Genomic DNA, 121,896 nt, shown 5'->3' on the forward strand with positions numbered 1-121,896 from the left:
ACTTTGCACCTCCTGGCACAGGAACAGCCATCATCAGGAGAGCAGCTAATTCGCCACAGATAAAAGCAAACAGAGAAGTGTCCTCTCCCATCTCCTCCTCTCCCTGGGAAACCTCAAAGACTAGGACTGTCCACAGAGGTGCTAAGAAAGGGAGCTGGTCCCTCACTGTCTGGAAGAGAGCTACCCCAGGAAAAAGAGAGATGGAGAGTCCAGATGTCCAACCCTTGGTTGGGTTTGGCCATTTCCCTGTAGCCTGGAGGCCAGTAAGACTGCGTGACCCATGGAGGTGGTGTCCACAGGTGTCTATTCTCAAGTGACAGGATAGTAAAAAGGATTCACAGGAATTTGTTAACAGTCTGTGAAATCTTAAACAAGCCCAAACCTTGGAAGCTTGATGGCTTCATGCAATCTCCCACCATTCACAGAATCACTAGGAATAGCTCAATAACCAAGCTGAACCAATCTGGAGGTCTGCCTGGGCTGTATGTCTGCACAGCTGTAGAGCAAGTGTCATAAAGTGTCATAAATGCACTCAAAAAGTAAAACCATCTATCTAAATGCATGCACACACACCTACAAAATATTTTTTTCCTTAACATTGTATCTGCAGATCATCAGCATTTGGCTTACAACATGATTCCTATTATCAGAATCTCACTTGTAAAGTAATTTGTCTGACTATCAGGTTTATGTGGAAAATAAAAATGCGACTTGGGGAAAAGAGAGGGAGGTGGCAAAGTGTTTTTCAAGTGATCTCAGTAGTTGATTTTTCCCAGCCTTGGAAATGGGTATTGCTAGGAAGAAACTTTAAAGAGCACATGAAAACATTAATGAAGGTTGGAATGATGTCTAGTATGCAACCCAATAATTCTCCTCCCAGTAATTTCTTTAAGCCTCATACTTGGAGTTCAGTAGGTCATAAATTTTGCCTGCTCTGAAGTTAACTGGATCCATGAGATGTAAATGTATTACTCATCCACTGGTTAATTTGTATGCTCATTGCTTTCCAACCTCTCCACAAATTGATTTTCAGATTCGTTATTTAGCCAGGAAGATATTTTCTGGCTCGTCCCTCAGAAGGTCACAGAACAATGTGATGCTGCTGACTGCCACAGGGAAGCAGAAAGTCAAGCAGAGGGCTGGAGAACAAGTTTCCCCACCTCAAGCTCATTCAAAAGTCAATCAAGGTGCAAGCTGCACTTGGCAGATGCCTGTTCAGAACTATGCTCCAGGCAGACGAGCAGAATGATGGGGTGACGGGCCATGGAGAAGGGAAGTAGGGCAGCAAAACAGCTGAGAAGCAAGTGCTGGCCTGGTCCGACAGGGTATAAGCTCACATCTCCAGGTGGTGTCTTTCTTCTTGCTTTCATCTTTCTGTACTGTCTAGATTCATCTGCCAGCTTGAACCCCACAGGCTGGTAGCCTCTCTCCTCTTAGTATGGCTCTGCTGGCTTTTTAGCCCATTTGGAGGATGCTGTCCAGGGCTGTCAATGTCCTTGCCAGCATCCTGCTATCTCCACAAGTTTTCCAAGGTCAATGACTACTTCCCACCTGAGACAAGTGGTGAAAAGTCCAGAAGGAATTAAGCCATCTTGATCTGACCCCTCTGACTGTTTGACTCAGCATGATGTTGAGGTAGTGCGTAGCTGTCCATGCACATTAGGAAGTTGGCTTGGGTTACTGCTTGGCACTGAGGTGTGATGTCTCCATGTCAGTGGTTATCTCAGCCAGCCATGGTGTGCCTGCTCGGAGAGCCTCGGTGCCAGCTCCAGGGCTCTGATTTGCATCAAAGCTGCGTGATAGACCTCTGGAAAGCTCTCCTGTCTGTCCCTGCGTGCCACATTGTATGCTTCTATTACAGAAGTTCCTCACCTCCTTTAAAGGGCAAGTTTCACTTTCCCACAGGTGCTCATTATATTCTTCCCTCACCCTTCTTTAGGGGGTTACATCTGTGGCCTCACAGCCACGGTCTCTGCTGGTGCCTTTTTTTTTTTTCAGCTGATTACATTTTGACAGTGATTTTGCAGCCTTTATGTAGTGGCTCCCACTGTTTGTATTCTAGGAAACATTTACTGCTTGTCTGGCTTGCCAGCAGTAGGATTGCTCACCATCCCTTGGGAACAATGAGAAATGATGTGTCAGAATTTACCCGCTTCCCAGCACTCCCTGTTTACTACAAGGACCCCATGGGCAAGAGAACAAATAGATTACTACAATTTATATATCTCTGGGTAATGTCCTGCAGTTCCTTATCTTCCCAACTGGGATATTGTTCACTCTGTTGGGCCTCTTTCAGCTTAGGAATTGTGTCATAGTGGCATCTATGGTGGTGAAAAATTGCCTCTCTTACAGCAACAGCGTTATGGGAAAATGAAGATTTTTCCCCCTCCTTCTCCTCTCAGATGTGCTTATTATAATGTGGTGGAAATTAGAGCTTGGAGGGAGAAGGTTTCTGAGTCCCATTAAAATTTTTTTGTGATTTCCAAAGGTTCCCCATTCCTCAGTGAGACAAAGCCCAGAGATTCCATCTTGTAAGATGGAAGCGAAATTATCATCTTGGCCAAGTTCCAGCATGGTGGCAGGGTGCTTCTGCCCTGCTCTGGGAGGCTGGGGCCTAAGTGTCCATTGCCGGTGTGTCCAGGCCAAATGAATGGACCAGGGGGCTTTTGGCTGTACTGAAGTGGTTCTGCCTCTTAAACTCTCTGCCCTCTGGTAGAAGTGTTCCATCTGGTGCTCCATTCTGTATTCAAATGTCCATTTCAAACTGTGACTTGATCCTGGGATTTCCCAGGCGCCGACCTTTTGGAAAATGATAACCTGGCCAGGGGTATGCAGGCCTGAAGATCCTCCTGCCTTTCCCTAAAATAATTTCCAAGACTAGCTAAATTTACAGTTGGACTCGATGATCTTAAAGGTCTTTTCCAACCTAAATGATTCTATGATTCTAAATGCCATGAACAGTGTTATTGTTTTGACACATCAGCATTTTCTGCTGAAAATACATTTGTCCAAAAAGTTCCTAACCAACTCTAGCAACAGTTTAGCCCAGAAGCGCAGCATGTATTGGGTTATTAGTGAAGAAGTCCCCCTCTCCTTCGTCTTTTGCCTGCTATCATCACTTTCCAAAATCTTCCTTAAACTAAATCAACAATCACTGTCAGGGTCCCCTTCACCTCTCAAGACACCTTCAAGATCACCCAGCAACCATCTCATCATGTTCTACCCTAGCCCTCCATGGTGGCGGTCTCAGGAGCCAGGTGGTCTCAGGTGGCCTCAGCTCTTTTCATCTCAGACCCCAGCTGGGTCTTTGACTTTTGCTGCCTCCAGGGTAACTGGAGTTCAGCGTCCCTTCACTGAGAACTTTTAAATAACTCATTGTGCTCTGCCTCCTCATGGCTCTGCCCTGCCAAGGCAGATGGTTCGAAGGAAATGGTGAGGAGGCAGGTAGCTTTTCGTGCCTGCAGAAACCTCTGCTGCTTGTTTAGCCTGTGAAGCCCATAAAGAAATTTCACTGGGATGGCTCAGATTTCCATTCATGTTCAGCCTGTCCTCAGTGAATAGTGCTTACCATGTAACGCCAACACCCTCCACGCCTCCCAGTCTGCACAACACATCTCTTTCATCCCCACATTCACCTGAAAAAGCATGAGCATCCTTGTCTGAAGTCTCCCGATGCAATCAGTTGGCTTAAAATCCTCATTTAACATTTCCCTTTAACCTCCCCTGCTCACGCAGGGAAGCCTGCCAGACCAACAGCGCTGGAGGGGGGAGCCCTGCGTCTCACCGAAGGGCAACAATGCCGCGAGGAAGCGGCATGAAAGGCTTCCAACCTGCTTGCTTGCCTCTCTCCCAGAAGAGCCATCTCCTCTGGCAAGCTTATTCACTTTGCCCAATGAATCCCAATCCCGTTCCAGCAAGGAGGTCTTATTAAAACTGGCTGAATGGAGTGGGAGGTTTGTGGTCTAGAAGATTTTCCCGTAGGAACAGGAGCTAGACCACCAACCCTTTCACATTGACCACCCAGATGGCAATAACCTTTGGCCAGCATTGGCACGGGCTAGGCTTGATGCTGGGCATAGTGCTGCTGAATAGATGGGTTGAAGCCGTCTGGGGGTGAGGATGGGGGAGGATGAAAGGAGACTGTGGGGAATTGTTTAAGAGAGCTCTGAGAAATATTGGTCGAGTGCTTCCATTTAATTATTCACTCTGCTTAATTTGCTCTTGGACAAGATGAATCATTCATTGACTGCGCAGTCTGGAAGCAAGTCCTTCCTGACTAAACAGACTCAGCATTAAATGGTAAAATAAATGGAGGCCAAGCAAAGAAAATTCCTCCTCTCAGATTGATCACGTCAGGGCAGGATCCTTGTAGGGAAGCCAGAGCTGATAGAAATATAAACACAAATTCTACCACTTGCCAGAATAAGTTTCTACACTTTTCCCTTTACTCCAGCTATGATTTTTTCAGGCAATTTAATGTTTGCAGAAAATACTGCACTGACAGTGTTGTCAATGTTGCTGCAGTTGGTATCGACTGGAGGTCTGGGTGGATAAGTAGCACAGGCAGAGCTGGTCTAACAACGCAGACGTTGCCCAGGGTGTCAGGAGACACGGTGGGATTCATCTCTACCCACTTCAAACACCTGGAAGGTAGATTTCAGCCTTCAACCCCACCTGTCTTCATAGTCTTTGTAATCTTTCTTCACAGAGAAGTAGACACCACCGGCACATCTGACACATCCATCTCAGGTGTCTGTCGGAGGACAGAAGGAATCACCTTCCCCAGGGAGCATGGCTCATCTCAGTGACCCCAGCTGCAATCATACAGCTGCAAACATCTGGTCCAGTCAGCCCCATTTTGGGGCTCCCCTCCCAGATCAGGCACTGGCCACCCACTGGCAGGACGTGGGCAAGTTGGTTCCACTTTCTGCTCTGTCCTATGCAGGTATGAAATGTTTCAGGGCATTTACTAAATACCTAAAGATATTTATAGGCTATTCAGACCAGCAGGATCCCCATCTGCATTTGGCTTCAAAGCAGTAATTATATAAATAACGGATGGGTGAATTTACACAGGACTAAAGCGGCAATATCTTCCGCTCTTGATTTTTAACCACTGACTACCAACAAAGACTTTTAGGCAAACTAGAATTATTCATTTACTAACCTCAACCCTTGAACTGAATGACTGGCAACTGTAACTCCAGTCTGAAATTGTTCAACCCTCATTTTCAGGTTTTTAAAATAAACAGGACCAAGCTTCACACAACAAAGATGTGAAAATTCTTCCAACACAAATGTCTGAGCCTAGTGCATGCTACATTAATTTTATTTTCCTTCTTTCATCCTGATTAAACTGTCCACTAGTAATTCTTTGCCTCTGGCCAAATGCAAACACAACTCTGCCACTAATAGGAATTGAGTATGTCTGCATAAAAATACAATTAAAGTAACAGTACACTTCACATTTCATGCCACTCAAATTCTCAAGTAGGTCTGTTATTACAGGATTTCCCATGCATTGTTAGAATTTTTTTGCATTACGCTCTAAGCAACTGATTTTCTTTTCTGGTCAATCATCATTAAATGTAATGCCATGCATTATCTTGGCTTGAAAAAATAATAAAAAAATCCTGTCCCAGATGTTTGAGATGTTTTTTCCTCTTCTGAGAAAGGTTTAGAGATGTGAAAGATTTTCCCAATCCAGCATTAGAAGGAACCCACAGGCTTTTAAATTTTTTTGGCAAAACCTAGAATCACCCAGACAATTACATGCTAAGGAAACTCTCCTGAGGTGAGTGAAGGCTGAAATTCAAGTCACTGCTCTGAGTGAGACAGAGAGGACGTTTGATCTGGGCATCTGTAGCTGGAGAGGAGATGTTTTCAGCAATGACCCAGTTACTGCACCCCAAGAAGGGAAAGGGATGAGCCTTTACCTCCAGCTGTAATTCCTACCCTGCTCCTGAAGCCAGTTGAACTTGGAGACAAAGTTTTGGCTTTGAAAACGGTCATTTCCTAATGAAAAAAGTCTCTTCAGAAAACTCCCACACAGCACAACTGGAGACATCTGAATCAGAGCAGACAACACGAGCTCACCCAACCCAAGGGTCAAGTCTGTCCTTCAAAGAAAGCTTCATCATCCAACAGGGAGGACAGTTAGCCTTTCAGGGCTCTTCTTCCTGAGCCAGTCGGGATAATTCAGTAATTCCCAGTGCCTTTCCATCACATAACCATTTGCACCCTACTAAAGTGCTGCCACTTGGATTGGGGACACCCAGACACTCACACTTTGCAGCAGGGACAAGTCAATGTATTGTGGACAATTTTCTCTCTCGTGTGCTTCAGCCCAGAAGAAGCTGCATTTATTGAGGTTTGGGAAGGTCTCTCTTCTAAGGGCCTTTCAGAAGTGACACTGAATAGCTGTGAAGGACAGAATCAGAGCTGAAAAACCAAGAAAGCGCTGATTGAATGAGTTAAGTTGTATGAAATCCTTGGCTCACATGTATGAGGTTAAAGGCCAAAACCTCTGCAAAGTGTACCATCAACGTGATGTGGGAAACATTTAAACACTTGTGGAAAATTGCAGGTTTATCTGCATTGGCAGCATTAAAAAAAAAGCCCTAACACAGCAAACCATCTCACAACCCACTCTAAACAACCTCTGAACCTCGTTCTATAGCCAATTAATTCAATCACTTCTTTTATATCTGCTGGAATCCAACTTGAAAAAAAAACCTCAGCAACCCTTTTTATCGCCTGCCAGCACTCCAGCAGTCACCAGAGAAGGTTCCAATAGGTCATAATTTAGTCAATATTTTACTTTGCAAAACACATGAAAACCCTTTGACATCAAAAGCAGTAGATTTACAGATGCTGGGCATTTACAGATATCATTGTTCTGCCAAAGTACGAGCATGCTCGCTAGTTCAGATTAAACTTCTATTATTTCCTCAGAATGGAAATTGGCACTCGTCCATCGGCTCCCCAAATTCATTTCAACAGCCTCTACAGATTACAACCATCTTTTTCCTCTTGCTTGCCTACACCTGGGCTGCGGTGGCCAGATGCATGCTAGCTCTCAGCATCACCCACAGACGTGTCTTGTGTATAGCTGCTTCATAAATGCATTTGTCTGTGAGTTCATATGCCAGAGAGTAATCTGGATGTAGCTCTAACTGTTCAATAGGGAAAAAAAAGGAAAGTTTTTTTCATATGAGACTCTTTCTCCTCTTGGCAATACTCAAGACAACTGATTGGAAAACCTCAGGAAAACTCAAGTTCCCTGCAGGTACATGGCTGTGTTTGCAAAGCAGAAAGACCTTGTAGCACACAAATCTGTTGACATGTGAGTGAGGAAGCCTTGACACCGGTGTGGTGGGCAGCTCAAGCTGGGCAGGATGAATCCCATCCACATGCATGCCTGATACACCCCATGAGCATCACAGAGCCCTTAGGATGCCCCTCCAAGGCTTGTCATCACTGCGGTCACAGCAAGGACACACATACCTTCACAGCTCAGCACTGCACCATGTGGATGTTTCTAAAATTTCTGTGCATGCTGGGAGCAGTGGAGACACATCAACTTGGCACCAGCATGGCACATGGCTTCACCATGCCTGGACCCGGCGCTGCTCCCAGCAGTTCTGGTCTGCCAAGGGACCAGTTGTGGAGGTCTACCCAACTGGTAGAGTCACACCTGCCCAGTTTGGCCTCACTGGCAGGGCAGGAGTGCAAAACTCACCCGAGGAGCTAGGACACATCCTGGGTGGCCAACTCAAATGCTGGGCTGCCTTAGCTGGAAGCTGGTATGCGTGTATCTGTCCTCATGTCCCTGAGGATGGATCGTGTATCTGGCACTCGCAGCACTGACACAGTGGTGGGGAAGACTCAGGGGATGAGGACAATGGAGCTATGTTTTTCACCACAGCAGGAGCTTTTGCTCAGTGCATTTTTCAGAATGACAATAAATAGGGTTGGGAGGGATGTTGATGGTCCATCTAGTGCAGTTAGTTAGTTAGCAGTTAGTTACTGCTGGTTTCCATTCAGTCATGCAATCGAAGAGGTTTAATTTTATGGTGTCTGTGTGGGGACAGAAAAGATTTTCATTTCCCCTTCTTCATTGATATTTTGTCCATGAACCAAGCAGTTTCATTAATAAGTAGGTTTTGCTGAAGATGCATCCACCAGTAAATTGCTCTGCCACAATGTGGGACTAGTGTGGATGGATGTGAATTTGCAGGACTCCTGGCTTCTGTTTCAAAATCTGCATTAACTCCCGAGTTGACCCTTGGCCCATCACAAGCTAAAATCTTCTTATCTTACAGAAGTGGATAGGAAAAGCGCTCCAGTCTCATGAGAATCTTTCTGAAGTCACTTACTTTGGGTTCTGCCTGTAATATTTCTCTTTAGTCTTTATTTTTATTACATTAGTCTTGTGAGGGAAAAGTTCCTTTTATTCCTCACTCAACCCAGTGTCAATGGGCTTCCTCCCTGCAAGGAGGACAGGAGATGTTCCAGGTCCCTGCCCTGCTCTCCGGCAATCTTACCTACCAGCTTTGTTTAGGAAATGATCTGAGCAGATGCGGCAGGGACAGTGGCAGCCCAGCACAACTCCTTGCTCACTGGGATGTTTAGTGATACTTCTTTGAGACCATGTTCTTTCCTGCATGGAAGCAATGTAGGTGAGACCCCACCAACCCACCAGCAGCACCCCAAAGTACCGTTTTGGGTGCCTGCTCCTTGCACTGAAGAAGAAAGGCAGAAGGTTTCCCCTGTAACTCACAAGATTACAGAAACTCTTGCCCCACCAACTCCAGCAATGCTAAAAACATCATGTTTCACCAGCAGGTGCTTTTCCCAACCAAACCCCCTCTGCCATCACTACAGTGAGAGCAGAGGAGATGCTGCTTTCCAGAGACAGGCTACACCATGAGGTACAGATCTGCCCTTGAAGAGACATTTCCCTCAGCTTTGCCTTGTGTTCAGCGGTTTGCAAGAGTGTGTGCAATGTCGCTGACATACGCTGCTGCGGGATTTATTCTGCTCCTAGCATGCTCTCAAAGTCCTTCAGCCTCACCAAGCAGGATCCCTTCAACCTGTCCTAAACTCCACATGTCTATTTTCTATGTGTCCTGACTGTATCAGTTGCTGCCCAGGTCCCACCCAACCCACCAGAATGACCCCTGCATCCCTTAAAAACCTCCCAGTCCTTTAACAAGCAGTTCAAAGCATGAGGACTCTTTAAAATCCACAATGGGAGTACATCAGAAGTGCCAGCGCAAGCAGTGGAGCAGATGTGCCGCAGGGAGCAGGAGGGAGGCAGCAGGACGGGGGGCCCTGGCAGCGGAGCGGCATGGAGGGGATGGCAGCTGCAAGACAGACGGCCTCGCCGCAGCCCTGCGCCGGGGAGAGGGGAGCCCCTTCCAGCTTGTCCGTGCTGCTGCTGCACGCACACACCCTCATTAATAACAGCCAGCGGATGTGATGGATAGCACTCGGCGATGAATTACGGCCAACCGCCTGACGCTGCCCTGCAAAAGCTGTATTTAGCCAAAAGCCAGGCAGGTTTTTTCCACCGTCCTGCCAGGTTTGGAAATCTGAGGGACATCTTCGATTTCCTTGGTAAGATGAAGTTACTTGAATTGCCTCCTGCTTCCTGTGGGGTGATGGTGTACTGAGGGTAGCAAAGAGAGATGCAGCTGGTGCTTGGGGAGCACCGCTTGTGCTACAAAACAGGGAGTAGCTTCTCCCAAATGGATGTGTTGCTGTTACTGAGATGTTTTGTCTTTTGGTACACAAAAACATTGCTTAACTGTGAAAATAAGAGGATTCAAACCAAATTCAGATATTGCAGTTTCAAGATATTTGCACCTCTGATTGTTGAGCTTCAGCTGGGTGGATGGAGAACAGAAAAAAAAATAATAAACAAAAACCAAAAACCACACACACACAAACTGGAAGATGCTGGAGTGAAAAAAGAAAATAAAAACGCTGTTAAAGGTCTCCTTTGTCTCACCCAGGATTGCCATATCATGGGTGAGCAACAGCCTGAGATAGGTTTTCTAAACAGGGTTTTTTTAAGCTCAAAGGGTTTCTCACAGGAACTGGATGTGACGCCAACATCACATCAAATTGAAAAGATTCATTGAAACAACTTTAAAAGTTTATTTGTTTCCCTGAAACAACTCTGAGAATATGCAGAGTTATTTCTGACATGAGATTATCCTGGATTCAAGTAAATATGGCCATGCCATAAATAAATAAATAAATAAATAAATAAATAAATAAATAAATAAATAAATACGGCCTGTGCATCAAAGCTCCCCTGAAATAGAAACCTTTACAGGAAACGGGCCAGATCTCCCAGTGGTGTAAAAGAGTCTCTTCCCATTGAAGGAAGCCAGCATATGCTGATTGACCTCAGCTAAGCACGCGGCTTTAATTTCAATATATTTTATATATCTGAGTGGCAAACACTGAAAATAGCTGTCTGCCTTTAACAAGTGGTTGTCATTGACCTGAGCAGATGAGAACAAGCTGACTGGTGCTGCAGAGCTTGCTGGTACTATCTGATGGGACAGGCACAGTCAGACCAGCCTCAAAGTCAGACACAGCTCTTGGCATCAGCTGGGGTGTCCTGGCATGCTGGGGCTTGGGTGGGAGCCCTGGTGGGTTTATAAGAGCAAATGCATGTGAGTGGCATTAGAAATGACATGATATAAATCACCTTCCTAACAAAACTGATTTAATTGCTGCTGAGTCTTAGTGCTTTCTCTCTGTTTATATTTCTACAGCCCCTCACCAAGATACTATGATAACCTTAGCACCTCCAAAGGCTGTGGAGTAAGAAATGGTAAAGATCAGTACATGAAGTCCAGAGCTGGGAACACTTCCCTCATGTCAGGGCATTTACAGCACATGTGAAGCTTCAGTGTGACCCTTTGGGGAAGGAAACAGTCCATCCACTCTGCAGGTTGGGAAACTGAGGCAGGGATGTGTTATGTCTTGCACGTTCACCCATAAGAAACCATTTCTTCCAAGTCCCAGTGGCTCTCTGCCACTGCTTTTGCTGGGCAAAGTTATTTCTTATGATGCCATCCCTGCTGTAAGACAGGCCTTGAGGGAGAGGCCAGGGGGTCATGATCACACGGGGTTTGATTTCATGGGAACACAGGATAAAAACATACTGAGATTTGTATTTGATTCCTTCATTTGTGTCTGATTTCTAAACTTTCAGAGTCATATTTCCAAGCTTTTCCCACAGACAGCAAGGCTGTGAATTTTCTTAAAATATTTATTACACAAAGCAAGAAAGCTGATAGTCCTCCAAAATCTCAAGACTCCAGGAGCTAGGGATTAAAAAAGAGAGGAACACTCCCTTCCCACTGTTATCTGAAAGCTCACACTATAACCATCCCATCTGACAAAACAAGGACCCCTGCATCATGCAACACACACTCCCACCACCCCACCTAGGGGATGGGGATGATGCTGGGTTTTGAATGCCATTCCTAAAGGCAAATGGTGGCTGTGGGACACTCACTTTGTCCAGGCAGAGACTGCCAAAGGCGACAGGTTTAGTGACAGCACACACTGGATCATCCTCTTCTTCCTCCAAAGAGATACCTTTGTGGACCCACACATCTACATCTACCTCTCTGCTGGCAATGCTGTGCAGAGAGCGATCTAAAATTAGCTGGGTGGATTTAACATCACACAGCTTCCCTCTGCTTTCGAGCGCTCAGCCTCCTGCTATATTTAAACCAAAGGCAAGCGGTAAACAAAGGTTTGGTGCGCTCTACTCTGACAGAAATAGGCTCTGCAGCTATTTTTATCCTGCCAACTACACAATGCATGTCCAAGTTACAACCAGCAGCAATAAATATATCCCAAAGAGGGTCAAGAAGCAACTATAAGCAGTGAGCAGTAATGAAACCGCTCTGCTCTCTGAATGCCAGTGAGGGAGCCTTATCTAGCCCCTAATTCCTCCCTTTGAGGCTCATCACACAAAAGCCTTATAGAAAGCAGATGAGGTTGTATGTCATGCTTTGCACATATTTTTTTTTTCTCTCCAGGTTCTGTAGTTTAGCTTAAACTAAGTGGTGCACTGGAAATATCAAGGCATCTTGACAATAGACTGGATGCATGAGGGCTAATTCAGCTCTGCCCAGTGCCGACACTCGTGGGTGAGATGCTAGATATGAACAAAGAGGTTTTACCTTTCAGGTGACTTTCAGGAAAGGCTCTGAGGATCTGAGGCTCAGAGGCTCTGAGGCTGAGGCAGGGAGTGGTGTTTGTAGCACATGTTTAGGGTTGATGTTGTTCTGCTAACCCTGGGGTGGTTGCCCTCATGGGACAACATCAAAGACACTGCCAAGCAGGTCGGTGTGCAAGGTGTGTGCTTGCCTGGTGAGTCACACATGGGCACCTGCGGCAGGGATGGATGCTGAATTCAGGCCATCTGTGAGAGGGTGCAGAGCACTGATTGCCCAGCCAGGACTTCACACCCTCAAAGCCTGCCCTCCTTTCTCAATCCCTGCCGGGTATTAGTGTCATGCCAGTGTCAGGCTCACCCCTGGCCTTCAGCAGGGCTTTGTGGAGCATTGCAAAGGCGTCAGGCCAGACAGTACCATGAATGGCGGGTCTCAACCAGTCCCAGTGCCTAACCCTTCTCCATCTCACAGGGGATTTGGTGTGAGAGGCCAGGCAGCAAGGAATTCTTCTCCTCCAGACCACAGTCTGTCTCCCACTGCTCCCCAGGACTGCACTGTAGAAAACACCAGTACCTCCCCATCCTCAGAGCCAGGCACTTCAGGCTTCATTTTTGCTCAGGAACCCAGCAGAGAAGGAAAGGCAAAAGCCACCATGGTTTCCATCCTCGGTACCCTCCTCCTTCAGCATACCAGCCCTTTTGGCTTTTATCTCCCAGTCTGTGAAACCCCAAAAGCTGGACAATGTACACCCAAGAGTTGGGTCATTTCACAGGGGGACAAGCCTCATCTCCTCCTTCTGCTGGGTCTTGCTTCCCCCTTCTCTGCTGGAGCCTGTGCACCACTCTGGCTGCCTTGCTGCAGGGTCTGGGGACAAGCATTGGCAACCAGGCTTGCACTCCTTACCTCTGGAAGAGTTCAGGCAGTGTTGCCCTCCCCCAGTGTCTGCTGCTATAGAGATGCCCCAAAAATACTGTTCCTGGCCTCCATCACCTGCTGCAGGCAGGTCGGGGTCTCCTTGCACACAGCGTGGTCTCTCTGGGACATCTCAAATGTATTGTGGGTCTGCATGAGTGAATTGCTCACTGGAGGTGGGAGCTCAGACACACACTCACAAGTGAGCTTTAGAAAATACTGATTCCTTGAAGTAAAATCTTTCACAAGGGCATGTTGTTTTCAGCAGAAACTGGATGGGGCTGCTTGTGTCCCTACTTGGCCCTGCAGGTTATATTACACCAGGGCCTGGCACAACTGCTAGTATTTGGATCCCAAAGGCTTTGGACTCCCTCTTTTCACTCCCAAGAGACATTTGCACTCCTACCTTGGCTGAAACGAGGGATCTTCAGAGTTAAGGTACTGAAACCCTACTAAACATGCAATGCAGATAGCAGGAGGAGTCAACAGATACATGACCAGAGTCCAGAGGTGTAACCCCTAGTGACAAGCAAGCTGGCTTCAAACAGCAGTGACAGCCAGCCATGGTGGAAAAGATATTTGAAAGGAATATCCAGATCTCTCCTATAAAGAAAAGTTAAAGGCACAGTTGTGGGTCCTAAAAGTTCTCCCAAGCTTAGCAGGCATATCCTGTGACACTTGGAGTAGCTCTATACCCAACACCATGATGCCACACCACTGTACCCAGCACAGCTGGGGATGCCCACCTTGGCTTGGACCTGCCTCTGGAGCTGTCTGTCTGCTGTCCCCATCCAGCAAGCCTACAAAAGAGCAGAGGTGGCTTCTCCCTTTCCCAGCCCTTCCTTCCCACTCTGGGGACCAACCCTGTGCCTGCCATGGCTGAGCAGGCAGTGATGAAGGGGTTGTCACATCTGGCAGCATCTGAGAGAGCAGTGCCCCACAGCTGGTGCACTGGGCACAGCTCAGAGCTTGGGAAAGGAGAGACCTGGGTTCACGGACCAGCCCTGGCTTCTCCCTTGGCTCTCATTTATTACTCATACAGGCACAGAAGGGCCCTTTTTTATGCAGCAAATCATTAAAAAGAAAAGAAGGACAAAAAACCCCAACCCTTTGGTAACAACTGTAAAAAAAGGGAGCGGGGGGAGGCAAGCATGCAACCAACAGACAGACAAATGGAGTCCAGATACAAAACGCTGACAGTTCAGCTGGGAAAGGGGACTGCAGAGAGGGTGAGGATTTATAAAAATGTCCTGGTGCAGGGCTGGTCTGGAGCCAGCTGTCTGAGCAAAGAGGGTCTCCTTGTGGGACCTGGCATCAGTGACACAGGTGAACATTGCAACTAAGCTTTCATGGCCTTTCACAAGGAGACCTGAACTCGCCAAGCCTTGCTGAAGGGGGCAGGCAGTATGACCTACCAAGGGTGGTTAGGTTAGCGTTGCTGCTTGGTATTTAAGATGGCTTGGTTTGCTCCAGCAGGCTCAAGGTATGGGTGCAGGATCCCATACATGCCCATGGGATACCAAAGAAATATATCCAGGGCTATCTGTAGGAGAAGATCCTCACCTCTCTGCAGAGGGCTCCTTGCACACAGCTATACCTCTTGTTCCCCCTCCCAGAGATTTAGCAAAGTCAATGCCCTGAGAAGGTCTTGCTGGGTTGGCTTTTACAATATCCACCTCCTTGGGACTGAGGGTTGGGGTCCACAACTGCCAACACCAGTCATTACCCTCTTTCCTGCTCCTTGCCATCTTTATTTTATATTTTTTATTCCTCAGTGTAAAAGCTTCCCTAACTAGTCATTAACCACAGCCACAGGATACAACCATTAAACATTATTGTGGCTGTAACATGGTACATTACTTGCCTCGCAGTCGAAAGTGTTTCCTCCAGCAAGGGAGAGAAAAAGAGACCTGCATTAAGGTCAGGATTCTCCTGCACATGTATCTAAATCAGCATCTGGCACCGCAGACCTGTTGCAAGGAGTGTGTTTGCATGGAGGGTATCCGTTATGTCAAGAGTGCATCTTTCTTGACTAAACACACAAGTGGGAAAACCCATCTTCGGTTTCATCTCAGAGAACAACCTGGGCATTCAGATCCCATACCCATCTGTCTCCATGCCAGCACAGCCCACTGCCAATACGTACCTGTGCAGGGACTGTCCTTAAACTGCTTAAGACTTTCTCCATGCTCACAGCCAGTGCTGACCACCCCTGCCATGGTCCTGGAAACAGCAGCTTCTACAGGAATCAGCCTTGTGAATGGGACCCGGAGAGGTCCATCAAGCCACATGCTGTTTGTAGACACCAGCTGAAAAAGGAAAAACTGCTGTGGAGTTTTCAGTAGACACTGCTTTTACTGCCCATCAGTGCTGCAAACCCCCTAGGCTGGATATTCACAGTGCCTCCAGCAGCTCCAGGAGAGGTTTTCAGCCCTTGTCCACCTTTCTTCCTGCATACACAAACATGCAGAGAGCAAAGCTCCATGATAGCACCTATAACGGTGTTTGCAGTATGGTCGCTGTAACAGTGGTCCTGAAACACAGACGAGGGGAGGGAGGGATGGTCACTGCGACTGTTCCTTCATGCAGTGCCCTGTGCAAGTTGCTGCGGCAATCAGCTGCCTGGGAAATGTCCTACATTATTTGGGGAGCCTCCCTGAGAGGAAGACAAATCTCCAGCATCTCAGTGCAAGAGAGAGCTCAGCACGTGACCTCCTGAAATGAAATCTCTGCAGATGCACCCCGGGGCTGATGGGGAGCTGTTACGATGGGTCATGCCCATTTCCATCCATCAGAGGACCCAATGAGACATGACTGATCTAAGCGGAGCTGACAAAGGCTGAAGACCACTTCCCCATCTGGGGACATGCCACCAGCCTAGGGGGGAAAGGCTGCCTTTTCACACATGGGGGCTGTTTCATCCAGCAGCTCCCTTTTGCCAGTGCAGGGGTCCTACAGTTGCAGCGCCCGCCTCGCAGGCTTGGTATGAGCTCCCCTTCCACCTCACTGACTCCAAGAGCACATCCTAAATTGAAAACGGCATGACATGAATAGTTCCCCCCCCCCCCCCCCGAAACCAGGCTAGCCTCCCACCACAGGCTGGGGATCCCCCAGTGTTCGCTGTTATACATCGATGCGCGACGGGGAAGCACAGCCCTGCGGTTGACAGGTTTTAATGAAGACCTTTGATGTTCAAAGAAAGCGATGGCTGTTTGGTAAGGTCAGTTGAGTTAGAAGAAAGGGGCAGGCTGAAGCCGGCTGAGCTAAGCCCGTTATGCTAGCAGGGCCCCATCTGGAGCACTTAACTGCTGTCTGGTTTGAGCCAGGCAGGTTGGAGGTAGGCAGATACGGGGGGTTGGTTTCATGCCAAATGACATCTGCCTCTCCGAGTTACCATCCCCATCACTCACCTGGTGCCAGCACTGCCTGCAGGTCAAAGTCTGAAGTCCACTCTCATTCCTTATAGCCTGGGGCTGAAGTCACACTTGTTTTACAACAGAAGAGGAAATGTCAGTGTTTAATGGGGAAGGCTCTTAACAAATAAGAAATCTCTTTAAGACGTACCTGGGAACTGCTGTTAGTGACCCCAAAGCTTCAACCTCTCAGCTGGGTTCATGGCCATGGTGAGGGATGCACTTACCCTTCTGTAGCCCCAAAATGTGCCTCTAGCCAGCAAAATGAAGCTCAGTGGTTGAGCACCCTTCATATGGGTGTCCAGGGCAGTGTCCGTGCTCCCACAGATATTTAAGTCTCATGCATACTGGAGCACCTTCAATGGGACAGCGGAGAAACAACCTTGTTTTGCCCAGCTGTCCAGGAGTTTTCCTGGAGATGAGAGGGAAGAGGACAAATTCCTTTAAACAACAGGGATTTTTGCATTTGCTTCTTTAGAGCATGAAGAGCAAGTCCATTCAGAAGTTTGAATTAGGAGATGTAGAAACAGCCAGCTGGATATTTCAGAAATTTCATTTTGTCTGTCATAGATATTTTTTCAACAACAACAAAGGAAAGTTAGCAAAAGACACAACATTTTTGTCCAGCTCTGGGGGTGACATATTTCAAATTTCTCCCCTGACAGGCTGTGTATTTGCTGCCAATCGCATCTCCGTGTCCTTCCTAAGTGGTTTTTTTTCCTGTGATACAAAGGCAGCTGGTCAAGGCTGTGAGGAGAGTCTTGGTAGAAGACCAGCTTGGGTTTAACACGATGGCCCAAGCTGCAGGCACTGCACACAAGCGGAACAGGTTCTTCTCAGAAACAGCAACATTTGCAAACATAGAAATTTTTTCAGCAAAAAGAGAGGAGATGAGACAAGTTTGAGCAGGACTCGAAGCATGACCTGGTCAAGCCAATGACTGCAGGTTTGCACTTGCATAGCAGGAAGGAGAGAGGGCAGATGAAGATTTCTAAGGCACTGACCTTTGCTGTTTCCTAAAAGATGATGCTAAGATTTTCTGCCCAAGTCTACCACATGACCAGAGTCACTCCCCACCCACCCATCTTTACCAGATTCCTGGGTTGAAATGGTACAAGCGAGACTCAGCCCCATCAGGCAACAAAGGACCTTGATTTTCCTTTTAAACTGTACCCTCCTCCAGTGAGCAATTTATTTTCTCACACAGAAGGAGATTAAAATAACCCCATTCCACCTGGTGTGATCCATGCAGGGTTAGAGCACTCATTTCCATGCAGGCGTGTTTTGCCTGTTGCAGATTTTGGAGGACAGTGGTTGGTGCTCACCTCAGCTTTGGGGAGGAAACAGGTTGGGTTTTTTCTCTGAGTCAAAACCTATGGTCCAGAGACTGTCTGCATTTGGAGGATGACCTGGACATCGCAGCCACGTCTCCTGACTGGTCACACACCCGCAGCTCCAGGGAAAGGGTTGAATGTTGCAAAGAGCCCAAGGCACCCCTCCGCTCCTACCGCCAACCTTATGGGGTAGAGGCACTGATGACAATTTGGCTTGTAACTTCTGCCTTGGGAAGTCATGTCAGGGTAACCCTGCATTAAAGCTATCTCCGAGACCTTTGTGGAGGTTTCATTATAGCATTAGGAAGTGTTTTAGCCTGGTTCCCTGGGGGAATGAGGTTTTTGCTACTGTAGTGTCTGTCTGTGCTGACTGTGTTACTGTAGTGTCTGTCTGTCTTGGTCCTGACTTTTCCAAGAACTTCAAAACCCATAGGGCAATTTTGCCCATTTGACTGTGAGTCCTCAAAGATATTTAATTGCTACCATCTTTGTGAATGCAGGTGAGCAGGGAGAAAAGTTAGGCTCCATCTCTGTACCTGCAGCACAAGTCCAGATGTACCTGCAGCACAAGTCCAGATATACCAGCAACCAGCACAGAAGCCTCCTGGATGAGAGACACAAAATGCTCTGGAGACGTTTCAATCAGAGCTGATACCTCAGGAGACGCATGATACTCCCTCCACAAGGCAAAAAGCCATGGGAAGCCTCCACGAGAGCTGAAGCTCATGTGAACAACTTGCTTGCTAAAGGAGAGTGAGCCCGGCTGGTTGTTTATAGCGCTTCGGGTCCGAGTCCTGCAAACCGGTCCCACGGGCTGGTGGAAGAGCTCTGACCTCCTCCTTGCACGTGCTGGTGGCCAAATGATTCATGTCACAAGAGGGGAAATGCAAGAGCAAAGCATAAATGAATCACCCTCTGCCGCAGGTCATTTAATTCATTCTCCCTTCAGGAGGCAAGCGTTTTTGCACAGCCTAATTAGATAGTTCATCCTAAAGGCAGCCAGATGATTTTCTTCCCCTTCTTTACATCTTGCAGAAAAATAGTGGAAAACCTGATGGATACTTAAAAAAAAAAAGGACCAGTGCTGCCCTGGAACAAGCCCCATGTACCATATGGCTGAGACAGGACAGTTGCAAAATCCTGCAACGCGCTCATTACATGCGTTGTCTACACTGTAGTGCTCTCTCTGCTCGCTGCCTCCTCTGCCCTAGTTCCCAGACTTTGGGGTATAATTATAGAATAACAGCAACTGAAGCTGGTTTAAAAAAGATGGTCTTTTTCCATGGAAAAAAATCTGAACAAAATAACAACAACAAAAAAAGCATTTTTCTTGGCAATGTGTTAATTTTTTCTCTTTTTCTTTTTGAGAAAATGAGAACAGAAAATGTTCCATCTTCCTCCCCCTGCTGCCCACCTGCTTTTGGAAGAAAGCAGGGAGGAAAGAGAAGGGAAAAACCCTATGTTTTTAAGCTGCTTGTTTTCAAAAGTACTAAAACATTTCTACCAAAGCTGACATTTTCTAAGGAAACTCTCATTTTACCTGTAAAGCCCCTTCGAGTTCAGGAAAGTACAACTGCTTGTCAGAACAAAAAGAAGAAGAAGAAAAAAAAAAGCCTCTCTATTAACTTTCCTCCCCAAAGCTATTGCAAGGTGGCAATGAAAACACAGCCACTTCTGGTAGAGGACCCTGGGAACTTTTGGATGCATATCATGCAGCCTGGGAGATATGGAGTATTTTCCCTATGGATAAGATCTGCTCAGACGTTAGCATCATGGTGAGATTTCTGGATCAGGGCTGGCAAGGCTCAGTCGTTATGGTTTCAACCACAAGAATTGTGCTCGATAAAGCACATGGGGATTTTGGGCAGAGCCAGGGTCCTCTTGGCTTCTTGCACCTCAGTCTGGGAGGTTGCAGAGCCAGTAGGGTCCATCCAGAAGCACACATGGGCTGCAGAGGCTGCAGGACCTCTCTCCTGCTGAAAGACACCAAGCACCACCAAGGTGCAGAGCCGGTGGGAGGAAGGCACGTATGGCCCCACCGGTATGAAAAACCACCTCAATTTTCCTGAATAAAGGGTGTCCGTGTAGCACTGTATGATACACACAAAGTCTTGACACCCCTTCAGGAAGCGTTCAATGTTGCAAAAGAGATCAGTCACCTTGGACTCAGGTTTGTTCACCACTAATGGTGGAAGCCATCCCACCACACACAGTGTCCAAGGAAAGGCATGGGCTGTGGTGGCTGGCTTTTTCTCTGTGATCTCCACCCTTCCCTTTCCAGCTGAAGACCAAGGCCTCTTGCTGGCGTTGTCTCTCATGTAGGAGAGCTCAGCACACCCCTGGGCTACATTTACATTTCCACCGAAGTGACCAGTTTGTTGCATAAGGGAATGAAGAATGCAGAGAACTAGAGGTCAAATCTTTCATGCATGAGCCATGGCCTTGTGTAAGGATGCATAAGGATGCAGCCTTTCCCCAGACCTTCAGCTGGGAAACAGCAGAGTGTCCAAGCCTAAACCCACCACCACCAAACCCTATGTGCTGGGAAGCCCCATTACCTCCATCCAGGTGCGGGCTGCAAGGACAAGAACCTTGCAGTGAAAACAAGGCTGCTTGCAAATGTTTCACCCAGCAGCTCCCACACTTGCAAGTGTGATTTTGCTTGCAGTGCCCTCATCTATCTGCCTCAAGTCCTTCCCTGCCTATGATAGATTATTTTCATTAACATTTCCCTGCTGTGGCTACCACTGCGGCTGCTGTGCCAGTGACGCAGCATGAGCGCTCGCACAGGGGTAGATGACAAGTGATGAAATGTTGGTAGTCAGGCCATATAAAAGCTTGTTTTAAGCTGCCCAGCGCTGTCTTGTGCTTGCTTGTGTTGGACTAATGTCAGCCTGTCTGCAGAGGAGTCTTAGATAGAAGAAGGAGGTCTTATTCTGCTCTGGCTCTGTCCTGCCTTCCTCCTTCCCTGATCGACTTGATGACTCTTCTTCACCATGGGGATGTGTTTGCAAATCCCCTGTGCAAGATTAACACCCTGCTATCTATACGTGCCTTGCATTTCTAATGCCATTCTGCCCTACACAGACAGAGGATGCACTGCTGTCTGTGGGTCACTTGGAGGGATCGTCATTCTCTGAGGCACAAAACATTTTGCAGCATTTGTGTGGGCTTATTCTGAGGCATTTTGCATCACCAATGCACCCCAGTCCAAATTCTCCTCTTAGAAAACTCAGTAAGTCAAAACACTGCATCAAAATATACTTTTTTTTTTTTTTTTTCACAGGGGACTGCCAAGGAAAACCTATATTTATTCAGGAGAAGTTTTTGGCTGAAACATTTGGAAGTCAAAACAACCTTATCAAGAAGGCCCAGACAATGTAGTTAAGTGTTTAGGAAATAAGACAGAGCCTGGGAGGCCACAAAAGCCCCCTGAGCCACATCAGAGAACACATAAAGGAAATACAACAGCAAAAAACCCAGCCTGTTTTACACTACCTTAAATTGCTTAGCACCCATGTCTGACATTTCACACCTGAGCTTCAGCCCTCCAGTCAAACAGAAGGTAAAAGCCTTTCAGTGGGATTAGGGCTCCTAAACGGCTGATTATCTCGAGCAGGTATCAAAGGGCTCTGCTGAGACGAGAGCTGGCGCTGGGCCCAGAGGGATGACACACCACCCTGCTTTGATCAAGACCTCTGCAAAAGCCCCAGCCTCCCAGGGGACAGGCTCCCAAAAGAGCCATCTCTTCTTCACTGCAGGGCATCCTGCACGTGACAGGTCCTGTGTCACCAATACTGCTGTGCACAGGCTGCTTGCTCCTGATACATGACATCCAGAAATCCCAACACAATACCGGGAATCCCGTAGCTTGAAGCAAATCCATATGGGAAGGTGCAATGTCTGTCTGAAGGAGCCTGTCGGAGCTGGATGCAACATGAGGTGTGCTGATTGCAGGAACGATCCATGCTTCAGCCAGGGTAAATACCCCCTGCTGACAACATTGGCCTTGCAGCTTCCCAACAGAGAGCCATCCCAAAACTTAAAAGGCTGAAGCTCTACCCTGGGAAACCTTGGGTCCCATTTTATTTCTGAAACTGCAAACATTGACATTGGTTCATGTGAACACCCAGACTTTTTCCATTTCTCTGCTACATCAGTGTCTTGGCAGCATAGCAAAGAGCCCCTGAATCCCCCTGGAAAAGCAAAAGAGGAGAGAGGAGAGTAGAGAAAAGGAAGGCAGTAGGGCAGGAGGGTCCGATATTTTTCCATGATCCATAAAACTCTCTTATTCCCCATGACCTTGTTAGGAGGCTGGAAGCTGCTGTTTAGTCAGAGCTGTCAGACAGTGGTGCTGGCAGGAGATGGATGAGCTGTGGTGCGGCTCTGCAGAAGGTGTCATGGAGACAGGCTGTTTTAAGGAGCAGGAACGGTGGGAAAAGGCAGAAGGAGAAGACTGAGGCAGGACCGAAATGCCAGTGAGCACCAGGCTGTGAGGATGCAGACTGTCTGGCATAGCTATATACAGAAGATACATGCAGAGGCTCCTCAAACAGCCATCAAGACATCAAGGCTCTGGGGTATCTTTAGGCTGGGCTGACAGGCAAGGGTTGTGAGGGTCACAGGATCTGCCCTTGATGCCTTAGGAGCTTGATTCTGTCTCCTGCGAAGGCGTTGATGGGCCCTTGGTTGCAGTCCCCAGTCATTTGTTTGGGCTGTCTGAAAAGAAGCCAGATGTCTCCTCCAGCATCTCCCAGCATGACCCCACACACTGCCTGCTGCCAGACCTTTATCCCAAACACCAGCATCACCATGCTCCATCCCCACAAGACAAGGATGCTGAAAGTTTTGCTTTAATTTTTACTGTATAACATTAATTATGAATTTGCTTTGACATTCTCTTCCCTCATAATGCTAAGGATGCGATTTCCCTCTGTCCTGTCACAAAGATTAGGTTTGAGTACAATCCTGCAACATGCTGCAATGTAAAGCACAGATCTGGAGATGGCTTTATTGCTGCCCTGTGATCACTTTCAAGACACCTGATCCTGCCATTCTCAGCTCTGCAATAATGCTCTTGTTACACTCCTGGTCTTTGCAGGACATCTGCAGCCCTATGCATGTCCTGGTGCAAGCCCAAAAGAGTTAGCATTCAGGGACAGTGTTACTGTGCTACATTAATCGTCACTGAAGTGCCTGGTCTGTTTTATGTGGCTGGTTTTTAAACAGAAGCATGGCTTTCTTTATATCAGATGTTCACAATTTGGGTACAAGCTGAACGATCTTTGCCATATCAGTATCCCAAGTCTGTTCTGCACAGGAGAAGACTTAACTCCAACATGGACACTTCCTAGGGGGAAGAGGGAGTGCTAGCAGAAGTTTGCTTTGGGAAATAAGAAAAATAGTCATCTCTCTTGTATTCAGGGCACACCTTCCCACCCCCAGGACCTCTTGCTCATACCTGCAGTAGCCTGCAAAGCTGAAGCTATGGTTCTGCATCAGTTCATGTGCAGGCACATCGGGGGTGCAGACACCCCAGCTGAGAAGTAAGAGAAATCTCTGGCTAAGGCCTGCCCTGGGATTTGGGAGAGCTTGGCTTTGTTCTCTGCTGTGCCAAAGGTTTCCAGTCACTTAACCCCTCAGCTCCTGGTCTGTAACATAGGGGTATTGATATGCCCTTCCCTCTCTCCCTGGAGAGCTGTGAGATGCTCAGGCAGCAGCACCATGGTAGCCACACAGGCACCCTGAGCAGTTTGGCATAAAGAGATGGCATATGTCCAAGACCCTGGTCCTGTAATGGGCTTGTAGGGAAAAATTCAGTTCCAAACAGCTCTGAGGTGATCTAACCTTGGCTTGAGATCATTTGATTCCCGCAGCATGGTTTGTTAACATTTTCTCTTTGGCCTCTCGCTAACCCAAATGCAGGGCTCCTACCAGATGTCCCTTTAGCTGGGGAGATGTATTTCTAAGAGGGTGGGATATGTGACTCCCTTCGTTTTGCAGTCAGGAGGGGAATGAGCAGGATTTTGCTGTAAAAGGAGGCTATGTCTTTACCAGTAAATAAAAGACACCAAGAGCAGTTGCGTGGCCAGATGGCACGACACCGGCCTATAAACCAAACTTCCTCCTCCTCCCCTCCAAACCCTAAACAGGGTGGCCTCAGCCATGCTGACAGCTGGGACTGGTCCCTGCCCCACACCAGCCTTTGAAGAGCCCCCAAGGCACTATCTGAGAGAGGACGAAGCCGGGCCAAGGAGCATGATGACAATTTAACAGTATGGACCATTGTGAATCGCTGCACAGCTGGTGCCTGGGTTAGTGCAGTATTATGAATGTTGCCTTAAGAGATTTTGGGCTCCCTGCTGGCGCCTGTCCTCTCATGACACAGAGGTCTTGAACTGGGCAGATTCAAGCCAGAACCAAGCAGCGGAGTCCCACCTGATGCCCAGGACTTTACGGGTCTGCACGCAGTTTCCAAGTCACGGGGCAGCAGGATGCAAACCTTTTATCCTGACTGCAATGCAAAGGGATGGCGCATCCCCACCGGCTGCGCATCCCACTCCCAGCAGGCATCTCCCACCGCGCCAAGCCTACAGTACCAGGGGCTGCCCCACTCTGCAAGGAGCTGGACCAAGGCTGGCAACCGCTTCCATAAACCACTCGGCAGCTTCCCTGCCTCCTGGCTCAGGGTACAGAGCTCTGCACCGCAGCTCCAGATCTCTGCTGCTTTATATCTTCTCTGCTCTCCTTTCTGCTTGAGGGGGGCTCCTTTTCCCTACTGAGGATATCCAGCACAGGGTTTGGAGGGGTTATCCAGGATACTCCAGATGCACAGTCTGTGCACAAATCACCTGAATGCATGCAAACTTATCCAAAACACACCTCGTCTCTCAGGGTCATTGCACATGCACTGTGCCATCAATCTCCACTCATGCAGCAACCATTTTCTCCAGGTGAACCCTGGGTGGACGTGGCCAGGAAAATCTGGGAGGAGGGAAATCCAGAGACAGACCTCTCGTGGAGTGCTTTGCAACCCATTTGCACAGCTCGGAGGGGCACACGCTGCAGCAGAGCAAAGAACCAGGGACCTTGATGTCTCTCTTCGATCAGCCGCAGACAGTAGCCTGTCTGGTTACAGGGAGCACTTTCTTTGATTAAAAGCTAATACATATTCATCCCTCTCCTCCCCCACCTTCCCTCCCATATCCCCAGAGACAAAACTTAGACAAGCAAAACTGGTTCATTTGTGATGTATTCCAGCACGTTGCTCCAAAACACTTGGAAACATTCCAGGTAGCAATGCGCCGCAGCAAGGGCTATGGATCATCAAGAAAAGAGCCAATACTTTGCATTCACTTAAAACAAGACTTAGGTCATAAAGGACATGCTCATTATTAATGGTGGGTGTTGGGAAGTAAAGTATAAAGTGTACACAGATCCTTATCCCTAGCTAATTCTTCAATAAATTGGCAAAGATACATCACTGCCTGCAGAGCAGGCGACAGAGAGAAATTAGATGTTAAGGACAGCTTAGTTTCCAAGGAATACAGATGTACCATCATTTGATGAAAACTACAGCGAGGAGCAAGGGAAGAAGATATATCAATGGTGAAGGTTGTCTCCTTTTAAGGCAAGGAAAACTAAATTCTCACCAGGAAAGAACAGGTTTGAACATACGGAGAGATCATGGCGAGTGTAACAGCGCAGGGACTGCCAAGCTGATCCCAGTGAAACACAGACTACAAAACCAAGCCACTGTCACCCAAGAGAAGACCAGAGGAGCCAGTTGAAAAATGTTGCTGGACAAAACCAGTCCTGATGTTTGGTAGTTTGGAGAAATATGGAATAGATGCATTAATGTGCTGTCTTAACACACATTTAAACCACAGCCCTGCAAGGGAAAGTCCCTCTGAGGGCACTAGACTGCAGATGGTGAAGAGCCTCCCATCTCTGGATGGAAGCCTATCCCATAGCTGTCTCTGCAGCTACTGTAACCCCGTGTTTTCCCACCTCTTGGCTTACAGTCTGAGTATAGAGCAATTATTTCTTGGGGAAGGACTGCCTTCAGCCTGTATTGGTAGGGGGTTCAGAGGTGATCTCACAATCCCAACAGTAATAGTAGTAGTAATAGTAGTAGTAATAATAGTAATTAATAGTAAAATAATAAGACTAAGGTAATAATTTATAATAATAATTATTATTTATTATTATTACTGGAGCTACATCCAAGCATGTACATCCTCCTGCATCCTGGGAACATGGTGCTGGGACACCAGGCTGGGTCTCTGCTCTGGGTGAGCAGCAGCATATTATCCATGTGCTTCTGGCAACCCACCAACCCCACTGCCCTGCACAACAGTGAGCTGGCTGCATCGCCACCAGCAGGATCCACAGTCCTCAGCAGCCCAGAGACAAAATCTCCATCCTGTGATCTCCACGCTGTTTAAGCACAAAGGAGCCTCTGTCTGCTGCCCGGCCCCATAGAAACTGAGCCCTTGTATCTTTCCTTGGATACTGAGGCCTCAAGTTAGAGGCTGACAGCAGAAGTGGGTAGAAGATGAAGCATTGCAATTTTTCAGCTTTTCTAATGGCATCCTCCAGCTTTGCGGGGGCTGTTGGGCAAACAAGAAACAAGCAGCTTAATGGCTGTATTTCAGCTGGCACAAGCGTTGCAAAGCCTGTGTCGCGGGCCAGTTTCTCTGCTGAGCTGAGATTTGCTTGGCAGAGCAGCGTGGTGGGTCCCAAGGGAGCCCACGGCTGCTCTCTGAGCCTCCAGCTGGGACCCAGCCAGACCCTGCAGAGCCGACGGCTGCCCCTGCTGTGGGGGGAGCACAGCTGAGCAGGGCATCCCGGCCAAGCTTCATCTTAATGCAGGCTCAGCTGCTCAAAGCAATGGAGCAGGAAGAAAAGCAGTGGGAAATTGAGGATCCCCATCACCAAGAGGAAAAATCCCTTCCCGAGGACAGTATCCAAACACCCAGGTGGCACTGGAGAGCACAAAGGCATCACGCACATTGTGAAGGGACTCTGGCCCTCGGTTTACAGAGGTCCAGGCTCTGGGGTAAGAGCAGGAAGTTTTTCTTTAAAAAAAAGACAAACCCTGACATTTTAGGCAGCTTCCCAGAGAAATGGGATGCTTGCAGTGATACCCGCATGAAGACACCCTTTCTCCAGTGCCTTCATGTCCCCTTTGCCCACGTGAGCTAAAAGAGGTCTCAAACACAGCGTCAGCCCCGTGCTTTTCATGAAAGCAGGCAGCTGGGTGGAGGAAAAAATTTTGTGCCTCTTACATGTTTCCCACAAAGGGGAAAGCTGCAGTTGAATCTCAAAGCTCAGGGGATGCACACAGGGGAGAGACCCATCCCATAGATAAAATACCCCTTGATGCCTGCTGTGAGCTGCAGGCAGCAGGGAGCGAGTCTTGCCTCGTTCTTGCACTTGCAGAAAACACCATTGGTATGAAAATGTCAAAGCACTGGGTGTCTTGTAAAATAGATTGCACCAACCCCTGAACACACACAAAGTCATCCATCCTCCACAGAAATGCATGACCATGCCATCATCGTTTTGGGATTTAAAAGTGGGGGGGGGGGGGGGGATGTGAAACCCCAAACTTGTCATTTTTGCTACTGTTCATGTTTTTAAACTCTCTTTAACATTTACTTTCCCTTCCTGTGTGGACTCAGAGTCAGATTTCAACACTTTTAGACCTCTGGTAGCTTCAGCCTATATGTCTTTATAGGCATGTCCTATAACATGGACCTCAGGTGGCTTGGAGATGCTCTGCATGTCACAGGCACTGCTTAGGGCTGGGCCAGATTTTCTGCACCAGGCAGAGAGTCAGGTATGTTGGGAAATTTGAGCTTTCCATTTCCTCTGTGTACCGCAGGTTAACAGGTTTGCAAACTCCCTTACTCCTTTGCAGGACTCTCCTTGCTGAGGCAGAAGAAAACCTAGTAAAAGCATCAAGAAAAACACTAAAAAGGCCCCTATAGGGCTGCCAAAATGGGTATAGTTAAACATCATTCTTGACTTCATCTTCAAGGTCCTCTTGCCATGGCAGTTCAGCAGGAGATAATGAGGAAAATCCTTCGGTAAATCTGCCTGGGCAAAAGTTGAATTGGGAAAAAAAAACAGCTGTATCATCTCCCAGCCAACATCTTTTTTGTGGAGTCTCTATGTATACATATGTAGGTGTGTATGTATATGTAGATATATGTCATGTCATGTCATGTTCCAGTCTATTAGGCAGGTCAGATTTCTTCACATGAGTAATTTGCACAGTTTTTCTTAAGAGAAAATATTGTGCTCAAGCACAAGGAAAAAAATGTAGCTTTTCATAGGGAAAAAATAATCTTGGATGTGGAGAATTTGCTGAAATATTCCTTAATGCTCCCAGAAGAATTTTTGTATTTGTTTGTTGTTTTGCAAGACCGTAGCAATGGTCCTTTTGTGCTCTGTGTTCAGAAGCGTTAGGCTTCACAAATAGCATGGTTTAATGCACAATCTTTAATGAACTTGTTCAGGATTTATACCAGCACCAGAATCTAACCCACAGCAGCTATATGCAAATATACTCTTAAAAATACTGTGCAAAAGTGACCTGCTTCCCCTAATGCCCAGATAATGAAGAAATAAGGACTTATGCCACCAGAGACCCCCCCTTAGAGCACATCTTCAGGGACATTCAGTCAAGGAGCTGCTCCAGCACAGCCTCCAAAGGGAAGCCCAGTCATTAAAATATGACATTTCTGTGCCATGTGATGAATGACGATTGAGCTGGCAGCTCTGATCAAGACAGAGGACTCATCCCACCAGAGCACTGATGTTAAGGGAAACAATCCCTTTGATTTAGAGTTTGGACCAGGCCTCAAATGCAGGGGCAGAGGGCAAGTGTTTAGTTTCCAGGGTGTCCTAGGCTCTGTCACAGTACATCCTCAAAATCCTTCCACAAAGGCATATCGTGGCCTAACTCCTTTGGGTCCCCTGCTTCAGGAACAGGTATGTTCCAGTCAATCACAAGTCCTACAAATCTAGCAGCATCAAAATCAAAGTCTGAGAACTACAAACACTGTCCCTTTGCACCTGAACCAAGGCTCTTCTTGAAGGTGGACATTGTGGGTCAGGGTCTCCTGCTCAAAATCTGTATGTGCCTCACACTAGGCCTGATGTATCCAGAAGGGCAGCAGTTTGATATAGATCTCAACTAGGAAACACAACCATTCCCCAAGCCCAGCTTGCTTTGGAGATGAGGACAAGTTTATCCTTCACAAAGGAAAAAGTTGAAGTACTGTTGTGGTAATGTTTTCCTTCAATGGCAGAGCTGGGTCTCCTGCAACTGATGAGTAGGAAAGCAGGGTGGGATAGGTTTCACCTAGTTAAAGACATTTGTGATGATGTTGTCTTTCTGAACACCTCACATGGGACTCCCACTAGAGACAATGAAGGAAACAGGTCCCTGTAAAGAGCATCTCACTTTCTTCTGCTTTAGTGTCTATTTTAGATAAGAAGAGTCACACCCTGGGCTAGACCTCTACATAAAGAGAGCTGAGGAGACCAACTCCAATGCAGAGCTTGTACCTACCTTATATGTGACTACATCTGGACATCCCACCCCAAGCACAGGCTGTGCAGGCTCAGGCTCTGAGTTCTGGAGGTCCTTGTCCTATTTCAGAGGCCTGTCAAGATTCACCACCAAACCCAAGAAACAGTTGATTGTGTTCTTGTGTTTCACCACAGCTAGGGCCCACCAAACTTGTTTTCATTCCAGCAATTCTCTTTCATGAGCCTGCATACTGCACAGTGCCAGCAAGGAACCAGCACGTCAAACAGCGCTGAACTGCCACTAGACACTCTAGATGCTGAGATGCTATAGCTAGCCCTTGTCTCATGTCCTACACAGGACTGTTCCATCCACCCAAAGAGGAAGACACATAAAAGCTCTTATAAGAGGGAAGGGAAAATCCAGCTGTAATAGTTCTGGAGTGCCTGCAAAAAAACCTGAAACTGATGCAACCAGATTATTTAAGACACTTAACCAGTTATGCGACGTCTGCTTTCCTTCCATTGTAGCTGGAGGTGCCGGATCCCATCATATCTGACAGCATGCAGAGCAGGTCTGCACTGTCCAAGGAAGTCTCTTTATTGTCAATATATTGCAGACCCCCTTAGAGATTCCTGGGGTGCATAACTCAGCCAAAGAGTGATATATTTAAGAGTTCTGCATTTTCTAAATTGCAGGGCAGCAGAAAAAAAAAAAATGCCTGTAGCCACCAAGGCTCTTGGTTACTTTGAAATGGAAAGCTTTCCCCCTTTGCACAACCTCCCAAGTATGGCATGTGGCCTAATTATATAATTACACAATAGATCCGAATTGCTTCAAAGGAGCTGTTGTGTTCCAGCAGGTACATAATAAGTTTATAGTATCAACTAATTACACTGTTATATAAGGGCCCAGAATGACTTTTAAAACCAACAGACAGATCTTCTAGGCTATCAAACACATACTGTTTTGTTTGGGGATTTTTTTTAATACCTCATTATGAAGGTAACCCATGCTTTCTCCAGCCTTTCTAGAGGGGATATAAATGTCAATACTATGCAGAAAGTGCTGAGCTTAATACTGAGTTGGTGTACATCATCTCTATTGACCTCAGTGGATCATTTTAGACACCAGCAAGATCCAAATAATGCACATAAGTCAATGACTCAGAGTCCATGTTAACCAAGACTGCGGGGACACAATCAAATGGGAATTACCATGCTTTAAGCAGCTACTGCCGACTATTGTCCATCTTGTGTCATGCTGGTTTGAGCTCACACGTTCAGCCTCACTGGTGGGAATGATGTAGGAACACACAGCGATGGGCTCCGCTGAAGGGGACATCTGGTCTGTCACAGCAGCTCAGTGATATCCAGTTGTGCCTTTACCCTCTCTACCCACAAAATACATGGAAATAAAGGTGAGTTTTACCACAACAAGCCTCACATGGTGCTGACCCTTGCTGTTAGCTTCTCTCATGGGTGAGTATCTTAAGGGCTCTGGGTCTCACAATCAAGAAAAAATCAGTTTTCATTTACAAACCAGCATCAGGGACAGGCTCCCTCAAAACATGGGCATCACTTCATCATGATGCTTCAAGGATGGATGGCCAGGGTGGAGTAGAGTCACGCAGAAGGCCCTGGGAAGAGGCATAGTACCAGAGGGGTTGAGGGACAACCTCCCTAACAAATTCCTCCTGGCTACTCGCATCTAGAAAGTGCCCTGTCCAGCAGGTGCCTACGCATTATGCTCAAAGGACCCACTAGAAGTCCTTCCCGAGCCTGTGCTCCTTTTCTCTCCTGTGATCTGACCCACTCAATGCACATCCATCATACAACCCCAGACAACCTCCCATTAGTCCTTACCCCCCAGCACCCCATGGGGGACTTGCCCACTACAGCAGGGGAAAGTTGAGCTGTCTGTCTTGGCAGTAAAGGAAGGTGAATTCAGGAATCACCCCACCAACCTCATCAAAGTCGCTGTGATGGGAAGCCAGCACGATGGAGAGGACCCTCTAACCCAGAGCATGCAACATGTGCGCATTTTGTTATCATCTATTCACCCTTCAGAGAGCAGCTGGGATTCCCCAGCTGTGACAGGACGTCCATGGAGCTATAACTTTGTAAACTCAGCTCAGCCTTTCAGGAAGAGATTTCTAATTTTATCCAGGCCATTCATCCACCCTTAATTTGCACTGAAAAAAAGAAGCTGTTGCAGGGTTATTATTAACTATTGGCCAAGACAGAATGAACTCCAGGCTTGGCTGACTCCCTCTTTGGTAGAGACCAAGTGCACAGACAGCAGACACATTGCTGTTTTGCTTCCCAAGCATTTCTGCTCCTGAGTGAGGATGTTTGATAGCCAAAGCAGCAAGAGAACCTTTATTTCACAGGTGTAGCTGCTTTGTCCAGGCTCCATCCCAGCCAACTGGGTTTGGAGACCTTTGGCCAGCCTGCAGGGCTTAGCTTTGCTCCCCCTCCACCTGCTCATAACTGCAGCACCTCTCAGTGTCAAGCTCTTGCTCTGCTAAAATGAGTGGGAAAAGTCCCCATCGACCTCACTCAGGCTTTTAGATCAGATCTCAGAGGCAGGGAGGAGTGTTTCATCATCAGCTGGAGAAGTTCATGCATCTCCACTCCCTTCAGTAGAGTGGTCCCTCTGAACACAATTTCTTGCAGTACAGAAGGCCATATTCAAACCGCCCCATTAAGCACATGAGATGATACTGGGCCTTGGTATAAGGCCAAGGAAGCAGTGTGTTAGTCTGCCCCAGCACTGGTTTCCAGGGCAGAGATGTAAAATGCCCTAAGCTGGAGACCTAGAGCCAGCCAGGAGAAGAGGGCCTCCAGCTATGTGCTTGCATCCAGCTGTGTCGTGCCCATGAATCAGTCTGCCTATGAAGTGTTTGCAATAGGTCATTAATGACAAGTCTTCAGCTATGAGAAGTGTTTTTAATACAACAGGTAAAGTAACAAACAATAGAAGAAAGAAACAGCAAGAAATCCACATCCCTATTAGTTGGGCTGGTAGCCCAAAGATTCAAACAACCTTTCTTAACCAGAAATGTTGCAAAGGTTGTTACCTTTTCCCTAAAGTCTCCTAAAAAACCAGTTATTCTTATGCCTGTTGTTGCAGGATTTGCCACTTGTTTCATACTACTTTCCCCAAGTTCACCCTGGGAAAAATGTTCTTATCAGCCCAGCAGGTATCCCAATTGCTCCACCTGCTTTTGCTTGCACTGGTAGAAGATCAACACAGCACCAAACAGCCCTTCACCATAGACATAAATCAGTTTGCACCCAAAGTCTACCAAAGAACCTCATCCCAGAAATTCCTACCAATCCCTCACCAAATGAGAGGGGAGAGGGGAGACAAACCAGGTCCCAGGAAAATATACCCTGGACATGTGAGTGTGTAAAGCCGTAAGGCATGGGGACTTCCATGGTAACTCTGTGTATAAACAGGACCGAACAGCTTGAAGTAGCTGCTTTCCTTGCAAGGCCAATGAACAAAGTATCTCTGTAGCTTGGCCAACACAGCAAGCTCCAGCCAAATGTAAATAGCCTGCAGGGCTTTTTGGCACTTTGCACTCTATTTTGCATACAGCTGGTAATGTTTTAAAGGCCAGGCCCAGCCAAGGCTAATGCTTCCAAGAACAGAGCAGGAAACACTTTGTGTACAGAAAAGGGTGTCAGGAGAAATCAGTGAAATCTTAAGACCTTTTGTGTTTCTTTCTCCCTCCTCAAATCCGTGTGTTTCATTTTTACACTAAAAATTTCCAGAGCTCCAGGTAGGCTGCCTAGATGCAACCACTGCATTTCATGCTCCGAGCGCTCGGTAAAAAAGGTATTAGCTTGGACCCTGCAAATACATAAACACTTGCTGTGTGTAGGCAAGTCCTGCTGAGCACATCCACAACGTCTTTCAGGGGAGAATTTGCTGAAGCCAGCTGGTGTGAGTGCAAAGTGTGAGAGATGACATCAGGAGAAGATCAAGATTGTATCAAAGCACCTAACGACACCCTTTAAACTTTCCACAGTACCAACACCAAGGAAATACCACGATATTTGTAATTATCTGGATATCATTCAACGTTTTGGAAGACATTAACAGGACTTAGGGCTTAGGATGGGTTGTTGTGATGGAGGGAGGCAGTCTCTACCTTGAATACTACTAAAGCCCTGCTCTCCAGGGGCTTGTCCTTGCTGGTGGGATGGGATTTCCCTCTTGACAGGAGCCTGAGGAACTGGGACTCCACTATTTTGTTCAGCTTATCACGTTAGCTCCACCATGTAGGGTGTGAAAAGGACAAATCTGGCTCTCTTGCAGCCTCTCCCACTCCTGGCTGCTGGAGTAAAGGGCTGGGGAGGGGAGGCAGATGGATCAGGCAGAGCAGAGCCACACTGAGCATGCAAGGCTGAAACCAGCAGTCACATAGGATTAATATAACAGTTAAAATTTTGTTATCCTTTGCTATCACGTGTTTAAAATCACAGTGTACCAGCACTGTGGGCATTTTGCCCACGTGGTCCTCTTCTTTCAACCTCATTGTGTTTGAATGTGTTTGTACGTCAGGACCATCGTGTCCTAGAGGGAGACTGTCCTTCTGTTAGCTGTCCCAGTCACTTGGTTATTCAGAGCTGAAAGACGGGCGCTGGCTGAGTTAGCAGCAGCCATCAAAGCTGGTAGCAAAAGGGAATATATGTCAATAATTCAGAAAAGGGAAGCAGAGACGTGTTGGAGAAGAGTTATCGCTACACCCTCATGAAGTGAAATAGAAAGGTCTGTTTATCATAATTTAGTGTCCTTTACTTTGTATCTTACAGATGTCTGTCCTTCCACAGGTAATTCATATGTGCAAAGCCAGATCACTGCCCTCCAGACAGGGCTGGAGCACAATGGAAGGATCACGCTGCGGAGCAGCCCCCGGGGACAGATGGGGGACTGTGTGCTGCTGTCAGATGTTACAAAGGGCTACGCTTTCATGTCTTTGTATTGTGGCTGCACATCATGGGCCGGCCAGGGAACAGAAAAATGGGGAAAAAGCAGAGTTGTGATCTATAATGAAAACCATGCATTTGACCTCTCTGGCTGGGGACACAGTCTAAATCTCATTGTTGGCTTTAAGGATGACAGAATCAGGTCCTCTCTGCTCAGGGCTTAATCCCCTTCCCTCTGACCAGCTTTGACATGGGATGGACCTTCCATGGGATGCCGGAACTCTGGTGTTGTCAGATACCAAGGAACAAAACTGTCCTTGGTCATGGGGGCATGATGATACGCAAACATGCAGTTGTCCAGTCTGCAAGTTGCAACACAACTGGCTTTATACGCACTTCTTTCCCGCCTTGTTTCCAAAGTGGAAAGGCTTCTGGACCTCCTGGTTGAGCACCTTTCCTCCTGTCCTGGTTTCAGCTGGGATAGAGTCTTGGTAGCCAGTATGGGTCTGTATTTTGGGTTTAGGATGAAAACAATGTCGATGATGCACTGATGCTTTGGTTCTTGCTAAGTAGTGCTAAGCTGTTGCTAAATAGGTGCTAAGTGGCGCTCACACTGGTCAAAGACTTTTCAGCTTCCCCTGCTCTGCCAGGGGCACAAGAAGCTGGGAGGGGGCACAGCCGGGGGGGGGGGGTGCTGACCCAGACTGGCCCAAGGGTTATTCCATATCATATGACGTCATGCTCAGTATATAAGCTGGGGGAGGAAGAAGGAAGGGGGGGACATTGGGTATGATGGCGTTTGTCTTCTCAAGTAACCGTTACGCGTGATGGAGCCCTGCTTTCCTGGGGAGGGCTGAACACCCGCCTGCCGATGGGAAGTAGTGAATGAATGCCTTGCTTTGCTTTGTTTGCGTGCACGGTTTTTACTTTGCTTATTTAACTGTTCTAATTTATTTTACTTCACTTATTAAACTGTTCTTATCTCAACCCACGAGTTTTCTCCCTTTTACCCTTCTGATTCTCTCCCCCATCCCACTGGTGGGGAGTGAGCGAGCGGCTGCGTGGTGCTTAGTTGCTGGCTGGGGTTAAACCACGACACCTCCTCACCCCAAACCTTCTCCTTTCTTTTCCAGGCCCAAATTCCCACTCCTCCTCTTGCTTTCTGCAGGGATTATACAGCCTAAATTGAGATTAGGAAGAGCCCCATCTCTAAAATGCTCCTACACCTTTCCTTGATAGAGAGGGAGCGAGAGAGATGGCAGCACAGATCTCAAGAGGACATCCTGGAAGAAGGGAAAGAAAACATCTTCTTATCCCAAATATTGAAATATCCTTCTCCAATCCCAACAAGTGATTGGCACACATGCAAATGTGATCTACATGTGTTCTTGTACTGAGTAACTTTCGAACCTGTTAGCCAGATGCAGGGGAGGATGCCTCATAGACAGCTACAGTACATGAACAAAGGCAGAGGAGAAATTAATTTCCTGGAATCAATTTGTCCTTAATAATTTTCCAACCCAGAGGGGCTGATTTCTACAGTCAAACATGGTTGCTGGCGAGCCCAAGGAGTGTGAGAAGAGGTGACGGGTTTATTCAAGGAAAATGGGAGCTCTTAATACAGGCAATTAAAAAAAATATCAATCAGGAGATATTAATCCACAGGGAAACTGGAGACAGTGGTGCTCATAAAACTTCCACCTGTCAATACTTACCTTCTCTTCATACACGAAAAGTCAAATTGTAGCATTGCAACTGTGAGGGGGGGAAAAGTGGAAGCTCTCAGACATGCAAGCTTGAATCAAGGAGCAAGTCCCTTGCTTACCAGAGCAGGTACCTATGGGCTGCACCAGTTATGGTTCAAGATCTCAGCAGTCTGCTAAGCAGGTCGTGTCCTGAACTGCTGAGAGGGGTTGGGCTCAACCCCACCAAAGGCTTGCAGAGATTCTTGGCTTGAACCTGGAGGAAGCCAGCATGTAGGTAGGGTTGGCCCTCACTGGTGCCAAAAAGGACTTTAGCCTGGGTGTCTCCAGGGAGCTGGAGTGGAGCCACTGCTGCCCAGCATGAGCTGCGATATCAGAATCTGGCCCTTTGCTAGTCTGGGAGAATGGAGGCAGGATGGCCTTGCAAGACAAGCAAGCACAAATGGCTAACAAAGCAAGATAAATATGGGACATAAATATGTGATAGTGCAGGAGGCGGTACCATAAACTTATTTTATTGCCACTTGTCTGCAAAGGCCAACATAATTCACTCCCTTTGCCTCGCTCTGTCATTCACGAATAATGAGACTGCCCAAACACATGCTAGTAAAAACCTCCTCATGCCCTGCACCAAGATGTGTGAATGCTATCCTGGGTAAGGAAATAAAGGAACAGGTATTTTTAATAATGATCAATCCCTTGCTCTCCATATCCTGAATATCTGATGTAGCATTTACTGATTACAAATACAGTCTGATCTTTCATGTTGGTTCCTACACAGCTGCTCTCTGACTTAGCCCCTATCTTAAAAGGTCTTCAGGAGCTCTTTCAGGAGTGATATGAGTACAGCTGAGCCCAGCTCCCGCAGGCAGAGGTCCATGGTGTTTCGTAAGCAGCTCACAGCAAGTGCAGCCCATGCTCTGGGCTGAGCAGGTCTGTGCAAATGCAGTCAGCACAATGCTGTTACCCAAGCAAGCATCCCGAAGGCTGAATTAGTCTATCCTGCCCCTCTGCAGGGTTAATGTGGCTTTTCACTTGTTTTGGCTTGTAGCAAGCCAGCAAGCTTGCAGAGCCCAGAGGCACTAACAAGGGCTTGACCCATGCCTCCAGCAGCAGCAGGGAATCTGCCTCGTGGTTTTAGAGATGCATATTGAACAGCTAGCACCTAGTGCCTCGGGTGCTGGCAGAGGAGAAGTTAATACTTACCACCCTTTTGCTGAACATCAGCTGCTTCTCACCTGCTCCAGAGGACCATGGATTTGGGTGGTGTCATCCTCCTTCCCTGCCCTGGCCAGCCACATCCGTGCAGCCTGCTCCAGCCCCTTCGTGAGCCAACATCCACCAGGAAATGTGACAGAGGAGGCATGTGTGGGACTGACTGTGCCAGAGCCAGAGGGAAGGGAGCTGGATCAGCCTCGTGGATATGCAAAGCCACGGAGAGAGGTTTCTGCTGCCTGCAGCAGGTCTGCACTCCCCGGCCCATCGCTCCAGTGCACGGATCTGCAGGCATGCCAGAGCCCACATCAACACAGCCTCTGCCTCCCAAGGGGAAAGCCTCTTCAGAAGTGAGATGTCTCTTCCCCTGCACTCGCAGCCCAATCCTTGCCAAGCAACCTTCATAGGAGGCAGAGCCGGGGTCACGCACTCCCTGCCTCCCCTTCTCTGCCAAAGGGCAGAGAGAGAAAAAAACAGTGAAATGGAGAACGTGGGTCAGCAAAGAGACCCAGAGCCTTTTTCCAGAGCCCACAAGGGCAATTTGCTGTAGCCCCATGCACAGGACATCGACGGGCAGTAGGGTGAATGCTGGGTGATGCACAGGCAGAGAGCTGGTCCCCAGAGCTAATCCTCTTTCCTCCTGTTATAGACTGGTACTTCTGTGTCACTGTGGTCACAGGGAAAAAGGAAAGCAGATGGTTCTTGTTGCCTTCCCATTACTGGGTGACACAGCAGCATTTCCCCAGCTTGCACAGGCTGCATTACCTGATACTGTCACTGTGCTGCTCCATCTGGGCTGAGAGCTGGAAGCTGTAAATCAAGGTGTCCATTGGAAGTCGTAAGGGGATAAAGCATCCACAGTAAAATTTCTCTGACAAGTAGTCACAGCTGAGATATCACTTGATGAATGGCAGCAAAATCCCCAATGCAAGGTGATGGAATCTCCATGGCTTCGAGCAGACTGAACTCTGTCGTGGTTGTCAGGGCTTTAGGACATCTGCCACTTCAGCAGGTATGTGTGAGGACGTACCCAGCCCAAACCCTATGCCACTGTCAACAGGAGCAGCACAGATATCTTTCTCTTCCAGTCACCTCCAGCTAAGGAGAGCTGTCTTCGTCATTAAGCCATCAAGCACAGAGGCATCAGTTTTAGTCTCACCTTGGGCACTTTGCTCTTCACCTCCCAGTCCACATAAGTAAAAAAGAGCTAGGTAATTGCCTCATCTATCTAGGGTGATTTCTCCAAGGCAGACCCTACAAGCAGTGCCAATTGCAATGGGGCCTCAAAATGGTTTAATCTCTCTAGATGGGTATATAACAAATTACAGCAGAGTGTTAAAAAAGTGGAGATGCGGGACCATGACATCTACACCAGATGCCAGGACATGGGGCACTCACCTTATCAGATTATGTGCCCTAGAACTGGTGCCAACATGAATGCTGAGCTCTGTCGCTTCCCTGTCCCTCAGGATGGGCTGGTTCCCAGGGGCAAGCTCAAGAGATACAGGAGAAAACTCATGTCCTAATTAAAGCCAAGCACCCCAAGGGTTATTTTCAGGATGGTGGGAATGTTCTCCATCTCCCGGGACAACCTCCAGCCAAATCAGTATATAGAGCCACCCTGTAATAAATACTTGTCCTCATTTATGACATGATCATAAATGTTGCAGCAGGAGCTGTATCAGAGAACACAGTACCAGATATGGCTTGGAAAAAAAATAAGCAGGGCAGGGCCTTCCATTTCTCTTTCATTTCCTGGAGATACCAGGAATTTCAAGATGTGAGGTACATCTGTACTCTGCATGCTGAGCATCAGCCCAAAGACTTACTTGGGCCGTAAGAACTGAGGTTGACATGGGTAGCTTCCCAGAACTGAAGAACTGCATCTTACGTCCAAAACCGCTTATAGTATCTCAAAAATAAAATACAGGTGCCTAAACCCACTCAACTGGAGTAGATATAGGGTTGGTTTCATCTTATTTCCTTGTTTCTTACCTTGAAATTTTTCAAATAAAATAAAAATTGTAGTTTTAGTCAAAGATTTCTAGGGGAATCGGGATTTTGGTAAAGGTTCCTGCTTTTGAGATTTTTGTCAGCTCTGTACTGAGTAAGACTCACTGGTGGTTGTCACTGGTGAAAGGAAACAATACATCACGGAGTCCATTGCTCATGGTACACAGTCTGGTTGGGTTTCTTAGCCCACAGAAGGGGAGAAGGAACAAAATACAATGCTCCAGAAGCTACCACAGCTCCAGACCTGTCCAGACCTGTGCACTGAATGTGAGACTTTGAATAAATGAGCCTTGTCATATGCTTACAGGTAGACCTGTGTTTGCAATGCTGCATTATGGTCCATTTGTCCCCCTCCAGCTTCATGTGCCACACAGAACTCAATGGCCTGACCCTTAATCCTCCATCTGGGGAACACCAGTACCTGGCACAGCCCAGACAGAGAGGTGTCACTAGCAGCCTGTTCTCATCTAGGTACAGTGCCATGACCCTGACCTAATCATGTCACCAACATGCCCATGTTGCTGTTATCAGACCCAATGCAGAATTGTCTCATACATTGGGGAGGAAGACTCCTGAGAGGTGAGTGCCATTTTCCAGCTCAAGACTTTAGTGCTTAGCAGATGCGTTTGATGAAAGATGGGAATTTATACAAAAACCAGTTGCTTCTCACTAAAAAAAGCGTGTTCAAATCTCATTTCTGCTTGGAAAAGGCTTAGTGTCATTTTGTGACTGGCTATGGATGATGTATAACTCAAGCATGCTGGAAAACCAGTCTGGTCTGCACCAAGGGAGAAAAAATGTACATTACAATTGAGGGCTTTCCACCCATATCTCCCTTTCTGTAAGGCGCAGCTACAGAATAGGAGAAGAGCACTGTGTTATACAATACAACCATACACCCCTCAGAGTTTACATGCTATGGTGATACTCTAGAGACAGTCTGTACACAGCAAAAGACTGTAATAAACACTACTGCAAGACAATCCCATTCATTTTAGTGAGACTTTCTCACAGAAAGTTAAAAAAAAAATCAGAGATGAAGGAAGAAATACACAGACTAAGACAACATTTGGATCAGGTTCTATTTAAGGTTCTGTTTGCAGGAGCTCTTGGCTGCATTTAGATTCACCTATACATGCACGATCCAACACGGCACACATCTTTCTGAATGTGCAGCCACTTGGGTGGGGATGTGTTGAAGAGTTTCAGCTGCCCACAGAGAGGGTTTCATTGTCAGAGCAGCCAAAACACACAGCGATGAAGGGAACAGTGCATGCCTTTGCTACACAGCGTGCCTGTGTCCCTGCAAGTGATCTGGCTGATTCACCCCAAAAGATTCCCTTGGACGACATTTGGATGAGGTCTTATTTTAGGTTCTGTTTGATGGAGCAGAGGTCTAGGCTGCATTGTGTGACACTCAGATGCCCAGACGAAGGACCTTTTGAAGAGCGTGAAAGTCACTATTTGAGTGCCATGAGCTGCTAAGCAGTATCTAGGAGTTACAATAAGTTGCCAAGCCTCCTCAGCTCTCTTCTTTCCCTTCTCTCCCAGAGCAGGACAAATTTTGTGGGGGACTGAACTGACCCTGTACTTCCATCCCTTAGTCTTCCACTCTCATTATGCCCTTCCCTGATTAAGGTACCCATCAAAAGTGACAGCACATAATTTAAGCTAGGGGAAGGGTAACATTTCCTAAGCATTTGGACTTTCTGATATTTGATACAGATGACAAACCTCATCAGAATCAAGATCTAGGCTTTCTTGTGCATGACCCTAAAACAGTGCAGGTGGTTTTGAGAGCTATCCCAATAATGCTCCTTATTTGCTAAGCTTGTCTGAGGGCTGCCACTTTTACACAAAGCTCAGCAGATGGACTAACACCCTCTGGAGCCACAAAGAGTTCCTGCTGCAGCCTCTGTTAGAGCTATACAATGGGGAGCATAACAGACTCGCATCCTTGGCAGAGGGGACACAGAGGTGAAATTGTTAGCAACCAGCAAGCAGGGGTTACAGCACCTTGAGTCCTCAAATAGTCCTGCCTGGTGTGACAACCACGGCCTTGGTCAACACCAGGGTCTGCCCAGGGAGCTGAGATGCGTGAACATCTAAAAGAGGGATCAGCTCAGGCACTCAGGAGGATCTCAGCTGTGCTTCGTAGCAGGCGATACTGGAGAATTACATCCTTTTGACAGACATTGAGTTGGACCTGTAATCCAAAATCTGTCACTGCTACAGAAACTGCTACACAGGAAAAAAAAGTCACGCGGCTGTTACCCTTTAGCACTTTGGCTTTATCTTCACAGTAACTTGCCTTCCTGCTAATATAGATTAGATCAACACTGACAAGGAGCATGATGGAGTCTAACAATGTCAGACAGTTGGAGAGCTGCTCTAATGACGTTTAAACCATCCAGTTCAATTCTGGGGGGTTTTGGTTTAATACAGAGGACAGGGCCAACCCAAAGCAAATAGGAATAAGGGAGACCCAGCAATTTCCAAGGATCTTTACCTATATCTGTATTCTTTCCCATGCATTTATATGCATTTAGTCTGCAGCCAAAGTGGGAAGTTCCTAGAAATGCCTCTTTACCCATTAACACCTTGCAAATGCCATCTCTATCTCCACGGTATTTTTGCCTGCCCAGGGTCACATCAGCAACTGGAGTACATGGAGCTACACTTCGATATCCCACCACAGATGCACCCCCAAGCCCTTACAGTGGCAGAGAGATTGGCCTGTCACAGTAAAGTTATGCAGACTGGATACCAAAGAGGGAGGGTGGTCTTTCCTTTTGTGCATTAAAAGTGTCCTGGGCTCTTTGATGGGAACTGTCTATCCTGCATTAGGTCAAGCCCTCTAATGAAGTCAAATAGTTGCTGTCTTCAGAAGGGGTGACTGCAGTAACCAGCCTTGAAGACACAGCTGTCACGTCCCAGCTGATGGAAGAGGTTATCAGAGATGGTCATCTGTAAAGTGTCCATTCAGCGGGGTTTGTCTGAGCTGGGCTTCTGAAAATGCTTCAGTGTTTTCCTTGGACTTTAGCCACTAAAGAGAACATCCAGGTTGGCACTACTGTACTGCATCTAGTATTATTTTGATGTCTGGCTACAGTCTGTTTCTAATAACTGTCCATGAAAGATGCGGCCTTGATCATATGTTGGAGTTATTTTGGTGTTGGCCAGTGGAAGGAGGATTAGGACTGGCCTTGGAAGCACGGCTTTTTAATCTCTCTTTGCTGTTACTGTGCCAGGTAGCCTTGGTAAATTCACCCAACACTTCTTCTGCCCCATCTCATTCACAAGATGAAGATTGCACTACTCCATCTTTCCAAGACTTGTCCTCTTTCAGTGCTAAGCTTTATTATTGTTGATATTTTCCCTTGTTGTCAGGTAAAAGGCTAAAAGGCTACATCTTGGGGAAGGAAGGGACAAAGTGTGAAGACCCTGTTCTGCATGGGTTTATAACCTCTTGCATACTCAACAATTGGTGTAATTTAAATAAAAGAAGGGGTTGGAGGAGAATTCCAGCCTAATTACACATTACAATGGTGCTGTGCTGCTTCTGGGAGACCAGCCAGGCATCTGGAAAGAGGTTCAACTCCCAGCAGGGGGGAGCTGACAGGACAAAGGAGAGAAGGCTGGGGAGTAAGCAGGACAGAAAATACAACCGGAGGAGGGCGGCCCAGCTTCAACAAGGAAATGGCCATATTACCAGCACCAGGCAGCATGGACACGGCAGCCATGTGGCCAATCTCAGAGGTAAATCTGGGTCATTGCGGTTTGAATTCAGGTGCCTCAGGCTGCCCCTTAACCTTGCTGAAAGCCTTGCACCAGGGGCATGTGCAGTTCATATCTGAGCTTCTCACTTGTCATGGGCCACCTTGGAGGCCCTTTTAAAGGGTCATCCCAACACTCTGCCTAAGAGCTCTGCTCCCTTTGGGCCACCTTGGAGGCCATTTCAAAGAGTCATCCCAACACTCTGCCTAAGAGCTCTGCTTCCTCTCCCATCAAGCAACAGCTCTGCATGTTCAGTGGGGACAGGCCTTGTCTGCATCTCACCCACTTCCAAGATGCTGTTAAAATTATCTCCCAGCTTCTCCCCCTTGGACAGATCACACCTCCTTCTTGCACAAGTTCCCAGGGCAGAGGTGGGACTACAGGACCACCTTCTCCACACTTCCCCTGCATCCACCAGGCTTCCCTGGCTGAAAGCAGCAGCTGGGAATGGTTAGTAGACACTGAACTCGTTCCTTGCAGACAAGGGGTGGTCTTCTCTTTCTTGGCATACAAAGCAGCAGAAGAGGGTGCCCTGGCAGCTGCTGTTTGAAAACACTGCTTAAGTGACTGTGAAGAGCCAGATGGACTTCAGCCCTGAAGACTCGAGTGCCCTATTTAGCCACAGAGTGGGGGCACAGCGAGTGACTGCAGATTTTCCGTGCAGGCTGTCTCAGTATTCTCCAGCCCTGGTTTGGAGGACTCCATCCAGGCTGGATCCCCAGACCCATTCAGACGTGCCAACAAACTGCCGGAACGAATTTGGGGAGCTGAACAGCAAGGAGCCAACCCATTTCACCAGCCTTCAGATGGTAACAATCCTTCCCAGCCCATGAGCCTGCAAGGAGGAGAGGGGAAAGGCTCCAGATTTCATTCTTAATCCTCCAAGTTATTCATACTAGCCCCGTTCCCCAGCATTAGGAAGGGCAACGTTCCCTTATATGGTCAAGAAAAAGTGGAGAATATCTGCAATACATTCTCACATCTGTGCTCAGCCAAGCCTGGCCAGCATGTCCCTGTGAATGCAGAGGTCGTAACTGCAAAGAGCTGTGGAGCAAATGCCTCCACCCTGCTGTGAAAAGGCAGGCAAGGGGGATAAACAGATATGGGTGGAAACATTGCAAAATGGATTGCATTAAGCAATGCTGTTCGTGGGTTTATGGTATCTGATCTGGGATGTTTTCCTGTGCAAGCCTGGAGCCCAGTGGGAAAAGGCAACTTGCAAATGTGAAAACAACAGTAAGAAAATGCTGCAAGGCCAAGTCCTGGCGAAGCAAATAAAATGGGGCATATAGACCCCCAACAAACCCAGAAAAAAACTGGTCCTGCTTACTAAGACAAATAGGTGCAGGATCCCCTAATGAAATTCTCCAACATCTTCTTGCCTGATATGAAGGTCAAGGTTTTAAACTGTGGAGGCTTAGAAGAAAGAAGGAGGGTTCATACAGGCTCTTCAGGGAAAAAGAGACAAGACCATTGGGAAGATCCTTCCAACAGATACCATTATGGCTATAAAGAGGGAGATGTTGCCACATTTCTCTGCTAATGGATAAATAAATTCTATTTTTGAGTTTTAAATACCAATACCTGTGCCACCTCATGCACAAGAGCATGACCCATCCAAAAGTTTGCCCAGGCAGTGTTTGTCCAATGATAAAGTTCTTAACCACATTGTTTTCTTCCACCTAGATGTCCTACTTTCTTTCAGAAAGGATCAGATGTTCAACGGATGGATTTAGTTTTTGCAGGACCCTTGTATGCACATTAAGGAGAACTAAGCATGTTTTTAAGTGTAATCCCTAAGTCTGAGAGGCTTCTGGGCTAATAAAAAGTCAGTCTGCAGTCCTGAAGACATGACGTGTTGCATCCATATAGTGAAACCCAGAGCAGTGTGGCCACATCCAAACCAGACTCAAGCATTGCCTGGGGTCATGCTACCCCAGGCCGAAACAGTGCCAGGGTGCATGCTGATGATGAAAATGTGCTTGGTTGTAACCTCCTGGTCTCAAAAAAGTGTCTAACCAGGACACAAGCTGTCCTGCTCTACCATCCTACTACTTTGGCCTTGGCTCTGTGGCCAAAATCCCCCAAGGCAATGGTGCAGGGTGGAAGCCATTAGGCACCAGAGCAGCAAGCTGGGCTCCAAGATACCTTGGGTTTCCTTCCTGCCTCCTACCTCCAGCCTTACCAGAGGATGCTCCAGGCCCAAGGACCAGGCTGGGATCAGAGGTTGCCAAGGTTGGGCATTGGGATTTCTTTCTTCTGATGAATATTTGGATTTGACCTGGGATGAGCCAGTGGAGAAGAATGGTCTGTTTAAGTCTCTTGTAGCTGGCTGAAAAGGAAGCACACAGTTTCAGAGCCTGGCAGTGCTGCTCACAAGCCCCCTCATCAACTCCAGACCCAAGAAGCTATGGATGCTCCGGAAATCAGAACCTTTCTGTGTCAAGCTCCATATTTTAGGACCTAAACAGAGGCACTCTGATTTTCAAAGGTGCCAAGCACCTTTAGTTTCTTTTTCCCATAGTGGCTTTTGTTGCTCCTTTAAAACTAGAACACTAAAAAATCCTGTAACATGTAACAAGTGTTTGGGGAGCATCTTGTTCCAGAACACAGCGTTACACACCAGAAAATGGTCTGATTTTCAGGAAAGACCTTTTCTCCCATATAGCAGTTTCTGCAGGACAGACGTCTTAAAAGCATCTTGATTCAATAGTCCTTCTTTTTAAAAAAAATACCAGGCAGTAACCCATCCAAAGTCACCCAGCACTCACAAAAAAAGCACTATCTTTGCATCCTAGAGACTGTGCGGCCCTAGGAAAATCTTAAGTCCTACTGTCATAATGAAAAATACCCCAGTGCTTTGATTTTCTCCTGAAGGTTGTATGAAGAGACATTGCTGTCAGCATGCTCTCTGCCTGTCAGCATGCTCTCTGCCCTTCTCCAGGTCAGCCTTGCTCTTGCTATAAACATTTTTCCCCTTTCTGCCAGCTCTGTAGCAAAAGCATCCCTGTCCAAACACATGGAGGAAAAACTCTTTTCCCCATGTTGAAACAGAGGTGATGGGACAAAGATACACAGGAAGAGTTGGGCACTGGCTAATTGGGCTCTATTTACGAGTAGGTAATTAGGTGCAGCTGCAGTACTCCCTGCTCTCATAGCTGCAATGAGAGACAAAATATGTTCCCATTGCATGGATGTCCCTTAAGGCTGTATTTCTCTGGGGACAGCCTGTCTGGAAACAGCCTTACAACATCCCTTGAAGGTGGATGGAGGAAGGAAAGCAGACTCCAACACAGGAGACTGAGTCCAGGTCCCAAGAGTGAGCCGGCCTGGGAAGGGAATATCAAGGCTGCCTGTATACAATCACGGCTGTGCAGCTTGGACATCCAGGACATTGTTCAGACACCAGGTATGGAGCATTTGGATATAGCAGTGAATAAAAAGTACCTTTACCTGCCAGTGTCATGACGTTTCTGTGCACTGCAGGTCAGCCTGGAGGTCAGAGGCCCTGTGGTCTCCATCTCCAGAGCATGGCTGGGATACGGCCAAGAGCAGGTAACAACATTCTCATGAAAAGAACACTAGGGAGGAAATTACCTTTATTAAACAGACAGGGACAGGGTGGTTTCCCAACCTCTGGCAGCTTTCTTACCTGTTCTACCTCCTCCTTGGTGGTGAGAAGACCAGACGTTTGATGTGCTCACTGCACCCCCTCCACCACTGCACCCACTGAGTATGAAATCTGTCCCCTCTCCCTTCACAGGCTCCCACCTCCTGTTTTAAAGTGAAATTTCCCCTGGATCTGTCATTTCTATTAATAGTCACAGAAGAGCCCAGCAATGACATTTTGACATGTCTGTGTTTTTTGCAGTGAATGCTCAAAATCAGTGACATGTCTTAGAGCCAAGCTCCTCTGAGATATCATCTGAAAATCTATCAGATCCTGAAGTGGAGACTCCCCCTATTTTGTACAAATAAATACGATTTAATTACTCTGTGGGAGGCTCTGGAAATCCTGCAAGGATGAAGGTCCTTTCAGCTGAGTGCCTCACAAACACATATGGAAACAAGTTCCCTGCTTTAAAGATCTTCACCCAACCTTCTCCAGCTGACGGGGTGAAGAGGAGAGAAAAGCCTGCGAATGAGTGAATGCTCCCCAAAAGTAAGGTGGAAGCGCCCTCTTGTGTCCTCGGAGGAGGCCAAATGAGTTTGTTACCAAAAATAGGTGGGTGGACCCTCCTCTTCAGACCTTTTTGCACAAGTCCAGAACATCATCGCTGCCTAAAGAGCAGAAGACAGGGGAACAGGGAGTTCTCCCAGTTTGACACCGTGGTCCTGGGAGAAGCTCCCTCTCTTGCTGTAAATGCAGTGGGAAAGATTGTGCAGAGACAGCATGGAAATGGGTGCTATCGCAGCATCAGGAAACCCAGCGCAGAGCCCGCCACGCTTCACCGATGTGTCCTCAGGCAAAGAGCTGTGGGGAGGAAAGTGCTAGATGGAGGACAGCAGTGAGGGGATTTGGGAAAATAAACTGCACAGAAGTGAAAATGTACTGGAAGTTTAAAAAAAAAAAAAAAAAAAGCATATTTTTGCCTTCTAGATCCTTTCCACAATGGGATGTGTTTGAGAGACTGGTTTAAGGTATCTTCCAAGAGAGCTTTTACTCCCTGAACAAGCCAAGGTGCTTCAGTGCTTCCCACTCCCCAGACTTTTTCCCTCTGCTTGGCATGGTGCTCCTCCAGGGATGAGGACAGCAGGGAACTGTACGGCACCAATGGCATCCACCCATGGAAGAGGGCTCTGACCAAGGTGCCTTGTCCCTGGACACACACACCTTTGCAAGCAGGACCCTTGAGCCTCAACAGAAGAAATATCCCTCAGTCTCTGTCCCCTTTGCTCACCCAGCTGTGGGTGAGATGCACCAGGAAGAGCAGTTGGTAGACGCAGGTCTCCATGCATGGGCAGCGGGCAGCTCAGAACAACCCCCAGAGAAAAAAGATCTACTTGGAATACAACGATTTGGAAACAATAATTCAACAGCCACCCAAACCTGCCATCCTAGATGGACTGCCTTCTTTGGATGGACAAAGTCCCCCAATGCACTTTGGGGGTATCCGCGGCCACTTCACAATAGACCTGAAGTCCAGGGAGCAGTGAACCTCAGTCCTTCAGGCTAAAGCGATTACAACAACCCATACAGAGGGAAAATACTGATTATAGAAAACACAGAAAAACTGCTTGACAAACACTGTATTTAGAGTATTTACCTTTGAAGATGTGAAGATGAGATAGAGAACAGGGTTGTAAACAAATAAATGAAGCTCAGAAATGCAAAGAGGTCACAAGCAAGGAGAGGGGAGAACACAGCAGGGGTTTGAGCCTCTGCTGCTGAGGGTTTATTCACATAGTATCTGTCCACAGCTAATCTTGAGTTTGCCTTACAGACAGCAAAAGTAACTGACTGAGCAGACAGCAGCATCGCCAAACCTACCTCCCCCACCACCACCACGTGTGATCTGTGCTCGCTGACTCCTCTCCAGCAAAAGCCTGCAGCTCCCACGGGGTTTTGTCTTGTCAGAAGCACGTTAAGCTCCTGAGGGCACATGCTGTAGCATGCCTGCCGACACACTCTTCCAAATGTCCCCACATTGCTGTAGACAGATGACCTCTCTCCTGGCGGGGACGTCCCTGGGGCTCCACACATTCAACAACTGCCTGGGAGCGTATTCAGAGCCACAGACAGCCGATGCTGCGGGATGCACACAGGCAGCCTCTGAATCCTTTAATACACCATTTCTCATGGCTGGAGATCACTTTCTGTATCTTGAATGAGTGGTGGCACCATGGGATGGGAGGTTTCAGGCTTCACAAATCTTTCTTTACAGGAAAAGAAGGGCTGGAAGACATCTCTTGTTTTCCAGCTACTACCTTTCCTGATGAGCAGAAGCACACCACTGCTAACTGCTAACAATAATAATAATAATAATAATAATAATAATAATAATAATAATAATAATAATAATAATAATAATAAAAGATGTGTGTTACTTACCCCCACTAAGTTTGCAGACAACACCAAGTTGGGTGAGAGTGTTGATCTGCAGGAGGGTAGGAAGGCTCGACAGGCTGGATCGATGGGCTGAGGCCAACTGTATGAGGTTCAACAAGGCTTAGTGCCGGGTCCTGCACTTGGGTCACAACAACCCCATGCAACGCTACAGGCTGGGGGAGGAGTGGCTGGAGAGCTGCCTGGCAGAAAAGGACCTGGGGGTGTTGGTCGACAGCCACCTGAACATGAGCCGGCAGTGTTCCCAGGTGGCCAAGAAGGCCAATAGCATCCTGGCTTGTATCAGGAATAGTGTGGCCAGCAGAACCAGGGAAGTGATTGTCCCCTTGTACTCGGCACTGGTGAGGCTGCACCTCGAATCCTGTGTTCAGTTTTGGGCCCCTCAATACGAGAAAGACCTTGAGGTGCTGGAGCGTGGCCAGAGAAGGGCAACGAAGCTGGTGAAAGGTCTAGAGAACAAGGCTGGTGAGGAGTGGCTGAGGGAGCTGGGGTTGTTTAGCCTGGAGAAAAAGAGGCTGAGGGGAAACCTTATCGCTCTCTACAACTGCCTGAAAGGAGGCTGTAGCGAGGTGGGGGTCGGTCTCTCCTCCCCAGTAACAAGTGATAGGATGAGAGGAAATGGCCTCAAGTTGCATGAGGGGAGCTTTAGGTTGGATACTAGGAAAAACTTCTTAACGGAAAGGGCAGTCAGGCACTGGCACAGGCTGCCCAGGGCAGTGGTTGAGTCCCCATCTCTGGGGGTATTTAAAAGCTGGGTAGATATGGTGCTTAGGGACATGGTTTAGTGGTGGACTTGGCAGTGTTAGGTTAATGGCTGGACTTGATGATCTCAGAGGTCTTTTCCAACCTAAATGATTCTACGATTCTAATAATAATACTGACTAAATCTCATTCAGATGTCACTTTGGTATGCAAATGTTCCCTCCTTATTTGCATCTTTCTAAAGGATCATGCAGATAGGAAGCCAGATCTATTTCTTAGCAGTTGCATCAAGCTGGCAATGTGAAGACCTTCAAGAAAAATGCATAGGGCTCAGGAATGTATCTCCTCAGCGAGGACTTGCAGGTACTAAAGTGTAATAAAACTGATACCCAGCCAGTTCACCTGTAGCCTGCAAGGCCTTGCAACCTGCTGCAAAACAACAGCACATATCTGCACCTTTCAACCTGCACGTCATTCTGGTATCTGATCTTGAATGACAAACCAGGCCTGATAGGAAAAAAAAGCTGGTTTTGAGGCTAAGAAGAGCAGTTTGGAGTCCTGACACATGCAAGACTGATGCAATTCTGCCCCATTCCCAATCCGCTTGCCCAAAACCCTCTCTCTGCTCCTAACCACACACCAGGAGGGAACTCAGCCCGGGGACCGAGAGGAGGCGATGACAGCTGCCAAGCACCCCAGCCAGCTGGAAAGAGGCTGAAGACGGAGCAGGGCTGTCTGGGCTGGGCCCTGGGGAGATGGCCCACCACCCCCCAGCACCACTGGGTCCTTATGCAGCCGTTATGCTCCAGATATGCTCAGGGCCAGACCCCCAGCTGAAAGCGATGGAGCGACACACATTTTCCTCTGCCAAGAATCAGAGACGAGTGGAGCCAGGCTTGCCGCTTGCGTCCAGCATGGGTTTCAGCAGCGGTGCATTGATGCAGGACTTGAGCTGCCTCTTGGCCCTTCGCCCACTCTGCTGAGCCCAAAGCGGGGAGCATATCCCCCTCACCTAGACTTGCACTTGATCACATTCCCAAGACAGATCTTAACAGATTTCCCACACATCTGCTGCAAGGCTCATGGTCGGGGCTGGCAGGCAGCAGTGCCGTTCAGCCAGCTCCCCCTGAGCTACTCTGCAGTGGTCCCTTTCCTCTGAGTCAACACTTTCAGGTACAAGAATTCACTCTGCCAAGAGCCTTTAGTGCAGGCATGGAAAAAAAGGACACCCCAATGGTCAACAAACCTTTGCATATCTTCCAAACAACCCAAAACCACACCACAAACTGTGCGCAAGAGTGCATTCGCCAGGGAGGAGACGGCAGGGATGATGAGGGGCTGCTGTTGCCTGTCCCCTTCCTTTAGCATCAATCATGGCACTGTGTATTCTCCAGCTCATAAAAAAAAAGGGGGAAAGCAGAAGCTTTTGCCCCGTATTATGGCTGCACCCAGCTCTGATGTATGCCCACAGAGTACAACAGCACAGAATATGCACACTCTGTAGTTTGCAGACACACACACACACAGCCCCACGGTGTCTTAGAGGCAGCCAGGAAATATTTCCTTCTCACAAGAAATGTATTTTTGCTGGTTTTAATTTTCAGAGCTTCCCAGGGGGGAAAAAAAGATACTTTTCAATGAGAAACTGAAGCCTGAACAATCTGTGGTTTCGCATTTTGCTGGGGAGGGTGGAAGAAACATCCACCTCCAAACACTTTCATAAAACCATCCCAGGCAATCACCCCTTTTTGCAGGGAAAAGCCTGTGAACAAAAAACATGATCAGCCTGAAGGGACACTGCAGTCCCATATGGTCAGAATAAGATGGTTTATACACTAAGGATTGAAAAGACAAAGTCTTTCCTTGAGAAAAAGCAGTGCATCGGACAAGCAGAGCGCTCAGGGTGAGGAGAGGCACACAGCTTTTAGTTGCATGGGCTTATTCATATTCTAAAATTAAAGGTAGCTCTAGTTGTCCCCTCCCTTCCTTCCTTCCTTCCTTCCTTCCTTCCTTCCTTCCTTCCTTCCTTCCTTCCTCTTTCTTTCTTTCTTTCTTTCTTTCTTTCTTTCTTTCTTTCTTTCTTTCTTTCTTTCTTTCTTTCTTTCTTTCTTTCTTTTTCTTTTTCTTTCTTTCTTTCTTTTTTTCTTTCTTTCTTTTCTTTTCTTTTCTTTTCTTTTCTTTTCTTTTCTTTTCTTTTCTTTTCTTTTCTTTTCTTTTCTTTTCTTTTCTTTTCTTTTCTTTTCTTTTCTTTTCTTTTCTTTTCTTTTCTTTTCTTTTCTTTTCTTTTCTTTTCTTTTCTTTTCTTTTCTTTTCTTTTCTTTTCTTTTCTTTTCTTTTCTTTTCTTTTCTTTTCTTTTCTTTTCTTTTCTTTTCACCTTTTGTCCCACTCCAGCATTTATTTTTCACTGTGACATAAACGGGCAGTTTCTCTTCTGTGATACATAAGTGAAATGAAGAGTTAGCAGATGTGGCTTGTACCCATAGAAAGGCATGGAAGAAATCAGGGAGGCTTTGGGGATGAAACCCCTTTGAGAGCAGCTTGGGAAAGCCTGGGGCATTGCTCCACAGTGTGTCCTACTCTGCAAGGAAAAAACCATGACCCCCTCCCCAACGTCAGCATGGGGCCCCATGGTATGGCCGGTCACATTGCTGGGTTCAGGAGGGGCAAATTTGGCTCAGAACTCCCCCAGACGAAGGCAGCCATGGGGACAGGCACAGAATCCACCTGGGAACAGGGCAAAGCAGGTCTTAAGCAGCAGCATTTTGGGGAGATGAGTCATGTCCTAAAAGGGGGAGCTCACACCCCCGTGGTTAAGATGCCCCACAAAAGGCTGTGAGCACTGAGAAGAGCCCATTAAGGTGCAGCATCTGGCCATTGTGGAGATGGCTTCAGGATGTTTCATACAGAGGGGGATGCTGTGGTGTGTCATGGGGAGGCCATCATCGGGTATTGCTCGAGGACCACTCTGCTCCTTGGGGAGATGGTGGGCTGTGTCTGAATGCAACCCCAAACCAGGCACCACAGCCCTGCTGCTACCCCTCAGCTTGGTCCCCTGTGTGTCACAAGGCAGTCAACTCTGGGCAGCAGCTCAGGGTGTTTTCTACTCACAAACCCCATCAGGTCCTACAGGCTATGCCAGTGCTATTCTCAAAATCATATCCCAAAACTCTAAATGAAGGCCATCAGAAGCTTTCTCTCCTTTTGAACATGTTAGGCCCAGTGTTTCATTTTCTTACAGTCCAGGGTGAACTTCACCTTCACGCACCCTGCAGTGGTGGGTGAGCTTATCCATGGCAATGCTGATGTTCTGAGGGCCACATCTTAACTCCACTGAAGTCCAAGATTTGCTGCATTTCATGCCAAGGTCTCTGAGAAAGCTGAGGCTAAGCAGGAGCTGGAGTTGGTCTCAGATGTCCCCACACCCTGGACCATACAACTTTGGCCATCTCTGCATCTCAACCTCCACCTGAACTTGACTCTGTGAAGTCCGAAAACTTCAACGTTTTGATCTTTTTCTTTCCTTGAGGAAGTCAGAGGCCATCCTGTTTCTTGAAATGGAAATTACCAAATATCCTGTCACAGTATTTTCCAGCCATCACAAAACCCAGCCACTACAGAGGTCTCCCAAGAAAAGCCAGTCTCCCAAGCTTTCCACCCTGAATGAAAAAATCAGAAAAAAGACCTGGCAATCTGCAGCAGGAGGGGTTCAAAGGCAGTGTGCATCCACAGAGGCTCTTGCAGCAGTTTTCCCACGCTTGCCCCCCCAGACCATGCGTTTGTGTTTTAGCACGCTGGGATGAAACCGGAGCCCAGGGCAAGCGTGCACGTGAGCTCCCTCCTCAGCACGTGCCGATGCCGTGGAAGCTCATTAAAATGGACTGAGCAATGTGCCAGCTGTAAATGCGAAGACAGGTCTTTTCAAGTAAGTCCCATTAGTTCCACATGTGCATTTGATAGATAATTTTTTGGTTACTTCACATGAAACCAATAATTATGGAAATGACTGCGAGGATCCAGGTACTCTACACAAGAAAAAGACGGAAAGCAGAGAGAAAGCAATACCAGAGACTTTGCAGGGATTTTTCCTCCTTTAATGCACCCATCCTTAGTAAACTGCTAGTGCAGAGCCCTACCCAGCAGACCAAAGGAAAGAAATCAGTTCTGCCAGCATCAGCTCCCTGGAGCTGCACGGTGCCTTCAGCTACAGGATCAAACACTCACTATGCAGCTACATACACCACCCTGATGCCACAGAAACAGCTCCCCTTACCCCCCCAAAAATAGGGAGAACATGCTGGGGAGAGTACAAAATCTGGCTCTTCTCTACTGCTTGTAGCCAGTTTGCTGTAAATTCCTTGACAGGGGATCAAATCTGGAGGAGACACACATCACAACCAGTATTTTTCAGAAAATCTTTTATGCATCAATCTGTTTATAACAAATAGCAGATCTCTATTCACACCCAAATTGATTTATTCCCTCTCGTGCTCGCTCGCACCCTGCACCATCCCACCATCCCCACACATACCCATCTGACAAGCAGGGCACAAATGTGCATGCAGCAAAGCAACAGAGGCTGGGCACATGGGGGGGGGAAGAAAAAGGAACGCGCACCTTTTTAGTGGGAATACAGCTATCAAAACAACATTATACAACTGCAAAAAAAGAAGAAAAAAATAATAGAAGTGGTTATGTAAACTGCTGTCCCTGTCTGGTCAGCACAAATCTCATGTGGGCTTAGGTCAGTCCATTTGACACAGCTAGAAATAATTGTCTATGTTAACCATTAATAGCTCCCAGTTCAAAGTTCCCTGCTAGCTGCCTCTATGCCCTGCCTGTACTCCCTCTGCCTGCTTCACATGGCTGCCTGCCTGCTGCCTACTATGCCAGGGAGGTGCAGGCAGCGTTGCCCACCCTTGCCCATTGTGCTGGAGAGCTCAGCGCCTCGGCAGGGGATGAGACACCAAACTGTGGCTCCCAGCCTGGATGCGTTGCTCTGCCCTGGCTGGCCAAACCAAGTGCTCTCAGTGTCCCCACAGGGTGTCTGACCACAGGGGGAAAAAAAAAAAGGAAACCTTATTGTTCCTAGTTTGGTGGTCAGGAGATGTCCTGGGCAGGCAATAAAGCCTCGTAGTGCCTGAAATAAAACTCCATCCCCTACCCTGGAGAAGGCCTATGTTGCAATCACAGGGCAAGGAAGGGTGGGTAGATGTAACAGGTAGAGTTGTGAGGAACCTACAGAGGAACCTACAGAGGAACTTTGCTGCCCAGGATCATGGAAGCATCTGGAGGACTTTCTAGCTCCCTTCTCATTTTCTGCAGGCAAATTCCCATTGCTTGAGGGAAAAGGGTGTGACTTGGCTGTTTATCACAATGAGGAGACAAAGTGCAGCCTGGCTTCTTAAAACCTCTCGTCTATCTTCTCTCCCAGGGTGAGACCATATAGAGGGTCCTTGGGATGGAGGCACACATAAGTAACATGGTTGTTTCCACCTTTCTGTAGGAAACAGAAGAGGTATTCGTGGCTGACTGCTCTTTCTAGCTTGGCATACTAGGCCACCACATTTTATTCAGAGTTAAGGACATCTGGAAAGGTCCTTCCAGGAGCACAGTCAGTGCTGAGCTCTTTGTTTCCCTTGGAGAACAGGAGAAGAGCAGCCAAAAGAAAATCTGTGTACCAAACAGGGCAACGGTTGCTTGGGCTGGTGACTGGAAAGAGCATTTAGGGGCCATAGAGGAACATGAACAGAAGGGTCCTCACAGCACCTCCTTACCCCAAATCCTCCATCTGGGGAAACTGCAGAAGCTCAGAAATCATGTCCCATCAAAGCTCCCAGTTTCTGCAAGAGACCTCTTCCAACTTCTCACAAGGCAAGAGTCTTCAAGAGTAATGATTTCCCTTCCTTGGTTGTGAGAGGAAAAGGTGTCTTGGGGACTGGTACGTTCAGTCCCTCCATCTTCTAACCAGTCCCCCACTGCCATGATTTGGTACCTGGAGGCAAGTCAACCTGATTCAGGCACTTTTCTACTCAAACCAGTGAAGCTACTTACAGCAGCATGAAAATGATGCAACAAGAGGAGAAACAGGGAATAGGATTTGTGGGATTTTGTTCTGGAAAGCAGGGACTAAGGGGGGGGGGGAAAGGGGCAGCTCAACAGCATGCAGGTGTGCATAGCTCTAACTCAGCAGACGTTGCTCCCTCTCTGGACTGGGACCCACCTCTTCTTCTCAGCTCACAGAAACTTCTCGGCATGAATAATTCATTTCCATCTTCCCACAGGCACTTGCCAACAGAGCAAACCCAGTGAACTGCTGATAGCGAAGACTAAAATCACTGTGAGCTGAGCAAGGCCCCCAGCAGAGACAGTAGCTGAAGAATCAGCCTAAGGCACTGTAATCCTGGCAAAAACAGTTTCAAAACACACTTCATCTGGTGAGTGTGCCTTGGAGCTATGCAGAGCATTGTGTCCATGCAGTCTTTTTATGGAGAGAGGAACAGGATAGCAGTAGTCCCCGAAATAATTCATGGGTCTTTTAGCGGCCTCTATTACTCACTATTGGATGGACTGCAATGTTCATTGTTTCATTCTGTCAGCCAAATCCTTCTCCTCTAAATTAAATAAATAACAAGGAAGCACCCCCGCTTCAGAGCCTTGTTTTGCCCATGCAACTAAAAACCTTCTAGCCTCCGTCAGACTTGTCTTTTGATAGCCCAGCAGCTACTAAAGTCACTGGTATTTTCCCATTACAGTGCAGGGCATCCTACAAAATCCTCCAAGAACTGAATCTTGTTCAGTGGGAAACATCCAGCAGGTCAGGGAGACCCTGGGAGCACAGAAGAAGGGTGAAGGGTTCAAGTCTGGCACAAATCTGAGTATGTACAAAGCCAGGGCTGTGCTCTAGGCTGGTCCTTAGGCACTGCTGCAATGAACACGACTGATAGCATGAGAAGAGTCTACCATATGAAATCAGACTCCCCGTACCCACAGGATAGAGAATTAAAATCATTAATGTTTCTCAGTTGGTTTTAGGTGCTGGATAAAGAGGTTTTGTTTCAGTAAGAGTTGAATCAGAACATAGGGAGAAGTGCAAGTTATTATTTTGTAAAGTAATGACAGGGACAGCCAGTTTGTTTATCCAGATCTCTGCTTTGCCCTAACTCACTCACTCCTCGTGTCAAAGGTTTCTTGCTTAGCTTAGACATTTCTGGGTAAATGATTTTCCAGCTTTTGATGTCAAATGCAGCCCTTCTTGTCATTATAAACCAACACACTGTTATCTGCTCTTATTCGTGCACTGGCTTTGTTGCTTGGTCAACTTTCCAGCGTGCGCAGAATAAATCCCCAGAAAGAACTTCATAGAAACCCAGTTATTGTTAGGTGCAAAAGCAGCTCTGTTTGTGGCCGTGATACTTTTTGAGAGGGCTAAGAGGTCACCTTTGCCAAACTCTGATTTTAATCAGACTTACACGTTGCCTAAACTGGATCCCCTCAGACAGTCCTGCCCTTTCTCACCCCTAATAGTGAAGTATTTCAATTTATTTCATCTGGACCCTGCCTCCCTCAAGGCCTGGCCCACCTTTCATTTTTGCCAGGAGCAGCAGTGTATTCCCTAGAGCTGTTAGCACCCCAAGGAGATGCTCTCTCCTGCAGCTCATGCAAAACCTCCCCAGAAAAGCCACAGGCACAGGGGACCACAAGCTGAGCTGAAAAAACTCACTGGTTTGGAAGATGAATATATGACCTGTGCCAGAAGCATCCCTTTAAAAATCCCCATGCAGAGGGGCTCATTTCTGCTCCACCTGGGACAAGGCAGGGAGATGGATTCCAGCAGATTTCCACCTAAATCAGAATCTAGCTTTTGGTCTAGATGGCTGGTGGTGCCCTAGCTGGGATCCGAATTTACCCATTTTTTTTTATGGGGAAGAATGAGACCTCAATAATTTGTGACAGGCTGACAGGAGCAGGAAGGAGGCTTCGTCTCTTCTGCTCTTCAGTGCCAGCTCTCCAATTCATACCATCCCCATTCCCACATCAGCTTTTAATATTTAATTGCAGTTTTGCCAAGGGACTTTGCCTCCTGTCTTGTAAAGAAGGGGGAGAGGAAGGAGTCAGAAGCGTGGTGCTGAAGAGCCCCAAGGAGACTATCAAATGGCAGATCTCGGGTGGAGGAAAGCACTCTAGCATGTAAGTGATTTTACACAAAAACCCTCCCAGAACACAGAAGATGGAATGAATTAATATCAGAAAAATCCTGTAAACTCTTAGCAGCTGGGGGATGGTGTGCTGATTGTGGGAACTGTTCAGGGTGGGCTGAAATGAATATTTCCATTGACTGCCTGTACAGTATTTAAGGAAAAGGGGGGATATAAATGGAAAATCAGGGAACACTTCCCTCCTAACAGGCTCATTCTGCCACAGAGTAAATCCCTCGAGGGCTCTTCACCTGGAATTATTTAATGTTAGACATCACTGCGAAAACGGGAAATAATCCCTGGACTGTGGGAGGTGGGAGTCTGTGATCTAACAATTCTGTCTCTTCTCTGACATCACGGGAAATGACCTGGAAAACAAACAAAAAAAAAAAAAAAAAAGGAAATTTCTAAAGCAACTGGTGAGAAATATATTTCCCTCCCTCTGGTCTTGATTTCTGATGTCTTAAAGGCATGAGAGGGGAAGCAGAGATTAATAAACTGCTGAATGACACCCCACTCTCCCAGAAAATCTGCCCCTCTTGAGCACATCTGGAAGTGGACGCCCAAACATGGCTGGATAACGGCTCTGGGCACAGCCCAACACTCGGGACAGTGCAATAGAAATTGCTTATGAAATGTATTTTGCAAGCAACATGGCTTTTAAAACAACTATTTTCAAAATCTAAATACAAGTATCTAATAATCCCATAGTTCGAATGTCTGTGTCAGTAATTAAAGAGCAATTACATATAACTTATAGGTCCCTAGAGCTCTGTCTAAATTCAGAAAATGAACCCCAGATGACCTAATGTACTTCCAAGTGTCAGATCAGTCATGGCAAATCCAATGCCTGAGACTTCTGCTGCACATTTCTGAAGCTTGGAAAACAAGAACGTTTCTGACAGAAGAGGCCAAGAGGTGCTTAATGGTCCAGTTACTGCCTGAATTCAGAGCTGGTTCAGGTCTATGCAACACTGGAAACATAAAAAAAAATTAACCAATGATGCATATACAAAATTTCCATCAAATAATTTTTAAATTATTTAAAGCTAATTCTTCTTCAGGTTCTTTCCCTCTCCCTGTCACAGAGATGAACTGGGTGATCTAAGAGAATGAGAAAAGTGGTATGCAGAGGTGGAAAAGACCCATTCCCTGCATTAGGAGTCATTTAATTTAAATCGTGTCTTCTTTAACCCTATTTTATTTTTTCAGAAGTGAATTTATGTGATGAGGTTTGCAGATGTATCAGTGAAGACAGCATTTGTTCCACAGCCCTTTACTGATGCACCGATCCCATGAGTGGAGATGGATGCACTAATTGTTGGCCTCTTTTCCCTGGATCTTCACATCCAGCACCATAACCTTTGCTCTCTTGCTCTGATGCCAGCAGACAGAGAACATGGAAGAAGCTGAGAAGCTGAGGCCAGCTCAGTCCTTTCCTTTTCTGTGCCATTCTCCAAGGAGCAGTCCAGAGAGCAGAGTAATTCCTGTGAGAAAATCTGTGTCCGTCTCTGAACTAGTTGCCAGGTGGGTGGTTAATCTACAGTTCACCTTAGGTTTGGGGGGTTCCAGGGTGAAGTCTCCCTCTCCTGCCTCCATAATAAAAAATCTCACTCAGATAACGTTTTTCCCAAACACAGCATCCCAGCGTGTCGGGTCTTGAGCCAGAGGCAAGTACTTTTCTGCCATAAGTGCTCTTAGCCATTATATATTACTGATGCATTATTTAGTCTTGGAAGAGAATTCCCGATTTAAAAGCCAGATCCGCTCAACAAATTTCCACAAATACAATGACACAGAGGAATTTGCCCTCGACCCCAATGACTGGAGTGTTCCCAGATGGATAATTAAAGCTTTTAATCTTGATAGTCTCTAAGGTGCCATGAGGGAAACCAGAAAATGCTGGAGAGATGTGCTGATGAGGAGACAAGAGGGGTATGGCCATCTCATCCCCTCCCCTTGTCTCTCAACTCTTTCTAACCAAAATGCTCCAGGGAGACTCACATTTCAACCCAAGCCCTTTAAGGGCTAATTTCTTTTCTGGTTACAACCCATGACTGAGATCAGACCACAATGCTGCCAAGAGTGAGACAAATAAGCTTAGCAACAGAACCCAAAGTACATGTCCCTCAACATAAGAGTGACAGAGTAGCTGTCAAGACTGTCTCTTGAACTTCCCCTTGGGACGGTTTAGTTCCGACTATCCCAAACTTAGTCAGTTTTCATTGTAAATAGTCATCTATCTGAGAGGGTCTTTGGAGAAAGCTGAAAGTGCACTCCCTACAGCAAGGAAGAGAAAGAAGGTGGTTTCTTCTGCAAAGGCCTCACTCATCACCGGTGTTATGTTAGGTCAGGTAGTGACTTGATAAATCACTTCACATTAGGTTAAAGCTGAACAAATAAACAACATGACTTTCCTGAAAGCCTGACTTCAGCTGCAAGCCACGTATCAGCAAAGTGCAATAAAACACCGCTTTCAGCCAATATAACCCCCCCAGCATATCCTCCACTAGTGGGGAGATGGGGTCCTCCAGGGACACATCTGCACGGAGCTTGGGAGCAAAGGGCTCATGCTGGATCTAGTGGCACTGCACTGAACTAATCCATTAGATCTAAAACCAGTCCTCTTTGGGGATTTTTCACCTCTCTCACTCTTCATGCTTGTTTTTGAAGTCTGTTGGGTTTGATATTTTCCAGAGGGTAGGGGAAGGCAGAAAGAGCCTGTCTACTATATGGAAAAATACATTCAGGCTAAAAAAAAGATTAAGGCGCCATTTTCTGTCTTCCCTGCAGGTACCAGAGTATCCTGGACTGTGAAAGCAACATGTCAAAGCAAGAACATCCCAAGGTGAGAGTCAAAGGCTCAGACTAGGTGGGACAGAGCACATCCTAACAACATTATGCGCCAGTTCTTGGCAATTAGAGACAAAAAAAAACCTAGCATTTTTTGCAACATCTGGTGCTGTTCTGAGGACATCTCAGGGCAGGTCAGATCCAATTCCCTTTTAGTATGTACAGATGGACTGACACATATAAGATGCTCCAGGATGGGATGAAAGCTTCATATATAACATTCATATTGCTCTGGAGTGAATAAATTGTAGGGGTAGAGCCTAATGGAAGACCATCAAGAGATGGAGGACCTGGAAGAGGGTTTAGCACTGGTTAGGAAGCAAGGGAAAGATCTAGCCTGAGGCAAGGGTACAGAAAGTCATTAAGGCACCCAGACAGCCACACTGGGCTGACAGATATGACACTGAGGCATCTCTGCCCCTCTGCACCAGCAGCTGGAGGCTTTGGGGGTTACCCTGTGTGTCTCAAATGACACTAAGCACCTACCAAAGAAGGTAGGTGCTTAGTGTCATTTCTGTCATTCTACCCTAGGGTGCAGAAATCACTTTCTTGGCACTGTTGTCTGTAATGGGACCTAGACATCAAGTTCACGAGTAGATTTTGCTCGCAGCTACATTTAGATGTCTACATTTCAGCATCTTAAACTGAATTCCCCCCTAACTAGAAGCTGTGACTACTATTCTCACATCATGGCAAAGGTGCAGCTCCCACCTACCAGTGTCCTTTATATCATATTTTGATTGCAAACTCATTGGCATAAGATGCAGTTCTCAGCGCTGTACTTGCATGTTGGGTCCTGCTTTGTGATAAGGGCCTCTTACAGCCTGGAATAACAATGCTAAAATCACACACTGGAAGCCAGATACTCTGGACTTCATCCAATTTCCCTGCTGAAGACAGGGCTGATTCCCACTGACCAGAGAAAGATGAATTGCACCTCATTAAAAAAAGGCAGAATCTGAAAATTTTTATTTCCAGTCCAGATTTTTAAGATGAAACTGGAGGTTTCCTATGAAATGATAGAGAGGGAGATTTCCTGACTGTTTGGAAACACAGTTTCCTACAGGAAGAGGATGGACATGGGGATAAGACAGTGATCCAAGAGGGAAGACAACCAGTGGTCATATTTTTTCTACTCCAAGGCTTCCTTGCATGACCATGGACAAATCAGGAGGTTTCACTGGAAACCAGCAAGACAGAAACTTCTCTCATGCTTCAGAAAGGGCTAAGGTGTGTTTAGATCATGTCTCTGACATTTACTCCAGAGAACACAGAGCAGACAGTGAGTGATGGGACACTCTTTCATCCCAAAAAGTTAGAAGTTCAACAGAAGTGACACTTGGAGAAAAAGAGCAGGAAATAAACATTTGAGAAGATTTATTATTGAAGTTAGATACGAACTTATTTTGATGTTTGTTTGGTGTTTTTTAGCTCATGGAGAGAAGATATCTATCACAGACTAATGTCAGTCCAATGGGGAAAAAACATGCCTTATCTCAAAGCCATCCCAGTGATATGTGCTCGAGCAAGTCCATGGAGGATCTTCCCATCCCTAACATCAGTGCCCCTACAAGGAACCTCAAAGGACTCCTGACCATCTTTGACACTCCTAAAGCCACTCCACGATGTAAGAGTTTACATTTTGCTCCATTCAAGACACCATCTCCCACCGACATTTTGAGGAAGAGGGAGACCAATGCCAGAATCCTGACAACAATCCAACCCCTGAGCATGGACACCAAGCCCCATAAAGACCCATCCTTCCCTTCCTCTCTTCAGAGCATCCAGAGGAAGGCACAATGGAGTTCTGCCAGCATCAAATTGAAGGAGTCTCCTGCAAAGGTTAGTAGGTGCTCTTCTTCAAAAGCTTCTGGAAATTTATTTTCTTTGGGTGTCCAGAGTCATCCTTATAAGTGGTTGGGCTTCATGGTGATGCTTCATCATCCACTGATGCCAATCCCTGGGCATGGGGCCTGTCCTGTGAAAGCCTGGTCTTCCATGGTTAGGGAAGGAAGAGCAGGTTTACAGGAGAGCCATGTTGTAACATCAGAGCTACCATCAGGACAGCGTTGCTCCAAGATGTGGTGAGGGTGAGCAACAGAGCCTACAGCAGAAAACTCCTTGGCACACCCTTGCGGTATGGAGGCCACCTCTCTTCCTGTATTTTTAAAAGCTGGCAGACACACCACCAGGTCCTCAAACACATGCTGGCTGTCCCTCAGGCCAGGTTCTGCAATGCCACAGCGTCCAGTGGAAAAGGGGTGTCATGTGCAGTGACAAGCAAAAGAAAGACCTGACTCTGCTATTAAATACTGAACCACCAAAGGAGCTGGAAATGGAAGTTAGTGCCAGGCAACATCTACAAGCAAGGACAAATTCATAATATCACCTATGGCTTAAACTTGCTTCCAGCCCTGTTACTCTCTTCTCAATCCAGACAGCCATCTTTCTCTCTGTGGTCCCACATAGTTTATCTCTAATCCTATCCAGCTCTGGGTGATTTAATGTTATCAGGGACACAAGTCATATGTTCAACAAACTATTCCTTGCTATCATCCTTTACCTGGAGAGAAAGGAGTTGGTAGGAACGGACAGCCTAGATCAGAGAGAGACCTGCATCAAGGAAACAAGCGAGTCTCATGAAGTCATTATCACCTGGAATATTAATTATGGATGAGATTCTGTCTGAAATGGTCATGTACATCTCATCGCTGTACGATATAACCCCAGCGATTACTGTTCCACAAGAGAGACTGGTCCCTTCATTGGGTACAGCAAAGCGCAACACCAATCATTACTGGGTCTGAGACATGGAAATCATTGTGGAAGGAGGTAAAGGAAATGGATGGATAAACCTGACCCAGAAATGCTTGCCTCAAAAATGAGCATCGGTAGAGAAAATACCATTTAGCTCTGGAAACAGAGGGGGGCCCAAAAAGCTGTGAAGTACTGTCCTTGGAGAGAACAGAGAAAAGCCAAGCCTGGGTCAGGTCTACAGGAAAAATGTCCAAACCACACACAATATATGGAGGCAATGTCAGGGCCACATTTGCCTCTGGAAAGCCTCTGGTGCAGTCACCTTCCCCACACTGGGGCTTTGTGCAGTTCCTCTCCTCTATTTATGGGAATTTACCTTTTTCCCCACTGTCATTCCCACACAGGAAGGGAAGCTGTCCCATGGCAGACAGGTGATCATCTCCTCGGTGCCGGATACAGCCGATGACTCAGCCACAGGCAGAAGCTGTGAGTTGGATTTATTTTGATTATCAGTCATCATTGCTGCTCTACTGCCAGCTCTATAGTTGCAACTGGGAAGGGCCTACTTGGTCCTTGCGCAAAGTTATATTTCCCGTGTAATCCCATAGCAGAGACTGACCGGGCAATTCTGGCTGTGGATCGTGTGGGTACTGCCAGGATGGGCCATGCAGGAGTGCGGCCAAGGACACGGAGTTCTGGGAGCAGACGACCCCATGACTGTACCCCTTCCAGCCTTGATCGGTCCCAATGCATGGAGCTGGCAAAACCCAACACAGCTGGGATCTGGGCCAGTGATGAGTCCACAGAGCCACACTGACTCTCCCTGTACCGTTATCCCAGCATTTTAAAAATAGCTGGTATTAAATACCAAGGCAGAAGTACGTCCATGTTTAGTTTGGGATGAGTAATATCTCCCTGCACCTCAACCTTGAGGACAGGAAAAGGGAGAGGTTCCTTTGTACCTAACTAAGGAGTCTTGGCTGAGCTCCTTTTTGGATTTGGCAGCAGTGATGTATCAGACACGGTCATCCTTGGCTTAAGATAGGACATGTAAGTGATCCCTAACACTGTGATATCATTGGGACTAAAGCAAGTCAGGGATATTTCAAGGCAAGAGGCATCTGTGAACAGTGAGAGATCCAAGCTGAAGCTTTGCATGGGAAAGTGTTGAATTTTACCAAAATTCACTATCAGGAAGGTTTTGTAGATTTGGGGCAGAAAGAAACAACTCTCCAATAATCCCATAATGAGTGGATTTGAGACCAGGAGGACCATCCTGCCTGCTTTGGGCCTGGATCAGGAATCCAGGGACCCCATATCCTATCTATCTAGGGTTTGTTCTCTTTCCTGTCTATTTCTTCCTTTTCTTTCACACAAGAGAAAAAAAATCACATGCTGCCTGGATTTGAGACACTGTATTTAATTACCCAACTGCATGGGAAAAGATGTCTCCTACATGAGCACACAGACAAATGAAGGATCTGAAGTTTCCACAGCATTGGTGGCATTTTTTTTAATATCAAAGCACATGAAGTCATCATGCTATCTTGCTAAACATGATCTCAGGAGCATCTCTTCCTCTGGCTGGTGTGTGATGAATCATGGTCTATCTTAGAGCCTTACACCACTCTCCAGCCCCTGACTCAAAGGCCCTGCAATAGCAAAGACTTCATGTTGTCTCCAGCACGGCTTCTTTGGTAGGGCTAGGGTTTACATGGTGTGGGGTCCTTCTAGGGAGGCAATTCCAGCCAGGGAGCTGGGAATATGACAGCTACCTCTGATGTGGGTGTTGGATTTGCTCAGAGACAGGAGTTGTAATGCTTCCTAAAAAAGTCCAGGAACCAGCTGTCCCATAACTCTTCTGGGACAGACATGTCCAGGACTATACGTGTGCTGTGCTTGGTCATTCCCATGGAGTGAGAGAGACATCAGTGCTCCACATGCCCCAACATGAAGACGAAGAGATTCCTATAGAAGACCAGGGCAGGTCTTCTATAGGAGCCTCCTCACCATCACCCGGGGACTGTCCCACAGACCCTTCCCAGCACTGCGAAGGGGACACCCAGCCGATGCAGTGACCTGGGATGAGGAAGGCAGAGTGTCAAGTGGTTTGAAGCCACACAATGTTGTAAGGTTAAGCACAGAGCATGGTCCTCAGGTCTGGGATGCTGTGATATGGAGGACAACAGCTTGGCAGTGTTCAAGACAGCTCTGCTGGCTGGCATTTGGCTTATCAGCAAACACATGTCCATGCAACAGTTCAGGGCCAAATAATTACACATGAAGTCAAAGCACTGGTTGCTATACCTCCTTCCAGACACGGCATCGTCACCTCTGAGGCACTGCTGGAGTCCTGAGCATTGCTTGAAGGGGAAGGCTGCTACACCCCTTAGAAAAGCCCATTCCCAGGCAGCTAAACCAGCCAGGCTACATCCCCAGCCACGCTGAAGATATCAGATGATCCAGAGGAAGCTGACACCAAAGACATCACCAAGTCGCTAATTAAAGAGGTCCAAGTGGCTATAGTTAGCAGTAATGAGATTAAACCGAGCAGTGGAAGACTTACATGATAGAACAAAATGCTTCCTAGGAAGGACGATGGTAAATCAAGGAATCATTTTCCCCAAAGGGAAATGGTTGAAAGCTTGAGTCCTTTAATATTAAAGAGAAGAAGGCATCAGCTAATTTGCTGCAGGTGGAGTCTCCTGAGTACTCTGGGTTTAAAACTTAACAACTTCTAGATGAATTTTGGCAATGAGAGAGAGGAAGATCATAGTCAAGAAAAAAAAAAGAGGGGCATGCATGTGGGCATGCCATTCCCCCAGCTCACACACATACATATGCTTGTGCAAGTATGTATTAATATAGCTCCATTATTCAGTGCTTTCAGCTGAAGGGCACATGAGGATGTTACCTCAGTGCAGAGCAAAGATGAAACAGGAGCCTGACATGACTGCAAATTACAGAGCATCCAGACAGCCTCCAAAATGTCTTTAATTCCCTCCTCCCCCTTCCCCTTTCTATTCTGTATTCGTTTCGACCTCTATCCAAGGGGAATTTTCAAAGCAAGGAGAGGAGGCGAAGGAGAGGGCAGAAAACCATGGGGTCCCCCATCCTGCGTGCAGGGAGACCCAGGTTTGGCTGCAACGTTTGCTTGGCAGGGGATGGGTGTTTCCCCTCCTTGCTGTAGCACCCGCAGTTTCTCCTGCAAGGGGGTGCGGTGCCATCTAGCGACAATGAAACTGTCCCACCTCAGTCCCAAAATTGGTCTTCGCAAGGATGTTGCTGCACAGCAGCCACCGGACACTGTGTCTCAGCCCGAGCGGTGGAAGGAGGCTGGCACCCTCCATCTCCATGACCTGGGGACTTGCAGCCAACTTCCCCCCTCCTGCAGCACACCGTTCAGCAGGCAGGTTTGGGAGAATATCGCTAGTGAACTGGAAAGATCTGAAAGGTGGGGGGAAAATGCTGATTTAAGATAAAAGGCTGTGCTTGTGCTACAGACAGTTCTGAGTTCAAGGCAGCTCTGGCACTTGCAATGATAAAGGTTTCTGCAGTCAAAATAACCCTTAAAAGCTCATTTCCCTTTCAGCTGTTGCTTTTCATGAGCATGACAAGCAGGAGCTGAATGTTGGGACTCCTGTAAGTGGCCAATCTGTCCAGCTCTAAGCGCTTTGTGCCTCTGCAACTCAGCCAGGAGGGAAACTTGGGGTGTTCAAGCATGAGATCCAACTGCCCCCCTGACCAGAGCACTCTGCATCACAGAAAGAAGGGGCAGAAGCAGGTGCCGTCCATCCCCTTTCACCTCTCCCAGCCCCTGTGATAGCTGGCTGGGGATGCTGGGATTGCAGGCACCTTTTTTGGGGGCTGCCATGGGAGCATGCAGCAGCTCCCAGGTGGTCGCAGAGGGCAGGGGAGCGATCAGCCTCCGCTCACGCCTGGCCGAGCTCTGCCAGCAGCTGGGCTGACAGCAGCGATCAAAACAGACAGGCTGGTCCCATCTAGTTGGCTTTTCCTGCAAGCTGTCTGCGCCCTCACCTGATCTAACCTAAAGAGCTTCTCCCCTGCTGAGCCCCTGCTGCCCTGCTCTCAGCTCCTGGCAGAAGCCACCCCATCCCAGCCGAGGGCTCAGGGCTGCCCTCTGCTCCAGACCCCCGTGTCCCCGTGCTGCTGATCTCCCCCTATCACACTCTCAGTGCCTCTCAGAAAGGCCCAGTGCCACAATGATTATATTTTTTTTTCATTTCCTGCTTTCTAATTCATTGCTGTCTTCCAGACAGGAAGAGAAAAACCCTTTCCCAGCAGCTGTGTGGAGAGAGCTGTCAGGTAGCTCAGATCTGTCAGGCTTGTAGAACAGTCCTTGCAGGGGCAGTTTGCAGGGGCACTAATGGGGGGACACATGTGGAAGTCACAATCAGTAGCAGACCATGTCCTCCACCTAGGGATGGACAGAGAAGCAGCAGGAGAGTGAACAGACAGCCATGCATGCACACAACACCCCTGTATACGTGTGTTGTATGTTGCAGCTAGGCAGACAGATGGGCAAATATATGTTGCAGATGAAGAGAGAGCTCTGTGTAAATACATGCATGCCCCCTGTGTGCTCCTGCTGGGCACATGCACACCACAAGGACACACATGCACACCCGTTGTGAGCTGCTGACTGAGCCAATATGCTCTGCCCTTCACCTCCTGCCTTTATGTCCCTCCACCCATATGGAATACATAAGATTCCTCTGTCCCCAGCCTGCTGCTGTGTTTGCTGACACCCCTGCCATGCAGTTCATGCTACCTGAGCGGGTGCGTGTTTGCTGACAGCCCCTGCCATCCCCAGCCCTCTGACTCACAGCCTGGTTGGTGATCAAAGACCAGCATACCACCCTCCTAATGACATCCCTTGCTTTCCCGCTCCCCATCACCGGGTACACTCAGCAGGGGCCGCTTCATTCTGCACACAGCCATTGCTCACGATATACAGTCCCTCCTGTGCACGCAGCAGTAAAAAGGGGGGCTGTATTTCCCCCCATTCCCAAGATGATTAAATTTCAGCCCATTCTAATTTAGTACTTTTCTCTTTTCCTCATTTATTGAAGGAAGCAACAAAGAAAATGGAGACCACTTCAGAAGGAGGGGTAATGGTCTTGCTAGGCACTGGGCTTAACGCAGACAGCAGGGGACTGGTAATTCATAGCCTTGCAGGATGTTTAAAGAAACTGGGCTATGGTAGAGAGGAGCTGGGCCCTTCCAGGAGCCTCTGTGAAAACAGGTAGTCACCTGGAGCTGGGCGTGATGTGATGTGATGCGATGTTGGTGAGGAAACCTCATCGCATGCTGAATGCAGCCTGGTTGCTGTGCAGCATCCTCTCCAGGGACTGATACCTGCAGACCTACAGGGGAAAGAGAGGGGCAGCGGCCCCTCCAAACACCCCTGTAAAACTCCAGCAAAAGTATTCAGGAGGAGGGAACCAAAAACTTAAGCAACTCAAACCAGAAAATCATCAGTGGCAAGTTGCTTGGCCCTTTGGAGCAAAAAGCATGGAGCCCCTTTGGGGACCAGGGTCACGCTTCACCTACTCAGCGCAATGCCGTTGAGATCTTTATGTGACCAATGAGCCCAGCAGAAATGGAGACGTCCCTGTGCTACATGCTGTACAAACACACCACAGAGAAAGGCTAAGACAGCTCTGTGCTAGCAGAGAAAACAGATATGATTTTTGCCCCAAGACCGCCTAGTCCAGCACAGCTCACGTCCCTGCATCTCTCTCCCCCATCACTGCAGTCCCATGTTGTCTGGCGTTGGGTGCCGTGGGCCATGGGCATGGCCTGGGAGGGTACAAGCAGGATGGGACCAAGCATGGGTCTCTTGTGGCTCTCGCCCTGTGTTTTGTGATCCTAAGCACCTCTCAGTAAGAGTTTTATCTCAAGTGATGGTGAATTCTGGTACTGGCATAGCCAACCCACATCTGCCTTCATTGACACGTGGTGATTTACTCAAGCCTATGCTCTCTAAAGGTGTCAGAAAAGTAAACCAAAGAGAGAACAACTGGACCTGATTCAAACATTCCTGGGTTCCTCAGCCATATCACTATCCCAGACTGGTAAAGGTGGGCTGTTAAAATAAGCCCCAGAGCCATGGGTTATGTTTGCATTTGTAAATCAGCATGACCAGGCCAGGGTCCCCAGCTCTGGCACACAGCTGTGCCCACCATTAGTATGCTAAAAGTAGCACCTGTTGCCCAGCTGAGCTTTGAGGGCATCAAGAGCCCTCTGGGGCCGAGTGCTTTATTGTTATCCCTCTCCAAACACCGCCCAGAGCACCTCCCTGCAGCACCACATTGCTAAGGGAGGGACTGCGAGGATGGGGATGATTCCCAGCTCGCCATAAAGCAGATAGCTCGATCGTCCTTCTTGGCATACACGCTTCCCCTCACTTTCCTAAAATATTTTTTTTCTTTCTTTTTTCTAAAATATTGGAACTGATAAGGAAATAAGGAACCAGAAAAATGTAGCTAATACGTGTCACCTTCCCAGCTTTTCCCTTAAAAACTTGGCTGTGGCCAGAGGCGAAGGGGGCCTGGCTGTGCAGATCACAGCCCGAGGACATGACAGTGAGTCAGGCAAATGCCTCTTCCCCATTGCACTGCTGCCTGGAAGCATCCCCTGTCCCGTACTGGATTACACCAGGGGTATTTTGAATGAATAAGTTCTGAAAATAAGCCAGGCCCCCAGACTTTCCCAGCCTCCGTGTAGGGTTGCTAAAACTCATGATTGACTCAGCCTGGTGGAAGAGCAATTTCACTCTTTCCTAAAAATAGACCAAGTGGTTCATCCTCTCAACATAGCCCAGTGCTCGGTGATAAAACCAGCTGCCAGAGACCACTGGGAGGCAGTGAACAGGACCGAGGGTGTGGGGAGCGGAGCAGGGCTTCTCGTGGGATACACTAAGGGCTACCCGGCTGTGAGTTTCATGCAGATTTTCCACTGGGGCTGTCTACGGCGTGACACAGCTGTTAGGACTACTGAGACCTCCCTGTAAGTAATTTTGGGGTAGATTAGAGAGGGGTGAAGTGTTGCATGAATATGAACCTCAGACTGATGCTAAAAAAACAGGGCAAATGAGGATGCTCAGCACCTCGTGCTATGAAAGCGGTGGTTGCAGTTCATGGAAAGCCATGGATTTTATTTTGCTGGCCCAGAGCTCAGTAAATCCCCCCTTCTGCTGCAGAAGGTGCTGTGTCTGTGTTCCACGGATGGTGGCTTTGGTCTCATTCAGCACTGTCGTCTAGGGCGTTTGGGCATGTTCAAGGCAGAAACAGAGCATTGTGCATGTGTGTTTTTCCCGTGTCCTGAAATATTGAAGTTCCTAGCTTTGAGGCTTAAATTCACGGGGCCAGATCTCAGTGTCTACTCTCTCCACAAAACCATGACTCTGGGCACCGTGACCAGCATAGGGGAAAGAATCTATATGGGATTCGGGTGAGCCGGGTGGATGCTGGGGGTGGAGGGGACATCTTCCAGATCAAAACCATGTTCAGGACTGGTAGGCAGTAGGCAGCAAAATGTGGACTGTTCAGAGGGAAATGAGCTTGGCTTCGTCTCACATCCCTGGAGTACAGGAGGCAGAGTAGGATTAGTTAAGGAGGGAATTTCTTTCCCCCTCTCTTCTCTCTCAGTCTCCAGGGAGGGCTGAGAAATGTGTTTGCGACCCTGAGCCAAATAAAGGGCTTCAGGAGCCTGTTGGGTTAGCAACGTTAATACGGCCATACCACTCCCTATTTGTGCTCATGTATGGAAAGTAACTCCAAAAACCTGCACAACTCTGTAAGACGGAGCAGAAACCTACCCCTGTGTGTGTGAGCATGTGTCTCATACCTGATTATCCATCTGCTGAAGCCTTTTAGCTCTAAGGTCTGTGTCATGGCCAACAGGAGAGAGCCAGGACCCCAGGTCCAGGTCTTGGTGCTGCCCCTCAATCACTGTGTGAAAGGCCTAACCCCAATGGCCTGAGATGAAAGTATTTTTCTGCTCATGCATTTGGCAGTGGTTAACATTTCCTTCTGGGATACACATCCTGCTGATTGCTGTGAGAATAACAGAAAATCTTTAACTTGCCGCAGATCCCTCCAGTTCTCCAGTTTTCACCCAAATCTTTGCTGGAAAATATCTGAAGCAGCTTTAGGTTTTTTATTAGGAAAACAGGGATTTGGGAAAGGAGAGGTGGAGTTGGTGCCTCAGGTACAGATATCACTTGATGAGAAGAGGCAAAATATGAAAACTTGTGTTCTTGTCCAGGCAAAGTGGTAGATAATCCACTAGTGGCAATTAAGGGATCCAGCATGGGTGGAAATTCATAGGAACATCCTACAAAGGCTGTTCTCAGCCCTTGAAGAGATGCAGTATTTTGCAGGATACAAAAGCCTCCTTTTTGAGGGAAACCAGACAACGATGCCTTCACCCTGATGCTAGGAGGATGGAAATCCTTCTTCGGCACCAGCAAAAACCCCAAGTCTGAGTCTGAACATGGCAGCAGGAATCTCTGCATTAAGAGCTGTACAACCTGGTATTTTACTCTTTTAAAGCCACCCATTTCTCTCCTCCTCCATATTCTCACTGGCAATTTGCCTCATTCAGAAATAAATGGAAATGCCAGGGGAACTCAATAGCTATAAGTGGGTTGGGGTTTTCTCTTTAAAGTATACTGCTAATTTTTTTTTTTTGGCTATGGCTGTTTCTTCCAAAACAGTATTAAGTTTTCTTGACTGTCAGTGATAAAGAGCTGACTGCAGCATGGAAACACCATGATAAGAATAGAAAGCAAAGGCAGGGTCTCAGCAGCTCCTCAGAGCTCCATGTTATCCATGCAATGCTCCCACATAAACACCATGGCATGGCAAAGAAATGCTTTAAGAAGCACACTGCAGCCCTGATCCCGGCTGTGCTCTTGCATCCCAGGTGGGATGTGCGGCCGGTGATGTTCTCAGGGCTCATGCCTGCACAGACATTCCCAAGGTATCTCTTCACAGTGGTTAGAGAGGGCTTCCCTTAAAAGGCTTGGTATTTGTGGCATGCCAAGGAGTCCGCTCCCCAGGCAGAGGTTATTCCAGTGGGCAGCTCGGTGTTGTTTTCCCTCGGTGGGGAAGGAGATTTTAGAGGCAGGGAAGCCGCTATCACAAATGGTCATCCTGCATTATAGCCTGCAAGGGCTGAGATGCTGCTCTCTGGGAGCAGGTAGAGTACGCAGAGGACATGGAGCCCAGCAGCAGGGATATGGATAAAAATAGTCCTGGTGCCAGCCAGCATTCAGGGATAGGTGAAATAGAGAAAGAGGGAAATAAAACCAGCTCTTGTTGTATTGGCAGCAGAGGTGTTTATCACCATTTCAGTGAAAGCACGCTATATAAATAACAGGTAAAGAGTTACTGGAGAGTACAAGAATGGTGCGTGATACACGATCCTCAGCATGTCAGAGGGCAGTGCTGGATACTGAGATCCCAGCAATACACAGCCTGGGGGAGCAATATATTAAACGTCCGCTCGGCTTTTATTAACCCTTTGCAAATAACAGAGGAACATGGAGAACAGGCAGTGCTGAGCAGGTAGCTGGGGCTGCATCTGGGCACTTCGTATCCCAGAAGCAGGGGAGCTGACCTGAGTGATGCTTAAGTCCCTCTCTAAGGAAAGACAACGCCACAGCAGTTGGCCTACTTGGGAAGGCCACATCCCCAACCAGCAATGCCACTCGCAGCTGTCTCTCAGCAGAGCTTCTTGGCATTTTTGGTACCAGGAATAGAGTCCTCCACATTCCTGGATTTTTGCAAAGCCCAGAAATAGCCCCAAGCTGCCTTGGGGCAGATACTCGGCTCCGCCTGAAGCTAAATTTTCCCAGCTCTTCTCAGGAGCTGTTTAAATTACCTGGGGGTTGCAATGGTGCTTCTGCAAAGGAAAGTCCAGCTGACACTGAGGAGCCAAAAACATTTGCAGAAGTGACTAAAGACCATGAATCTTCAGTTTAGAAGTGCTGGAAATTGTAGAGATCTGATTTTGAAATTCAAGTGCTGGAAACAAGACACTCTTCAGTAGCTGTTTTTTCCTTTACCCCCTCCCACCCCCTCAGATTTGCAAATGCAAGTTTATACATGTGCGAAATTTTAATTGTTTGACTATAATTTAGTAGACAATTCCTAAAGCATGAAATGATATTTTAAATCTTATTTCCTCTTCAACACAGCTGCTCTTTAGTTACATTATCTTATTTTACTTCTTTGTTTAGCACCTTCCTCTGGTTCTGGCACTTTTCAGCCCGTTTCCCACCCCAGAATTCATATATTAGCTCTATGCGCCAGAGCTGCTCAAGTGATTGCAACATATGGCTTGCAGACAGCACAAAATCTTTCTTAAACTCTTTCAAAAGAGAATGATTTGTATTTTTTGATGTGCGTTAGTCATTACATTTATGATCTATACCAGAGATGCCCCCCACCTCCAAATCAGGGATCTATTGTACTCGATGCTGTACAAACTCATTTGAAAAGAGAAGGTCTACTCATGAAAGTTTGGAATGAGAAAAAAAGTGTTGTGAATCTGTCTGATTTTTGTTAGTTATCTAACTGTAATCAGTGGTGTTCTTACATCTGAGTTGGTTAGGTGAGCATATGAAAATCTCAGTTCTCAATTTTAAAGGTCGATTCTTAGCCCATGTAGTTATAACAAAAAGGTAACTTGGACCAAAACAGTCAAACAAAACAGATTACTTCTTTTAAAAAAAAATGTTTACAGTTGCCACTCTCTCACATAATTGGCCAATCCATGGCAAAAAGAAAAAGCTTGAATTTCAAATCCTCTCTGTCCTTTGTAGAACTGAAAATGAGAGAAAACACTGCAGTTTGCAAACAGAGAAAAGCGTGATCCAGGAGTCAGGAGGGAGTACCCGTGAGGATAAACATAATGCTTCGGAGCATCACTGGTCCTCACTCTTACTGGAGGCTGCCTAAAAATCTCGTCGATGCTCCCTGCTGCACCCTTGTCCCATCTTTTTTTCCCCTTCCTTTGGTAAAAGAAGTCCATAACATTTTAACATGCGCTGAATGGGTCATGAGGTCAATGAGAAATAGCTAGATATGATCTCCCCTCCCCAAACCCTCACCCTCCCAGGACCACCCTTGCCTGAACACCCCTTGCTGCAGCATCCCAGGACCACTCACCCTTTTGCAGCCTCCAAACTGGGGCAGCGAGACAGCCTGCCCCTCTTCCCACGCCACCTTCGTTGTGCGTCTCCTCTGGCAGAGCTTCCCCATGGACCAGGGCCGCTGGTGCAGGGGTTGGGGCCAGAGATTTAAACCTTTCCCCGCTGACCAAGCACCACCAATGGGCTGCCAGGCTCCTGGATTAAGCAGCAGCACTGGTTTCCCAGCCAGCTTTTATGGGTGCTTACCCATCCGCGTAAATTCCCTCAGCCCAGCCGTGGAGTGGTGCCGGTATTTAGGAGCTCCTTTTATCAGTGGACCAATTCTTCAGCGGGCAAAGCTGGGAGGAGGATGGGGTAGGTGTGATTCAGCACATGCAGGTCCCACATCTAGGGATAGAGGCACTTAGAAATGGGGTCCCCATCTGCAGGGACAGGCTTCCAGCTTCAGGAGGGGGCCAGTGAGTTGCTGAGGTTTCACTGACGTGCATGCCAGGGACAAGCAGGTGGGAATGGGGGCACTGGTCCAGCCACACAGCCTGAGTTTAGGGTCCCAACTGGTAATGACTGTCCGATTGGGAGTAACCCACAACCCATCCCAGGCAGGAAGAAATAGCAGACATGGTCCCATATTCCCAGGAAACAGCCAGCCCAGAGCACCACAAACCCAGGAGCATTTCCATGTCAGTTCACCTCCATCCTCTTGGAAAACAGAGTCACTTTCACAGTGTGAAGAAATCACTGTTTTCCTGCCCTGATTTCCCTGGTGCTAAGGAGCTCCAGGACACAGGCCCCTTTGTTCCCACCGGCCTTTGAGTATTGAGTTTTGGGTCCTGCACCATGGGATGCACTGAACGTCTTGCAGCACCCAAGCCGTGGCACAGCCAAGGTGTGAGACATGGCTGTGCTCCATGGCATAGGACATGCCAGGTCCAGCAGCCATCATGGCAAACCCAATGTTGGTCTGCAGAAGAGCAATGTCGGGCAGATGCTGAGCAGGTGATGGAGGATGCTGTATTCAGCTGGCTGGGATGGGATGCTCTCTGGAGCGCCACTCCCTTCGGCGAGCGAGGGAGGAGGACAGGACCCTGGCACAACTTGCACCACTGGACTATCCCTTTCCCTCCAGCTTGTGCAAGCCCCGTGCAAGCCCCTGGCTGATCTCAGGCCCCGTTACACAACCCCTGGTTCATGGACCGCCGTGGGGTGCACACGGCGACACAAAAGGCTTTGTTTAGCAGCTGTGTTTGCTCAGGGTGGCTGATTCTGGGAGCAAAGCCGATGACATGTGGTTGGCCAGGCGACCCGGGAGACTGGTGCTGAGCTTGCAGCTTCCTTTTTTAATAGGTGACTCAGGCACTCGGTAGCTCACTGGGGTTGTTGGTGGGAGCCAGGCTGCGAAGGAGTGCCAGAGGCAGAGGTGGTGGACACCAACAGGTGGGTAGCGTTGTTTCTCTATAGGATAAAGTGGTTTAAATAGAAAGCAGAGCAAGCCAGAGCTGCCGTGTTACTGGCGAGATGGGGTTTTCTCAGGGGAAGGAGGGGGATAGTGTTTTTGTTAGTGATTTGTTTTCCACTTGTTGGGAGTTGGCTGTCAGATGTAACACAGTTACGGTTCAAGACACCTGTAATATTATCTTCAGCAGGAGACAGAGCAGTCGAGTGATTTATGGGCAATAGCTGAAGAGGAAGTGAGTGAATTTTTAGATGAATATTTGAGTCTTTTTCCCCCTGTTGCCTTGCCTTTCCCTTTCTTCCCCCCTCTGTCTAGAAAGATCAGTGAGTACAGATGAATATGAGGAATGATTTTCCCATTGCAAGTTTCCAGGTCCCACAGCACCTCCCTGCTCACCGGGGGGCATGGCTGATGGAGCAAGCAAGGCTGTAAACTGAGCCGGAGTAGCACATACGTGGGGCAAGAGAAGAGCTAAAGAAACCCCGACAGCTGCTCCCTATGGACAGTCCTAACATTGCAGCCCCTCACATGAAATGTGCAGATTCATTCGGCGCCAGACACTGGCACGAAGGACATTTTGCCGACAAATCCCAGCGGGGAGGAGCATTTCCCATATCCTTCACTTAGCAGCGCCGCCGGCCACAGAGCCAGCCGCTGGGTGGGACGGGAGGAGGGGGTCCTCAGGAGCTCTTTTCTTCTATTTTAGCTCATGGGGGATGCTTTAATGCTTGAAGTATCAGGTTTTAAATCCCTGGGGCTGCAGTCAGTGCGAGTCAATCAGCACCACGCGGGATGCATCACTCCGCACTGGAACAGACGCCGAATGTGCCAGCGGAGCCCTTTTGCTCAGCAAGGCGGAAACATGGAGCCCAGCACAGGTTTTGAACTGGACTACCATGCCCTTCATCTCGTACACAACAAATAACACCCTAAGCCTGGTCGCATAACATCCTTTGGCTTTGCTTTAGCATCCCCAGCTGGAAAGTTCCCCCCTCCCTCCCAGGGGATGCTGTGCAGTGGCACCATGCTCACAACTCTTGAGATGTCCTAGGTGCCGCTCGGACGCCGTTAGCTGCACATACGTGACAGCTCGGCTTTCTTGTTAGCGGAATGAACTCTTGTTCTTTTGCTCTTATCTATAATTAGCAATTTAGAGGGTGGCAGCAGCCTGTTTTGTCAGGCAGAGCTGCGTGGAGCTACCAGACTTTCCGCAAGCACAGAGCCAGCCGCCCGCCCGGAGGGTTTGAGCAGCCCCTATCTAAGGCAGGCAGTTTTGTGAGAAGTGATAAGCAAACAGAGGGCTGTGCACAGCCTGTGCACAGCAGAAATGTCAAAAAGGAGAAGGAAAAAAAAAGAAAAAGAAAACAAAGGCAGTAATAAGGGGAATAATGGGAAGGCTTCAACGAAAGCCTTGTATCTAATTATATCCATCATTAAAACAGAAGCCCTGTGGCCTTTCATCCATCCAAGCTAATGGATGAAGGACAAGGCAGCACTGAGGCTGTGCTATTTTCCACTGCATGGACTGGAAATCTTCCTTCAGCTGCATTATTCATTCTTGACTGGAGGGGCATGTTACTCTTCTTTGTGCAGCATCTCAACCCAAGGACCCATGGGCCAGTACAAATTATATCAGCTCAGCGGTAATACCCATAGCCCGGGGTGGGAGGAGACCATTAAATGCTACCAGCCCAGCTCTAGGACATGGGGGTGCTTTTGCTAAGCACTTAGCACCAAAGCAGTTAAGCACGGCAATGCTCGCGTCAGCCTAGGCAGGGTCCCTGCTTTGCCGTGAAGTGCTCCCATCTCCTAGAGGTAGTTTTTAAGAGAGTTTTTTTTCAGCATGGCCATGCCTTTGCCAAGGGCTTGTGTTCATTTCCCCAACCAGAAAGGCTGCAAATCTGTGCTTGGTTTTCTTTCTGCTTTAAAGCTAGCAAGGCTGAGTCTCCCCAGCTCTCACCACTACTCTTACTGGGAGGCTTAGCCAAACCTCATTACCTTGCAAGGAAGAAAGCTTCTGTTTTCCAGACTGATTGGACCTCCTTTGCCTTCCCAGTCGGGAATTCAGCAATGTAGGAGAAAAGAAAGAGATTCCCAGACATGATTTTTCAAAACCCTCTTCAAAGCCTTCTGCAGTTAATTCAGCACGTGCTTCAGTGTTCTTCTCACAGGGTACAGCCATAATAAGGAAAGACCATGAAATCCAAAGTACCTTTGCTGGCAATTACTTCATTTTCCATTTTTAGAGAGTAGACCCCTTCAAATGCATGCCTCAAGCCTCCGAATGAAAGGAGAAGCCTACTGCAGGAGACAGAGGGGCTTGTGTTAGCAGATATCATCACCGGCTCCTGTAAAAGCAGTGTCTCAGCGATGCCTTGACCCCCTCCTCCCCATTTACAGGGTGCTGTTCATCTCAAAAAGCCAGGGATCTAGTCAAAGTTTGGGGTCTCTTGAGCAGAGTGGGGAAAAACTGATGCAATCAGAGGGTGGTTGCAACCTCACAGCCTATCTTAAGGTGCACCAAATCTGCCCCAGCTGTGCCACCGTCTCCACTGGCTGTAGATGGATAATTCCTTTTGACTCAGTGTTTAAGCTGTGGACAGCAGAAATCAGGGAGAGATGTCCCATATTTACATGGTGACTTAGCAAAGAAAGCATTAAGGAATTATCTTCTTCTCTTTCCTCCCCTGATGTCCTAGTGACTTCTGGCAGAACTGGGCAGCTAAATCTGCATTGCATCCCACTGCTTCCTCATGTATCCAGCCTCAGTTCTGCATCAAAATGCCTGAGCATCTGCAGGAGCAGCTGGAACCAAGGACAAAAGAAACCTTGGGGTTTGGCACCTTCCAGCAGCACGCTGGCCAGTGTCTGACAAGCTCACTGGGGTCCCTCTGCTCTTATCTTCATGGCTTTTTGGTGTATGTTTGCCTCCGTAGGAACTTGTATTTCATTTGAAGCATCAGCTCCTGGAATCCTGTTAGTATATAACATTAGCTGTTGTCACTTTAAAATAAAAACAGAGTAAACCTCCTTCAGTATTTTAGAGAAAAACTTGAAAATCTGAACTCAGAATGCAGAAAGCAAAGAAAAAGGGTCATTAAGTTTGTTATTTACAAAATCTCGTGATTTGAGGACTGAGATTGGAGGGCAAAGAACGCTAGAATTGCTGCAGTGCTTCTAATGTGCACATATTAAAAAGTACATCAGCCCTTTCCTGGCTGTGCAATAGCTGGATTTGTGGAGAGAGAGCCCATTGTTCAAACAGAAAGCATTGCAAATACCACACTAAATCCAAATTCAGCAGTGCAAGTCTGCAGATAAAAGGAGAACCTTCTCGTGTTTTTAGAGTGGTAACAGAGAAATTACAGCCCTGACTAACCTGGAGGACTAAGACGCATCATATAGGTGTAAAGCTCTATGTATGTCTGTGATGGGAAGTGGAGATGGCCATCCTCCTCAAACCCAGCAGAGTAATGCAAAAATAAATTTCTTAGCTAGAATTTGGAGTTGCCTCTTTCTTTGAAAACTGAACCCATCTACATTAGAGCCATTAATTTTGACACAAACCTCTCCCTGGGGATGGACACAGCTGTCATCCTCAGAGGGAGGGGAAGCCCCCCCTGTTTAGGGGGATGAGGACCAAGGGGGATGGAGTACAACAGGAGGGAATGAGGGAGCATGGCCTGAGCATCATCCGAATGTGCGTGACCGCTCCAACCATCCAGTTCCTCTGTGTACCCCTCAGGAGGTCTGGCTAATAGATCACCTCCTCCCAGAGTAGTCATTCTCCATGAACTGGATAGGGACATCCTCAGCTGTAGTTGTCTCCACGGGAGGCATCTGAACAAAGGTAGAAGGAACGCTGAATATCTTGAATATCTCAGCAATGCCATGCTGGGTCCCGGTGGGGGCCCCATGGGAACTCAAAATATCAGATCTCTAAACTAAGAGCAGGGTTCAGTCCTCTGGCTTTGCCAAAGACTCTGTGCTACATCCTTGGGCAAGTCTCGTAGCCTCGTCATCTCTCCATTCCCTGAAATGGGCTCCCAGGGGAGAGGTAAAGATAGATGGATATAACTGCTTGTGAGGCACACCAATAGGAAAGCGGTGCAGCCACAGAGCAAAAAAAGTGGGAAGTGGTTCAAGTTGAACATGCATAGCTCCTTCACGTCCTCCAACTCGCTCATGTTTGGTGATGGCCTTGTCCAGGGATGTAAGAATGGGTGCAGGCTCTGCACCCACTGCCCAATGTGTTATTCACATCCAGGCTCAGAGCCCATTTCAGCCATGAAAGAGGTGGAAATGTCCACATTTTCTTCCTGAACCAAAAGGGCATGGTGTTAATTTTTGGGAGACTGGGGCAGGGGCTGCCAGGGGAATCGGTGTGCAGACGGCAGAGGCGCCCGGCAGAGCCCTTGGTAAGCGATGCTCACGCTCCAGGCTGGCCGTGCCCTTGCATCTTTGCCACATAGCTCACCGCGCACGTCTGTCCCTGTTTCAGATGAGAGGACGCGGTCATTTTTAGACATATCAGACAACACTAGCCGCATACTTCACCAAGGACGAGGGAGGTCCTCTGCGCCCTCCGTGAAGGAGCTGTCGGCTCTCTATCTCTCCCAGACAGCTGCTGCTGCTCACACTGGCAGCCCCGCACAGCCGGTAAGCACCGCGCACCGCCGTCCTCCCCCTCACAAATCACCAGCGGCATCCGAACTATGTCCCGTCCCAGCAAGTGGTTGTAAGAGGGTGAGAGAGAACATGGCTGGTTTTGTAAATCTGGAGAAACACAGCATTTGGTTTTCCAAAAATGACCAGCTTTCCCTTGTCATTTGCAAATATTGTATAAATGTTATCAGAGGTGCTGATATGTATGTATATGATGTATAAACTGTGTACGCATACACACACACATATATATACACATTATATTCACACATGTACACACATACCAAATGCACACGTCTACATCCGCTAGCCTGTACAAACAGTTTATTCATACATAATATTTCCCCTTTATTTGCACATATATATTTACACTTTCACATCCATGGAGGAAATATTCAGCACACAGCAACTCATACATCTCCATGCTATACCCATTCCAACACACGCACATATATATGTCCATATATGTCACACTCAGGCATAACTTTACAGTGCAACCTCCCTGTGTTCCTCTGTTTATAGCCCTTGGTCTGGGATCCAGGGATTTAATCACCCACTCCAGGCTGATCAATGAGTCATAGGATAATTCAGGTTATAAGGGTTATGAGGCACTGAGCTACATTTTTGCCATTTCCCCAGCTCCACTGGTGATCCAGGAGTAATATGGGATGTGATTTCACATCTGGACCTTTCCTGCAGGCATGTTCATACTCCCTCCCACTCTCAATCTTTTGCAGGGTCCCTGTCCAGAGATGCAGTCTCTCAGGCATGTATCAGGGCTCTGCACTGGAGGAATTCAGACTGAAGCAGTCCCAGTTGAAAATAAATGAGACTGTATTTGGAAAATTACAACTGGTTAGAAGTCTAAAAAAAAACCAACACAATTTCAAAACAATGAATTATACAATCCATAACACAATTACAATTGTAGATCAGTTTTATTTTTAAAATATTGAAGTATAAACAAAAATATAGGCTAAATCAAACTTTGGAGAAATCAGTGCTTGCTTTGGTTTTCCCCCAGCTCTAAATAAATGTGTTTAGGGTTTTGTTTGTTGACTGAGACTTTTGGAAACAAATATTTCTGATCAACCTGGAATAAGACTGTTTTTCCCAGCTGTACAGAGCTGCCAGTGAACCAAAAAAAACCCCTCACCTGTTTTTGGGTCTCAGTAGTTGATACATATATATATATATGTACACACATAGATAACGTGTCTTGCTATGCAGTTTGATGTTACTTCTCCTCTTGTCTTTTCCAGAGTACTGTGAAGGACAACTCCATTCGCTCTCCCGACAGACAGAAAAAAATCAAGGTAAGAAATGTTAAAGATAAGCACCATTATCTAACCAAATATGTGTGGACTGTTGTGGAGTGTGATTTAAATACCCACACAAGGCACCAAGGAGCACTTTCATACTGAATATAGCTATCAGCTGCTCAGTTGCCCTTCCCCACGTTCAGAAGTTCTTCACGGATCCAAAAAAAAACACCCTTATTTTAAAAAGTGCATTCAAAGTATGTTGGCTCATATGAAAGATTTGCATTTTACACTTGCTGCAAAATATGCTGATTTTGGTATTCTGTTTTTTGGTTTTTTTTTTTACTAATGTTCAATACTTATTTTTAGCCGGAACAATCTGCGTGTAACAGAGTAAAATAACACCGCGCGCCATTGCTTTGAGCAACAACTAATAATATTCCAGGCATAACTCTGCAGACGTAACTCCACAGGCATGCCAAGGGTCAGCAGATCTGTTTACTGAAAGGAAAGCCACCGGGATTATAGTCTCTTTTAGACAATGTTTATAGGCCTTGGCTACCTTCCCTTTGGATAAATGCCAAACTAGTGCAGGTTGTAGGTATTCAGTTCAGTGTTGGGCACCCAGGCTTCCCAAGCTAAGGAGAAAAAAATGCAGAAAGTGAGGCTCAAAGGTAGGCTAAAAAACCACAGTCCATCCCATCACGGCTGCACCCTCTGCTCATTTCTGTACCAACACCGCTGTGAATTTGAGCTGAGCTCAGGCTGACTGAGTCTAAACAGGTCGAACTTTTGCTGGCCCCCAGCTATGGGGTGTTACCCCAACCTCTGGTCCCTCAGCCTTGCTTTTTCCTCCTAACAGAGCACAGAATTTGGCATGCTAATTCCAGCAGTTTGTGAAACTTAGTTAGTCTCATGCCTGTAGAAGTCTGCAAGTCAAAAGAGCTTTATTTAAGTCTTTAATTGTGTAACTGTTCATCTATTCATATGCAAATGATGACGTGGGGTACACTCGTGAGTCCAACAGAAGAAATCATTAATCAGACAAACATCCTCCCCCAAGCTCTCACTCCTGGGCAGTGGGCAGCCCGTGGTGCTACCAAAAGCCTATCATGCTAGCTCACGACCCAAAAATAGGCTGTCCTCATCAGCTCAGTTTGACACTTTGGTTCCTTCTCCCCATTTTCTTCTTGAGACCTCTTCACAAATAGCTCCTTGGCTTTCTCCTGCACCCATATCCTATGTTCCCAGACTCTCTGCAAGTCCTCACACTGCCCTGGACACTTGGGAGCGGGAAGGAGAAGTTAACTTTTAGCTTGGTACTCTAAGACAGCATTCTTCCTGTTATTCTTGTGGTCACTCTCTCTTGCTGACGCAGTCCAAATTGGGCATCTCTGTTGCACTGTAGCTGAACTGAATCCTGGGGACTGTAGACTAACCACCGCACATGCCTGGACCTTGCTTTAGAGTGCATTGCTGTGGAACCAGAGCTAACACCAAGCCTGAAGCGTGTGCAGTGGTGTGATGCTTTGGAGTGCTGTGTGCTACTGAACCAAAGGTATGGAGCTTAGTAGGTGCATGGATTTCCCTTGTTGGCTGGCTTTTTCCTTTGCCGTTCTCACTATTAACAGCCATGGGGTTGGAGGGTAAGAGATGATGCTGACATTTAAAACTGTTTCCCTAAAGATGTCAGAAGCTCAGAAATCATCTAAAGTTAACATCAAGAAAATGGAAGACGACTTACCTCCCCCTCCTGCCCTTGGCTCAGTCCAGGTCATCGCTCCAGGGAGCCAGGATCTCAACCCACTCCCTGTGCCTCCTCCAAAGCAAGCCTTCTCCAAGTTCTACCAGCAGCGTCAAGTGAACGAGCTAAAGAGGCTCTACAGACACATGCATCCTGAGCTCAGGAAGAACTTGGAAGAAGCTGTGACTGAGGACCTGGAAGAAATACTTAATACAGAAGATCCCAATGCACAGGCATCTGTGAACCTGGACAAAGTTCTTCCAGGAGAGGTTCAGTCCATGCGCTGGATTTTTGAGAACTGGGCACTTGACTCCATTGGGGACCATCAAGCCACAAAGAAGCTGGCAGAAGAAGAGATCATTCCTGGTGGAGATGTGAAAAGCACTTCCCTGAGGTTTGAAAGCCAGTCAATCAATGGGGACAGTCTGTCAACATCAGCCAAGGTATCAGAAACAGACCTTGCCAGAGGGGATGTGCATACTGCCCGGTGGCTCTTTGAAACCCAGCCACTAGACTCATTAAACAAACTGTATTCTGATGAAACTGAAGTGCAGGAGGCAGTTCTCAAGGAGCCCGTCCAGGGAGGTGATGTGAAAGGTGCCAAACAGCTCTTTGAAGCACAGTCCTTGGATGCCATAGGACGCTGCTGTTCAGTGGAGGAGAAGAGCATCCTACAACTCAAGTCAGAAATCCAGGAGCTAAAAGGTGATGTTAAGAAGACTGTCAGGCTCTTCCAAACAGAGCCCCTCTGTGCCATCAGAGACAAAACTGGGAACATTCATGAAATCAAGTCCGTCTGCCGAGAAGAAATTCAAAGCAACGCAGTCAGAACGGCTCGTTGGCTGTTTGAGACTCAGCCCCTGGATACCATCAACAAGGACACTTCCAAAGTGCAAATAATCCGTGGGATTTCACTGGAAGAAATTGGAAGGCCAGATGTCAGCGGAGCAAGGTGGATATTTGAAACTCAGCCTCTGGATGCCATCAGAGAAATCACAGTTGAAGAACAGGACTTCAAGGCTTCAACGGATTTTGTCACGGGGGCAGATGTCAGCAAGCAGCGAATGCTCTTTGAGACCCAGACTCTTGATTCTCTGAAAGGAGAAGCTTCAGAAAGCATTGTAGCCAAAGAACAAGTCATTGGAGGTGATGTGAAATCTACGCTTTGGCTATTTGAAACCCAGCCAATGGAAACCCTGAAAGACAATTTTGAGGTGGGACGTTTAAAGAAAGTAGAGCTTTCAGCAGAGGAGAAGGGAGATGTGAAGCAAAGAAAACATGTCTTTGAGACCTGTCCCCTTGGCAGCATCTCCAAGGCATTTGAGGAAGAAATTCCAGCCACCAGCATGGAAGAAGTAGTGAAAGGGGATGTGAAGTCTTTCAAGACCCTGTTTGAGACTCTTCCCTTAGACAGCATTAAACAGGCTGATGCTGAGCCCGTCACCAAAGAAGAGGAAAAGATTCCAGCTGGCAACGTCAAAGCCAACCAAATCCTGTTTGAGACAACACCTCTGTATGCCATCAAGGATAGCTTTGGCAATTTCCATGAAGTCACCTCTGTAAGCAGAGAGCAGATCATCAGTGGTGATGTCAAGAACTACAAATGGATGTTTGAAACGAGGCCCCTGGACCAGTTTGATGAAAGCACCAAGAAAGTGGATATAATACGGGGGATCACAAAACAAGAGGTGGTGGCTGGTGATGTCAGAACAGCCAAGTGGCTCTTTGAAACTCAGCCCATGGATGTCATTCATCACCAAGCCACGGAAGGTGAGGAGCATCCCTCGGTGAAGCGGGAGATCTCCCAGCGGGGGGATGTAAAGACCTGCAGGTGGCTTTTTGAGACCCAGCCCATGCACACCCTGTACGAGAAGGCTGAAAAGAAGCAGGAGGAGGATGGCAGTGTGCCCCAAGCTGATGTGAAGTCATACACATGGATGTTTGAGACTCAGCCCCTGGACTCCCTGAAAGGCCAGGAGGAGCAGTATTTACAAGTCAGTAAGGCTTACAGCCAGGAGGAATTACAGGGAGTTGATGTCAAAACTGTCCGGCACCTATTTGAGACTGAACCCTTGGGCAGCAGTGTTGTTGGTGAAGCTGACCGAAAGAAAACCATGAGGTACTCCAGTCGTGTAGAGATACAGTCTGGGGAAGTGTCCAGAGTGAAGGAGTTCTTTGAAGCTAAGCCCTTGGATACAGCCACCAAACCGACATCCCAGAAGGATGCTGGGACAATTGAAGCCGGATCCGTGCACAAATTCACTTGGCTCTTTGAGAACTACCCCATGGACACCCTGAAGGACAGCTCTGAGGGCATCCAGGAAATCCCCCCAGAGACGGGTATCAAGGGGGGAGATGTTGGAGGCAAAAGGTTCGTATTTGAGACCTATTCCCTTGACCAAATCCATGACAAAGTGGATGAGACAGAGCTCCAGAAGATCCAGAAAGACACTATGAGCAAAGCTAATGTCAAGTCCTGCACAATGCTTTTTGAAAGCCAACCCTTATATGCTATCCAGGACAAAGAGGGGGGGTACCATGAGGTCACCTCAGTGCAAAAAGAAGAAATCATGAAAGGTGATGTGAAAGGCGCCCGGTGGCTGTTTGAAACTAAGCCCCTGGATCAGATCAAGAAGGAAGAAGAGGTGTTTGTGATTAGGGCTGTCACCCAAGAGGACATCAAGAAAGGAGATGTCCAGGCTGCCCGGTGGAGGTTTGAGACGGAGCCTCTTGACTCCTTCTCAGGGGGAAAGATGTCTGCGCCCAGAACAGTAGATGATGTGCAGAAGGGAGATGTTCAGTCCAACAAGCAGCTCTTTGAGTCCCAGCAAGTGGGCCAGAAGAAGTACGTGAGGATGGTCAGTGTCAGTGATGTTCAGCGGGGTGATGTGAGGACATCCACTTGGCTTTTTGAAAACCAACCTCTGGACTCCCTGTATGGGGATGCGGAGAGAGGCTCATCTATCAGTACAGTGCAGAGAGAGGACAGCCAGAAAGGGGATGTAAAACGCTGCACCTGGTTGTTTGAAACCCAGCCAATGGACACCCTTAAGGACTCAGAGGTGACGGCCAGTGCTGGAGCCCAAGAAGTGATCCCTTGTGCAGATGTGAAAAGTACAACGTGGCTCTTTGAGAGCACACCCTTGGATAAATTTAGTGCTTCTGAAGGTGGTATAGAAACAGAACTGAAAGAAAGGACCATGAAGGAGACTTTAGAGACTCTCTGCACTTGCCAGGCTATTCAGCATGATGGGATCCTCATTGAAGCCAATGATATGGAGAGTGTGAAGATGGTGAAGTACCAGCTCAGCAGCCCAGGTACTCCAGAGATCCTGAAAGAGGAGATTGTGGGAGGCCATTTGCAAAGGATCATGCTGCAGCTCCTGCACAGAACCAATGTGGAAGCACAGAGTGTGCTGGTGGAGGAGGACAGAGAGGGCAAGATCAAAGTAAGCCCATTGCAGCTACTGGACCAGAGTGAAGTTGTTAAAGGCAAAGAGGACTTGAGTGGAAATGTAACTAAGGCTTTACAGGCTCTCCTCAGTCAAGATGCTTCCATCAAAAAGGGGATGGTCTTACAAGAGACAAAGTCAGGATCAGTGAAGATGACTCTCTACTCCCTCCTGTTCCATTCTGTCCAGCAGAAAGTTGTCAAGGGGGACGTGAAGTCAACGATAGGGAATCTGTTGGCTTCTTCTCAGGAGCAGAAAGCAACAGCAACCATTAAGCGTGAGGACAATGAGAAGGGAAACGTTCAACTTTTTGCGAGCTGCATTGAGAAGGGAGATTTAGACTATCTGAAGAATCTCCAACAAGAGTCAGAGATACAGTCCCTCATCTCTTCCCAAGCAGAGCAGGGGGCAGATGAGAGTGCCCCACGGGTCGTGCAGGGGGCTAAGATACATATCTTACCAAATAAAGAACAAATAGAGAAAGTAATTGCAGAGGGTGAGCCAGGGACTATGGAGGGAGCAAAAAAGGTATTTGCATGTGAAAGCATGGGCAAAGAGGGTGCATTAGAGAGAGAGGCTGTGCATGCAGCAGGTGTGACAGGCACCACTGTGCAATGTCTTGGGAAGCCCCTGCCCAAAGTGATGGGAAAGGAAGAAATTCTGTCAGGAGGGCTTAAAGTGACTACAAAGTCAATCCAAAGGGTTGCAGATGTCAGCAAGAAGGCAGAGAAAGAAGCAGCCACCACCGCCAGTTTGAAAGAACCCAAAGCTATGACACAAGGTAAATTTCCAACCCAAGTGACGGCTCAGAGGGAAGAAGTGACTGGGAAACAGCAGAGTTTGGTGACTGGGGAAGCCAGCCAGATGCAGCCAGAAGAAAAGGCCCTTGGGAATGATCTTCAGGCTGCAATGCAAAGCCTGAGGCTAGCAACAGCAGAAGCAAAAAACATTCAACACCATGTCCAGAGCAAGCTACAGAGGAACAAGGAGGAGGTCCACATGGCCTGCAGGCAGCAGGCAGCCAGCACACAGGGGACAGTGACCCTTCAGTCAACCGTACGCCAACAAGACTCTGCATCCACCACGCAGGAGAGCACCAGCACTGCCATCAGGACCACTACCACTAGAGTCCAGGAGGCATCCAAGACCCACACAAGCATGTCTCAGAAGAGCATAGCATCACACAAAAAGGTCAGTGCTTCAGAGGAAGTACAGGGAGGACAACTATTGAGCCAGGAAAGCCAAGTTGTGCCTAGTAGAGATTTTAGCATTAAGGATGGCCTTTATACTGCCACACCCGTGAAAACCTATATAAACCCTTTTGTTGAGTCTGATTACAAAGAGCAATCAGTGCAAGAAGAAAGAGATGTTGTTATCAGAGGGGATGTACAGACAGCTATCAGAGCACTGCAAAGTGCCGCCACAGAACAGCGCCTGGTAGAAAAGGAGGATGTTGTCCGAGGTAATTTAAAAGCCACACTTCAGTCACTGGAAAAGTCTAACGTTAATGTCTCCAGAGGGGATTTTAAAGCCGCTATGATATACAGAAATGCAGGGCAGTCCTATTCTGTGTGTAAAAAGAAAAATGAGACTCAAGTCTTTAGTAACCAGACTGCTGTAGTGGCTTCAGGGTCGCAGGCTGATAATGACTTTCCTCCTCCTCCCTCAGTTGCTGTGATGAAAGCAGAGCATTGCCCACCCTCAACTAAAGCAACAAAAGAAGGTGCCCTTCCACTACCAACCAACAAAGATGAAGCCCCAGGATGTTCTGCACCACTCCAGACACCTCTTCTTGCCCCCCCTTCTCTGTCCTGCAGACCCAGTGATCAGAGTTCTGCAGAGAAGCCCAGGACTCCTCCAAAACCAGAAATTACTGCCCCATCCAGGAAAAAACCTGTTCCCCCTCCAAAACCTGAGCACCTCTTACACGAGGCACACTCTGTCTCAGCAAATAACAGCACAAGCAGATCGACCAAACCCATCCCTCCACCTGTGCCTCCGAAACCTCCAGGCTTGAGGGAGATCAGCAAGCCAAAGCCTCCCCCCACGGAGCTGGGATTAAGCTTCACGGAAGTACATGAACAATCAGGCCATGGGGAGGTTCAGGCAGAAGGCTGCACTTTGGAGACATCTGTGAACAAGGCTGCCACAGTTCAGGGTATGGGCCCTGAGAGAAAGCTGCCAAAAACCCCTGCCAAAACCCCTCTTCAAATGGCAGAGGAAAGGTACAAGGCCAGCAAAGGAGAACAAGGAAAGGTGGAATCAGACATTGCTAAGACCTCAAAGCTGATAAAAAATGGAGTGGTTAGTTTTGAAGTCGAGCAGGGAATGATGAACGGGAAAGCAGCAGCTCCAAGGAGATGCCCAGGTGAGGTGGTTCAGAGGCATATAGAGCTGTGCCAAGACAAGAATGGGTGCTCTTCAATATCACATCCAACCTGTCCTGGTAGATCACAGACACTTAATGTGCCAGGACAGACTGAGCCAGGCACCTCCCCTGTGGGCCATACCACTACTCCAAAAAGAGGAGATGACATTGCACAAAATGCCTCATCCAAGGTGGAAAGGGAAAGTGTGTCTAATTCTCATGGATCGTGGGATAGTCAGAGAGTCGTGCAGCAGGTGAATGAGAGTAGGCAAATGTGTCATTCAATGTCCTTCCATCAGGAGTCAATTAACTCCTTTGAGGAGCAACAGCAGGGGAATAGTGGGCAATTGAGATGTCCTGATGGGGAGGCAGAGACACCTGCCCAGGAGAAGCCAGAAGTTGTTATGAGAGAAAAAGCCAAGAGAGAAACAGAAGATGAGCGTCGGAAGAGGCTGTCAGTACACAAAGAGGAGATCATGAAAGGCAATGTCAAGGAAGCTATGGAGATCTTTGAGAACCTCAGGAGACAGGAGGAGCTGCAAGAGATCTTGACTCGGGTGAGGGAGTTTGAGGAAGAGACAAGCAAAGTGGATGTGAAAGCTCTGAAGAGCTTCTTTGAGAAGGTCCCTGACTGGGTTGTTCGTCAGAAGGCCCAGCAGGCCAAGCAACAGGACAGGGCTGAGACACTGGCAAAGGACACTGACAGTGTCTCCTCAGTGGAGCTGGTTTTTGGGGACCTGGAACGAGCAAGTGCTGAGATTATCCACCTGAAGGAGCAGACACTTGCCCGGCTCCTGGATATTGAGGAGGCCATCAAGAAAGCTCTTTATTCTGTCTCTAGTCTCAAATCTGAGTCAGACATTGCTGGGCTTTCAGGGCTGTTCAAGGAGTCTCTGGGGAGCACCCAAAGCTCTGTGAGCAGCAGCAATATCCGTAAAATCAGTATTGTCTCAAGCAAAGCCAAGCAGGAGGGAATCACACTGGAGACAGGGGAAGCAGCATCTGTGGAAGGTGCAAAGGTGGCGGAAAAGACCGAGGTAACCAAGGCAGAGTTAGAGGTCCCCCGCCTCATTCAATCTCGTGTCAGCTCTCCCTCCTCACCTTCCTACATCTCCATCGAGTCTGCTGCCAGGAAACCAGCAGAATCACCCAGAACAGCACATTCCCCCTGGGATGTCCCTTCACCAGACTGTCTTGACACTCCAGGAAAGAGGGATGCTTTTGCTCCGGACAGCTTTAGCTCCTTTAACCATCCATCAGCAGGGTCTGCTGGGCATGACATGACCACCTTTGAGAAGAGACCAGAGTCTGTCCAAACAAAAGTTGGGCTGAGCTCAATGAAACAGCACACCCTTGGCAATGCCAACCATCCAATCAGTGAGAAAGAGAGGTGCCCTTTGGACACCCCCAAAGGCAGCTGCCACTGTGGGATGAAAGGAGGCTTTTTGGACTACTGCTCCGTGAATGTCCCCAGCCCACAAAATCCGCGGAGGCAGAAAAGCATCTTGGAGCTGCAGACAGGGCCCGATGGGTCCAAGCTCTATGGAGCCACCCGGACTGTCATGGAGCAGTACGAGGAAATGGACCAGTTTGGAAACAAAATCATCACTTCGTCCACCACAGTCACCAAGCAATCTGAGACACAAACATCTTCCACGTGCGATGTGGTCTCTCATCCCCAATATGAGGTATCTGCCTCACCCATGTTTCGGAGGTACATGAAGAGCCCAGGCGAAGACTTCCACACCAACGGCAGTTTTCAGGAGCCAGGAGTGGTCTTTGTCACCTTTGGCAACTCCAAGCCAAAGAAATAGGACGTTCTGGAGAGCAAGAGAGAACTGTATAAGACAACAAAGTTCACAATAAAAAAAAAATCTAGTTTATCCACATTACACACAGTGATTAATCTACACCCTAAGGACTTCTCAGGGTCATCATCTTGGTGTTTGCATACAGACAGGACAAATGCAGCCTGCCTTGACACTGAAGGAGAACAGCCCTCACCTGGCCAACTCAACAGACTTGGTGCTGCACCACAACCCAGAGTCCTGACACTGTTAGAAGCACAAGGGAAAAATCCATCCATGGGCAGCTTAGGGTAGCTTCTTCCCCCTAGAGTGTTTGGGGGGAGAAAGGGGGGGGGGGGGCATTTGTATTGGGCTTCTCTGAACTAATACAGAAGAAAGGATAGGTAGGATCAATTAAAGAACCAACCAATCTAGTCACTGGCAAACAAACAAACACCTTTATGCTATTTCCTTTTTCTAGTTTCAATACAGACTTTCCAAGAAGGGCATCCTAAACACACATATATACACATGCTTATATTGTTGGGTGGGTTGGACAGGTTTTCTTTTAGCCAGTAACAAAAGAAAAGGAAAAAAAATTTCTCAAATTGCTGTCACTATTAGGGCTGGGGGAGGTATTTGTCAGTTTATTCTTCAGTTCCTGGAAAGTACTTGATGCTACTGAAAATTGTCAAGCCAAGACCTACAGTGCCGTTCCCCCAAAGAAACATGCTATGAGATTCTCTACTTGAGTCAGAATGGTTACTGCTTTCCTTTCTTTATTTTTAGAATCGTAATTTATTATTCAATATATACAAAAACCTTATTTTAGATTTTTCATGCTTTCATATGTGTTTACTGTTTAAATTCATTTTGAAACTTTGTAAAGCAATTTTCTTTTTATTATGATGACTTTGTTTTGTACATTCTCAACTCAAGATTTTAGATATTTTGTGGCTTTTTTTTTTTTTAACTTCCATTGCTGCGTTCTGAAGGTAAACATTACCTCTAAAAATACTTTGGTCTGGTTCAGTTTCTTTTGTTGAGTGCTTGTTTCCTTTCAAAATACCTAGAAATCATCTCTCAATGAACCAGTTGAATCACATATTCAGAGCACTCTAAAGTAGTGGAGGGATTTACTCTATATCTTCTTTACGATGTGGGTGGATTAACAGCCTTGCGGCAAGCAGCATTCATACTCGTCTGAAAATTGAGTACAGGGTAATATACAGCACCCAATCCAGGACCTTCTGTAGGTGTGTGGAGCCTGAGTGGGATGTATACACCAAGAAAGGTCTGAACACTTGCCTGTACCCATTTCCTCCATGTGAGAAGGCAGCAGAGGCGTTGTGCCTCCATAAGGCTTACAAGGAGCAGCAGTTGATGAACCAGCCGTTGCTCAGTGCTGTGCCTCAACTCACATCACAGGTTGGCCTCAGCTTGGGAATGAGGTGAGTGAGCACAGAGTTTGCTCCAGGTGTGGGAGAAGGTGAGGAGCCTACAGAGTGACTGGATGGTTTCCTGGGGAGCTGTGTCCTAACACCTGGCTTAGACTTAGGCTACCAACCCCTGGGTCTGACTGTAGGTTTTCTGGCTGGTCTATGGCAAGCCACCTCACCTCTTGGTGCATCAGTTTACTTTTCTGCAGAAGGGGACAGTAATGTCATTCAAAAAACCACCATGTTTCAGTAAGATATTGTGGTTAATATTTTTTTTTCCTCTGAGGGAAAAGAGCTCACATTGATGATCAAAGAGCAAGACATTGGGGAGGAAGGGACTGTTTCAGCGTCTACTACTTTGTATCCCTGAGTCCATAGCTAGGTTTTTAAATGGCAAATAACATTTCACCTTGTTCAAGGTGTTATAGACCAAGTAAAAGTTCTGTTTCAACCCCCAGAAAACCAGGCATATACCCAGAGCTCTTTGGTTTTCCTCTAGGACCCCATAAATCTGAAAGTGAGATATGCCAAAAGAATATAATTTTCAGTTCCACCAAAGAATACACCAAAGGTTGAGGTAGAAGAGCAGATCATCATGAACTGAGCATATCTGGCTTCAGGGAATCAGAAAAAATAACTGCTTAGACCTTCCCAATTGTTTTAGTAGGACTAATTGTAGAAACAGGGGAGAATTAGTAATTTAGAGCTGCTCTTCAAAATTTTTCCAACACTGCTTTCTTATCCTTGATTGTTTCTTGTCTTAACTTGTTTCAGGATGCCCATAACACATGTTTGTTTCATTTCTTTTAAAGGACAGCTGCAGAGCAGTTTTAGTAAGCTGCAAACAGGTTGTTTGGGCAATGAAAATGATTCCACAGGAACTCAAATAAACCCAAATATCCTGCACTGCCAGTGCTTAAAAATACTGATCTTATTGTTTGTGTTTCTGGTTTTACAGGATTTCTAAATGTCTCAATGAGCCTTTTATGAAGCTAAGATCATTTAAGATGTGTTTCTTTCTGGGTATTTCCATCAGCCAGAGACTGAAATGTTGTGAGGGGACAGATGCTGCATTGTTTCAGGACCATACATGGCTCCTTGAAGCACTGAAAGAGCTGGAGAAAAAAACAAATGCAAGGATTTGAAACTCAAATACAAGCTGAAGGATCAGCTCATATTCTCAGACCTTGCAATAATAAACCAGCAGAGCACATACAAACTTTCAAATCCCAAATGAGTTGTCATAGTTTTTCTGTGATCTTTGGATACAAGACATGACATTGTTCACCATTCTTTGCCCTAGTGGGTTGCTACATTCTCACACAGTGCTAGGTGGTTATTTTCAAGAACAAAATCGCTGGGAGGATTACCTGGGCCAAGTGGACAGAGGACAGGTGACCTTGTCTTAACTGTACCTCCTTGAGTGGTCAAAGGACAAATTCAGCTACCGATCTGGCTCTCTTGCAGCAGTAGACATGAAATATGCCACATTTGAAGTGCCTACATCAAGTACTACCCTTACCAGCTCCATTGCAGCCACTGGTCTCCCTGAGGATACTTAATCTTAGGTCAGAAAGCTTTGTGCTCACCATCTTCTTCACCTATCAATAACACTGGCATTTTCCAGCTGACCCCTCCTAGTATAAAGATTTTAATTCACCTAGGGAAAAAAAGGCAACAACTGATAAGCCCTAAGCCAGCTGCAACTTTCAGCACGGCAGTAATCAGCAGTGTGCTAGAAGAGCCTTCCAGGAACACTCTGTAACTGCTTTTCACAGAATTCTTAAGATAATTTCCTTGCCCACAGTGCCATTCGATTGCTGCTAGTCACCTCTCTATCTTCCAAACCATTAGGAAGGTTTATTCCTGGGGCTGATAAAAATACCTCTGAAGAGCAAGTCTATTTGCCATGCATCAGACAGTGAGCACTTAAAATAAATCCCCTAGAGAAAGAGACCTGCATCCCCTATAAAAGATTGTCCCACTTTGGAAACACAGTCCAGGAGTACACACATTCATTCCCAGCTAAGAGTAGAGAGATCTTGTTTGTTTGCTAAACAGCTCTGCTTCCTTCCTTGGTCACAATTAAAGGAAAGCACTTTTTTCTTATACAACAGAGACATGTCAACAGTTACTGTCTTCTCTGCCAGGACACACACCTTCGTGCCATAAGAGAGCTCATCACTGTCAGAGGAAATGCCAGATGTAACTGTAATCTGTACTGCCAAATATAAAAAAGTTGATCCATTGGCTGAGATTTATTATCACCAGGACTGGCACCTTGCACCATCGTCACAGATGATGCTGCGTTCATGCAGCTGCCCATCACCACTCTCTGTTCTTTGTCAAATAGCCTGCTCATTTCCTCCAGTGAAATGACATCCATGCCAAAGGTGCAGAGCTTCAATTTCTCTCAGAGAGACCTGCTAACATGGCATCACTTTCCGTCTGGTTTCTGCTACCATTTCCCACTTGAAGGCTCTATCTTATCTTTGCACAAAAGCATATTTCTGCTTCACCTTCACCAGCACTGCCCTCCCATTGGCATCAGCACAGTTCTGTAATCACATTGGTGAAATCATCTTGCCTGACTGATTTTGTCCAACGCCATGGGCCTGTTTCAGGGTAGATGTATCACCTTCTGGATTCCCTTAACTGGACCTCCACTGAGTATACTGGGAGTTTAGACACCCATTACATCCGTAGACACTTACAGAACTATGGTCTCCTCTCTGTAGAGGACTGGAATAGCAGAGGTGTGCTGAGATCATTGCAGACTGAAGGAAAGGCAGAGGTTTTGTTTGTATACTTCCCTCTAGAGAGAGGGAAGAAAACAGAAGACATTAACCTCTTCTTCTTGAAAGCGTTGTCATAGGAAAACAAAGATGACTTGACCTTACTGGTATGTTCAGCCAAGATGAAGATAATTAAAAAAAAAAACTGGTCCCCAGGTGTCTGTTGCAAATAAAAGACAGGGTTCTTGTTCCCTTGTCAACTCATCTCTTGAGATACAGAAACATCTTTCATAAAATCATAGAATGGTTTGGGTTGGAAGGGACCTTAAAGATCACCTGGTTCCAACTCCCCTGCCGTAGGCAGGGACACCTTCCACTACACCAGGTTGCTCAAAAGGATGGGGCATCCACAGCTTCTCTGAGCAACCTGTTTCCTCTGGTCAAAGCTAAAATCTGGCCATCAGCCCACTCACATAAGAGCAGAAAGTAAACTTGCCTTTTCTCTGAGCTGACAACACTGCAAAGCAGGGTGAGCACCTATTGAACAAAAGGCCGGAGGGATCAGAGAGCACCAGCAAAACTCTATCAAATCAAACTGTGGCAGATTACCCCCAGCAAAGAGGCAGAGATGCCCTCATGTGAGGGAGTATCAGTACTCAGAGCACTGACCTGGTCAGTCAAAGTTAGGTCAGGCTCAGCTGCACTCCTTCTGGGGCTTTGGACAGACTTGACTTGCAGATGGACTCACCAGGTAAGCTGAGCCTCTGCTTCACACCACAGTGAAAAGGAGTGCACAGAGATATCCACATTACCACCAGCATCCTCTGGATTACTTGACCATGCAGACAACCTGGAGCTATTTCTGCAGCTAGGCTGATGTCCAAGCTTCTTTATTTCCTTCCTCTCTCCACTAATAAAATAGCTGGTGTTGGCAATGCTTTTCAGATAGATTCCCTGGGCTCTTCACATAAAGCGGTGTTTGAGGAATCAGGTCATGGCATAAAATACAGTCCACAGAGTAAACCACCACGTTTATGGAGCTGTGGAAGCTTGAACACTGAGATGTCCTGCCTTTTCAGGTTTGGACTATGTGGTCTGTGTGAGCAGCCATATGATATCAGTGATTTCAGGAGTTTCCCAGCCAGAGTTTTTGAGTCAGAGCCTCTGAACAATGTTTCTTACTTCACTCAAGGCTTTTAAATGATTCAACTGAGTGAATCATTTGCTCTCGATCGAATGAATAATTTCTCTCACTGGGGGTCCAAGGGTGTCTTGTCTTTCTGTCCTGATGATTGAAAATTAATACTGACCTACCCAAGATGACAAGTAAAATGAGTCAGACAGGAATCTGAACTCTCACAACAGATCTGCAAAAGAACATCAACCAGAAAATCCAACACAAGCAGAAGATTCAGCAAATTACCTTGCAGGTGCATTTCCAAGTGGTCTTGATTCAGAGTTATTTAACCTCAGTTTCTCCTTCTTCTTCAGCCCATGTTGAAAGAAGTGTGTGCCTCATGCCTGCAGCCTGTCTACTCCATGGAGCGTGTGGTCACTGACAAAGTCTGTGTGCACCGCTCATGTTTCTGCTGCCAGGTCTGCGGGAGGAAACTGAGGTGAGTGGTAGGACCCAGGTGCATTTATTTTTAAGGGCTGTCCATGTAGTTTCCATCACAATAGTCCAAGGATAATTCCAACACAGCAGGCTTCAGGAAATGAGAAAGGGCAGACAGTTTCCCTGATACAATCTGCCTCTCCATCACTAGAGTCTGAAGATTGCTCTCCTCCTGTGGATCAGGAATCTGCATGGTGATGCAAGGGTGAGCTGAAAATACAAGAAGTATTTACAATTTGGGAATGCTGATATGGAATTTAATTGGAGGAGTCATTTGGGTGCCTTACATGTTCATGGAATCAGGTAGGTTGGAAGGTACCTCTGGAAGTCTCCACGCAGCCTCCTGCAGGTCTGAGGAGGGCAGGCAGCTCAGGAACATGTCCAGGAGAGGGGTGAATGGCTCCAAGGATGGAGAGTCCACAGCCTCTCAGTTGAGGCCCCTCTTTCAAGATTTGACCACCAGTGAAAAGTTTTTTTCTTATAACTCATCACAATTTCCCAAATTACAACTTGTTCCCATTGCCTCTCATCCTGTCACTGAACACCTCCAAGAGCACTCCAGCCCTATCTTCTCTATAACCTCCCATAAAATAGACACACAGAGCAATGAGTTCCTCCCTCTTAACCTTCTCCTTATAAGACCTAGCTAACCCAGCTTACAACTTCTCCTCAGATGACAACCTTGGTGGCCCTTTGCTGGACTCCTACCAGCATGTCAATGGCTTTCTTGCACTGAGGAGCCCAAAACTGGACAAAGTACTCCACACGTGGTCCTACAAGTGCCAAATGCAGAGAAACGGTGACTTCTTTTGACCAGCTGGCTGGGCTCTTGCTAATGCAGCCTAGGATGTAGTTGGCTTCTCTGTCACAAGGGCACACTGCTGGCTTGTTTTCAGCTTGTCAGTCACTGAGACACCCCAGTCCTTTTCTGCGAGGCTGCTTGCCATCCTCTTGGCCCCCCAGTTGTGCAGACACTTTCTCCCATCATGCAGTTGTTGTATCATGGGACCTCAGTTTTACCCAGTGCAGTTTTTCCCATACGGTCCATGCTGTGCATACAGAGGGAGAGATGAAGTCCTGGTATGAAGCCTGGCCCGTAAATGAGAAAGAGATTGCACATAACCTGGACTACAGCTCCCAGAGGTATTGTAAGGAAATGTTTAATTTTTCATGTGTTTTGGTTTTTGAAAGAAAAATCAAACATATCCTCAGAAAACCAACATTACTTTCGAAAGGTTTCATTCTTCAAACCCCCTCCCTTCCCCAACAGTTTCCACTGAAAAACAATTTTGCTGAAAACCTGTCCATCAGTGCTACTGTTAATCCTTCCCTCCCACACAGCCACTAACAGCTATGCCAACGTGTGTTTTCCAGCTTGCAAAACTATGCTGCCCTCCATGGGGTGTTTTACTGCCAAGTCCACTACAAGCAGATGGCTGGAGCTAAAAGCAGAAATGAGACAGAAAGGCTGGAGCACCAGCTAGGAGACCATCAGGTTCAGCGAGTGGCAACGGTAGGCAGAGGACCACAGACCCAGGACTGGTATAACAGAGCCAAAAAGAAGACTGAAACAAGGGAGAAACCCCCACTCTTCAATGCCCAGTGCAGCTTGCAGCTGGCTGAGCACAGGCAAGAGCTGAACAGCAGGTCTGTCCTCTTAGGGAACAAGCTCAGAATGGGCTGGCCACCTTCAGAAACAGCCTTGTTGGCTGTAGATGGAAAAGCTGGAAAGGGAGCCTGTTCCTGGAAAAAGCCTGCACTGAGCCTGCAAACCTACCAGGCTGCGGGCAGCAGGGCAGGCAGGATGATGCTCAGGGGTCAGGAGGGAAAATCAGCAGTGGAGGCAGCAGTGGAGAAGGGAAGCTTCTTACCTGGTGTCACCAAGAAAAGAGAACAAGTGTGTTCCTGGCCCAAGACCAGAGAAGAGAGAGATGGTGAAAAGATTAGGGATGGGGACGTGCCCAAAAGGAAGCAAGAGGGCAAGGTGTCCCAGCGAGTGGCTGAGATCCAGCAGGGCAAAGCCCAGCTGAAGAGAGGACCTGCCTCTGCCTCCTCCCCTCTAGTCCTGCAGCCTGTGAAATCCCTGCCTCGTGGCTCACTTGTCCACCACACCATACGTCAAAGCACTAAACCTACCAACTGGATGTACCTGGGGGGCACAGGGGGCTGCAGCCTCTCTGCTACAGAGCTCCCAGCAAAGGAAAACGAGGTCTGTGGGTCTCTAAGCACACCCAATGAAGGAGGCACCATACCTGCAATGACAGATGACATGCCTGAACGGACCACAGCTACCCCAGCTACGGCAGGAGACAAGCATCACCTTGGAGAGAGAAAGAACAGCCCACAGCCCATCTGTGTGCCAGGAGAGCCCAAAACCAGAAACACCACAAGCATAGAGCTAAAATGTGAGGCTGAGGGTGTTGATCCCCCTGAAAATGAAGCTGGAGAAGCCCATTACATACTTTCTGGCTCCCTGGAGCCAGGAGGGCTAAGTGTATCACCTGAGATCGCTGATCTGGTGAATGAGAAATCAAAGGCAAACACCAGTGAGCTCCCTGGGAAACAGATACCAATAACTTTGGGTGAAAATATGCAGCCATCCAGCATAAGTCATTTGCCTGGAATTGAGAGCAAAGAGGCAGAATTTGAGAAGACAGAAGAAGTGAAACCAATAAGTACATCAGGGTTTCTGGAAGAGCCCAGTCCTGAGCATACATCTCAGGGAAACAAAGCGGAAAAGAGCAGAGTCTCTTCACCTGGTTTGCCAGATAAGACAGATGACCAGAGTGTGTCCTGTCTACAAGAAACAGAACCTCAGGGCATGTGTGGCCCACTGATAACTAACCCTCATGAGGATATTTTGAGACATGATATAAAATCACCCAGCAAGGATTTTCCGGTATCAGCAGACACACCTCTGAAAGGGACCCGTGCCACTGGGCCCTCAGGTGATGAAGTCAACAACTCCAGATCAAAGGATCCCAGAGAAGTTCTTAGTGGAAACATCTTTCACATTTCTGAGCAACCAGACAAGACATTAGACTCTTCCAAACTGAATATATCCCTGGACAAATCCGGAGTTCATCCAACGTGTGAAGAAAAAATGGATCTGAAACTCCCAGGGGAAAGCACTGTGCATACCTCAAGGCCTGGTGCCCAGAGCAAAGAGAACGGAAGCAGTCAAACCTGCAGAGAGACGTCAGGTAAAGGTTTTAGGCTTGGGAAAAAACCCTTCACTACACTTTTTGGTTCTGAAGAGAAAGGCAGTACTCCCAAGAAGGAAACAACAACCCAAAGGAAACGCACTAAGCCCCAGTCAGCCCTTGTTACTTTGTTTGGTTACTCCTCAGAGAAGAAGCAGAATCAACAAGAAAAACCTGCAAGATCCTCAGAACAAACAAATATTGACAACAGGCCAGAAAAGCCCCAAGGCCTCCTCAGCTCCTCCAGCCAAGCAAAACAAAAGGCCTCCAAGAATGATCAGTTGCCACAGCCAGGAAAGATGGATGTCTTACCCAAACATATCCAGGAGAGGTCTGGAGGCTTCTCAGATTCTACTGCGGGCAAGGAGACCAACGTCCTGTTGTTAGCTCCTGGCACAAGCATTTCATGTGATGATGAACATGAGACAACTGAACTCAACATTCATGACCAACTGGCTTTAAATAGTCAGGTTCGGCAGCAACAGGACAGCTGTTGGCCCTCTCTCATGCCAGCACAGGAAAATCAGAAAGAAGCTGCAGTAACCCCAGAAGGTGGAACATACCCTATACATCCTCCTCCAGAGCTTACGCCTGCAGCTGATAACAGCAAAAATCTCATCAGGGAAGGAAATCATGATGATCACCTACCAGAAAATCAGAACCTGTTGAGTTTGAATGTCCAGGACACAGTGATAGAGGATGGGATTTTTCTTTCACCAGGCAATTCAGAGCAGTTACCCAAGGAAGCTGAGCTTCAGTTAGACAACGTGGACTTTCTGGAGGACAATAACTTGTTCTTTTCTGGAGGACAAGATTTTCCCAGCATAGCAAGTAAAACCCCAAATTCAGACTTGCAAAATTCAGAGGCAGAAACTCCACCTTGCTTTGGTCCAAATCCTTCAGAATTATGCCAGGAAATCCCAGCAGAAACAAACGCCCCACTAGTGCTGTGGGATACCTCCAGTCTCTCACTTCTTGCTGAAGAGGATGAGATTAATATTAGAGATCCAGAAGGGATTCAGGCTCCAAAGGCTGCAGAAGATACATTTGGATTGGGTCTCAGTGCTGAAGGCTCAACAAACAAGCATCTCTCTATGCAGCAAGACAATTTTCCCCCAATGTATGTGTTCACCAACCATGCTTCTGAAACCTTTAATCAGGGTGTCTTTGATCCTCTCAATGTTGATTCAACCAAAATGGGCCAGGAGGCTCCTGAAAAAATGAACAGGAGCAGAAAAACATCAGGAGTTGAAGATTACAAAAGTCTCTCTTCTGCAGACCTGAATGTGTTAAATGATGGCCTTTTAGACCAGGAGTTCTTTATATAGTTGAAAAAAAAAAAAAAAAAGAGGATTAGAAAAAGCACCCATCCCTGCAGCACAAGTTATCTGATATGGGACAAAAATTGATTAATGAAATCAGTTTAGAAATCCCCCATGCTTCTGGCACGAGACAAATTCAGTTGTGCATAGGCTGATTTATTAATGGCTTAAGGAGCTAAAGTTAAGGTCTTTATCTTGGTCACAGTGGGCCAGTGCTCAGTTCCTGAAAAAGAACACTGCAAGAATTGGCTTCGCTGTGAGGAACCTCCAAGGAGACACCAACCAGCACCTCATTCTCTCCACCCAGGGGTCTTCTGCAGAGGGGATCTGCTACACAACCTGCTGCCGAGGTCCCACAGAGGATGTCTGCATGGCCACTGTCTGTCTGCATGGCAGAGAGGAGACAGACCTCCAAAGAGGTCCAACCAGCAAGTAGACATGAGCAACAAGCTAATCAAGAACTAGAAATTCAAATGAGAAGAGAATGCCATTATCGGGAAGGAACCAAAGCCTTGGCCACAAGTGCACAAGTAAAATGCAATGGGAAAAGGAAAAGCTGAGGGGGGTAGGGTGAAGATTTGTCTCCAAATTAGGTTTAGGTGTCTGCAATATTAGGGTTTCAATGTAAACCAGATGCTTAAGCTCACATTAGAGTCAACAGAGAATTAATAAGTACAGTCTGGGGAATGATTCAGCCCACCCTAAAACAGACAACTGCATTCAAAAAGCTAACAGCTTTCTGGACTCTATTAACTGTGTCGATCCATCTCCCCTAACTACAGTGCAACCTTAGATATCTTTCACATATAGACAACTACCTTTAGACATCCAGAGATGAATCCAACCCAAAACATCATACACCTTTTCACCATATGGCTTGCCTACACTTAATAATAATGATATCTCACTCCCCTCATTGTATTTTTCCTCCAGTAGACTGCAAAATTGCTTCACGTAGGAGGCCACCATCATTAGCTTCATTGTACAATGATGAGCGAAGGTAAGTGAAATGACCTTGCCAAGGTCACACAGTCAAAAGGACAGAGGAGTAAAGGCAACCCAGATCTCTTGAAGTCTTGGGACGTGGGGACATTGCTACAGCCACTCTCCCTGTGTGGCTGCACTTCAACCCTCCCTGACTGCCCTTTGCTGCCATAACATAAATATTATAGGAGTTAACAATTATACTAATGATAACAAGCTCACCAGAAACCTCAGAGGATCAAAGCAAGAACGTGTGTATTATGAAAAGGATGGTGGAGCATATCACTTCACGTGTTTTAATCAGCTGTCTGTAAAAAAAAAAGGGATGGAGATGTTAAAATAATTAATTTTTTGAAATAAATAAAAAAACCCCCAAACTCTCCCTTTCTCACCTGTGCTGAAATAACCCTGTCTCTGTCAGATCTGCTGGAGGAATAAAGCTGCTTAATGATTGCATCCGCTGCAAAGTAGCATGTCAGTGCTCTGTGCAGGGAGACTGTTCAATCAACACGAATCAGGGGAAAGAGAGATGTCCTCAAAAGTTACATGACTCATTAGATGCTTAGATTAGTCAGTCTCGCCTTGGGACGGGGCAAGAGACTTGGGACAGAGGTGCTACCATCTCACAGCCCTGCCTGAAACCTGGTCAAGCTGTGTTTAGAGATGGAGAAATGAGATCTAAAGGCTTGCAGGGGTCAAGCACCTTTCACGGAAGCAGTGGGAAGGGGGTGACCTGTTATGTGTGCCCAAGGCACTCTGAGTGACACCTCCGACCGAGTTGTCACTAGCACATCACACCCATAAACCTGACCTCTCCCCGCCAGCAATAAGAGGAAGAGGGAAAACGCGGGAGCACCACAGCTGGTCGATACGAATCAGTTCTGGCTGAAATTCACCCCAAAATATAGGTGTCCAAATGGGTCTCCAACCACAGTCACTCGGGATGTTCAGAGCTGTGTAAGAGAAAAGCCAAGGCCATGAACTAGTGCATCAGTGCCCTGCTGCCCGCACCAGCCTTCCTCCCCAGGCAATGGTTTCTCTTTCTGAACTACTCTCCTAGATGCTCCCTCTCCCTTCCCCTAGTCCTTGACATTTGTACATGGATGTACAGGCTTTCCAGCTGTCCATCCCAGGTCTTCCCAGAGACCTGCTGATTTCTCATGCCCTCTGATAGAGGCTTTTCTATTTTCAAGAGGCTTTGCAAGCGTTAGTAATCCACCTGAGCAAAACTGTCGGACAGAGAGAAATAAGCACAGAAATTCTAGCAGTGGGGCTCCAGGAAACAGAGGTTTGCAGGGCTGACCCAGCCTTTGCCCCTGACAGATCTCCACTATGCAGGATTTACCCACTCAGCCCCAGATGATGAAGACAGGCATAAGAAAAATATCTTTCTATGAGAAATGTCATCTTAGAGTGACAGAGTTTACAAAGGACTGAAGCTTTCCCAGGGCTTCAGAAGAGCCTGCCCGGTGACATTAGGAAGAATAGCCTCAAGAAGTCACATCTGCATTAGCACATGAGACTGCAGTCATGTCTGGGTCACCCCCAAGGAATTTTTATCGTAAAAATCTGACCTCTTTGCCACAGGAGATGTTGGTGGCTGAGAAGTGGGAGGGAAGACCATGAGCCACACATAATGGGGTAAGCTTGAAGACTTCAGCCTGTTGCACGCTGATGTAAAAGGCACCTACTCCCTCTTCAGCAGGACAGGGTCAAAATGCTTCTGCCACAGCAGACCTCCTTGGCCAAGTCATCCCATGACATGGCCAGAGATGGATTTAGAGTAAAAGGAAACTCTGGAGGTTGCTTAGCTCAACGTCCTGTTCAAGGCATGTCTCCGAATAATAACAAGTCCTCTCATCCAAGGATGTGGATCCAGAGCCCAGTGATACGTTTGGCTGTGTGGTGTGTGCACATGGTACATGCACATCACTGGTGTGAATTTACACAACTCTAAGTAACATCTACTCCTCTCTTCCTTTACTCCCAATAGCATTAACCAGTATGATCTCTTTCTCCCACACCAGCTTAAGGGATGATGTTTTAAGATCCTATCTTCTACCCCTCTTCCCACTTCCGTACACATGCCCGTGTCATACCCACTCATGAAGCACTAGCCCAGACTTGTCTGATCCTTCAGTAACTTTGCTGGAGGCTCAGACATACTATCTGGGTTGAGAGTGAAGTACAAAGAATTTGAGAGGAGACACAAAGTGAGCAGGTCAGTGTCTTGTGACCTGTCCTTATCGCTCTGGTGAAAGCAGCCAGGAGACCTTTGCCAAACTGCACACTGAATTTCACACACTGAGGGCAATACGGCTTTCCAGTTTACAGGAATAAAGACACAAACCACTCAGGGAGTGTGTCCTGGAAGCAGCTCAGATGTGCAGCAGAAATCAGGTCAATCTTCTTTTCAAGTGACATCAGAACCTTGGGCATAGCCAAGCCGTTGTCATTTCTTATTGCCAAATCCTGTGTGCTCTGTATGTCTGTGTGCATAACATGCTATGTTTTTCTTAAGGGTACTCTCTAAGCCAAATCTATTTTAGGATTCTCCCCAAGACACTGTAGTTTAGATCTAGTTTTATGACTAACCAGGGTTTCTATGTGGGGCAAATGAAAACCGACAGCTTAGGACACAGCTGTCAAGACCAAGTCTACTTGACTACCAGCCATATTTCCTGGTCCAGAAGAGAAGTGCTTTTCTGCTTCTCTTTCCTATAGTCAGCAGGATGGGCTATATATCCATTAAGCCATCAATGAGAGCAGCAAATTTACTCTGTTTCGTTCACCACACTTAGGAAAATTAGCACTCATTTGCAGAGTCACAATTTCATATCTCAGACAAAAACCTTGTGCTGCAGCATGGTTGCCTTCAGGAGGCAATGGGGAGACATTCCAGCCTGGGACAAGACAAGCTGGCCCCACGCTGGCCCCAAGAGTGGCAATGCTCTGGCACCTTTGTTCTGGCCCCAAGAATAGGGAGGGAATGGCTGGTGACAAAGTACACCCTGGAGGACTGCAGTATATCATCGTAATGGACAAATGTGCTGATACAAGTGCTCATTTTATCACACCTGATTAGGGGTTTAGTGCTCACATAGTTTAAACATTAATGTTTGCCTGTTTAAGCAATGTGCCCTAGTGCAGCCTGGCCATAGAGGTAGTCACCATGACTGAGTTTGGAGATTTTATAAGTGCTGTGGGGGAGTTTGGGCCATATCAGAAGTGGCTGGTACTGTTCCTCTCCCTCCCACTGCTTCTTAATCCTTTCCAAATGATTGGCCAAGTGTTCATGGTTGTGGATGTGCCTCATCACTGCGACACCAGCTGGATCCGTGCCATCGCCCCCAACCTGACGGAGGAAGAGCAGCTGAACCTCACCCTGCCCCGGGACGCGGACGGGGCGTACGAGCAGTGCTCCATGTACTCGCCGGTGGACTGGGACCTCACCTCCATTGTGGCGTACGGCCTGAATGCCACAGAGAAATGCAGCAGTGGCTGGGTGTACCCCTCAGCACAGCCGCCGTCCCTGCTGACCGAGGTCTGTAATTGTCTTTTGACGCGCCAGGGACATGGAAGGGAAGGGATGGGCATATTCTGTCCTGTAGTTTGGTAAACCAATGCCAGCTGTGGTGCAGTCAGGCTGAGATTTACACCAGGCACTGGGGGACCTTGGTTCCATCACACAAATCACATCTGTAATCCTTGGGAGGTTGTTGCAGGAAAAGCACGATGCAGATGCCCAGAGGGACCACAGGCAGAGATGGTAGGGGTTTGAGTCCAGCACATGCTCTGCCCACCATCCCTCCCCTTTCCAGTATCCAGGCCCTTGAACCCATGATGTATCTTGCCTGGAGTGACCTTTAGGGTCTCCGTGCCACAGTTCCCTTATTCTTCAGCCTGGTTCTCCTCACATCACCTTCCCTGTGGAAGACATTTACCTTCCAAGAGATTGTCATTGATATTTCTGGGGCCTCCAGAGACCTTCAGAGCTGCAACAAGACATCCTATGGGCCATGCAATTGAGCAAAGGCTCTGTCTGTCAGCATCCCCAACTTCTCCCTCTCTGGACCTCTGTTCCTCTCTCACCTTCCCTCATTCCTCCCTTCTTTCTCCCTCCCTCTCTCTCCCCACTCCCAGCTCCAGCACTTTCTCAGGAGTACCTTCCTCTGAGCTGAAACCAGAGGAGAGAGTCCAGCCTCTGGCGTTTGCAAAGGCTCCTTGAGGTCCCTGGAGCACTGTGTCCATTTCACAGCCAGCTTCTCTAGAGGCTCCTCAGCAGCTGCTGCATCCCTTCCCACTCCTACATCAGTCTTCCTTTACCAGAGAAAACACCGCTCTCCTGCCCTCCTCATCCTTCCACCCTGTCCTGCTGTTGCAGCCAGAGAAGCAGGCTGCTAGGACTCATCCCAAGGTCCCACTTGAAGCAAAACTTGCCAACCAGAAGGTTTTCTCAGGGATGCCTGGTCTGGAGGGGAGTCCTGCAGGTCCCAGAGCTTGGGAGATGTGCACCATGATGACGAGGCAGGCTGAGCGTCTCGTATGCCTGTCCCACCTCTGACTTGTGTCCTACGTGCACACCATGGAGGCTCGTGTCCCTGGGGGTGGGTTCTCTGCTCCGAGGGGCTGGAGCAAGAGCTCAGACACCCAGCTCCTAGGTCCACCATGGACCAGAAAGGTTTCCCACCCTCAGAAAGCAGCTGGCATCTGTCAAGAGCAAAAGCATCTGTGTTTCCTTCCTCCAGTTTGACCTGGTGTGCGACAGGAAAGACCTGAATGACATCTCCCAGTCTGTCTACATGGTGGGGCTTCTCCTAGGAGCCATGATCTTTGGGCCACTAAGTGACAGGTGAGGAAACATAGCCACCTTCCCAGAGTTATTGTCCAGCACCCAGAGAGTTCAGGTTGTCCACGCACTGAGCATGAAATAGTCCCTCCGCAGGACTCAATCCTTTGCCTGAGCAAGGGCATCTGGGGCCACCTGACATGTCTGTAGATGCCTGAGGGTTGAAAAGAGAGGGAGGAAGATACAGACTTATGGGGCGGTCCTTCAGGAATCACAGGTCTAGCCCCAACTCGTGTCTGAGCTACCCAAGGCTTTCTCCAGGAATCCCAGAAACCTACATTTGGGCACAGAGTTGGACCTACCTTCAGCTGTGTTAACCAGACCATGTGTCCCTCCTTCCTGCGACTCTGCTCGGCTCATGGTGACCCGAACCAAAGACCACACAGGGGACATGGAAAGGAGAAAGGAACAGCATGTGTACAGGGTGCCCCACAGGGGAACCAGCACTACAGTCCATTTCACCGCTCTCGAGGGACCTGGGGGCCCTTCAATGGCTGGTTTCTTTAGAAGCGTCTCCTTTTGCCTTTGCTAACACTGCTACGGGTCAAAAGTGGATATGCTGCTTTTCCTGCTGGTTGCTTTTTGGGACATATAGAGGAGCTTGGTTCACATGGATGTCAAATCTCCTCTGGTGTGAATGGTTCTCAGATCACTTTGTATTCCTCCTGGGCTCTTCCCCATCCCCATGGAGTCTCTCCAAATACCAACTGTGTCTTCCCTCTTCCTCCACAGGATAGGCCGTCGGCCAATCTTTCTGATCTCCATCCTCCTCCAGGGCTTGTTTGGTGTAGGAACTGCATTTGTGCCCCATTTCTATGTGTACATGGCCTTCAGATGTGTCGTAGGGGCTTCGGTATCAGGAATTCTGATTACCACCTTGGCCTTGGGTGAGTAGGATGCCCTTGCCCTGAGGCAGACAGATGTGGCCTCACAAGATGCAATAAATATAGTCCTGCATGTTTTGAAAAGGGTGACCCTGAACCTTCATTCTTCTTCTCAGCTACAGAATGGGTTGGTGTCTCCTCCCGGCCAAAGGCAGTGCTTATTTCTCACTGTTTTGTTGCCATCGGACAGATGCTTTTGGCTGGCTTGAGTTACGGTATTCGCAACTGGAGGCTACTGGAGATTGCAGGATCTGCTCCTATATTTGCCCTTTTCTTCTACATCTGGTAAGCAGGAGCAGGGCAGAGCTTCTTGCAGACATGACAGCAGTGGATGTGAGGGGTGGCAGTGAAGAGGCAGCAGCTCAGGAGCAGGCTGGGTCTTTCCCATTATAGTGCAGATGCTGGAGGGACTTCTGCAGAGCTCAGCACACCTTCCTGGGGCACTGGACCCCTGAGAGTAGCACCTGCTTTGCTTCAGGTCCTCAAATGTGGCCTTTGGGACCTAAATGTAGGCCTGGAAAACCTGACCTGAGGAGGTACTTAGACCCATCCATCACATGTGATGCCCATGGCTTGCTGGATGTGGTTACAGGGAGCTGGGCTGTGGGGAAACTCAGCAGGTCACGGCAGCATCTCCTGATTTCATCTCCTTGGCAGGGTGCTACCAGAATCAGCTCGGTGGCTGGTGACAAAAGGCAGAATAGAAGAAGCTAAGAAGGTCCTTCAGAAGGCAGCATCCATCAACAAGCGCACCATCCCACCACGACTCCTTGAGCAGGTACCTGCAAAGGCATGCAGAACTGCTGGTTGTCTTCAGAGCTGTTCCGCTGCGCTTGGGTTTGTAGCAGCCATTGGAGCTGAGGTCATCCGATAAGCAGCTTTCCATGCCTGCTGGGGATGATTTGGGGATGGACGGTGGGTGACTCCAGCCTCAGCTGCATTGCACGGCGACAAGGTCGGGGAAGAGGCACAGCTTCTGCTGAGGCTCAGCCTGGGGCTTTCTGGAGTCCACCTTGGGATATGGAAAGGACCCAAATGCTTCCCTGGCTTTCCTTCAGTGAGGACTGCAGGAGTGTTGAGGATGAGCATGAGGTCTCTCTTTAGTCTGTGGTTTTCCACGGATAAACGCCCAAAGCAGGAGTTACCTCCTTGCCCACCGCAAAGTCCCTACACTGGGGAAATGTTCATGCCGAGGAACCTCTTAGTCACCAAAATCTGCTGCGCTGGGCACCCAGAGCCCAGGCACAGGAGCCCAGCCCCACCGGGCTGCCTTCCCTCCCAGAGCAGTTGGGGGTCACAAGCCCGTCCTGCTGAGGCTTTCCTTTGAGTGCAGATGGAAAAGGAGCTAGCCATGGGTTTCCTTGGCTTGGTTTCACTCTTTGGCTTTCTGCATTTTGAAGTTGAAGCCTGAGACACAGACCAAGTCTGGAAGCACTCTGGATCTCTTTCGGAAGAAGCACCTCCGGAAGGTGACTTTAATCATGTCGTGCACCTGGTAAGACATTCTCTAGTCCTCTCTTTCCAAACTTTTAGGTGAAGAAAAGAATTGATTCAGGGTTGAAAAGTACTGTAAATTCACTTCATGTGATTTTTGGGGTCATGTTTATGTCTACGTGTTCATCTGCTATCTTTCTGTCTCCCCATACCGGACCAGATCTACCGTGTCTGGGCATGGGAAGAAGCTGATTATTCAAGATGCTGCGGGTTTTGTGAGAAAAGCTGGAGTAATTCTGGCTTTTGGCAATCCCTGGGCCTTCAGGTAGTTTTGTGTCCCCCTAAAGTTCTGGATGCAGTCTAAAAGTCTAAAATCATATGGATCCATATGAGGATCCGTACTGCTTCATCTCATGTAACCACATCCCACAGAATTGCCATGGGTGGTGACTAGAAGCAAAACAGAGATTGCTAGGAGTTTAAATAAGTTGTGTGTGGTCTAGCCCCCCTAATTTTTGAGGATAAACCCCTGGAAAACCCATCTGGTTACATGTTCTATTCCGCTTTACTTGAATTTCAGGTTTGCAGTCAGCCTTGTCTACTATGGGCTGAGCCTTAGTGTGACAAGTTTAGGTCTGGACATCTACCTGACACAGTTTGCCTTTGGGGCGGTGGAGTTACCGGCTCGGTTTTGCTGCATTTTCCTGCTGCAGTGGTTTGGGAGGAAGAAAACCCAGGCTGTTCTCCTGCTGCTGTCTGGCCTGATGTGTCTTGTCATCACTGGCATCCCTGAAGGTGAACAACCTCTTCCCAAGCCAAGAGCACAGCTGGGTTCAGACCCATCCTCCCAGCCAAGCTGGCCGCAGACCCACACTCACTCCCAGGGGCTGAACTTGCCTTGAGTGCCACAGCCCGAGGGGCTGTGCTCCCAGTGTGCTGGCTTCCTCTCTGCATGACTTTCATCTCCTTCAGAGCTGTGCCTGGCCCTTCTACAGCTCCTGGCCCTTGGCAGGCAGCGTCCATTACACACCACCACCCATAGACACCACCACCTCTTCTCAGAAAGATGTAGCAGAAGAGGCATTTTAAAAGCCACCATGTCTCTCTTCTTTAGATGAACAGGAAAAGCAAATGCCCCCTCCCCTTACCTGTTTCTGCCTACACGTCGCCTCAGTCTGTACCCTCACCCCTGCTGCTGTGCCACTGCTGTGAGTAAGGCTGAAGGAAAGAGAGGGCATACACAATGCTTTCAAGCTCACAGACATGATATTTCCAGTCAAGCACTCCCCGAAGACCTGCAGTGGCTCCATGGCTCACTCCAGTTGCATATTTAGGAAACGTCCAAGGCCTCAGGAGAAATGTGGGTTCTCTTTGCCAATTGTCCAGAGGGTGTTTTCCAGGAAAGGGTGCACTAGGGATGATTTCCAGTAGGTTAGGTGGTAGATTTGCTTGGTAAGTCCATTAGAAAGGGCTGTCTGAAGAAATCCCACTGCAGACACCTTTGGTCTCAACTGAACTTTCTCCATGGAGGTCACAGCAGCAGTCTCTCCTCCTACCCTCAGACCAGCCCATGGCAACCACTGTTCTGGCCATCATCGGCAAGTTTACAGCCACGGCCTCCTTCTCCACCTCCTATGTCTACTCCGCAGAGCTCTTCCCCACAGTTGTCAGGTGAGGCCTCCCCATGCATCGGAGCTTCCCTCCACCATGGCTGGTGGCAGTGGCAGGGCAAGAGCACAGTTGTCCCCATGGCCACACTCAGTCCCATGGTGGCCCAGGGGATGCTGAGCCCTGCCCGCACCTCCCTATGCCCCTCTCTCCTGCAGGCAGACCGGCGTGGGGCTGTGCTCGATGTCGGCGCGGGTGGCGGGGATCATGGCCCCGTTGATCCGCCTCCTGGGCCAGTACCACTGGGCCATCCCCATGGCCATCTTCGGGAGTGCCCCCGTGGTGGGGGGGCTGCTCTGCATCCTGCTGCCTGAGACCCACGGCGCCGACCTGGCAGACGACATGGGGGCAGCTGCCCCCTAGCTGAGGTGGGTGCCTGGAGACCTAAATTTAAAGCAAAAAAAATCCAAAACTGCAAATTTAAGGCAAAGAGAAACATGTCAGAAACCAGGATGGAAACAGTTTAATCTCTCTCTTTCCTTCTTGTCTTCAGCAGCAGGAAACTGGAAATTTTGTCAAAGAGAGACACCAGGGAGGATGGAGTAGACTTGGAGAAGGACGCCTCCAGATGCTCGGAGAGGAACTGATGAATGGACAGGCATATACTAAAGGTCTAGTCTTATCCAATCTTTCTAAAAGCAGACCAATGAGGCATTGCTGTCTGGAAACTGGTCTTTCAGGTGATCAACAAAATACTTGTGGTCAGAGGGAGACGAGATCTGTGTCACTCTGCGTTTGGAAAAGATGCACTTCAAACTGTTCCTGAAACCCAGCCTGTTATGCCTGGCTGCGCGAGTCCCCCCGACGTGTTTCCCAGTCCTTTGCAAACTGGTACCCGTGGAACCGTCCCTGTCGTGTTTTACAGCAATAAAGAATCGCCAGTAGAGTGGTAGTACTGGGCAAGCGAGCGCCGGGCTGTGTCCCTCCTGCACTAATCGCTTGGGTCGTCAGCCTTCTCGTTGGCCCAAGCCTCAACGTTTGATCAGGATGTCACTGAAACCCTGTCACACACGTATTTAGCTTTTATTTCGATGTGGTGTTGAATTTGAGTTTCTACATGAATAATATAAATTATACTCTGAGTTTGATAAGAGACACTTGTAATGCAATATGTGAATAATAAATGGTGTTGATTTTTTTCTCCTACTGTTTCACAGTTGGCCTTTGTAACTGCTCTGGGCTCTGGAGTGTTTTCTACACAGAACTTGTAAGCCTGTAATTTAACACACAGATGGAAACGTGTTTGGTTTCCATCAGCCACAAACAATGCAGAAACAGAGTGTTAAAGCGGAATGACTGAGTTCAATTAGGACTTTTTTTTATTTTCAAGTCTTCCGATGAACAATCTATATTTTTCTCTACTAGCAGCTGTGGAATTATCCTGAATTGTGTGGTGTACACTGCAGTTCAATGTCAGTTAAACTGAGTGGGAAACTGGACAGCTTTCCCCAGTCATGGTCAGCCTTTAACAGTGACCTTGGCTGGCTGCTGCCAGCTCAGCCACAACATTTTAATGTCATCTAGTGTCACACAAAAGAAAGAGAAGGGTGGCCTCCTCTACTGCACTACTTGTTTGCAAGTAGAGAATATATTTGGCACCCTTTCATGAAGCTGCCTCCTCAAACCACAGCACTATTCTTAGTCGAAGAAGAAGGCTGGTCACTCAGGTTTGTAGCATCCTTTTGTTTCTGATTGCTTTGTGCTGTAGTAAATGGTGTTTTGAAGGCTGGGGTGTCCCGTGTCCGGGCCAGACATACCTGGAGGTGATATTCGTTTTGTGCTTTGGTTTTGATGCACAAAATCTCCCCAGTATCACATGGGACCTGGCCATGGCTGGAGATGGGGCAGGGCATATGCAGGATCTGGGCTTTGGCACTGGCTTATTGCACAGAATCATGAGAGCAGTATTAATGCTGCTTCTCCTCACCTCTTCAGCCATTCCCTGCTGAGTCCCTTTCTGCAAGCTTTGCTCTGGTCATGGACCTGGCGCCTTCCCAGCATGGGGTTGGGAGGAAGGAGAGGACGATCAGCCTGGATATAAGGAAGAAATTTTTTACCATGAGGGTGGTGAAACACTGGCACAGGTTGCCCAGAGAGGTGGTAGATGCCCCATCCTTTTGAAACATTCAAGGCCAGGCTGGATGGGGCTCTGAGCAACCTGATCTGGTTGGAGATGTCCCTGCCCATGGCAGGGGGGATGGACTAAATGACCTTTAAAGGCCCCTTCCATCCCAAAGCATTCTGTGATTCCATTGGACATCCTCCCATTTCTGCTGAGCTGGGCAAAACATTGTGAATCAAGCTATTCAGGTGCTCTTCAGCCAAAAGTGCACCATCCAGTGGTCTTCAAACTAACCAGGTGCAGTGGTCTAGAGAAGAGCAGATGAAATGGATCTTCAGCCTACTGGAGGCATGAATGAGAAGGAAGCAGAAGTACATCAGATGTGCTTGGACACCTTTATTTATGAAGTGAGCTGAAACAGAGTCTCAGAGCAGAATTCCCAAAAGGAGCCGTGGTTCACTGAACAACTGTGCATTTTGCTCCAAGCTCTTCCCTCAGCTTTTACCTTCAACGCCTTATTTTCCATAAAAGCCTGAAGAAGGCAGCCCCCAGCCTTTGCCAAGGAAAGAGTGCCCTTGGGCAAAGGACCGAGCTCCTCTATACTCAGGGCCGCTGAACAGGAGCACCACAGCAAATCCTTTGCAAAGCAATGCCAGAGAGAAGATGGAACCACAGGGAGCCCCTCCTGATGGGGCATTGTCACATGTCACTGATTTTATCCAAAACTCTGTCTTCGTCAAAGAAGACATTTCTGTGGAGTACTTTGATCCATGACAACAAGGAGAAGAAATAAAGTCTGCTTTAAAACTTCCTGACACTACCAGAAAATAGCCTTTGAGCTATATACAGACAAAGCTGGAACACCACCACTTCTGGGATTCATCTGTACCAAGCCAATGGTAAAAAAAAGTCATCAAGAGGAGGCGAAGCACAGGAAAAGCACAGATTTTTTCCTTCATAGTATAAGACAAAAGTGGTCCCCAACCATTTAAAGACATGGATACAGCAAGAAGGAATAGACTGGAACAGAGTAGAATAGACCTGATAGTTCCCAGAAAGATTTGCACTTTCGTCTAAGAGATCAACTGCCACAACATCTCTCAGTTTCTTGGAACAGACAAATTAATGTGGTCCTACACCACAGCCCGACAGCACAATTTTCCATGCACAAAGCATTATGACATGCTTTAATTCAAAGCCACCAGCACTAAGGCAAAAATTCTGCTGCCTGTTAGACATCCTTGCTCACTGCTTGCTGCTTTTTCCATCACATCTTTTTTGTCTCAGCTGAGTGCCTCAAATTTAAAAAAAAAAATAAAATAAAGGGAGTGTTTTTAAGAGAGGGTGAGAAGATCATGCTAGACAGTCAAGAGAAATCACTTCTTCTTGCAAGTGTGAGATTGTTTTCAGTGCTGCATCTGCTCTGGTTTTTCTCTTTAGTGAGCACAGTACTCTGTTGCAAGTCTACTCAATGCTCTAGCAGGTGTCTCACTTGCACAAAGTTTACAGTCTCACGTTCCTGGAGACGGGACAGGAAAAAGGAAGAGAAAATGTTGCCATCATCCTGGTTTCTGGTTTCTTTCTTTTTTCCCTTAAATGAAAACCATCAGATTTGCTCCAGCAAGAGCAATGTTGAACACCAGAGACAGCACGCAGTGCCTGAAGACAAGCTATAGAGGGAGATACAGGAAGGCAAAAAAGACAAGGAAAACCAAGAATTGGCCGTGACTGCTTGAGAGGTGGTGATGTCCTGCAAATGGAGTCCCTGCCTGTCCTCAGTGTCGGCACAGCACTAGGTTGCATTTAGCTACAGCCTCTTGCAGGCTCAGCTAGAAGTGAGTGGTCTTTATGTATTCATTGTCTTGGCCACCATCTTTTCCTTTCACGTGTCCATTTTCAGAGCTGCTGTTGGCATTTTCACAGACCTAATGAAAGGGAAAAGAGTTTAAAAGCAAAAAAAGACCCGTTATGAGCTGATGGAAGCCTTCTCTGAGACATGCAGCTGTTAGCAACCTGGTTTCCCATTCACCACTCTCTCTCTGGGATCCCACAGACACCCTTCTCCCAGCAAAAGTATTGGGGTGCAATTCTACCCTGTCCCACGGGCAATGGGGTGCTGGGAGGTACACAAGGCTGAAAGCCAGAGGACATGGCTACAAGGCACCTTCCCTGGTGCAAGGACAGGTGGGGAGCCAAGCGAAGCACTGACTGCTCCTGAAGTCCTCCCATTCCAAGGACAGGAACGAAGGGAAGACCACCATGGGCAGGGTTATGGGGCCTCCTCCCCGCTCTCTGCAGTGGAGCAGCCCCGCTCCCTGCCTTCCGACCATTGTAAGCCCTTGAAGAACCCCCCAGCCCCAGCCCATGTAATGCCAACGGCCTCCCACAGTGCTGGCATCCCATGTCCTTGCCCAAAAGGCAGCACGGGCACCGCCGGGGACCCACCTCAGCTGGGGGGCGGCCGCCCTCTGTGTCATCCACCAGGTCAGTGCCACGGGTCTCAGGCAGAAGGACGCAGAGCAGCCCCCCCACCACGGGGGCACTCCCGAAGATGGCCATGGGGATGGCCCGGTGGTACTGGCCCAGGAGATGGATCAGTGGGGCTATGATCGCGGCCACCCGCGCCGACATCGAGCACAGCCCCACGCCAGTCTGCCTGCAGGAGAGAGGGGCATAGGGAGGTGCGGGCAGGGCTCAGCATCCCCTGGGCCACCATGGGACTGAGTGTGGCCATGGGGACAACTGTGCTCTTGCCACACCACTGCCGCCAGCCATGGCAGAGGGAATCCCCAATGTGTGGGGAGGCCTCACCTGATGACCGTGGGGAAGAGCTCTGCGGAGTAGACATAGGAGGTGGAGAAGGAGGCCGAGGCAGTAAACTTGCCGATGATGGCCAGAACAGTGGTTGCCATGGGCTGGTCTGAGGGTAGGAGGAGAGACTGCTGCTGTGGGACAAGGGAGGGCCAAACACCACTCGGGGATGGAGGCTGGGGATACACGGCGACAACTGTGTTGCCTGCAGGGAGCCATCGCCTCTGAACAGTGCCTGAACGTGGACTGAGGAGCAGCTCCGGCCTGGGGCCCACCTTCAGCACACTTTGCATCCATCATCTCACCTCCCCACGTATTAATTTTCCTAGAGGACAACTCTGCTAATAGGTGGCCTACCAGGTTCAGCTCTACCCTCTCCTATCACAATCAGCAGGCAACAGTGTGCTGATCAGAATGGGCCTTGGGGAGTGGACCAAGTCCCTTGTGGCCATAGCACCAGGGTCAGCTCAAGCCCTGAGAGATGTGAGCCGGCCTGGTTGAGAGGACAGGACCTGCACCAGCAAGGGAAGGGTTGGGGCTCTGTGCCTCCCTGTCCCAGAGATTGTCCTCTCAGGATGGGAAGAGGTTGTTCACCTTCAGGGATGCCAGTGATGATCAGACACACCAGGCCACTCAGCAGCAGGAGAACGGCCTGGGTTTTTTTCCTCCCGAACCACTGCAGCGTGAAGATACAACCAACACGGGCTGGGATTTCCACTGCTCCAAACGCAAGCTGTGTCAGGTAGATGTCCAGACCAAAATTTGTCACGTTCAGACTCAGTCCATAGTAGACAAAGCTGTTCACAAACCTGAAAGCCGGGCAGGGTGGCACTGAGCATATCTATTCGCCATGAGCAAGTACAATATTGATCTCCAATGACATTTTGACGAAGCCACAGTATTTCCAAGGGGACATAAAACCAGACTAATACCACGGGACTGCCAAAGCTGGAATGGCTCTAACCTTTCCAACAAACCACATAGCATCTTGAATAACCAGAAACAGAAATATTCATCAATAACACCCAGAAATTATGAGGTGAATTTACAGTTATGACTAGCTGTCAATCGTTTCTTTTCTTCACCTAGAAGTTTGGAAAGAGAGGACTAGAGAATGTCTTACCAGGTGCACGACATGATTAAAGTCACCTTCCGGAGGTGCTTCTTCCGAAAGAGATCCAGAGTGCTTCCAGACTTGGTCTGTGTCTCAGGCTTCAACTTCAAAATGCAGAAAGCCAAAGAGTGAAACCAAGCCAAGGAAACCCATGGCTAGCTCCTTTTCCATCTGCACTCAAAGGAAAGCCTCAGCAGGACGGGCTTGTGACCCCCAACTGCTCTGGGAGGGAAGGCAGCCCGGTGGGGCTGGGCTCCTGTGCCTGGGCTCTGGGTGCCCAGCGCAGCAGTTTTTGGTGACTAAGAGGTTCCTCGGCATGAACATTTCCCCAGTGTAGGGACTTTGCGGTGGGCAAGGAGGTAACTCCTGCTTTGGGCGTTTATCCGTGGAAAACCACAGACTAAAGAGAGACCTCATGCTCATCCTCAACACTCCTGCAGTCCTCACTGAAGGAAAGCCAGGGAAGCATTTGGGTCCTTTCCATATCCCAAGGTGGACTCCAGAAAGCCCCAGGCTGAGCCTCAGCAGAAGCTGTGCCTCTTCCCCGACCTTGTCGCCGTGCAATGCAGCTGAGGCTGGAGTCACCCACCGTCCATCCCCAAATCATCCCCAGCAGGCATGGAAAGCTGCTTATCGGATGACCTCAGCTCCAATGGCTGCTACAAACCCAAGCGCAGCGGAACAGCTCTGAAGACAACCAGCAGTTCTGCATGCCTTTGCAGGTACCTGCTCAAGGAGTCGTGGTGGGATGGTGCGCTTGTTGATGGATGCTGCCTTCTGAAGGACCTTCTTAGCTTCTTCTATTCTGCCTTTTGTCACCAGCCACCGAGCTGATTCTGGTAGCACCCTGCCAAGGAGATGAAATCAGGAGATGCTGCCGTGACCTGCTGAGTTTCCCCACAGCCCAGCTCCCTGTAACCACATCCAGCAAGCCATGGGCATCACATGTGATGGATGGGTCTAAGTACCTCCTCAGGTCAGGTTTTCCAGGCCTACATTTAGGTCCCAAAGGCCACATTTGAGGACCTGAAGCAAAGCAGGTGCTACTCTCAGGGGTCCAGTGCCCCAGGAAGGTGTGCTGAGCTCTGCAGAAGTCCCTCCAGCATCTGCACTATAATGGGAAAGACCCAGCCTGCTCCTGAGCTGCTGCCTCTTCACTGCCACCCCTCACATCCACTGCTGTCATGTCTGCAAGAAGCTCTGCCCTGCTCCTGCTTACCAGATGTAGAAGAAAAGGGCAAATATAGGAGCAGATCCTGCAATCTCCAGTAGCCTCCAGTTGCGAATACCGTAACTCAAGCCAGCCAAAATCATCTGTCCGATGGCGAAACAGCAGTGAGAAATAAGCACTGCCTTTGGCCGGGAGGAGACACCAACCCATTCTGTAGCTGAGAAGAAGAATGAAGGTTCAGAGTCATCCATGCAAGTGATTTACCCTGATGCAAAGGTGTTTCCCCTAGAGAAGAGCTCTCCTGGAGATGAGGAGAGGAGACCAGCAGTCAGAGCTCTGGCATCAGTCACACATGCAAGTCACCAGTGTTTGATGAGATGCGTCACCTCTCCTTATCGTCAGGGTGTCCTGGTCCTCTGCAAGAGGACATGAAGCTCAGGTACGTCGCCTCTCTGCTCTCAGCATCCACAGAGCCCCTCACTGGGGCAGAGCTGGGGCTCAAATCGGTCATGTCCCAGAGCCACTGGGCTCTCTCCCTGCACTGACCTCCTGAGCTGAGAGGCTGTCTCCTTGCCCTCCTCTGAGCACTGGCATGGGAGCACCTCACTCGGGGTTGAGGAGATGCCAAAGTGCCAAAGGACAGTGCAGAGCAAGACCTGCCCTCACTTCAGTGTTTTTCAAGTCGTACATGATGATTTTTTCTTTACAGACCTTTCATATTGCATCTTGAGAGGCCACATCTCTGCCTCAGGGCATGGGCATCCTACTCACCTAAGGCCAGTATCGTCATGGTGATCCCTGACACCGAAGCCCCCACGACACATCTGAAGGCCATGTACACATAGAAATGGGGCACAAAGGCAGTTCCTACACCAAACACACCCTGGAGCAAGACGGAAATCAGAATGACTGGCCGGCGGCCGATCCTGAGGAGGAAGAGGGAAAACATAGTTGGTATTTAGAGAGACCTCAGGGAGATGGGGAAGAGCCCGGTGGGTTACACAGTGATTGTATCGTCTTCTCTTGAGGGTGATGAGGCTCAGACTGGACTCCCAGTTGACATGTGAGCACCCCGCATACATGCTGTTCCCTTCTCCCTTCCACCCGCCCCGTGGCCATGTCCTCACGGGACCTGAGGACTTTGGTCAGGGTCCCTGTTAGTGAGGAGCAGTGACAAAATGCACAGGGTGCAGTGACCAGCCAGGTTGGGAGCAGTGTGCTGCTCTGTGCGCTGCTGGCTTCGCACAGGCCCTGGACGGGTGGTTGTGTCCCCTCACCTGTCACTTAGCGGCCCAAAGATCATGGCTCCTAGGAACAGCCCCACCATGTAGATGGACTGGGAGATGGCATTCAGGTCCTTCCTATCACACACCAGGTCAAACTGGAGGAAGGAAACACAGATGCTTTTGTTCTCGACAGGCTCCAGATGCTTTCTGATCCCACCTCCAAGGATGTGAGTCTTCATGGTGTGCACATAGCACAAAAGTCAGTGGTGGGACAAGGCCGTGGGGCCCTCAGTGGTGCCCCTCTCCCAAGCACTGGGACCTGTCAGACACCCCTCCAGCCCAGATGTCCCCAGAGGACTCTCCTGGTTGGCAAGTTTTGCTTAAAGTGGGATTTGGGACAGAAGTCCCAGCACCTTGCTTCTCCTAGACTGCCTTCCCTCCCAAAGGAAAACGGATGAGTGCAACGCTGATTCCCAAGCCAAGCAGTTTCTGTTAAAGAGATGTTCTGCAACTGCCAGCATCCAGAAGGCATCTATAGAAAAAGTCACATAAGGAAGAGCATGTATAGGAGATATACAGAGAGGTCAGAAAGCACTGAAAGAAGTTTAGCGCTGCTCACTGGAGCACTGCTGGTGTTGCTGAAGCTCCTGGTGACTGTCAGATGCGTGGCTTTGCAAGCTCTCCTCTTCTCATCAAACCTGGTATCTCCGCACAGAGTGAGGAACTTGGGCTGTTTACAACAATCCTGAGTTGGAGTCTCCATGCTGAGACCCCGAGGCAGACACCCCACAGCTGCTCGCCCTGACAAGTTCCCCACCATGCATGGGAGGAGAAACCAAGCGCTGACCCCTGCCTCCTTCCCCTGGCCAGGGTGTCCAAAGCACAAAGCTGTACACAGGGACAAATTGGAAGGTTACCTTCAGTCTGCAGGGGGGCAGCTGGGGCAGGGAGACCCAAAAGGTCCCACCAGGAGCGATTAATGTCTCTACTGTCTCTGCCTGTGGCCCTGCTGACACCTATGTCGCAGCCAGCTTGCCTGCAGCCTCTCCAGGACCACACCTGGGGGCTGGGTGGTGGAGCTAAGGTCCTCAAAACACAGCTGATGTAAATATCAGCCCAGCCCAGTTGCACCATGGCCAGAACCAGCTTCAACTGAACTGCAGGACAGGGTGGCCGTTTGGGTGTCCCATCCCTTCCATGTCCCTGGCGCGTCAAAAGGCGATTACAGACCTCGGTCAGCAGGGACGGCGGCTGTGCTGAGGGGTACACCCAGCCACTGCTGCACTTCTCCGTGGCGTTCAGGCCATATGTCATGATGGAGATGAGGTCCCAGTCCACCGGCGAGTACATGGAGCACTGCTCGTACGCCCCGTCCGCGTCCCGGGGCAGGGTGAGGTTCAGCTGCTCTTCCTCCGTCAGGTTGGGGCCGACGGCACGGATCCAGCTGGTGTCGCAGCGATGCGGCACGTGTGGAACCATAAAAAGTTGGCAAAACTGGTGGAAAGCCACACTGAGGCATGGAAACAAGGTGAGCAGCACCAGCCATTTCTGAAACAGCCCAAACTCACCCACCGCTTTCAAAATGTCCCCAACCCCTGACATTGGCAGCTGCGTCTGGAACAGGACAGTGCTGGGACAGACTTCCCAGAGGGCTGGAATTAATTTTTAAACCTAAGATAAGCTTTGCAGTCATAGGCAGCCACCACAAATATGTGAAGTCAGGATAGACTTAATGCTTGATGTTTTACCTGTCCTAAGTACACTGTGTGATATATTAATCATCTCCGTGCCACTCACAAACATATGGTGCTGGCTGGAGCAGAAGAA

At 48.0% G+C, this 121,896-nt stretch overlaps 3 protein-coding genes across 12 annotated transcripts; 2 read left to right on the plus strand and 1 right to left on the minus strand.

Annotated features, from left to right (window-relative positions):
- Positions 1-57,928: 57,928 nt before the first annotated feature.
- On the plus strand, positions 57,929-92,569 carry XIRP1 (xin actin binding repeat containing 1). 3 transcript variants are annotated; one of them, XM_087730942.1, is made up of 8 exons: positions 57,929-58,018; positions 59,417-59,553; positions 60,820-60,874; positions 62,311-62,721; positions 64,041-64,122; positions 80,776-80,933; positions 82,202-82,255; positions 83,888-92,569. In XM_087730942.1, exons 2-8 carry the CDS (start codon positions 59,426-59,428, stop codon positions 91,577-91,579), a joined length of 8,580 nt encoding a protein of 2,859 aa, XP_087587068.1. In that variant the 5' UTR covers positions 57,929-58,018; positions 59,417-59,425; the 3' UTR covers positions 91,580-92,569. The 3 variants fall into 3 exon arrangements, with proteins under 3 accessions (XP_087587068.1, XP_009473631.1, XP_087587085.1); XM_009475356.2 differs by lacking the exons at positions 57,929-58,018; positions 59,417-59,553; positions 60,820-60,874; positions 62,311-62,721; positions 64,041-64,122 and adding an exon at positions 70,530-70,668; XM_087730959.1 differs by lacking the exons at positions 57,929-58,018; positions 59,417-59,553; positions 60,820-60,874; ... (1 more) ...; positions 64,041-64,122; positions 80,776-80,933 and adding an exon at positions 70,536-70,668.
- A 12,083-nt stretch (positions 92,570-104,652) lies between these two features.
- Positions 104,653-112,828, plus strand: LOC104021775 (solute carrier family 22 member 13). 8 transcript variants are annotated; one of them, XR_015706336.1, is made up of 10 exons: positions 104,653-106,394; positions 107,599-107,702; positions 108,432-108,586; positions 108,700-108,868; positions 109,241-109,361; positions 109,984-110,078; positions 110,598-110,812; positions 111,548-111,688; positions 111,848-112,053; positions 112,179-112,828. XR_015706336.1 is itself a non-coding variant. In XM_087764506.1 (10 exons), exons 1-9 carry the CDS (start codon positions 106,023-106,025, stop codon positions 112,046-112,048), a joined length of 1,545 nt encoding a protein of 514 aa, XP_087620632.1. In that variant the 5' UTR covers positions 104,653-106,022; the 3' UTR covers positions 112,049-112,053; positions 112,179-112,828. The 8 variants fall into 8 exon arrangements, 5 of the variants coding, with proteins under 5 accessions (XP_087620632.1, XP_087620715.1, XP_087620863.1 ...); XR_015706341.1 differs by having other exon boundaries at positions 112,182-112,828; XM_087764506.1 differs by having other exon boundaries at positions 111,580-111,688; positions 111,844-112,053.
- Positions 112,829-114,122: 1,294 nt separating this feature from the next.
- LOC104021754 (solute carrier family 22 member 13) lies at positions 114,123-121,691 on the minus strand. The gene is made up of 10 exons (XM_009475355.2): positions 121,300-121,691; positions 120,121-120,224; positions 119,615-119,769; positions 118,892-119,060; positions 118,399-118,519; positions 117,682-117,776; positions 117,153-117,367; positions 116,559-116,667; positions 116,193-116,403; positions 114,123-115,672 (listed from the first exon to the last, which is right to left on the minus strand). Exons 1-10 carry the CDS (start codon positions 121,669-121,671, stop codon positions 115,577-115,579), a joined length of 1,647 nt encoding a protein of 548 aa, XP_009473630.2. The 5' UTR covers positions 121,672-121,691; the 3' UTR covers positions 114,123-115,576.
- Between the last annotated feature and the right edge of the window lie 205 nt (positions 121,692-121,896).

Source organism: Nipponia nippon, unplaced genomic scaffold (assembly GCF_047370975.1).
Source record: "Nipponia nippon isolate SJK-2023a ecotype South Korea unplaced genomic scaffold, ASM4737097v1 scaffold_1, whole genome shotgun sequence".
Taxonomy (NCBI): Eukaryota; Metazoa; Chordata; class Aves; order Pelecaniformes; family Threskiornithidae; genus Nipponia; species Nipponia nippon.

Excerpts from the sequence above, each read along its gene's own strand:
- XIRP1 (XM_087730942.1), top strand. The coding sequence starts at position 59,426 with ATGGAAGAAGCTGAGAAGCTGAGGCCAGCTCAGTCCTTTCCTTTTCTG. Across the intron at positions 62,722-64,040 it reads TGAAGGAGTCTCCTGCAAAG|GAAGGGAAGCTGTCCCATGG; the intron begins GTTAGTAGGTGC and ends ATTCCCACACAG. Across the intron at positions 64,123-80,775 it reads CTCAGCCACAGGCAGAAGCT|ATGAGAGGACGCGGTCATTT; the intron begins GTGAGTTGGATT and ends TCCCTGTTTCAG.
- LOC104021775 (XM_087764506.1), top strand. The coding sequence starts at position 106,023 with ATGACTGAGTTTGGAGATTTTATAAGTGCTGTGGGGGAGTTTGGGCCA. Across the intron at positions 108,587-108,699 it reads GATTACCACCTTGGCCTTGG|CTACAGAATGGGTTGGTGTC; the intron begins GTGAGTAGGATG and ends TCTTCTTCTCAG. Across the intron at positions 111,689-111,843 it reads CTCTTCCCCACAGTTGTCAG|GCAGACCGGCGTGGGGCTGT; the intron begins GTGAGGCCTCCC and ends TCTCTCCTGCAG.
- LOC104021754 (XM_009475355.2), bottom strand. The coding sequence starts at position 121,671 with ATGTCAGGGGTTGGGGACATTTTGAAAGCGGTGGGTGAGTTTGGGCTG. Across the intron at positions 119,061-119,614 it reads CATGACGATACTGGCCTTAG|CTACAGAATGGGTTGGTGTC; the intron begins GTGAGTAGGATG and ends TCTTCTTCTCAG. Across the intron at positions 117,368-117,681 it reads TTAATCATGTCGTGCACCTG|GTTTGTGAACAGCTTTGTCT; the intron begins GTAAGACATTCT and ends CCCGGCTTTCAG.